This window comes from Myotis nattereri, assembly GCF_964212035.1.
Source record: "Myotis nattereri genome assembly, chromosome: 3".
NCBI classification, from domain to species: Eukaryota; Metazoa; Chordata; class Mammalia; order Chiroptera; family Vespertilionidae; genus Myotis; species Myotis nattereri.
The window spans coordinates 170,708,648-170,852,826 of NC_138077.1; the positions used below are offsets into that span (position 1 = coordinate 170,708,648).

The following is a 144,179-nucleotide window of genomic DNA, read 5'->3' on the forward strand; positions in this document are numbered from 1 at the left end:
ACTATACCTCATTGTCTATGTTAACAGGCTCTTCCTGCTTTCTCAGAGCTTTGTTAGAGGACCAACAGGCTAAGAACCACCGCACATCCTACAGAGGTGCTAGAACAGCTGTGCCTGACTCACTAAGAGGTTCTCCAGGCACTAACTCATGATCTAGGTCCATAGGAAGGACCGTTTTGTAGAGAGTTGCAGGTATATTTATTTTCATCTTTCCTATCTACTCCTGTAGTTCTTTCCCTGTACGTAGATCTATGTCAAGAAAGGGTTTTGACAGAATCATGCAGAGAGGGTGACAAATGCTCCCTGAAAATTTAAAGGACCTGGCAACTCTCAGGGGAGAAGTCTAAACACTGCTGAGTGTGGTAGAGCAAAATACAGAATGGCTGAATCTGTTGCTGCACTTCCACCCCCAGCAAGCCAAGCGGTGTATTCTGTGGACTGGATAAAGGCCTGATGGACGGGCCAGCCTGGGGTCATCTCAAAAGGAACCCATCCCAAGAGGACTGACTGGAGTGGTGATGTGACTCAACGGAGGGGTGGAGCACCCTGTGGCCAGCTGGAGGAGGCAATGCCTGTCCCAGGGGAACTTCAGAAAGGAGGTCTCCAGCAGTGAATCTCCAAGGGACCCATCAAAGTGCCCACAGGAGAAAGAGCCAGCAACTGTGCCTCTGCCACGTAAGGAGAGCCCAAAACCAAAGCACACTGTATCCTTAAAGATCCTCCTTATCCCTTCCTTCTCTTTCTTCTTCCTTCTTTCTGATCCCTGAAGATCCCAAAATGACAACAAACTGTGTGTGTGTTTTGGGGGCGGGGGGGGGGGGGAGAGAAGGGGAATAGAGTGAAGAAAGAGAGAAGCAGTAGCCATGCTAGCATCTCTTATTGTAGGCCACCAAGTCTAGGACACAATGAATGAGTTTGGAGTTTTGACTGTATATTGGGCCAGATTGGGCTGGACTTCATGTTATCTCAGAAAGACATGGAAAGCTATGAAATATGACTGTGATCTCTTCTGTTACCTTAAATCATACTTGTCCTCCTTTGCACATGCTTTTCCTGCAACCTGAATTACTCTGCTACCTCATCTGAATGGCCGAGTCCTACTCGTCCTTCCAGACACAGCTTGAGACATTTCTCCTGCAATATCTTCCCTGGTACCCTCATGCAGAGGAAGGAACCTTTCATCTGTATTCCAATTACATCCTCACTTACCTTGTGGAGAAGGTTAATTGCCCACAACATCTCTTTTTTCCTTTTTCTATAGCAATAGAGTGGTACCTGGACAGTGGTGCTTAACATTCAGACAACCAGAAACTTCACTGCCAAGCCCATACTGCAGTTAAATGTGTTCATGTGACCAAGTCCATGTTAATGTATGACAATGATATGCCCACTTCCATTCCTGGGCCTTAAAATATTTCACTCATGATCCTTCATAATCTTTTTTCCTTCCTGCTAGTGGGAGTACAGACAGGTTGCCACCCAGCCTCAACCACTCAGGTGAGGATAATACCATAGGGGCCAGAAGAACAATAGAATGGAAAGAACCTGTGTCCTTGAGTGACAGGATAGGGCAGAAAAATGCCCTCTCTCCTGCGATTATTACATAAGAGAGAAATACATTTCTTTGTTCCATAAGCCACTGTTTTGTTGGCTCTTTGTTTGAGATGTTTAACTTTTACATAATGAATTCAACTTATGGTTCTAAACTGTACTGTAGCTGTCTGTTTATCTGTCTGTCTTCCCAGTAGACTTGGCATTCCCTTGGGAGCTTGAATCAAACCCATTAAATTTTGCTTCCCCAGATGAATAAAACAAAACAACACAAAAAAACCTGTCCTATGAAATACCCAAAGGCTTGGCATAGTTCTCAAATGGGTTGCTTTTGACCAAAAGCAAAATATTCACTTACTGCTTTTGCTACCAGTTCACCTTGATAGAGACCTGATGGATGGGCATGTGTCAGTCACTGAGTGGCTTATAACCGTTATCTGTAGGCAAGAAAGCTGAGGCTTTCATTTCTATAATCTCAAGGGTACAGACATAGAGTGCCAAGTAGTCTGTGGATTGGTGAGAAATATTTTTCACGTGCCAAAATTATTCCCCATTCTTATTCCTCAAGAGCAAATGCTTTGCATCTCTGGTGACAGAGAAGGAGGGAGATTTTCCAAAATAAAGTTCACCATTGATTCTGCCTGCCTGATAGAAACTACCAATTAAGAAACATTAATAATTACTAGTTCCTGCTGAACTGACCCATTTCTCTTCATTCAAAGTTGAAAAACATAAAGAGTTCTTGCTGGATGTTTGTATAATTGTAAGCTATTACAGTAAAACTAACAATAGATAAAAATTCTGCATAAGCCTAAAATCGTTTGTAATAGAAAGTTCTGGTGGAATTTAATCTCTCTTCCACTCATTCATCCAGTTACTCATTTACAAGTATTTATTGAGAAGCTAGCATGTTTCTGGTACTCTGTTGAGCATTAGAGTTTCAATAATAAAAAATGTTTTCACATGCCCAAAAGATTCCCCATTCTTCTCAATTTCTTAGAGTCTAACAGGGAAGGTTAATAGACACTCAACAGTAATTATAATAAGAGTGGAAGGAGGGTGTTATGGACTGAATTTCTGTGTCCCCTCAAAATTCATATGCTGAAGCCCTAATCAATAATAATAATAATAATAATAATAGTAAGATGATGGTATTGGTAGTCAGGCCTTTGGGACATAATTAGATTTAGTTGAGGTCGTGAAGGTGAGACCCCCATGGTGGGATTAGTGTCCTTCTAAGAAGAAGAGAGACCAGAGTGTTCCCCCTACCACCCCCCCACCCCATCCCCATGTGAAGACACAGCGAGAGAGCAGCTATCTGGAAGCTAGGAAGAGGGCTTTCACCAGGAACTCAATGAGCTGGCACCTTGATTTTTTTCCAGCCTCTAGAACTGTGAGAAATAGATGGCTGTTGTATAAGCCACCCACGCTATAGCATTTTGTTATGGCAGCCGAAACTGACTGATGCACAGTGTTATACAAGGGGATATATCAGGAGCTCTGGGGAATTGAATGTAGTCCAAGAGTCATGAATACCCTTCATGAGGAAATGACACTTAGTTGACACAAATAGGATGTAGAGAAATCGGACAGGTGTAAAAGTTTGGCTTTGGTCAGGAAAAGAGAGCCTCTTTTAAGTATTACAGGGGGTTTAAATGTAAGTTTAATGTAGGAATTACAGCTTCCTTGAATGTGGGAGAAGCTGGGGTAGTGAAGGTCTGAAAGAGGAGTTAATGGGTTGGAGAAGCAGGTACTAACTACTTCAGCCTGAAGCACTGGTGTGGGTGAAAAGCTGTAGCTTGAAGGACAGTCTGAGTTGTGTCCATCTGGTTGCCCAAGTTAGACCATGAGGTAGGATCTATGGTGAGATCTGAGAAGCCTGTGTAGCCATTGTATCTGATCAAGCTGTCTGTCTGATCAATGTCAAACTGCCACCGTGTTGAAGGACTCTGCTTCACTTCCACTTTCCAAAACTTACACGAATCCCTCTTATTGCCACTGAGAAAGGGAGTTCTAGGAAATGTAGTTCCAAATCTTAGCCAGACACGGCTGTGCCAAGTTGGCCACAGATAACAGGTGTTCAACACGTGATGGGGAGAAAGTTCTAGGTAAATGAAACAGCATGAGTAGAGATGTGGAGGTTAGAGTGAACATGGTATGACTGATAGCTAAGAATGCCCGGCTGGTGTTGCTCAGTGGTTGAGTGTCATCCCATGCACCAAAAGATTGCTGGTTTGATTCCTGGTCAGGGCACCTGCCTAGATTGTGGGCTTGATCTCTGGTGGGGGGCATGCAAGAGGCAGCTGATGGTATTTCTTTCATTGATGTTTCTATCTCTCCCTCTCCCTTTCTCTCTAAAATAAATAAAACCTATTTTAAGAAAAGATACCTAAGAAAGCCTCAGGATGAGGTAGGGTTTCAGGTTGCAGAATGCCTTGGGAGCTTTTCACAAATATTGAAACAATTTTCTTAGATAAATGGGAAACCATTAAAGGATTTCAAGCAGGATCAAATTTCCATTTTGAAGAGGTCACTCTAGCTGCAGTATGGAGAGTAGATTTGAATGGAACAGGAATGAGGAAAGGGGACAATTTAGGAGTTTATAGTAGCCCTCCAGGCAAGAGATGGCATTGATTTAGGCTAGGATGATGATAATAGCAATGGGGAAAAATGGTAGGAAATACATTTTGGAAGTACAGCAATGCTCCTTGGCTGTAGCTTTGAAGAAGTAACTGCTTCTTACTAATTGATCGAGTTACATGGAAGTGCCATTTTTACAGGTAAAATATGACTAAATATTGGCAATTTCATATGATTTGAGATATTTTCTCCAAAGCTTTATGACAATTATATTGGTGTTAAGGAGCCATTAGGACAGCTGTTGTGACTTTCCTTAATGGTGAGAATTGGGAGCCAGAGAGGCTTTCCACCTACATAAATGCTCACAAAGAAATATTCAACTTAAAAGGCCTTCAGTTGCAAGTAAGAGAAAAATCTAGTTCAAACCAATTGAACATTAAATGGTACTTATAGGTGAATGAAATGGAAAGACCTATGGTATGGAGGACTGTAGGCATGGTGTGTTCGGAGATTAGATTTCACTTCTCTGTACCTTTCCTCAATTCTGGTCTCCTCTGTGAGGCAGCTTCATCCTCACGTTGACTTCCCTAAAGGTATGGGAGCAACATGTTTCCTTGTCCACAGTCAGGAGGAGAGAGATACTCTAACAAATATTCAAAGAAAGGCCAAGTTCAGTCACATGTCTACTCCTGAACCACATTGGTGAGGTCCATGAGATGACCCTGATGTTTTGGGCCCCTGAAGCTAGATGGGGTCAAGTCCATCCAGTGATCATGGTTGCAACGACATGACTATATGGGTGGAATGGATACTATGGAGGCCCTCACATGTCCAGTAGAGCAGGGGACTGAATCAAACCCTTCTGAGCAAGTAATATCAAGGGAAAATCCCTAGGTTCAAGTTTTGAAATCACTTATCAAGCTGGGGTGTCTGTTGAGAAAGAGTAAAAACACTGTACCCCTAAGGATATAAAAACTCACAGGTTCATAAGAAACACTATTTGCTCCAAAACTACACCTGGAATCAGGCAGCTTTCCCCCTAACATTCGCAGGGTTAAAAATGAAGGCTCTTGTTGAAGTCTAAAGGATTTCTTATGGTCATCACATAGTCAAAAGGACTTGTTATGTCCAGGAAATTAGACTGGTGCTGCTGATCACAGGGCATGTGCTCTTGGGTCCTGGAACCCTGTCACCCCAATGCTGAGGTGGCAGCAGGAAAGATTCCAGCTTGAACTCATTTCCTGAAATTTCCTTTGGCATGGAATAAAGAAAAAGAGAGTCATCTTTTCAACTTGGGGTAATAATCTGTCTCACATAATTGCATTAAGATGGTTCTTCAAATGCTGTCTTCCCACCATCTCTTTGAAATGCATGACAGATATGGGATTAGAGGAAAGCTGAGTGCTGCCTATAAAGAGCTTGTAAAAAGTTTCCACAGTAATGAATGCAGAAAGGAAATATGCTAGACATTAGCTTTATGTTGCAAGCCAGCTCTTCTAAGAATGGTCTCCTTCATCATGGGCCACACTTCTATATGTCTGGATCTTTCAGGAAGTTACTACTGAACTCAAATCATATCATAGGTTAATGACCCTACCTGGCAAATGTTTCTATCCAGAATCCATATTTGCTTTTGTTTGTTTGTTTTTAAAATATATTTTTTATTGATTTCAGAGAGGAAGGGAGAGAGAGAGATAGAAACATCAATGGTGATAAAAAAATTACTGATTGGCTGCCTCCTGCATGCCCCCTACTAGGGGCTAAGCCCACAACCCAGGCATGTGCCCTGACTAGGAACTGAACCATGACCTCCTGGTTCAGAAGTCGATGCTCAACTACTGAGCCATGCTGGCCAGGCAGGATTCATTCTCAATATTGAAGTGACCATCCATCCATGTCTCCCTAGAACAGATTGTCTCTCTATTCTAGTTTAGTAGTTATCAAAGACAAAAAAACGTGACTTGGATGACAGATTAGATTAGTGGTTCCCAATGTAGGGCACATGCCCCACAGGGGGGCAATTTGATTTTAAGGGGGGGCATTTGAGAATGAGTTATTAACTAAATTTTTTGCATTTCTTATGGTTCTAGGAGCCTCATATACAGTATACAAATATATAGTGACCTATTTATGCATTTCAGTTCCCTATTATATGTTTTGAAACTTTATTTGCTATTTTTTCATATCACTTCATATTATTATTCTTATTTTTTAACAATTTCTTAGTGCTTTCTTCCTCAGTACTTCAACTGTCCTTTTGGTTTTTTTTTTTCTCTTTCATGGATGCCGTGTTCTTTGGAAGCCTGTTCAGGCCAAGTTAATGGCCTTTTAGGCTTCCTCCACGTGAATAGGAGTTCACTTTTGAATAATAAGAATTATACATCAAAGGGGGGACATCAGGATTTTAGAGATGTTTAGGTGGGGCATGGTCAAAAAAAGGTTGGGAACCACTGGATTAGATGGTCATCCTAGCTGCTACTACTTGGCTTATGCTGCAAAGCATAATGGGAGATGGAGAAAATATGAAAACCGTTAGGGCCAATCTTAATATAGCACTGCATTTCTAGCATTTACCATGTGCCAGGCACTGCATTAAGAACTTCATGTATTTATCTCATTTAATCTCACAACAACCCTTGAGGGCCACAGTACTACTATGCTTATTTTACAGATGAGAAAAACAGGAATAAAATGAAGCTAATTATCCAAGCAAATTTTCCCAGCTTGATAAGTGGGAGAGATGGAATTCAAACTCAGATTCCAGAACTAGATATCTTAATTTCTATATTATATTGATGCTGAGTTTACCAACCAGAAAGCATAGCTTCCCTTTTGCTAAACATGGTCTGGAGGCCAAACGGCACTGCCCAACGGTCCTGGTATCAGTAGTTGTATCACTGAGGTCCTGGTATCAGTAGTTGTATCACTGAGGATGCGTTACCTTAGGACAGCAGAAAATACAGCCTAAGCAGCATTACCCGGCAAAGGAGAAGCCCTGAGGTAGGGAGGCTTTTGGGTTGGGTGGTCAAGAGGTTCAGCAGCCTTAGCAAGATTCCAGTGCATACTCTGAGGTCCATAGTGTGGGCTTCGACCCAAGGCTGGTTTCCTCCATCCTGTAGGGTGGCTGTCATTAGCAGTCAAGGGCACATACTCTTTTGTTCTCACCCAGTAGAAAAGAGAGGCTGGCTTCCTGTGATTTTTCTCTGAAAACCAAAAAAGTGTTTTTTCCCCAGACTCCCATAAATTTCTTCTCCGGTCTCATTGGCTCAAAATGGTGTAGGCCTGCCCATCTCTGAACCAGTCACTGGCCAGGGGAATTACTCTTACACATGTGGGATGGGGTGGGATGGTCTCTGGGGACTCAACTGCGGTGCCCGTTCACACAGCCAAGGCAGACCTGGGAACCCAGGGACAGGAGCTTCTGGGTAATATTAACATTTGGAGCCCTGGTTCTGCAGTTAGAGTGACATGGGCTTAACTTTCCATTTTGTCATTTACTAGCAAGGGATTTTGTGGAATTTTGTTAACTTGCCTAAGCCTTGGTTTTCTTCACTATAAAAGGGGATTAGTAATACTGTGTGTGACACTGCAATGCTCTGAGGATTATTTTAAAATGTTTAAAATATATGAGAGCAGATAACTCAATGCCTGACTCATAGCAGGCTCCTAAGAAACATTCATTCCATACTCCTTGATGTCAGACTAGTGTAACAGAGTCATCTCAACCCCCCACCCCAGTCCAAACTCAATAATGTGTGTGTATACTGCAGCTTTGGTATAGTGCTGATAGTTCTGCATTTTGTTTAGACATGGCTTCTCTGTGGAGGACCTAGGATAAGAGCACCCCCTATGGGTGTATGATGAGGCAGAGCCTTGTAACTTTTGGGTTGAGATAGAGCATGAGCCAGGAAATCAGAACTTAGAAGGTGGGGCTTTAGTCAGTCAGGAGATAAGAGAGAATAGTTGATTCTCTTTGCTTCTTATTCTCCAGGATCTGGATGTCAAAGAGTTTAGAAGCAGTGAGGGAGAGATGGTTTCTGCTCCCAGGATGAGACTGAGAAGCAGACAGAGGTGTGCCAAGGGGATTTTCAGCTGCGATGAGTGCGTCACATGTTGTAAGCCAGGTTGTAAGGCTATATGCCATTGTTTTGATTTCTCTTTTGTACTTACCAGCCTTAAGGAAAGTGTGCTTGGATGTGCTGGCCTTTGCGAGTGAGACCTATGAGACAACTCTTGCCTGGGCCCACGTTTGAGCTGCAACATCAAAAGGGCAACAATACCTGTGTGATCAAAGTGGTAATGGTGATGATAGTTAGTAGAAAAATCTCAAAGTGAAAGAGATCAGCCTATAGTGGCTAAACTCCTCTACCGTTAGGGGGAGTCTTTTCTATTACCAATCTTGGAGATGCCATTTTATTAAGGAATCAGAGTGGCCTCCTTATTCCTGATTAGCAGTATCTTGGTTGGAGCAGGTCCATGCCCATGGTTGGAGAGCTTAATATCTAAAAGGGGATGGGAAAGAGAGTTCAGCACAGGGTCTAAAGGTCAGCAGAGGACTCCAGTTCTAGGAGGCAGAGGCACACACACCTTACATCGGACAGGAGAGGCACAGATCATTGCAAATAAGATGGGGTCAAGACTTCAATTCAACAGCTTCATCCAGAACATTCTAGAAAATTGTTGACCAACTCCAAACTCCACTTTCTAGTGAGAACCAGGCCACCAGCTCCCCTCCATATACAGCGGAAACTGCATGAGTTTCCTCCCTATAACTCTTAGTGTTTGGAGAAACTACCTTCCAAATGTAATGAGGGACAACAGCTTTCAAACTGTGAGCCCCAGAGCCTCTGGGAGGTATAGAGGTATCTCAGGGATCAAGAGCAGACGGGGATGAAAATGGGGAGATAAATAACCAAGCAGGCTTCAGGTTTTCATCATCTTGACCCGAGGAGCTCCACTTTCCTCTCTGTCAGTGCCTAAAAGAGTCTGGCCTAAAACAGGCACCCAGTCAATAAATGAATTAATGTTTTAGGCATTCGCAGTTCTTCATACAGTTTTATTTGATTAACAGAGTCTGCTGTAAAAATGTAAGTATGAGAGTTACTGCTTTAGAATCTTCTTAGAAGAAGACATCTATCCCATATAAGAAGGGCTGGTGCTGGAGCTAAGGCTTGTTTGGGGCTCTCTCCACTGGGGCTCAATAGCTAACTTGGTTTTTCCATTGAGGAAAAAAGTCACCAGAGGAGGTTCCATGTTTAACTTGCCTCTGTTGCCCTCTCCAGACTATGATGACAGCCAGAGAAGAGTGTGTTACCAGAGGGGTTGATTGGCATTCTTGGTGTAATTTTTTTTTCTTTGTTGCAGAAACACAAGCCTCTGATTCCTCCGTGGTAATGTTCTTTACTATCATAAAGGCCCAGAATAAAAATAACAGCCTCCATGACTACATTCTAAGTGGCTGCTAAGCACCAGGTATTTTCACATCTTATGCCATACAATCCACACTAGACCCTTCACAGGTGGGTAACATTATGCCTGTTTTTAAATGAGGCAATTGAGGCACAGAAAGTAAAGTAACTTTCACAAGATCATACAGAGAGTGAGAGGCAGGACTTGCCCTCACATCTGCCTGACTCTAGCTGGGATGCTCTTTTCATATTGGCTTCCACGGCAGCAAGAATGATGTCGCATATGTATGAGAGTAAACTCATCTTGGAGGACTGCGAAGAACTGAGATTGAATAAAGCAGGTTACATAATCTCCCTCCCCCCCCCATAATCTTTCATTAAATAGGCTGATCATGTAAGTGCTTAAAATTGAAGCGGGCCTGGAGGTATAAGTGGGGCTTGCTCATCTCTTGGCCCACCTATCTACTGGTAATTTCATAGCAGCATATCTGGGTCTGAAACTATGAGAAAATATCAAGAGTGGGAACATAGACAAGATTCCAATGGCATTTTTTTTTTTACAGAAGTAGAAAAAATACTCTTAAAATTTATATGGAATCACAGAAGACCCCAAGTAACCAAAGAAATCTGAGAAAGAACAAAGCAAAGGGCATCATACTTCCTGATTCCAGGCTATATGTGCTATAAAGCTATGGTCATTTTATGGTACAGGCATAAAAGCAGATAAATAGACCAATGAAACAGAATCAATAATCCAGAAATAAACCCAAGCATATATAGTCAACTAATATCTGATAAGGGAACCAATAATACTCAATGGAGAAAAGACAGTCTCTTCAATAAATAGTGCTGGGATAATTGGCTACTCACACACACACACACTTGAATATTTTTCAGTGGAATATTATTCAGCCATAAAAAATGAGGAAACCCTATCATTTGTGCCAATGTGGATGGACCTTGAAGCCATTATGCTAAGTGAAATATATCACAGAGAAAGATAAATACTGTACCATCTCACTTATATATGGAATAAAACAAAAAAACAAACTCTTAGAAAAAGATCAGACGTGCATTTACCAGAGGTGGTGGTGGGAAAAGTCAGAGGAAGGGGGTCAATGAACTTCAAGTTGTAAGATAAATAAGTAATGATGTAATATACAACATGATGACTGCAGTTAACACTGCTATATGATATTTAGAAAAGTTAAGAGAGTAAATCCTAAGAGTTCCCATCACAGGGAGAAAATATTTTCCTTCTTTTTTTTTTATTGTATCTATATGAGATGATGGATGTTAGTGAACCTATTGGGGTAATGATATTACAACACATGCAAATCAAACCATTGTGCTGTATGCCTTGAACTTACATAGGGATGTCAATTATTTCTCAATAAAACTGGAAAAAAATCCTAGTAAGAGGAAACAGAGGATATTCGTGGAATACTCTGCCAAAAGTAGTTTGCAATGAGAATTCCAGAGCAGCCAGGATGTTAAACAGATGTATTCTTTTCCAGGCTTAAAGAAAGAATGAACGACAATCTTTGTATATACACATACAGAATATTTTGTCTTAATATTTACTGTTTTCCCAATAAAAATATACAGATCTAAAAAAAAAAGAGTGGGGACATAGGAAACCACATAGAGCAGAGGACAGGAGCCAAGAATTGGCGCGCTGCCTCCCTTCGCCAGGCAGGACCAGCCAGCAGGGACATGCTGGCCTTGACCTGGGCAGGGAGGGGAGGGGCCTCCTGGCTGCAGAGGTTCTGGGTTTCCCTCTCTGTTGGGTCAGTTTTCGGGGTGAGTAGAGCAGGGTGGAGTGAACTGTGTTGAAATCCTAGCTCCACCTCAATCATGGATTGACCTTAAGCAAGTTACTTAATCTGTCCAAACCTCAGCTTTATCTTCTATAAAATGGAAATAATTTCTTATGGTTATTGTGAGGATCATGTAACATACTAAATTAACATATACATCATAAAATAGGTATTCTCTGAGTTTTCCTTTCTCTTTCCTTTCTTATTCTGTTCCCCAGAGTACCCTCTCCCCCCTCACCCCAGTCTCCACCTCAAATACTGGCTATAAAGCTGTTTCTAGGTCTGTAACTTCAGGGTTCTCCATTTCTAGAAAGCTAACTGAAAGGACCCTTCTGTTTGTCCTCAGGAGTGTTACCTGGATGCCTGGGAAAGGGCAGGGAGGTGGGAGGTGAGGAAAATTTGAGTCAGCAAAAACTCAGCAGAAGGGGCAAAAAATCAAGCCTAGAAGTCCTTTAGACCAAAATTTAGAAAAAAGGAATTATGATGGGGCTGAGGGAGGAAGAAATAAGCAAGTGAGTGACAGTAAGAACAGAGACTCATCCAGATCTCAACCAAATGCTGTCAGGACCCCTGGCCCTTATGTTCTCTCCCCAGTTTTCTGCATGCTGAGTCACTACCTCACCCTATAGATGAGCTTCTTTTGCTTAGTGGGGATTCTGGCTACAAAGAAACTCCAAATTTCTCAGCTTGCGGCTCCTTTCTCCCACCAGAGAAAGACTGACCCATACTCTCTCACTGGTGTCAAGAATAAAAACAGGGAACCTGGCTTGAGTGATTTGCTAACCCTTGGTCCAATAAGCTATGATTTAAAAGGGGGTTTGAAGAACATGGTGACACCCACCCAAAAGAAATAGATGGAGCCCTGGCCAGTTGCTCAGTGGTTAGAGCACCAGCCTTAGCACCGAAGGGTCGTGGGTTCAATTCCCAGTTAAAGGCATGTACCCAGGTTGTGGGTTCATTTCCCAGTCCCGGTCTGGGTGCAGGCAGGAGGCAACCAGTTGATGTGTTTCTCTCACATTGATGTTTCTCTCTCTCTAACTCTCTCTTCTTACCTCCTTTCCTTACTCCCTTCCACTCTTTAAAAAGAAAAATCAATGGAAAAATATCCTCAATTGAGATTTAAACAAACAAATAAATAGATGGATGGAGTTGAGATAGGAGGATCTCCCAGAAATAAAACAGGGTAGGGGAGAATTCTGTTCCTAAAATAAAAAGAAGGGCTGTCAGACATCTAAAGTAATGTGTCTTCCACAGAAAATAGAAATTTCACCAACAATAGGTTGGATTGATCACTCTCAAAGCTAGAATTTCTCAAACCAGGAAATGGCTACACTTTGAGGTGTCCAATCTGAATATTTGTGGCTATCCATAGGTAAACCTAAATTCCTGGGGTACAAGATCCCAGGAATGTATGTTATTACATATACATGGAGAGTGTTAGTCTAATCTAAGTGATGACTGAACTAGATGTATGCGGTACAGCTTGTCTTGTGAGCCACATGGTCTTTGTTATTATAGTTGAATGAACCAAGGCTGGCGAGCTGACCTGAGGCTGGGCAACCTGTTACCTCATCAGTGGCCTGTGGGTTCATTCATTCATTGATCCATCAATTCAACAAATACTTCTCAAGTGACAGGCACTTTTCTAGGCACCAGGCATATAGTGTCCCTGCCTTCATGGACCTTACATTCAAAGGGGATAATAAATAAGTAAATGTTAAGTGTCATGAAAAATGCAGAGCAAGGTAAGAGACGAAAGAGTGACTCACGTAGTCTGACTCTGAAAGAAAAGATGGGTGATCAGCTTTCTAAAATCTGGGTCAGTGCGCTGTGGCCTTAAGATCTGAAGCCTCCAGATTGGGCAAGTGTGGCATAAGCAAGCAGAAGAAATCTCTCTGGAGAATGATGTAGAGAAAAGTAAAAGTGAGGAGGACAAACAGCTCTGCAGAAGTGAAAGGAGAAGCCTCAATTCCTGATTTTTTTTCCAGTTCCAGTTCCTAGGAACCCTAGCTTGGATGCACACCATAAGCAGTGGTGCACTGACACTGGCTTATGAGAGCTGTAGTGTGCATCTCTTCCCAACTCTGCATTCAGTGACATGACACTGTGGCTTGGAATTTGCCATGGCGGAGGCATTTACACCACGGAAATTGGCAAATGCTACAGAAGTGACATTCATAGCTGCATTCCCACCCCCTAGAACTGAGTCTGGCATACAGTAGCCTTGGCAAGTATTTACATATAGAATGTTTATGTTTAGACATTAAATGATTTAATTGTTACCTTGTTCATAGCTAACACTGCATGCTGTATGCTTATGTGAGAGACATTGTATTAAGCACAATGAATATACATTTTCTCACTCAATCCTTTAACAACCCTACAAGGTACAACTATTAGCCTCACTTTATAGCTAAGGGAAAGAGAGGCACAGAGAGGTCAACTAAGTTCCTGAAGGCCATGTAGCTAGCAAGTGGCAGGACAGGAATGAACAACTAAAGTGCCTTGTAGGCAATCAAGGGTGGTGACACAGGAAGCTACTAGTAACTTCCCCACTCTGTGGCTTCCTTCTCCAGGTGAACACATCAGCAGATTAAGGGGTGGTGATGAGGGACAAGTGAACTGGTTGGATGCCAGACCTGCCCAGGTGTGGAAGGCTGAAGAAGGGGGTCAGGAGGCATTGTGTGCTCCAGTTCCATGTGCGTGCAAGGCTCCAGCTGGGTCTGAGTGTTCCCGATTGGCAGTCCTAGTGGGAGCCGGCTGCCAGCATCCCTCACTGGTGAGCTTGACCTTGGGCTGCAGGGTTTCTGAAAGGTCTGGATCTCCTTCCACCCCTGGCGCCCAGCCGTGTGGAGTTGGCCCTCCCTTGTCATCAAGGAGTTGTTTTTATCTGGATGCAGCTGCAACTGCCAGAGGCATTTCCTGGGGCTGGCCTGGGGCCTAGCAAGGGTTTGAATGTGGCCAGACTTGAAAGCTGAGCAAACCTCAAAAACCCAGTGGTTGGTAACCCCCTGGAATTGGCAGCTGCCAAGGACCTGGCAGCCAGGAAGCCATTAGGCTGGGTCTGGTACGGGGCGCGAGTCCAGCAGAAGGCAGGCATGCAAGCTCTCACCTCTGTAACATAGCGAGTTCTCTCTCCGCAGCCCGAGGTGCCACACTCCTGACGAGTGACCGCACGCCTGTCTCATTTTCCTAGCCCTGCAAGAAGGCAGGCTGAGTCCGACAAGACTGGCAATGCCCCCCTGGGGCCAGGCCAGTGAGTGTGCACCCCAACCCATACAGGGCCACGTGTGGGTGGTGGACAGAATGGGGTTGTTCAGAGCCAGGGCATGGGCTAGGGCAGCAGTCGCCAACCTTGTGGACCTCATGGACCACCAGTGGTTTATGGACCACCAGTTGGCGAACGCTGCTCCAAAGGTTTTCTTAAACCAGCGGTTGCCAACCTTTCAGACCTCACAGATCACCAGGGGTCCGTGGACCACCGGTTGGTGACCGCTGGGCTAGGGCATCAGCCAGATCTGAGTTCAAATCTTGCCGGTTGTGGGGTTACAGGGTCAGAACTTAATCCTCCAAGTCCAGTGCCCTCCCTGAAAAATGAGAATCATACTGACCTCAGAGTGGCTGTGAGACTACACGAGTTAAAATCTGCATTGTCACCACACAAGCATTATCCTCACAGATCAATTTCCGTCACAGATGAAGGCATGGGCACTGATTTAGGAAATCGCAGATTCTTAGAAAGTTAGTCTATGACAGCATCTCAGAAATGGCTCAGCCCAATTTTTTCACTTTACAGAGAAGGAAGCTGACGCCCAGACAAATTACACCGTTTATTAGGTGAGGCAGGAGCTGGAACCCAGCGTCACCTTGCTTTCTCGTGCACCCATGTTTCATTCTCAACCGGTTGTATGGCCTTAGCCAGGACACATTATTCGCAGGCGTTTGAAAGGTGATGGTTGTGTGGAAGGGGTCTCTAGTGACCGGGACATCCCCAAAGATAGAACTACCTATCCCTCTGCAATCCTGGCATAGAGGGGGGCTCAGCAAATGTAGTTCCATTGAGTAAAAACCCCTGGCTGCCCTAAGAGGATGGAAGGGTTTCAGCAGTAAACACAGCAATGCTTCAGCCCCAGCCTCCCCTCCCTTTTTCTGGGCATGCCTCATGTCCCCAGAATACACGCTCAGGCAGTCACTCAGGAAACAGAAGCCCTTCTGTGGAAGGCAGCACGGAGACATCGAATTGGCACAGGACTGGGCCCAGAGGACCTCAGTCCAAACCGTTGCTCCACCATAGTCTGGCTGGTTGAAGTGAACGTAGTCACTCACCTTCTCTGAGCATCAGTTTTCTAATCTGCAACATGGACAACGATCCCTGCCTTGCCAACGTTACAGGGAAGCTGTCAGGATTAAATGTGATTCTCTCCCTCCCTCCAACATAACTAGCATGATTGCCAGCCAGTGTTTGGTGAAAATAAGTCTGGATGCTGAAGCCAGATTGTTGGGGTTCAAATCTAGCTCAGGCACTGACATACCAGCTATGTGACCTTGGGCCTTACTTAGGCTCTCTTGCCCCACTTTCCTTAGATATACAATGGGATGTCATTACTTACCTGATAAGATTATTAAAACTACAAGAATGAATTCCTACGATATGTTTAGAATAGTGCCTAGGAAATAGTAGGTACTCTGTTAAATGCCAACTTTTAAGATTACTAGCTAAGAGGGCACATTTTTTCCAACTTAAATTCTCACACATCCTTATTTGCAGGAGTCTTTTACCTCCCTGCTGGGGCCTTCCTGGTTCCTGCTCTCAGTCAGATTGCCCAGAGATCTCAGAATATCCTCATACCAGTCGGTTTCTAAATGCCCAGTAGAGAGTGAACAAGAGAATCAGATCAGGCCCTGGTTGTTCTGCTTCTCACGCTTACCTGATGGGGCCTGGTCCTACACTGCGCCTTGGTCCCCTTGCCACTGGGACCCTCACCAACATCCCAGTGTCCCCTTGGTTGGCTCCATAGCTACACTCTCTTAGTTCTCACTCACAAAGCTTCTCAGATCAGAACCCAAAGTCTTCCAGCCTCAAGTCCAGGCTGGTCAGGGGCCAGCCTAGACCCAAGAAAACAGAGCCCTCATGCTGAACTCAGACACCCCCTGTGAGAACCCCTGCTGTGCTCTCCTGCCCATTGACCTTGGTAGGGGCTCCAACTCCCGTTTCCAAAGCCCTAACGTTGACTCTTGAGGACACAGAGTTGGGTTCACAGAAGCTTCTTCTCCTTAACCGAGGAGTCAGAATCTGTCGGAGAGGGATGGCCTTGCTCTATATTCCCCAAAGGACCCAGTGGCTCTCACCATGGTGGCCCTGCCCTGCAGTGAGGTTGTGTCTGGGGACAGAGGATGAAATGGTGGCCCCTCAGCATGTAGGTCCCCCTGGCACCTGTGAGTGTGACCTTATCTGGAAAAAGGGTCTTCACAGCTGTGACTAATTTAAGGATCTTTAGATGACATCATCCTGGGCCTGACATCAAAGGACAACTGTTTTGTCGGAGACAGAAGAGAAGACAGACACTCAGAGGAGCGGTCACCTGAAGACAGAGGCAGGGATGGAGTTAAGCAAGAATCGCCTCGAGCACCAGAAGGTGGGAGAGGCACAGAGGGCTCTCCCCCGGAGCCTCCAGAGAGACAGTGGCCCTGCTGACAGCTTGATCTTGGACTTCTGGCCTCCAGAACTGCCAGAGAGTCATTTTTGTTGTTTTAAGCCACCCAGTTTGCAGTAATTTGTAACAGCAGCCCTAGGAAATGAATACCTGGTGTCCACCCATGCCGAGAAAAGGCCGGCAGCTTCCTGCATCCTGTTGTGCAGACGTTTATTAAAAGTCTCCTGCCCACTTGCTGGTGCTGGGCTGGGGCCGTGGAGAAGGGATAAAGCATGCCTTGTTAACCACAAAGTGCTCCACGTACACATGTGTATCATTAGCTGTGACGATGACGGATTTTATAGAATCCGACTCTTCAAGTTGGGCTGGGATTTTCAATGTTGTCAGGGCTTAACCTTGAATTTCCCAAGTTCAGGCAGTGATAATACCTAGCTTTATATTAAGCCCTTTGTGCCAGGTTACGGTCTCTCTGTTTCCCACGTGTTACTTCACAGAACTCTTATAACAACCAGAGGTACCTGGGACGAAGATCACTGCAGAGGGATGTGCAACGTTGACTTGCAGGGAAGTCAGATGACTTGTCCCAAATTCCACCATAAGTGCGGGAAGCAGGCCTGAAACTGGGACCCCCTTACTCACCCACTTGGCCATTTGACCACCAGCCCGGGCCTGTCACTTAACAAGAGCTTAGACACCAGGGACTGAGCCAGGGGCAGGGGCCACAGGAATGACGACCAGATAGTCCCTGCGCAGGAGACAGTGGGAGAGAAAAGAATGTAAACAAAGTAGGATAATATGATCGTCTCAGATCTTCATTAGAGGTAAGAAATGAGTCTAGAAATTGGTGGGAGACTGATATGGACAAGCATGGGCGGCAGCCTGAGCTCAGAGCTGATTCCGCAGGCAAAGGGCAGGCTCTACAGAAAGGCCCAAGGCCCTGGGGCAGCAGGGTGCGGGGGAGGGGGCTTCAGGGTGAGCTGAAGGAGTGCAGACAGATCTTTTTTTCACTCCACTTAACTTGCTCTGTCAGGATGGTCAGGGGGTTCTACTTCCCAGCTCTCTCCTCCCTAGCCTGGCCTGCTCATGTTTATTTCACTCTGGGCCTGGGGGACCCACTGTGCTTTCTCTCTAGGCTTCGCCTACTCCCCCAGCAAGTCCACAACTGGTCAGCTTTCCTTTCAGCTGGGCCCTGAACTCACGTCTTTTCTAATTGACCGGGTCTGTCAAATGGTATTCTCTTTTGTAACTCCCTTTACAGTTCCTTCAACCTGGACCAAATTAGCATTCTTCTCAGTCTCCAATTTCCTATTCTCGTCTCATCCCTGGTAACCATCTCTCAGCTGCTATCCAGCTGCACACAAGTGGTCATGGAATAATTCACTGATTTTCATTGCCCATCTTGACTTACAAGGCTCTGTTGGAGACCACGGAGGATGGACATGTCTCCTCCACTTGACGAGGACCTCATTTTTTTGTGTTAACCCAGTGCCCATCCTCCTTCCATCTTTTTTTTACTTTATTGTTGAAAGTTTTATGTAGGTCCTCCTTTTTCCCCCATTAACTTCTTCCAGCTCTCTCCTGTCCCCCAACCCCCTGGCCTTCACCTCCCTCCCCCACATTGTCTGTGTCCACGGGTTATGCAAAAGATGGAAGATGTTCAATATTTGTAAAATGATTCTGCCTTTAATGAGCTTGTCATCTAGTCAGGCAGATAGGTATAGAAATGTCTTTCTCATCTGACATCACTGAGGAATAAAAAATTTAGATAAATGAATTTTCCAGATAAATTGAACACATTCCTTTAAATACCAAATGACATTTCTATTAGACAGTTTACATGAGAAAATTTAACTTTTTATTTCCTTCTTGTATCAGTTAGGAATCTATGTTGCCAGTAGCAGAAAACCCAACCAAAACTGGCTTTAATAATAAAGAGAATTTTCTTATCTGAAAGCTAAGGGTTGACACTTTTAGGTGTATCTTCATCCAGGCCTCAGACAATGTGATTAGGATGCAGTTTCTTTCCATTTGTGACCTCACTGTCCTAAATGTTTATTTCATTCTCAGGCAGCTTTTCCCTTTGAAGTACAAGGTGATGCCAGCAGCCCCCAGGGCTATGCTCTTCCGTAATCATATCGACCAGGAAGAAAAAAGTAAGTATCCCTGGTACCTCTTGTACAAGAAGGAGGCTTGTCTTTCCCTGAAAACTCAGAGAAAGTCTCTGATTGGGTTACACACCCATCTCTGAACAAATCTGCAGTAGGGTATTGGGATGCTGTGGTTTCTTTGGGCCATTCAGGTCCATTCCTGGGGAGGGACTCAATCATACCCAACACCAGGACTGATTCCTTCACAGGAAGTCAGAGAAGTAGGAAATGATGCTGAGAAGCAGCCAATCAATGTCTTCTACTTTCTTCCTTTCTTTCCCTGCTTTTCTTTCTCGCCTTCCTTCATTCTCTCCTCTATGGCAAATTCTGAGCCCAGAGTAGAGGCTACAAACATGAGAAGACATTTCCTGCCCTTGATGCCCATTAGGGCTCCTTAGGAAATGACACATGACAAATGAGAGCAATAATTATAGCTATGGATGACTGCTAATAATAGAGAGATGGGAATACAGGGGAAGAAGATGGACAGAATTGTTGGCCTGGGGAGAACACAGAAGGCTTTGCAGAACTGCTAACACTTGAGCTGATTTTGTAGATTGAGTAAGAGGTTCCCAAACAGTCGAGAGGAGACATGACATTCTTATCAGAGGGAGCCGAAAATGCTAATAGTGTAAATGGATGTGCAGGGCTGACGTGGACTCCAAATGGTTCCATACGGGTGGCAGGGAGGTGAGGTGGGACATGGAAGAGCAGGGAGGAAACTAAGATACACGGTATGTATTTGCCATCCATGCACTGGGCGTTGTATGCACACCACCTTATTTAATTCTTATAATAACCCGAAGTGTTATGTGATGGATAAACTTATCTACAGGCACGCCTTGTCTTTTGCCCACTTAGCCTCTTTCTCTACTCTCCCTTCTCCTTTCTGAGGATAGAAAAGATAAAAATGGCAGAGACGGATTTCAGCAGGAAAGCAATGAGAACAAAAGTATGACCTGGAGGGGCTGTTCTCTGTGAGGAGACACGATGTGTCAGGAATATGTCATGTGGCTGTGGTGAGGACAAGGGGTTGTGGGCATAACCTGATGGAACAGTGAGAACTGGTGAGAAGGTTCTGTTAAAGCAGAAGGTTGAGGGACTCCTAGGGGTTTGGAGTGCTGGAGAAGAGGAGAGGGGAAGAGATGTAATGCATTTCTGTGAATTGAAGTTTGGGGCCATGTATTAGTTATTGATTATTGTGTAAGTCAATAAACTAACTCAAAACTTAGTGGCCTAAGACAACAATAAACATTTATCTCACACAATTTCAGTGGGTCAGGAATTTGGGAGTGGCTTAGGGGGGGTGGTTCTGGCTCAGGGTCCATCATGAGGTGGCAGTCAAGGTGCTGGCTTGGCTAGAGTCATCTGAGAGTATGGCTTCCATGATGGCCCACTCCCAATGCCATGGGGAGGAGGTCTCAGTTCCTTACCAGATGGACTTCTCCACTGAGTGTCCTCATAACGTGGGAACTGGCTTTCCCCAGAGGGAGTGTTCTGAGAGAGAGTGAGATGGACACTACAGTGTCAGAAGCCCACACAGGCATTGCAACAGTATCCAATTAGCTTACAGGTCAGCCCTACACAGTGTGGAAAGGGCCTATATGAGGGGGCCATCTGGGAGGCCAGCTACATAGACTTCCTCAATGTTTGAGGAACACTTTGAAGAAAGATGAAATATTTCACTCTGGACTGCATTCATTAAGTGCTTTGCTGTTCAGGCAGAAACTGAACAATTTTGAGTCCTGGTTTTATGTACCAATTTTACAGATGGAAAATAATTACCCTAGTTCAATAGCCATCAAGGATTGGCTGATCTTGGTCCCACCCAAATCCATGTTGCTTCCATAGGCTGAAACTAAGTTAGGAAAACATGTTGAGAAGCTCTCAATGACAGTTCAGTAAGTGGATTGCAGAACCTAGGTCTATCTTCCCCCTGAATATGAACTCATTCTATCTATATTATTGTTTCTAATTTTCTTTTTATTGTTTCTTATTTTCTTATTCATTTATTTAATGGATATTTATAAAACACGACAACATAAATTCTTCAAGGGAAAGGATTATTTCTTATTCATCTTGCCATTCCAACACCAAAAACAACTTTTTGAACATAGTAGGCAATTAATATGTATGTTTATCTACTATTGTTTTAATTTTATTATTAATGGTTCATTATCTTGGGAGAGGTTTCAATCAGGGTTCTGTCAGGAAAACTGTAAGAAGTAAGAGCTCTAGGTATTTCATGTTGGAAGTGAATTTAAATAGAGAGATAGAGGCCTATACCACCATTGGAAGGCCCGGGGGCAAGGAGGTGGAGGGCTGCTGCTCACTGTCAGGAATCCGTAAGTGTAGGAATCCCTGTGAGGCTGGCCCCAGGATCTCTGCTGTCAGCAGCCCCCAGTGGATAACTCTCAGGAGGATAACTAGGAATCCCACAACTGCCTCCAGAAAACAGTATCTTCTCCTTCTCATGCATCTGCCAAATCTCATGGGATTATCTCCCATTGGCAGAGCCTAGCCAAAGTCCTGATGGCAAAGAATTCTAGGAAATGTAATTTCTAGGGTTTCAACTTCTGTGGTACCAAGCAGAATTTATAAGGGTGGGGAATATTACTGGGCATCAAAAAACATTGTCTGGTAAAGACAGGCAGGCTTTCAGATGATCATGGCTGACCTTCAGGGGTCTGGCATGTGCTAATTATCATGTAATATTCTTTGGAGGGCTAACAACTCGAGAGAGACAGATAGCTAAAGTCTGAAAGAGAATGATCTTATTTTTGATAACATTAATTTATAGCAGTAATTATTATTCAGAATGACAATAACAGCACAGTCATTATGACTATAGTTTCAGAATTTTAAAACCAAGGTGTGAATATCTGGTTTGTGACCTTGCGGGAGTCATTTAACCTCCCTCCTCAATTTCTCATCTGTAGGATGGGGGTCACAGACTCTCCCTCAGGCTTATTGTGAATATTAAATAAAGTTAAACATAAGATACTCAGTACATGGCTGGGACCCAGCGGATATGTAAGAAGTAAGAGCTATTGGTATCCATTACAGTACATTGCCATTTACAAGCTACACCAACACACGTGACCTCATGTGGCAAACCCAGTTAGGAAGGGACACAGGAAGAGAAGGGAAGAGGCGTGGAAGACATTAATTCAGGAGAGCATTTAGAAGGCAATGGGAAAGCCCTGGGTGCAGGCGACCAGGGTCAGGGACTAGACGGGGAGGTGGCTGGCGGGCCCCAGGGAGAATAGAGGCCTTGGAGTTGGCAAACCCATCTTGTTAAGAATCTCCTTCCAATGTCTCTGTTTAAAAGGGAGGATAGGAAGTACAAACAAGTGCTAAGAGGCTGTAAAGGCTCTGAATGCTAACATCTGAATGCTGACCATGGATTTCGATACTTTTTTTTGCCAAGTATTAAAACAAAATATAAACGCTGAGGCTGCTCTGCCCCAGCTTCATTTAAACTAACAAATGAATAGCAGAGACTATGGTGTTTACTGGGTCAATTAACTTAGTCTAATTATTTGGGGAATTCATACTGTGTTTTTTCCCCCACAGATTAATTACAGATGAACTATTTCAGCTGATTTTATGATTTTTCCCTTCACTGATTCCACAGAAAGCACGCTCAGGCCTTCACAGGCTTCTCTGTGCTGCCCGAGGAGAGCAGGAATTCATGGCCACACTCCGAGAGGGCTGCATCTTGGTCATCAGCACCCCCAAAGCCACCATTTTGGGTGTCCTTCATTTTTTGATATGGGCACTTGATCTTTTGCCACTCTTTTATAAAAAGGAATCAAAACACTTGTAGAATTTTTTTTTTTCTTTTTTGCTATTTCTGTTAATATGTGATACATTCTAACTCAAAGGGCTTGCTATGCAAGCTTGGATTTCAATCAAGTTCACTAGCAACCCTTCATAACCAGATTGCAACCCCTAATCCTGAATAGAAATTATGGAGCTGGTACTGTTAATCACAGCTCTGCCTCTTGCTAACCGTGTACTTGAGTTATCTTGGCCACCTCTGTCCAACTTGGTTTCTTCTTCTGTAAATATGGAATAACCATCCTATTTCCTGGAGTTGTTATGAACATTAAATAGATCACATATAAAGCACACAGTGCAGTATAGTGAGTACTCAGTAAATAATCACTATCACCTTTAATCAGCATCAGTTCCAAGGTCATACAATTAGTCCCAAGGTCATACAATTAATAGACAAACGGCAGAGTCAAGAGTTGACCCCAGATGAGACTAAAAGCCTCTGCTCCTTCCACTTTAGCACTCTGCCTCCCAGTTGAGTGAGAGATTCAAGATGTGGTTATTTCCTAATAGGTGAGTCAGGGAGATAAATGAACATAACAGAGCAATGAAAGGAAGTGTGTGATAAGTGGCCAAAAAGACTAAGAAAAGGAAGTATTAGGGGAGCACAGAGATGAGGGGAGGCTTCCATTGGGTTTAAAGTGGGATTGGTTAGGCCGACAGGAGGGAAATGGGGGCTTTTTGTTTGCCTTTGTCCTTTTAGCTGACCAATAGGCTGGAGTCAGATCTTTCATTCAGACTATTTCAGATGTAGATTAAAGTCCTGGCTCTGCATTCATCAGCTGTGTAACCACAGGGACATCACTTCACCTCAGCCCAGGTCTTGGTCTTCAGTTCCATGAAATGGGGGAATTAGACTCTATAAAGCTCCTCTCAACTCCAATTTGTCCTAGGAGAATGGAGTTCTCTGCTTTCATGTGTCCAGGACATTGTGTACAGTTAGAGGGAAGCAGGGAAGGTGGAGGGAGGGATGCAATACAGGGCTCTAGGGACAGCTCACCTCTACCCAATAGAGGGGGTGCATTCCGGTCTCATAACTGGAAAGAGCCAATGAGAATTATCTGAATCTCTCTGTCTCTCTCTCTGACTGGCTCTTTTGTCTCTTCTTCTTGCTCCACATTTATTCCTCTCTATTGTTTCTCTTTGCTCTTCAGCATACAAAGCACCCAAATGTGCAGCCCCCACCCAAATGCCTGCCTTGGCTCCCACCTTTACAGGACTTCATAGAACAGCTACTACAATGTGTGCCCAATTCCAAAATTTGGGGAAGGAAGTCTGATTGGCACAGCTATTGTCAGGGGATTCGCGTTGGTCTAACCAGCTGGGAGTGAAGGTCCTAGAGTGGAGGCAGTGCCTCGCCTTAGGGAGGGGCGAGGTAAAGGTCAGGATGGGGAAGCCACTCGGGTACTCGTCCGTCCTGGCGCTGTGCCACATCATTACATCTCTCCCACACTGAGAGCTCCTCATCCATCACTGCATCTCCTGTGTCTGACAAAGGAGCTTAAGAATTCACAGTATTTGTGAACACAGATGACACATAATAAAAACATCTAATGTCCGTACGGATCTTTATAGTTCCCATCATAGTTTTCCCACATGTGATCTTATCTGACCCTCGCCACAACTGTAAGCAGTAAATGTTCTCGTGGCTTCCATTTTCTATGAGAAGAAATGAGGCTAGCCCAAGGTCACATTACTAGTAAGTGGTGGAATCAGGATTCACGTTTAAATACTCTGGCTTGAAATTCCAGCATCCAACTAGATGACTACTCAGGAACCTTCTGGTCCCAATATTAACCAATCCAGAGATATAGCTATTATTGTGTTTTCAAACACTCCCATATCCCCTTGCTTCTTGGTGATTATTTCCATCTCCTCAATTTTCGCTTTGTATCATGATATGACAAATAAGGTTTGAACTTTTTTTAAAAAAAACAAAACCACAACACATAGGCTCTCATTTTGTCGAAAATACATTGCATCTGAGAGCAGGAAGAGTGGAGAGGAACTAGGAATTTCACAATAAAAAGAGGAAGGCTCATGAAGTGCCGGCTGGCTGCATCTTTAATGAGAAGCATTAGACTCCATCTGGGACAGGGACTGAGAATCTGGCTGAGGTTTCCAGTATAACTCTAGTTGCAGGCTGCCTCAGGCACCTGCATGAGCAGCCTTCTGTTGTGGAAATGTCAGGAATGCTTTTTATTTCTTTCACTGGCATAGGCCATGCTTTTGGATGACTTGCGAGTGTTTGTGTGAATTCTGACCTTGGCTTTCAGCTTTCATTCTGGGGCGACAACCCCTGGAGAACTGATCTCCTTAGAGGTGCCTCCATCTAAGAACAATACTAAACATAATGAACATTCAATCATTTATTGATTACCCTACAGTGTGTCAGGCAGTAGTAAACAATTTATATAATAATATTCATTTAATTCTCCCAACAACCCTATGAGATAGTTAATCTCCATTTTCTAAATAAGGCCACTGAGGCCCAGAAAAATAAAGCAACATCCCACAGCTAATAAATGGCAGAACTGCCATTTAACCCAGATCTGGTTGGCCACAAATTCCATACTCTTTTTAAAAACATATGTATTTTTATTGATTTCAGAGAGGAAGGGAGAGGGAGAGAGAAACATCAACAATGAGAGAGAATCATTGATCTCTCCTGCACGCCCCACACTGGGGATTGAGCCCATACCTGGGCACGTGCCCTGACCGGGAACCAAACTGTGACCTCCTGGCTCATAGGTCCATGCTCAACCACTGAGCCACGCCATCTGGGCAAAGTGCATGCTCTTAATCATTACTGAGTTTAGGATCTCCTAAGCGTGGGCTGGACATCGAGTGGCAGAAGCTTAACCTGAACCCAATTTTGACTTGTTCAAAAGCCTGCACTTCAAAAGAGCACTCTGCATCTATATGCTTTATATACTTGGGTTCTAAGTAAAATGTTATTTTTTAAAATCTCCAACACTAAAAATAATAATAATCATAATAACTTTGAAACATACTCAACTCCGTTGTCATTCAGAACTTCCTCCAATGATCTCTCACCACCACAGCCACCCATTTCCCCTTCCTCCTAGCCGTCAGCTAGACCACCTTTCCCAGGCTGCTGTGGTTATGTGGCCACGTGACAGTTCTGGACAAGAGTCCGGCAGGAGTGACATTCACCACATGCAGGTCCAGTCCTCACTCTCCCCCTTCCCTGTCTGCCAGGGGAATAGATATATGCCTCCAAGGGAAACCCCAGGTTGGAAATGGCTGAGGCTCCTTCTCTCTGGGCCCCTGAAAGACTGTGTGAAGCGGAGCAACCATGTCCATGCCCTCCACCAGGTAGGCTTTGTTTGAGCTAGAAAGAAACTTTTCATTTGTTAAGTTACTGAGATCCATTAGTTAATACACGCTGTATCCTCTCCTGCTGGAATCTGTGGGTGTAAATAAAAGGCTCCTGCCTGAACCAGGCCTTGCTTCACAGGAGGCTCAGACCATAATATTCTTTTTTAAAAAAAATATATTTTATTGATTTTTTTACAGAGAGGAAGGGAAAGGGATAGAGAGCTAGAAACATCGATGAGAGAGAAACATCGATCAGCTGCCTCCTGCACACTCCCCACTGGGTATGTGCCCGCAACCAAGGCACATGCCCTTGACCAGAATCGAATCTGGGACCCTGCAGGCCGACGCTCTATCCACTGAGCCAAACCAGTCAGGGCATCAGACCATAATATTCTGATGCTGGGTGCATCACCTCGTTTACCTGTACATCAAGATTCAGGACATGTTGACTGCCACCATCCCAACCCTGTTACCAGACAAAGTATTTGTTTTCTATTTACTGCCAACGTGGATAACTACAAGGGCCTCTCTCCACTCTTACACAGAGGGGACCATTTAGCCATTTCCCACATCTTTATTCTTCTTTGTCTATGTCTAATTTTCCACCATCAGAGCTCTTGAGCTAAAGTGTGGCAGGGGGTACCCCATTACTTAAAAAATTTCCTCAGAGAGCTTTAAGATCCTTTAGCCTGAGTCCTTCGTTTTCCTATTGACAAAGCAGAAATGCAGTCACCTGCCTAGGGAAACACTACAGTTAGTGGCAAAGGTGGTAAGAGAACCCAAGGCCAGGACTGGGGTGAGGTGAGCAAGGAACCTGGGTGCACAATTTACTGAGGCTCCCCCTCTCCCTTCTGCCAGCTTATGAGACCCTCTGAGATGTCCTTCCTTTTCTATAAGAAATAGCCACAGCTGGGTAGCTTGCTCAGCCTGCTTCCCACTCCGAGAAACTCAAGCACAAAGAGACTTCATTTGAATTGTCTCAGTCTGTTTTACCGCCCTTATAGTCTTTGTACTGGATTACAGTTCACTCCTCTAGGCAAAAGCTACCCCCAACATTCTTTCTAAGACTAGCGGCCTCTCTTTCCTGACCCACTCATGGAGGAGGCTTCTGTGAGGCTGCAGCCTGAGGATTCTCAAACGCTCTTTTGTTTAGCAGAGAGGTTTTACTTACTAGGTTTAAAGAAAACCTCAGTCTTCCCATGTTTCTCCTTGTTGTCACCCGCTGCCACACTCACACACTTCTGACACCAGACCCGATGGGTTCTCACCACACATCAGCCGGTGTCTGATAATTTACAGGCGTACAGTAAGTCCTCACTTAATGTCGTTGATAAGTTCTGCAACTTTATGTGAAACGACATACTATAATGAAACCAATTTCACTATAGGCTATTGATATGAACAAGAGCTAAGTTCCTATGGCATCTGATCAATGTTGCAACAACATGACATGGAAATAAATAGAGGACCCGCTGTACCTCAAAGATATTGTGAGTTCAGTTCCGGACCACCACAATAAAGCAAATATCACAATAAAGTGAGTCACATGAAATTTTTGGTTTTCTAGTAAATATAAGAGTTATGTTTATACTATACGGTACTCTGTTAAGTGTGCAATAGCATGATGTTTAAAAAAACAATTTACATACCTTGATTAAAAAATACGTTATTACTAACCATCATCTGAGTTTTCAGAGAGTCATAATCTTTTTGCTGGTGGAAGATCTTACCTTCAATTTGTAAAAAAAGGCAATATCCGTGATGAGCAATAAAGTGAAGCGCAATAAAACGAGGTATGCCTATAACTCAATTCTGACACCGTCTACCCAGAGACAGTGATAGATCCCACAGGATAAGGGCTCAGTCCCACAAGATTGGCCCCCTAACATTTCAGATCCAATCACAAGTTCTGTCTATCTTGGCTACATATTGGAGGTTCCCAGGACCACCTCCATTTGGATTTCATGGTTTGCTATCGTGGCTCACGGAACTCAGAAAAACACATTTATCCATTTATTAAAGGACACGATAAAGGATACTGATGAAGAGAGACATAGGGCCAGGTCAGGGGGGGTCCTGAGCTCAGGAGCTTCTGTCCTGTGGAGTTGGGGTGTGTCACCCTCCTAGTGGGGATGTATTCACCCACCCGGGAGCTCTCTGAATCCTGTACTATTGGATTTTCTGGAGGCTTCTTCACTGATCATGATAGGCATTAACTCCATTTGCAGTCCCTTTCCCCTCCCTGGAGGATGGGGCTGAAAATTCCAAGTTTCTAGTTGTGACTTGGTCTTGCTGGCGATCAACCCCCACCCAGCGACCCACCAAGAGTCACCTCATTAGAACAAAAGACACTGCTATCGCCCAGGAAACTCCGAGGGTTTTAGAAACTTGGTGTCAGGAACTGGGTCAGAGACCAAGTACACAACAAAAGATGTTCCTAGTGTTCTGATCACTTAGAAAACCACAAGGCTTTTAGGAGCTCTGTGCCAGGAACCCGGGGCAGAGAGCAGCATACAGTATTTTTTCTATTATTCCACACTAGGTATTACCTGAAATTAAATATTTCAGAAGTCTTAACAAAGAGTCTTACAGGCCTATCCTTGATTTGTTCTTTGCCCTGAGCAATGTTTTACTTTAAGCCCTTGTGCCCTCCTGGAGAGTCTAAAAATGTTAAATCGTTTTATTTCCCAATCTAGGAAGTCCTCTAAATTTCCTTACAATTCTGTTTGCAAACAGAATAGCCTTCTTTAGCTTATCTCTGCAGCAGCTGAAAGAGCCCATCTCATACTCTCAGCATCTGTTTGCAGATCTCTTTCATCAGATCCACAAGTTTGCTAGCTCTTTTCTATCTTTCAGGTTCCCGTAGGCAACATTTGGTCAATTGTTTTGCTGCTACATAACATGGGCCACTGTTTCTCCAGCCTGCCATGGTCGCTTCCTCAGTGTCCATTCATGGCATCCCCACTTTCTCAGCCTTTGCTAACAGTTTCCTTATCACTTTTCAGCTTCTTGTTGTCCAGTCTCATTGCCAACGCCAAACTTTGCTCTAAGTTTCAGTTATAGCTGCATCCCACTTCTGGTACTAATCTATGCATCAGTTATCTATTGTCATATAACAAACCACCCAGAAAACTTACTGGCTTAAAAAAATTATTATTTTTTTTAATTTTGAAATTTATTTTGGGAGGTTCTGTGGCCTGGCTGAGCGGTTTTCCTGACCGGGGCTTGCTGGATGAGGGCTGGAGGGTCCCTGGCGGCCCAGTCACATATCCGGTGATGAGGAAGAAAAGCAGGGCTCCTGGCCGTGCACCTCCAGCATGGAGCGTGTTCACTCTGGCTTCTTCACACAACACTGGGTTCCAAAGCAGCTACGGAGAGCAAGCCCTTTTCCATGACCTGTTTGCATTTCATTTGTTAATTAGTTCCCCAGTGGCCAAAGCAAGTCCTTTGACCAAACCCAGATTCAAGGAGTGGAGAAATGGACTTGATGATAGAACCTACAAAATCTGTGGCCATTCTAAAAATGTATGGCATAGTGTAAGCATTGTTTTGTGGAATTATTTCACACAAGTTTAGGGGACTGATGGATAATTTGATGTGTCAACTTGACTGGGCCAAGGAATTCCCACCTCTTTGGTCAAACGCTATGCTGTGTGTCTGTGACAGTGTATCTGGATGAGACTCACACTGGACTTGGCAGCCCGAGTAAAGCTGATTGCCCTCTTAACGTGGGTGCGCCTCATCCAATCAATGGCAGAGCTGAACAGAAAGAAAAGCTGCATGGTGGGATTCTGCCTGATTTTTGAGCTGGGACATAGGTTTTCTTCTGCCCTCAGATTGGAACTTGCACTGTCGGCCCTCCTGGGGCTCAAGCATGCCAACCGCAGATTTGTGGATGTCTCAGCCTTCATAATTGTGTGAGCCAATTTGTTTTTATAAATCCTTTATAAATATAAATCTATACATATAAAAGGCTAATATGCAAAGTGTCCTCTCTAATTCATTGTTTCTCTGGGGGATCCCAACTACACATATCCAGTATTCCTGGAGTAGTGGGATGGGTCTGAGGAATCACCATTGTATCTACTAGTAACACTGATCAAGTGATTATTATACTCTAGGTACTGTTCTAAGTGCTTTACTTCTATCAACTCATTTAATTATTGTAAAGATCATACAGGGTAGGCATTTTTATTGTACCCACTTATAAAACATAAACTAGAGATACAGGGAAGGTAAGTAACTTGCCCAAGGACACACAGCCAACAAAGACAGGACTGGGTTTGCACCCAGGCAGAACTGGTGATCTACATTTTACTGCCTGCTGGGAGCCGGTCCATGCTTGCTGTTTCAAGCGACCTGGTATATATGGCATACTGTTCTTAATATGTTTGCTCACCTTCTTGGCACTATGTGTTTTAACCAAGGTCTCTGAAAAAGGTTGTTTCCCCAGGTAGGAATTTTTCCCTGAAGTCAGGGAGGGGATAAAACCTCTTAACTAAGTGCCAGGCAGGTAATTAATCACTTTAACTATGAACAATCATGCTTAAGCTACATAATCTTTACTCCCTGGAATGGAGATAAGAAACGCCCTAACCCTTGTAATAGAGATTGATAGGATTGAATCAACTGGTATAAATACAGATGTAACAAGACAGAACAGAGAGAGAGACAGAACCTAGGCACAGAACCTACACAGAACGTTCTCTAGAGACAGAAGAACTTCGCTGGAGAGAACATGGCAAAAGATCCTGGACAGAAACTGGCCTCAGAACCTAGAGACAGAACCTAGCGAGAGAACATGGCAAAAGATCCTGGACTGAACCTGACTACAGAAATTGGCAAGAGAACCTGACTAGAACCTGGTGACTGAACCTGGCTGGAGAACCTGGACAGAACCTGGCTGGAGATCCTAAGCAGAACCTCTCTAGAGATCCAGACCAGAACTTGGCTGGAGATCCTGGCTGGAGATCCTGGCTAGGCTGCTGATCAACTGAATGTTGTCTCCGTGTCCTTCCTTCTTCGCCGACTCCGTCTACGCCTTTGGGAACCCCTGGACCCGCTGGGGTTGGACCCCAGCAACTGTCTTTCTAAGAAGAAAAGGAAGCGGTGGGAGAAGAAGTAAGAGATGGAGGAGAAGCAACAAGAGGAAAGCAGCTAATGGATGATGGGAAAGCGGTCTGCTGGCCACAGATCACGCTGAATCTTGTGTGCTGAAGTGGGCACTTTTGGGGAGGAGTCTGTACAGGTCACATAACCTTTTAAGTACTTCTTCCAACAGACATTCTCAGGAGCTGAGTATGGACATAGTTTACTCCTTTCTCTTGACCCCAGCTGGTTGCACTGGATGCAACCTGGGCCAATAATAATTGTTCAGGAGTTTGGAATTGGGACTGAGAGATTCCAGATCTGGGACTGACTGCTGTAACTGGAAGAAGGAAATCCAGGAGCCATGGGGGACCGAGTTCTGCTTACCATGTGGCCCCGAGAGCCTGAGAAAATGGAAGCAGAGGTGTAAGGAGAGCGGAGAAGATAGGTGGCTACTCCCTGGGACACCTTCTGTTCCCAGCCCGCCGTCCCCTGCACTCCTGCTCAGATCTCCCGGGCTCCCATCCCCCTTTCCTGCTTATGTTACGGCCCTGACCTGCGGTCCTCATAACCCAAAGTGCACCTAGGACAGTGATGGCGAACCTATGACACGTGTGTCAGAGGTGACACGCAAACTCATTTTTTTGGTTGATTTTTTTTTTTGTTAAATGGCATTTAAATATATAAAATAAATAGCAAAAATATAAGTCTTTGTTTTACTATGGTTGCAAAGATCAAAAAATTTCTATATGTGACACGGCACCAGAGTTAAGTTAGGGTTTTTCAAAATGCTGACACGCCGAGCTCAAAAGGTTCGCCATCACTGACCTAGGAAAAAATATTTCAACTTTATTTGAAGGTGATGGTAACCCTTAAAACCATGTTTTTAAGAAGATAAGATAAAAAGAGGTAAAATAGTTTTGTCTGGACCAAAATGTGGAGGTTATAGAGAGGCTGGTTTGAGTCCAGGAGAATGAAGATCCTAACATGAACACTGCCCCAAACCCTAAACTGGGGTTTCCTGGCACTTGGGTGGCACAAGCCCAGGATAATGAACCACATGACAGGGAAGTCAAGCTCCAGGAGGTGCAGGAGTTGACAAGGCGAGGACTTTTGGGCGGCTTCCACCCTGCAATTGTGTGACTCTGTGACTCTGGCTTGGGGCCTGGGCATTCTCAGCCAGGACTTTGCTTCTGGTGAGGAAGGCAGTCCTGGTTTAGAACACACAGTTGTACCAGCACCTAAGGGAGGTTCACCCCAGCAAGAGAACCACTGAGGGGGCAGCAGGCTTCTTAAGCCCCTGGTCTTGATAAACAATGTTTCTTCCCGCCTCTGCCATGACCAGGGGCCCATTCTTTGGTGTGTTAACTAGCTTCTCTCTGGTGAAGGCCCCAGGCATGGAGCCCTTGAATGGTGATTAATACTCAAGCTGGTCTGAAAGCCTGGTGGCCATTCTGCTACTCCACACACCTTTTGCTACACCTCTGTTCGTCTCTACCTTGTCACACATAAAACTGGTGGTTTGGGTTCCAAAAATAAGAATACCTCATTAGCAAAGAAGTCCAGAAAGCCTAAATAAAAGAGAAATTGTTCAAAACCCTATTGCTCAGAAATAGCCATACTTACTTTTTCAGTGAGCATCTTCCAAACCTTTCTCTCCTCTCTCTCTCTCTCTCTCTCTCTCTCTCTCACACACACACACACACACTGTAATTTAACGATCTCATCCTCTGAGCTGTTCTGTAAACTTTTTTTTTTTTCATGTAACCACCTCTCTTGGACACATTTTCATGTTGACAAACACAGACAGACCCTACGAGGCCCCTCTTCTCCTCCTGATGGTGTTCCTGCTTCATGCGGACTGGCAGCCCTCCCCACCCAGCCAGCCGGGCCGGCTTCCTTCCCCAGACATCAGTCATTGATCTGAAGCCTCCACAGGCACCCAAGGCCCGGAGGCTGCTCTGCTTCCCGCAGCAACAACCTTCCTGCTGAGGCTTTGGAAGGACCGGCTGCTGGGGAATCACACTGAAGGGAAGTGACAACAGAAATTCCTTTGGCTCCTTGGCTGGCTTGTCTGGTTCCTTCTTTACTGAATTCTTGGCTTGTCTCTAATTATCTAGTACCCAGAGCTTCGAACAATTTGCCAAGTGAGTTTAGAATCTCCTCCTCCTCCTCCTCCTCCTCCTCCTCCTCCTCCTCCTCCTCCTCCTCCTCCTCCTCCTCCACCTCCTCCTCTTCTTCTTCTTCTTCTTCTTCTTCTTCTTCTTCTTCTTCTTCTTCTTCTTCTTCTTCTTCTTCTTCCTCTTCCTCTTCCTCTTCCTCTTCCTCTTCTTCTTCTTCTTCTTCTTCTTCTTCTTCTTTCTCTCTCTCTCTCTCTCTCTCTCTCTCTCTCTCTCTCTCTCTCTCTCTCACACACACACACACACACACACACACACACACACACACACAGTAGAAAAAGAACCGAATGTGGCTTTGGATCCTACTGTTGCCAAATGAGAATTGTGGCTTCCTAGGCAGCAGTGCCTGGGACAGTGCCTGATGCACAGGGCTGAGGCCTGATGGGCGGTGGGCCCATCCTCAGCATTCCTGCTGGAATGTTTGTCCTGATGGGGCCTGACACCCTCCAGAGTGGCTGATCCTAAAACAACAATCAATGCTTCCAAACCTATGCTTCATCTTTAGATTGTTGTTTCTCCTCTAGTTGGAGGGTTGTAAATATACAACATGGTTTCTCAACGTTGGCACTGTTGACATTTGGATTTGCACTGGATAAGTCTTAATTGGGAAGGGCTATCGGGTGCCTTGTAGGATATTTGGAGGCATCCTGGTCTCTACCCACTAGATGCTGGACCTCATCCGTTGGGACAACCAAAATATTTCCAGATTTTTCTGGGGGAACACAATCCCCATTCAGTGGTACAGAGGTTAAAAGGGTGGGCATTGCAGCCAAACCTACCTGATTCCAGTCCTGGAACTGACTCTCACTTAACCATGTCACGCTGGGAAAGTTATTTTTAACAGTTTTGGTCCTCGGTTTTCTCATCTTTACAATGGGGTAAATAATAGAACCCACAGCCAGGGGTTAGGGAGAGGACTCAACCATAGAAGAGAAATAAATTACTTAGCAAAGGGCTCAGTGTATTATCCAATTTCATTGTCCACAGTAATTCTTTCAGGGAGTCAATATCCCCATTCTTCAGAAGAGAAAATTGAGATTCAGGGATGTTGGGCAACTTACTTGATTAGTAGCGTCTGGTGCTATTGATTCTTGGGGCAGAGGAGCTTCCCAGCCATGCCTGGGATAGGGTTACTTGATGCTGAGATACCAGGGCTCTCAAACGCAGGGGCAGTGAGCAAAGGCTGGGGTGCCAGACCCATGGACCAGCTGTCGTGGTTTACCCTGGAGTGCTCAGATGCCATCATTTTCTCTGCAAGCCAGGTTGTAAGTGAAGGCCCTTTCATAACTCCAAGCCATTATACAAATGAAAGCTGTTATTACTGTATAGAACTTATTATTATTATTATTATTATTATTATTATTATTACTAGAGACCTGGTGCACGAAATTTGCATACTTGTGTGTGTGTGGGGGGTGTCCCTCAGCCCGGCCTGTGCCCTCTTGCAGTCCAGGAGCCATTGGACATCCTTAACGCTCCACCGCCTCTGTGCTCACCAGCTGTGAGTCCGGTTCAGGGCTTCTGGCTAAGCGGCACTCTCCCTGTGGGAGCGCACTGACCACCAGAGGGCAGCTCCTGTATTGAGCGTCTGCCCCCTGGTGGTCAGTGTGCATCATAGCAACCAGTCGTTCTGCTGTTCAGTTGATTTGCATATTAGCCTTTTATTATATAGGATTATTATTATTAAGAACTTATTCCTGTGAGGATATAAATACCCAAGGGAGAGGTTTGTTTACTCTGTGTGAGTTGGACCTTGTTGACTATTAAAATCCCTTTCCCTGTATAAGCTTTTAGGGACCTGACATCTTATGAATGAAGATGCTGAGAACTAGTGTTGATGGTGAGAGAAGGAAGAAAGGCTGAGAGTAGCTAGAGCTGAGGAGCTGGGGAGGGGTTGAGACCTCAGGATACCAAGTAATCAGGGTAGATTGCATCACAAGATGTTTCAGCTGGAAGATGCTCATCTCTGTGGATGGCCATCTCTTCTGCTTCATCTTAAGCTTCCAGAATTAAGACTTAATCCTCAATCCTGACCCTGGCCAGTGTGGCTCAGTTGGCTGAGTATTGTCCTATGCACCAAAAGTCACTGGTTTGACTCTCGGTCAGGGCGCACATCTGGGTTGTGGGTTTGATCCCTGGTGGGTTGCATACAGGAGGCAACCCATCAATGTTTCTCACATTAGTGTTCCTCTCTCTCCCTCCCTCCCTTCCTCTCTCTCTAAAATCAATAAAAACATTTTTTTAAAGACTCAATCCTGGGTGAAGAGAAGGATGAACATATGCGTGATAAGCAAGTAGAACAAATTGCTAACAATAGAATGTAGGTGAGTGTGTGTTCATTGTAGAGTTATCTCACTGCTGTATATTTGATATTTTTCATAATGAAAACATATCTCCTCTTTGGAAGAATGAAAGATGAAGTAAACAAGAGAAATTATCTGAATGTCAGAGACCCTGGCTGTAGGTGCAGACAGGCCTCAAGGCGTTTCTCACTCGGACTCATTTGAAGCCTTAGCCAGTGTCTTCAAGTGGAGTGTTGTGGTCTTGGGGCATGGGGGTGACCTGGAAAGAGGTGGGTCGAGGGGAGGGAGGACAGAGGCAAGACTCACTGGGCCATGCTTCCAAAGGCTGCAGTTTGATGTCTGGGCTGCCTCATTTCCCCTTCCCCTGTCTCTCATGTGTGCAGAACTGCCCTAGAAGAAGCAGCTGCCCTGGACTCGGTTTCCAGCTCTGGGCCCCTTTCATCGCCTCCTATTTCAGCTGTGGCCTCCCTGGGCGCCAGGCCTTCAGAAGCCTCCTCCTGGCTCCTGGTGCTGACAGTGAGTTACCAGAATAGCCAGAGTGCAGCAGTCTATTCCAGTTCCTGCTGGGTTACCTATTACTGCCTTCTCAGATGTATTTATAGTTTTACCAGGAAGCCAGAGGAATATATTTATTTCCTTTTGAATTTTAAACTTGAAAATGTTAAATAAAAATTTTTTTTTTGGTAAAAAGCAAAACATTTCCCACAATGTAATTTTAACCTGTTATTTTCCTGTCAGAAGCAGTTACTGGTTGAGACCACAGTGTTTGGACAGGCACAGGTTTGAATCCCAGCTCTGCCACTTGCTGGCTGTATGACCATGGGCCAGTTACACAACCTCTCTAAACCTCATTTTCCTCACCTATAAGGAACAGTTCCTGCCTAATGTTGCTTCGAAAATGAGAAAACAATATGTGTAAAGTTCTTGTGTGATGCTTGCTGACATAGAGTATGCCTGCAAATAATGTAGCCATTATTTTCATCATTATTTATTATTATATTTCCCTATTCTATTTTAGCCTTTATTTACAGACATCCACATTTTCATATAGTTGAGTGAATAGTTTATTACATATGCCAAGTAATAGGGTGGTATTATCAATCTTACAGGAATTTATCTATATTAATTAAACGCATAGAAGGCTGAAATATAAATCCAAATGTCAATTTGCTGAGAGCAATATAACTGCCACAACTGTTCAAAAAAAAATCAGAAAGCCTGGCTGGTGTGACACAGGTTGAACATCGACCTAAGAACCAGGAGGTCATGGTTCAATTCCTGCTCAGGGCACATGCCTGGGTTGCAGGCTCAATCCCCAATAGGGGGCATCAGGAGACAGCCAATCAAGGATCCACTCTTATCATTGCTCTTTCTATCTCTCTCTCCGTCTCTGAAATCAATTTAAAATATACTAGTATATCAAAGAAAACCAAAAAAATCCCCTAAAAAATATATATATTTTTTATTGATTTCAGAGAGGAAGGAAGAGGGAGAGATAAGAACATCAATGATGAGAGAGAATCATTGATGAGCTGTCTCCAGCACGCCCCCTACTGGGGATGGAGCCCACAACGCGGGAATGTGCCCTTGACCATAATTGAACCTGGGACCCTTCAGTCCACAGGCTAAGGCTCTGTGAGCCAAACCAGCTAGGGCAAAATATATTTTTAAAAAATTATAAAATGTAGACCAATAGTTGAAGGTCTTTTCTAATGAACAGAGGGCTTATAAAATGATGAGTTGGTTTAACACAAGACTGTATAGTTGATTTTCAATTTAAGAGAACAAATTCATACTAGAGTTTAAATAAACAATAAGATATTTATGAGCTTTTCTGGTTATCCCTCTGTTTTACAGTGGGTAGATTCCTGTGAGATAAGCATGAAGTCTGAATTGAATGGTCCTAAAAGAATTATTTTTTTAAAAACCTTGACTATTACAAGAAGCTTCATGATACCTATCTATAACACGGGATTTAAAAAATATATTTATTTAAATGTATTATTTTTATCTATCACTTATTATATAGGTAGCACAGGCACATGATTAAAAAAATCTAAAAGTATCTATAATAATAAAAGGGTAATATGCTAATGAGACCAGATAGCTGAATGACCTTCTGGACAACCTTCCTGATGAGCCAGGGCTGTGAGGGCCGAGCCCCTTGCACGAATTTTGTGCACTGGGCCTCTAGTAATGGTATAAGAGGGAAGAGTCATTCTGCCCATGTCCCACTGCCACTCAGTTCCCCTCCCTAGAGAAAAGCACTATGGGTAGTTTTGTATCCGTTCTTTCCCAGGTATTGTATGCACATGAGCAAACAGAAGCTATTACAGTTAAACTGCTCTTTTCCTCAACTGTCTAGACCAGGGGTGGGCAAACTTTTTCACTCGAGGGCCACAATGGGTTCTTAAACTGGACCAGAGGGCCGGAACAAAAGCATGGATGGAGTGTTTGTGTGAACTAATATAAATTCAAAGTAAACATCATTACATAAAAGGGTACGGTTGTTTTTTTGTTTTGTTTTTTAGTTTTATTCATTTCAAACGGGCCCGATCCGGCCTGCGGGCCGTAGTTTGCCCACGGCTGGTCTAGACTCTAGTCCTTGTACTTCTGAGGGCCCAGGAATGCCAATGTTTTCCAGTTTCCTTTGCTTATCTCATGAGGAGGGGATGACTAGCCCAGTGCTCTGAATTGTCAAAGTACTTATGTCAACAAGATCATTTCCTATCAAGCCCTCTGAATAAATACCATTGTGCCATGTAATGAAGGCTGAAACAAAGATTTTCAGTTTATAATTTCTGTTTCCACAGACTGGACAATAACAAAAGCAGCATATTAGTGCAGCGCTAGAGACGGGGATTGAAACGGTGGAGAATGTGGATCAGAATGTCCCCATGCTCATGATTGGGTACTTCTTCTCTGCAGGCAGATTATTTAGGAATTCAAACATCATCTAATGTAAGAAACCACAAAGAAATAATAAGTAAATATGATTAGAGAAAGAAATAACAAAATATGACTAGAGAAGGATATATATATTTCTCTATGTAAAGATCCAAAACCAAAATAAAAAATAAAAATAAAAAGGAAGAGACAAACTAAGTGAAGCATTTGCAAAAATGTGCCAGAAAAATTGATTTGATGCAATGAACATTTATAGTCATAATCATAGTTTGAATAACTTTTTACAATTGGGGAAATTCCTGTTTATGAGTCCAGCCTCCCCAGTGTTGGAGTCAAAACTCAAATTCCTGGTTCCCTTGCAGCTGGACATCAGGTACGATAGATAACATGAGACTTGGATTTTGAATAGAGCAGAGAAAGAAACCAGGCTTTCACAGAGCTCCCATTTCACTGGTACTGAGTCAAATTCCTAATACAGAAGGGATAGTGATAAAGATGTGCTGACTTTATATTTAACTAGAGGCCCGGTGCACAAAAATTTGTGCACTCGGGGCGGGGGGGGGGGGCCTCTTGGCCCGGCCTGTGCCCTCTTGCAGTCTGGGACCCCTCGGGGGATGACCACCTGCTGGCTTAGGCCCGCTCCCCAGGGGATTGGGCCTAAGCTGGCAATCAGACATCCCTCTGGCATCCCTGGAACCTTTGGGGGATGTCCACTTGCCAGCGGGGAGCAGGCCTAAACTGCAGTCAGACATCCTTAGCGCTGCTGAGGAGGCAGGAGAGGCTCCCACCACCACTGCTGTACTGGCAGTCATCAGCCTGGCTTGTGGCTGAGCAGAGCTCCCCCTGTGGGAGCGCACTGTCCACCAGGGGGCAGCTCCTGCATTGAGAGTCTGCCCCCTGGTGGTCAGTGTGTGTCATAGTGACCAGTCATTCCCAGTTGTTCTGCTGTTAGGGTCAATTTGCATATTACCCTTTTATTATAGAGGATTCTTAGAGAAAAATATTATTTACTGTTTGTTTTTTTTTAAAGGTATGGTTTAGTTAATTCCAAGATGATATATTTTTAATTCTAAACACATATTATGAAAATTTTATTTAAATATATTTTTAATGATGGAATGTCACAAGTCCTTTGATGGCTGTTGGGGAAACACTAGAGACAACATGGGGGCAATAGATTTCGGAAGATGGCCATAACAGTATCTCCCATCCCACCTGCTGTTTAACCAAGTGATCTTGTCATGTCCCCGCCCCTCCCCCCACCAAGAGGTAGAGGCTAATTTCTCTCACTTGGAATCTGAGCTGGCCTCCTGAGTCACTGATAACCAATAGAATGCAACAGAAGTGATACTGTGTGATTTCTGATTCTTTCTTCTAGCTCTCTACTTCTGACATGATTATGTTGCCTAGAAATAGGTCATGTCTCATTCCTAATCTCAGGGGAAAGCTTTAAATATGTGGCTTTTATTGTTTTATTTTTTGTTTTATAAATACTACTTCAGATGAAGGAAATCTTCTATTCCTCAATATATATTTAATCTTGAATAGACATGCAATTTTGTTAAATTCTTATTCTTTATCTATAATATGCTATGATTTTTCTCCTTTATCCTGTTAAAGTAGTGAATTACATTTGACTTTCAATATTAAATCATTTTTGTGATACTAGAATAAATCTGATTTGGTAACTATATATTATCCAGTTATTTAATTGCTAGGTTTTATTTGCTAATATACTTTTCCAAGGAATTCTACATTGCTGTAACAATTAATGTGCCATGATTTTAAGGCAAAGTTGCCTCAAAAATGAGTGCAGTATAGCACCAAAGGTGACAACATTTAAGGGGCCAGTGCTGGGAAGTTTCTCCAAACAACTTCTACACAGTTGTTGTGGAATATGAAGATTAAGTTGATGAACATTTATAACAGAACAAATCTGAGGTGCTGGTACATTAGATGAAACAATGGTTTCCTCTCCCTGAAACTACTGTCCACTAAGAAAGAAAGAAAAAAAGAAGAAGAAAGAAAGAAAGAAAGAAAGAAAGAAAGAAAGAAAGAAAAAAAGATGGATGCTTTCATCACTAATTGTCTTAAGTGCAATAATTAACCCATTCCACTTGCTTGATAATATTCCTCTGCTCTTTGAAGTCCTTTGTTCCTTTTAATGGGATTAATTTTGTTCTGATGCTCATCGTCCTTTAACATGTTGTTTAATCATGCAAGATGACTCATATTCTGAAGAGAGAATAATTTCTCAACAGAAAGCCAAACAAACAAATGCTTAAGACTTGTTTTCCCTGAAAGCATCTGAAAGATTTATACTTCTGCGAGACAGGTGTTTTTTCAATATACACCTTATAAAATTTACCAACAAGGAAGATAAGTCACCACCAACATTGAGTCAATTCAATAAATATTATTTAAGCACTTAGACACACACACACACACACACACACACACACACACACACACACACACGGAGGTGAACCTCACTGCTAATTTGACTAATGCAAACAAGAGTAAGAAAGCCTACCCTGCCATGCCCCCACCTGGCTCACTCTGCTCCAGCCTTATGGCCTCCTCACTGCTCTCAAACACACCCACCAGGAGCCCTCCCAGGGCCTGTGATAACACTTGCTCTGAGCCAGAAGATGCTTCCCTTAGACCAGTGGTTCTCAACCTTGGCTGCACATTAGAATCACGTGGGAATCTTTTTTTTTTTTAATATATTTTATTGATTTTTTACAGAGAGGGAGAGAGATAGAGAGTTAGAAACATTGATGAGAGAGAATCATTGATCAGCCGCCTCCTGCACATCTCCTACTGGGGATGTGCCTGCAACCCAGGTACATGCCCTTGACCGGAATCGAACCTGGGACCTTTCAGTCCGCAGGCCGATGCTCTATCCACTGAGCCAAACCGGTTTCGGCACCTGGGAATCTTTTTAAAATCCTGATTTCTGGGCCTCATCCTCCGGAAATTATGTTTCTTTGTTATGGGGTGAGGCCACAACATTAGTAACAAAGAAACAGAATTTCCGGAAGATGAGGCCCAGAAATCAGGATTTTAAAAAGATTCCCAGGTGATTCTAATGTGCAGCCAAGGTTGAGAACCACTGCCTTAGACAAAACAAATGTGGGCTCGTTCCCTTGTTTCATTCAGGTTCCTGTTTAAGTGTCTTTGGTAAGAGAGGCCTTCCTGTGTACATTCTCCTAAATTCTAACCCTGTCTCCCGCACTCTAACACCCGTCCCCAGTTGAATTCTACTGCACAACACATTGCCACCTGATCCATTCTACAGGGTGGGACAAAGGCAGGTTTACAGTTGTGAGTATGCAAAACAGAGTTTAATCTTGTATTATTTATTATTATTTTCCATATGAATAATTGCAAACCTACTTTTGCCATCCCTGTATACACACGGTATATATTTGTTACTACATTTATTTCCTCTCTCACCTCTGAAACAGTTCATCTTGGTGTGGACAGAGACTTTGTGTTTTACACTGAGTTATCTCCAGAAACTAGAACGGCACATGGTAGGCACTCAGTACGTAAATGTGGATTGCATAAATGGATGGATGAATGAATGAATAAAAAGTGCCCCTTATCACCCTGGAGAAACTGAAAATATCAAGAATATTTAGTGGTGGCAAGGGTGTGGATTAATACCATCGTACTCTGTTGCTGGGAGGAGGATGAAGCAAGACAACATTGTAGAGGGTTATTTAAATATCCATCAACATAAAAGATAAAATATCCTTTTGCATCAGCCACTCCATTTCTTGGAATTTTCCACACAACAGTACAAGTTTACAAAGATATTTGGCCATAGTTTTAACAGTGTTTTTTTAAAAGAGTAAAGTAAATCAAAATAACCTCAGTGCCCATCAACAGGGAATTGGTTCAATAAGTTTTGGTGCCTTGGAAAACAGTTTTGAAAGTAAGCAGATCTGCCTTGTGTTCAAGCTGCCTGAGATGTGTTGTTGAGGGAGAGAAAGGGAGGTTACAGAATTGTATGAATAGACCGAGCCTTCTCCCTTTTTCAAAGGACGTGGTGTGGATTTGCACGTGCAGATGTTCACATGCACCAGGTGGGACTGGGTAGGATGCTATCAGACTGGAGCACTGGTCACCTCTGACGGGAGTGGGCGTTGGTGACTCTGCTTCCTGATTTAAGCACTTGTGTGCTATTTGAACTTTTCCATCATAAGCTACTTTGTTTAGAATTATTTTTAAATGCCACGTGTCTCAGAAGGCCTAAAAGTGCAATGAAGATAGATATGAACACTTTGAATACTGGCTCTGCAACTTACTAGCTATGTGACCTTCCGCAATCAATGTAACCCGTCCAGAAACCAAATCCATGACGACAAGGAAGCAGCCAGCAGAGGACCCTGCCTGGCTGTGCAATGGGGGACTTTCCTGGACACTGAACCACACACTAAGGAGCAGCAGATAACAGAAGAGACGGGGCTGGGAGGTTAGGATAATGCTGCTTCATGTCATTACATATTGACATTAATAGGCTCCATAAGGCTTTCCCTCCTTTTTACCCAGGATGTGAACCAGACATCTCTGAGATGGCAGCAGTTAATTTTATCCATCCAGGCTTCCCAATCAATGCTTTCACTTGGAAGATGTTTATGTTTAGGATGCTGAAAAGCTTTCCCCACAGAGCCGGGTCCCTAGGGCATTCTAAAACCATTTCTAGAGTTAAGTTCTGAGACCTTGGACCCACGATGTGAGAGACAATAAATAATGACCACAGAGCTTGGTAAATACAAAGCTTTGAGCAAAGTTGCAGAAAGAATGCTCCAGCATGTGAAATAAATACGAGAAACAGAATGTAACGCTCCCAGCTTTTTCATTTCAACTAGAAATGACAAGGGCAGCTATAAGTTTGAATCTTGGACTGTCCCCTCCTGCCGGAAGCCAATTCCAGCAGGTCAGCAAGGGCTGAATCATCGGGGAGTGGCAAGGGCATTTCCCCAAACCTGAAAAGGGATGATTGCTTGCTGCCAGACAGCTCAGGGCATCTTAATCTACATGTTATTGCCTCCTACTGGCCAAACATCTGAACAGCCGTAGGCAAATTCTTCCAATCTGACAATGGATTCTGTACCTAACCCTACCCTTTGAAGTGTATTATCTCCACCTTGCCTTAGGACAATTTGTGTTAATAAATAGCAAGGGGTCCTGAGACAAGGAGAACTTAGTTCTTTTTTTTTTTTTTTAATATATTTTATTGATTTTTTACAGAGAGGAAGGGAGAGAGATAGAGAGTTAGAAACATCGATGAGAGAGAAACATCGATCAGCTGCCTCCTGCACATCTCCTACTGCGGAGGTGCCCGCAACCCAGGTACATGCCCTTGACCGGAATCGAACCTGGGACCTTTCAGTCTGCAAGCCGACGCTCTATCCACTGAGCCAAACCGGTTTTGGCGAGAACTTAGTTCTTTAAGCGAAGTCTTCCCTGACTCCCTATAATGCCTTTCAAAATTATGTTTAGTCTCTGGACTCTTTATTAAGTTACACACAGACCTTCTCCAGATTTCCTGAACTCTTCTAGACGCCGAATCAAGAACCCCAGCACTTTCTGCGCATGCTGTACATCAATTGTCATTGCATGTTAGGATGTATTTTCTTTTTTTCTTTTTTTTCCAATTTCTATCACCTGTTCGTCCTTCACTCACCAACCTCATTGTGCTAAGGCTCTGTTTTCCCCCGAAGTACTGTAACTAACTCACCTCTTCCAGGCCCTCACTGGTGTCCACTTCCATCTAAACCAGAATATTCCACTTTCCATAACACTAATTTCAACATGTCCATCTTCTGCTTAAATGCCCAATCGGGGCAGAATTGAATCTAACTTTCTTAAGGTGGGACTCAAGGACGCCCTTGTAATCTGAATAGCTCGTTTTGGGATTTAAAAAAAAAAAAAGTAGATTATATGCTGTTAAGAGACATGGGTTCAAGTTAAAGCTGATTAGTTTGTTTGGGTTTCTTGGCCTCTCTTAGCTTCAATGTTCTCATTTGTAAAATGGGGTTAATAATAACACCAACCTCTCAGTATTGCTGTGAGGATCAAATGGATTAGTGTTTGGGAGAGCAAGCAGTGAACACTGTAAAACATAACAGTCGCACTCACATTTATGAATGCTTGTATGAAGTACTAGGGAGTATGCTGACTGAAGCGCACAGCACCCTAGGAAGGCTAGTCCCATTTCCATTTTACCTATAAGATAACCAGGTACAGGAGGGGGAAATAATATATCCTGGTTACATGGCAGAGCTGGGAGTCCAGCCCAGCAGTGCGGCCCCACTGCCCATGCTTGGACCACCCTGCAGCTCCACCGTCAGACACGATGACTGCCTGTCCCTAACAAAGCAGCACCCATCCAGGCTTCCATGCCAGTTCCCCCTTCTCGGGGCCTCAGGGCATGCCGCACCTGCCTCCTGTCCGCGTGACCTCGCCTTCCTCTCCACAGCACCAAATCCTTCACAGCCCACTTCAACTCCCACCCCTTTCAGCAAATCTCCCTTGCCCACAGTCTCCATTAAGCCCCCCCCCCCCACCCCCCTTAGTCTCTTGTCAGCAACCCTCACGGCCCTCGATTGCACCTACCGTGCATTTGCGTTCTGCGTGGGCTCCCGGATTGAAGGGTCCGGATTGATTTCCCGTTTTCCCAGCATTCAGCAGGATAGCAGGTGCTCAGTGAATATTTTTTGAATACGTAAGTATTACCTAATTTGGTATACTTCAAATGTACCCTTTTCTATGAATTACTTGGAACTGTTATAAATACACATTTCTGTACCCTACGCTGGATCTGCTGAACCAGCAACGCTGGAGGTGGGTGGAGCCAGGGAATCTATAGTTTAATTTAACAGGCAACTCAGGTGATCCTTATGATCAGGGAAGTCTGGAATGTGCTGGGCGAATTCAATGGCTAGTAATCAAGGCTACACACCTGGATGTTTTGGGAAACTTTTCACACCAGGAAAGCTCATTTTCATCTCAGAGATTCTAACCTTTGAAATCTAGGATATGTTTTTGAAAAAACTTCTTAGATGATTCTTATATTTCCTTTCCTTCCCCTGCCTCAGTTAAGAACCTGTTTCTAGTCACTTCATGCATAAGCACTGTGACCACAACCTCCCACCTCCACCAAAAAAGGCACTAAAACACTGATGGTAAGCATCATGGCCTATCACTTTGAGTCCAACATAGTCCCAAGGACATAATGGTGTTCAATAGGAAATTGTTTAGTTGAAATAAAAGTTCTATTCCATTCCCCTATCCATAGCCCGTTTTCCATCTACGCACCCACCCACCTCACCACCTATTCAAACCTACTCTTGGTTTAATTTCCTTGTGTTCTTTCATTTGCTTGCTTCACTATCTCTCTACACTGGAATCCATGGTGACTTGAAAACCTACCCTCATTGGAATCCCACACTGTTTCATTCAGTACATTCTGATTTATTCAGATGACTGACATAAGTCCTATATTACATCTGAAGCATGCCCTGTCTACCAATAAACCTCTGCCTTTGCCCTTGGTATTGATATATGCCCAGGAAGGTCAGCTCTACTGTAAATGAATCATGGATCTCCCTGCCATATGACTGACTGGACACACTAGGTCTGCTCACCCAGGAGACATCTCCCCAACAGGCCTGCCCAGGTGTCTAGAATTTCTGATATGACAATGACATGCCTTCTTACCTTCAGAATAATTCAAGCATAATGTGGGCATAGTAATATCCATAAACAATCACTAGTATATCCAGTTAGCTCAGAAGAAGGCCATGGGAGTAGAACATGGGTCTATGATACATGGGAGAAGGGAAGGGCTGCTTTACCTAGCACTTGAGGGCAGGGACTCTAAGGAAACACTCCCAGATACATGTATGCATGTATTTGTGAACCAACAAGGGTGTAGAAAAAGGCAGAGATATTTGATGAAGCTGGGAAAGGGAGGCCCTAAACAGCTCATCACATAACACTTTTTATGAGAACATAAGCATAAAATAGGATACTTTCTCATCATTAAATTTATATGATTTCTAACTTTATATCCTCCTTCAACACAATTTTAATATGCTGATACTTGATACTCAATCTTTTTTTTAATCCTCTCACTCACCCTCTCAGACCCACTCTTACTTTGCTTCCTTTTTTAAGGTCCTTTAAACATGCTATGTCCCCCTAGGCCTTGATTATCACTCCTCAAATTCTTCTTGAATGTGAGATGAGTTGGTAAAGAGGAAAAAGACAGGGGGGGAAAGACTTCAACTTAAGATTCATCATTTGTCTGTTCTCCAGTTGATGTGTGTGTGTGTGTGTGTGTGTGTGTGTGTGTGTGTGTGTGTGTGAGAGAGAGAGAGAGAGAGAGAGAGAGAGACAGAGAGAGAGAGAGAGAGAGATACTAATTGACTCTGTATTTTCTTTAAAGAGAATTGGGACTTTACAATATTATGTGTTTATATATGAGCTTTGGATTTATTTATTTTCTTTCACTTTTTCTTTCTTTTCTCTTCCTCCCTCCTTTTTCCTTAAGTTGCTCTGGATTGCAATCAAGGCTAAACAATCTGCCATTGTATACAATTTGCACACAAGCGGCCAAGCTGGCTGCCAGGGTTAGTCCTGATGTGATCAAGAATGGTTGAGTTACAACCCAAACCGGTTTTCTACAGGAAATAGACATTTATTAAAATCAGGCCTCCTCGAATACACAGGCTGTTAGGCTGGCAGGCTGCCAGACCAGCCCCGCTGGAGGAGGAGACCAGCAGATGGGATCTTCCAGCCCTGACCCAGGAAAGGCTGGGCTTGGGGGCGGGGGGGGGGGGGGGGGGGGAGAGGCGGGGGGGGGGGGCGGCTGGAGAGGCAGCTGTCATTCATCTAGAAGACTCTCCAGGAGACTTCTCGGACATCAAAATCACAGCTTCTTACTCTCTTGAATCCCCACGTCTTGGGGGGAAGTGCCAGTTGTGGCTTCTGGTCTTTCATCGGCTCCCGAACTATGTGTCAACTTCTCTCTGATCCACTTGTAGCTCTTTTCCAGCAGAATAAAATGTTAAATCCTTTATGGAGTCTTGACTTATAATCTCAGTAGAGTTCCTTAACTTCTGAGCCTTGGTTACCTCACCTCTCCATTGGGAAGAGTACATACCCCATGAATTATGAACTTCAATGAAATGATGTCTCCAAATGGACAAGTGTTGCTATTGTTATCTCCTCCCACCCCAGCATGGGGGACCCAGGGTGACTGGCCCTCTCTGACTTGGACACTACTGCAGTTCAGGGCTTGAGGGCCTGGGGAGGCCCTGGCCTGGCTTTCTCGCTTTTCCTCTGACCCTGTAATAGTAGCTAACGTTTACTGAAGGTTTACTTGGACCAACAATTTTTCTACTCACTTTAAAAATATTGACTCATTTAATCCTCATGACCCCCTCTGAGGTGGCTACTAGTCTTAACTTCACCTCACAGATGAGGAAACCAGCTCTGAGAGGGTTGGTGGTGCTGAGATGTGAGTCGAGGAGATTTAGCTTCAGAGCTGGGCACCCAAGGGCAGAGCTACAGAACCGTTGCTTTTTTTGGTGGAAGGAAGTTAGTTTTTAATATATACTTTTCCAGAACATTATCATCTAATGTGGTGCTGGAGATTTGGGAAACAGATATAAGACAAACACTCAGGGCAAAGCCACTGAGAATGTGTTTCTGGGATGGGGAGTAAGCACATCTTCTGGTTGGCCTCTCACGGGGATGAAGTGTCTCAATACAGATTAAGACAAAAGTCTAGGGGCCGGGTTCACCACATGTCCTCACACTTGTGTTTTCTCTTCTTCAAGCTCCAGCCCTTGGACTCCTCCTCCATTTTATGAACAGCCTTTGGGGCTAATTCTCTTGCTTCCTTTTTCTACCATTTTCAGACACAGTCATTGTAGTTAGCATTTATTGAACTCAACACTGGGTGAAACACTATATACATTTTGTTATTGAACTCCAACAACTCTGAGATATGCGCTATTGTTTCTCCACTTTATGATGAGGAAGGTGAGTCTCAGAGAGGTTAAGTAATTTGCCCAAGGTCACATCTCATAGCCCTTAGACGGGGAAGCACCTGGTTTGAGCTGAGTCTGGCTCACTCCAGAACCCGGCTTTATCCATTTGAGATCTGATTAAATGGATAGTAAGTTTGATCCTGAAAGAAAAACAAAAAACACATCAGATTGCCTGTGGGTATTATTGGCAACATCCCCTCCCATCCCGCATTTCTTAACCCCCATCTCAGTAAATGGCCCCACTATCCCTCTGCTCAACAGGAAACCCTGACCCCTCTCTTCTCAAGTCTAATTCATCACCAACACTTGTCAACTCAGCCTCCTGTGTAACCCTGGAATCCTTCCACTTTGTCTTCTCTCTGCTCTGCCCTTGTCAGGTAGCCATCACTTCTCACCTAGACCTCTGTCTCATGTATGATCTGGCTCCTGTCTCTTCTTTTTTTGCCTTATTTTTTTCTGCCCGTTGCCTATCAACTCTTCAAAACAGTTATACTGAACTACTTTGAGGCCTTAGGTGCTGTGTCCTGTCATCTGTCTCATTCAGGTCTCAAGTCAAACTGTTCCTTCTGCCCATGCACTTCCCCACAATTTTCCTCATTGCCTGGCTAACTCCACTTATTCTTCAGGGCTCAGCTTAGGTGTTACTGCCTCTGGAAAGCTTTTTATGAGTCCCTCCGCACAAGTCTCAGTTAAGGGTCCTTGTGACACCCAATTCAGCTTGAACTTCACCCATCATACCACTTCTATTTATTCATTTATATTCTCCTTTAAGTTATAAGCTCAATGGGTACAGGGTTTATCACTGTCCCAGAATTTAGCCCAATAAATATTTGTTGAATGATTGAATATGTGCATGTATTAGGGTTCTGTAGAGAAAGAGAAGCAAGAGAATGCATATACAGATGGAGATCTATTATAAGGAATGGGCTCACCTGAGTATGGAGGCTGGCATGTCCCAAGACCTGCAGGGCATGTCAGCAAGTGGAGTCCCAGGAGAGCTGAGGGCGCAGGTCCAGTTTGAAGGCCAGCAGGCTCAAGACTCAGGAAGAACTGATGTTTCAGTTCAAGCCCAAATGCAGGAATAACTCTCTCACTCAAGGGATGGTCCTCCTTTTTAAGCTATTCAGGACAACTTATTGGATAAGGGCCCATCCACATTAGAGAGGGCCATTTGCTTTCCTCGATCTACCGATTTAAACATTAATCTCATCTGAAAACAGAAATGCCCAAAATGTTTGACCAAATATCTGGGCACCCTGTGCTCTAGTCAAATTGGCACGTAAATTTAACCATTACAATACATGACTAACTGAATGAATGAATAAATGAACAAAAGAATGAGCGAATAGTCCCACTGTTCTTCACTGGTCCCTGGTTGACTGAACACAGCTTCCTCTTTCTCCCCTTACCATTGGTCGGCAGTGGGAAAAGCAAGATCTAGACTCCTAGTCCCTGAAGAAGAAAAATGGAATGTTTGTTAATCCTCACCACAGGACACTTTTTCTGTTGATCTCCAAAGACAGTGGGAGGGAGGGAGGGCAGGGGGGAGAGAGAGAGAAACATTGATGTGAGATAGACACATCGACTGGATGCCTCTCACATGTGCCGACCAGGGCTGGGGAGCGAAACTGCAACCCTTAGGTGTGCAGGCACTACCTACTGAGCAACACCAGACAGGGCAGAAATGTTTGCTCTTCTGGTTGTTGTCTGCTATGACTGCCACATTCTCTTTCACTTGCAAACACATTGATTCAAATGCCAGAAAGGTATGGGGTCAAAACTCTACTCCCAATCATAGCTGGGAATGGTGACTCACTATACCAGGTGGGAAACAGCTATTCTGCTACACTTCTTCATTAAATAACAACAGAACATATTAAATAAGTAACAAAAGGGAATGGAGATACCTGTGCGCACCAGTGAGAACACCCAGATGATTTTGCCCCCACCACGAAAGCACCATTTCCTGCCCTCTTATGGCCTGTCCACATAGTTACATTACTAAGGGACTTTGAATCAGCATTCAAATATTATCGAGTGTCTACTATATGTCAGGCACTGTTCAAGGCATAAGCAATAAAGCAATGATGAAAATAGACAAAATTCAAGTCTTTATGGACTATAAAGGGAAGGTAAATCTCCAGATCTGGTTATTTTGATTTTTAAAAAATCAATGTATTTTTATTATAACAAGTAAACAAAGAATATGCATTTGGCATAAAACTGGGGGCAAGTAGCTTCCATTTATCAAGCACAGGCCTATCTTTTCATACTTCACATGGCATCTATATATATAAAAGCCTAAGCAACCGGCCGACCAATAGTTATGATGCGTAATGACCACCAGGGGGCAGATGCTCAATGCAGGAGCTGCCAAGCTGCGATGACTTGGCAGCTGTGGTTCTCGGGTGATGCACCCAGAACCAGAGAGGAGGGAGCCCGATTCCAGGGTGCATCACCCGAGAACCACCCTCTCACAATCCAGAACCCCTCGGAGGGTGTCAGAGAGCTGGTTTTGGTCCGATACCCACAGGCCAGGCCAAGGGACCCCACTGGTGCACAAATCTGTGCACCGGGCCTCTAGTAGTAGTATAATTATTAGAGAATCTCCTGCGCTATCCCCATTACCTACTACAATGCCTGGCATATGAATGAACAAATGAAGACTTTTTGTAGTAGTAGAGGGAGAGGTGTATTGACTTATCTACTGTTTTTAATACGCTGTAAAAATGACCACGGTTCTTCATTCCTCCCTATATTCATGTCCTCTGTAATTATGGCTTCATGGCCTTCCCATTAAAAGATGAAGTCAGTTGGTCTGCCCCTCAAATTTGGGCTGTACTTATGATCTGTTTTGGCTGATACATTGTAATAGAAGTAATGGTGTGCCAGTTGTGAACTGAGGCCACAAGGGACCTTGAACACTTCCACTCTCTCTCTCTGGGAACCTGTCCAGCTGCCATATAAACCACCTGTGCTAGTTAGCTAAAGGATGCAAGACCAAAAAGGACAAAGGTGGAGCCCTCTGGGTCAGACAGACCTCAGCTGAGCTGATGCAAACTACAAACACATGGATGTTGACTGCAGGTACAGCTTGGTGAGTCCCACTGCCATTGGAAGGACTGAGAAACTAAGTCCACTCCAAATTGCTGATATGAAGAATCGTGAGCTAAATAAATGGCTGTTGGTTTGAGCCTCACAGTTTTAAGGTAGTTTGTTACACAGCAAAAGCTAACTGGCACACTATTTGATCCCTTCATTTTGTGAGCAACAAATCAACTACCACACCCTTCTAGATGTTAGGTAAATATAAAGGGGATACCACCTGTATTCAAAACAGACAGCACTGCTCCATAGAAATGTTGTACTTATAACTTGACTTTAGAACAACGAGAACTAACAGATTTTGACAAAATCATGAGTGTACAAATTCACATTTTTCTTCAAATTCACAGATCTTTTTTTAATGGGGAGACATATAGAATTTGGAAGGTGGTATCTATTTGAATCTAAATTTCTGAAGCTTCCTGATAAAATTCAGCATATTTTTTCATTTCCAAATCTTTCACTTTAATAGATCATGCCTTTATTCTTACTTTTTTTATTAGTATTTTTTACCAGGGTGAGATAGGATTACTTTTAGGTGGGTTTGCTTCATTGCAAGTTAAGCAGAACTTCATTTGCACTTTGCTATCTTGAAAACCTGAACATTCTTTAGATTTTTCTCTGATAAGATTCTCCTTAATTTTTGGCCAAATTAATATGCACACTAGAACACAGGTAGCAACAGTCAGGGATGGGCAGGCACATGATGGCCTCAGCTTAATAAAGAATTAAAAAATAATTCTTATGTTTTCTGGTTCTCTCTTTGTACCAATCAGAGATCTTAATATGGGACAATGGCACTGGACTTACTTCATCACTAAGGCAATCAGATGAGGGCCCAAGATGAGAGGTTCTGGATATCAAAGTCCCAGAATGCTGTTATTTACAGAGTGAAATTAGTTCTACAACTCAGAGCTCTTCTGACATATCAAAGCCTTGAATGCTGAATCATACTCCTCACTCACTCCGCAGATCTAGGACACTGTAGTTTACTGCTCTTAGATAATTATCTAAATTGCTCTTAATGACAAGTACCTTGTTCTCCCCAGGCCCTGTCAAGGTATCTTGGATTCTAGACCTGCAGTTGATACCGGACACTAACATTAAGCCATCTTTTCCTCTGAGGCCACCCTGTGCCTGACCATCCCTGACTGTTACTACCTGTGTTCCAGTGTGCTATGGCCTAAGCATACTCTTGTTTTTGAGATGCCAATGGACTGTCTACATCATTGAAGCCCACAAATGCTGAAATACAGAATGAGCCTCATCATTCCACAATTCCTTCTTTCTGAGTTATTTTATGACTGAGAAGAAATTACTTCAAGGAGGACCCTGTACTGGGACTCTTTTTGTATCTGCTGGCTTCACAGAAAATGTGAAATACCCCTGTCCTAGGACACCCAGAATATTTGGTTGCCTAAACAAAATATAAATGCCTAGAATTTCTGTAGTCTCCATTGCCTGTCTCGCATCTGCTTCACAGTGAGCCAGATATTTTTGCAAGTGCAAAAATATAAAAGAGAAGTTGATATGTATATAATCCCCCGTATCAATAAATTCATTCCAACAATAATGAAAGAATGAATGTACGGCTAAATTATATTAACAGAACTGACTTTAAAGTTGCTAGCAGATTTCCTTTCCGGCATTGAAGATGCTGAGTCATCTTGAGGTAGCCCTTTGCTCTGGAACAGAAATAGCAGCCAGCACTGCTCCCCGTCTTCTTCTCCCCTTCTTCCTATCTTAGACACAGAGGTGATGTCTGGAACTTTAGCAGCCATCTTGTAACCATGAAACAAAAGGGATGAGGACAAAGACCAACACTCTCCAATGACAGACAGAAAAAGCTTGGTTGTTACCGGTACCATTGCACAGCTAGCTGGACCAATGCTGACAACATCCCACCTCGGGGCTTCTTGTTTTGTGAGAAAAATGAATCTGTATCCTTTAATCTTTTATTAAGTCTTTTGTTATATGCAGCTGAATATGGGGAAATTTTTATTTCTAGTAAGCACACAATATCAGAAATCAGAGTTATAATTTGCACATTAAAAAAAATGTTATCTTATGAGCCTCCCTGCGACATAGATTGAGGTTTATCTTAGACATGTTATAAATCAATTATTATACACACACTTAACCAGAGCAACAACTTATTTGTGTAGTTTGACTTCAAAATGCATAGCACTTTCTGAACAACACATCTACTCTATATGACTTTTGCCTCCATAGAAAGCATTTTTCTCTATCAGTAAAACACTGCTAACATGAGCTAGTTGTTGAGACAGGCAAAAAAGCCTCAGGAGATCGGACTGGATGTTGTAATTGTATTTGCTGAAACAGAATTTAACTTGTAAATATAATTATCCTTGGTTGTTAGTGTGATCGCCTTTCATTTGGATTCTAGTCTGGTCTCAAGACCTTAAAAGTGAGATGAGGAGCAGGGAGAGGGTCTGGATGTCTGGGCCGTGACAAAAAGCGAAAAGGGCTGGGCCGGTACCCAGCTAGTGGAAGAGCATGGGACCCCTAACATTAACCTGCAGCGCTAGTGAGGGATGTTGTCCTGAAAATGAGAGCCAGCTGTTCTCCATCTTTTATGAGGAAAACTCCAAAGCAAGTGGCCTTATGCCTTTGCACCTGGGAATTAGAGTAGCCAAAAAGGAACTCCCTCCTGGAAGGTGGATATTGACGACTTCTCCTGGGATTAAATATTTAAATAAGATTTGGATCTCACTCTCTGGCGATAGTGGTTTAAATTGAATTCTAGGTCTCAACAACAAAACAAAACACCCCAAATTTAAAATGTTTAACTCGCTAATGAACAAATGCATGAATAAACAAGTGAACAGAGATGCGCAGGACAGGGCCTCCCGTGACGCCCCACCCCGTGTACTGTTCACTCTTTAGGGGCATCCATGAGTGAGAAGCCAGCAGGCAGCCGGCTAGGAGGAAGACAGGCCCTGGGGCCTTCTGGCCTCTGCCAGCCCCAGAAAGGCCTGCCTCCCTCAGGTAGGAGGGGAAGCGGCTCTCTGTGAAGGCACAATGTCTGGAAGTCATTAAGCAAAAACAAAACAAAACAACAACAACAAAAGGACAGGGAGCTTTTCTGGTTCTTTGTACTCATGCTCATCCCTGAGAGGGGAGTCCGCATCTGTGTGGTCCTGCCTGAGGCAGTGGTCAGGAGGCACGGACTTCCCCAGGTTGCTTCTGTGATTTTATCAACCTGGTTAATTTGTAAGTTCAGGGCTATTTCCCAATTAGTAAATCTTTCCTGGGATGAGTAAACATCTTTCTGGGGAGGGGAAGCAAAATATTCCAGCTCTTATAAAAAAATGTTCAAGCCTTTAAAAAGCCTAACAAGACTTGGCGCCTGGCACTTAAGGAGAGTTAGAGCCCCATGACTAGACTAGAGCACATTAAACAGCTAACTGGCGCCATCTGGAGGGCAAGTGGATTCTAAACAATAAAGCCAATTTCAAAACCCTGACTTTAAGGTTAACATGACGTACATCCAAACATTATAGGGAAATTTAAAAAAAATGGGATTCCCTGCTTCTTTCCTCCTCCCTTGTTCTATGCATGCACCTGGGCCTGTCACAAGGAGACTGGACTCACACTCACAGGACCTCAATTTGACATCTCTCTCCAAATTAGGCTGTGAACGTGGTGAAGGGGCCTCATTACACAACGTGACAGTCCCAGGACTGACTGGTACCATTTGTTGTGCCATGCTAATCATATTTGCACTCAGTCTTGGAATTTTATTGTGTCTCAAAGTGTCAGCCAGGTCATTTCTGTCGGAGTCACCTAGGATGTCTAATAATAACTGCGGAGGGAGAGGAAGTGGGCGAGGGCAATGGGGGGTAAAGGGACATATGTAATACTTTCAACAATAAAGATTTAAATAAAAATCTGCAGATTTCTGGGTATCTATCTATCTATAAATATACACAAACATACTTATATCTATTGATATTTATGGTGTTTGTGGGGAGAGCGTTGTGGACGTAGGTAAGTCTCAAAATAAGTCTCTCTGAAGGCAAGGCAATAAACATTTTTTAAAAGAGAAATGATCAATAATATTACAAATAGCCCAGAGGCCCTGTAAGATAAGGTGTCTGTTGAATTTGGGCAACATAGAAGAAGTCTTTTGTGATCCTTGTGAATTTTAATTGAACAGCATAAGCAGAACATAGATTTTCATTTGCAGTGGGTGAAAATGTAAAGTGAACTAAAGAAATAAAGAGAGTAAATGATAGACTATGATGAATAAATCTGACTGAGACAATATGAATGAGACGGTGTTGAGGGAAGTAGAAATGCAGGATCATAGGTAGAGACATAATTTGGAATAGGAGCGACCCAAGCACATTTGCAGGTGGAAGTAACACAGCAAAAAGAGAGGGAGAGAATACAGATATGAGAATATGAGGAGAGGGCTGCTCAAAGGGAAAACAGAGCATGCATTCTGGAAGAAAACAGAAGAGGAAGGTGGACAGGCGACCTTGCATCCCTTGAATGTGGAGGGAAAAAGACACTAAACAAAGTGGATGTAGATAAATGGAAAGATCCCTCTGTCTGGGTTAATGTCCAGACGCTGAAGCTCCCGAGAGCTCCCCTCCTATCCCAGCCTCTCCTGACCCATGCCCTGACTGCAGAAACTTCTATCCAGTCGCTTATCAAGTGTGGGTATAATACCATTGATTGGAATGCCACAATGGACACCCCAAACTTGGCTAACTTGGGTTCAAACAAAGAAGTGGAGCTCAAAAAATTCAAAGCATCAAAGTCACGGATTTTTACTCATATTTATAATTTGTACTTGCAGTGAGAGGATGAGACCAACCTGGGGGGAGGGGGAGGAATGGAATCCAAATTCTGAGAGTCTTCCAAAGCTGCTGCATGAAGCTGAGCTGTGGCTAAGGCTGTTTCTTTTTTAAATCCTGGGGCCTTTGGCTTAAACATCTAAAGTATCTGAATCAAGAGTATGGGTCCAGTTGACCAGTTCCTCCACTTCCTCTTCCCCTGGCTCATGTATGTGCTCACCATCATCTTCCCACTCCTCTGCTTCATGTATCTTTAAGACAACTTCTGGTTCAGATGGTGAATCTAGAGAAAAACACAACAGAACTGCAATAAGAAGTATGAAAAAACAGAAATGTAATAGACATGGTAGTGTTATGGGTTCACTCAGTGAGATAGACCACCGACTCAGAATTTAAATTTAAGAGCCTTTATTAAGCTGGCCAGCTGACTACAGCTACAGCACCCTGCCGAAGCAAAGGCTGAACTGCAGTGCAGACTACAAGAGTTACATTTTATTATTAAATTCTGTGGAGGCCCAGAGAAAAATGTGTCTTTCAAATTCTGGGCTCCCCAATATGGAGGAAACTCTCTTTATTTATACTTTTTCCAGTCTTTTGTCTCCCAAATTTGGAATGAGACTTCTGGGCCTTTTGAGAAAGAAGGCCTGCGTGCTGGGAAGGGGCCATGAGACCTTATCTCAAGGCCTGGCCTGATGTCAGTACCTTCCTATCTATGTGTTTTAGGAACAGACAGCACAGCATGACCCGTCTGGCCAAAGCGCCAGATATGCATCCCAGCACAGTAGGAACTATAATAAAAGGAGGAGCATTCCTGCATTTGTAGCATAATTCCTAAGGTCATGTGAGTGAACGCAAGCAACCCTTTTAAACTTCCTAAGTTTTACGCCTTACAATGAACTTTTTCGTTAGAATCATTCTTTCCATTTTGGTCAGTCTTTGTAGTCTTGGTTGGTTTATTCATTTAACACATATTTACTGAGTCCCTGCTACGTGCCAGTGGATGTGTCAGGAAAAAGGTGTGCAGGAGTGCTGTAGCAGCACAGGGATGGGATCGCTGTGTCCAATGAGAACAGAAGTGGACTTAGAAAGCAGAGGGCAAAGAAGAGGGCAGGAGAGAGGACACAGCACATGCAAAGGCACAAAGGTACGTGAGGACCTGACAGGTTTGGAGGTCATCAGAGTTGGTACTTCAGCATTTGCACTGGGCCAGGTGCTGCGCTCAGCAGTCTACATGTATAACATGATTTAACGTAGACACAACCCTTGTGACAGGCAGGTATTATTATCCTCATTTTATAGATGAGTCGATCTAGACTGAGTGCCCTGCAGTAACTTGTCCAAGGACTTCTAGGTCATAACAATTGCTCCCAGGTTCACGGGAGTCCAAAATCGCCGTGCTGAAGTGCATGGCAGAGTCAGTGGAGCTACCCTGCTGAGCTGAGGCCAGATTAGGAGAGCCTCATGCGTCATGCAAAGGAGTTTCATCTCTTAGAAGGGTCTTGTGAACAGGGAAAGAAACTGATTATATCTTTTAAAGAATAGTATAGACATAGTATCTACATTTCTCAATATTTCCACTCAGCATGGGGAACTTGCTTTCTAGAGATGAACCTTAGTTGGTGCTACTTATGCTCTGCACCCTCTACACTTCATCCCTTCTACCTAGTTGCCACTTAATTCATTGCCTAGTATGGGTTGCAGGATAAATTCTGTTGGTCTCCGAAGTTTATTCCCCCAATTGCATATCAAATGAACCTTGTAATATTCATTGCCTTCAAATTGTGCTATAGATGAAGGTTATGAATGAATTGTTCTCTTAGTCTCCTTGGTCCAGAAAAGTCTGAGGAGAAATTGGCGTTTAGACAGCTGCCATTATCCTATGAGGTCTCCAATGATCACGTTTTTATCTTTGCGCTTTAGTGTTAGTCTCTAGCTTTCATTATTTTAAACCTAAATTCTGTTTTTCCCTTGAGAAAACCTTCTACGTTATTTTCTATGAACGTATCACTAATGGAACTAATGCCAGTTTTTTTCAAACAGTGTTCAGGCCTTCCTAAATTCACATGCTTCTGGTTATAGGAAATACAGAGCCCAATTCAAAACAATTTAAACAATAGGGAAATGTCTCACCTCACAGGAGAGAAAAGTCAGAGCAGGGCAGGACTGAATGACACGGTGCCTCAACAATGGCATTAAGGACAAGTTCTCTTTACTGCTCTGCTTGGCCATCTTTGGTGTCATCTTCAGACTCACAGCAAGAGAGATATGGCCATTCTAGCACCACTCACATCAGACATGGCAACGTCCAGAGAAGAAAAGGGGGGGGGGTGTCTTCGCTCCAGGGTCTCATTTTTAAGAGTAGAAAAACCATCCTCTGAGGCCCAATATATTTCCTTTCAAGCGAGATTGTCATACCCCACTCCTAAACTAGTTGCTGGCAAGGAAAGTGGCATTAGCTGGCACCAGTTGTTGGTGTGGAATGAATGTTGAGTGTCAATCATTTTAACCATTTGCCTTCTAGTTCCTACCCTGTTTTTTATTTTATTTTATTTTTTTTAAAACACCAACTCCCAGGAAACATAAAAAGAAATCCTGGTTAGATTAGCAGAGCTTAATGCAAAATAAGCATAGAAATGATTCTTTATGAGAGAAAAAAATAAATACTATTTTGAACTTCTTTCCTCCAGAAAAACTTAAGTATTATAAGTCCCCTGAGAAAAGTTGGATTTATTGGTGGGAATCAATATCTGTGTTACTGTGTTAAAATAAGTTATGAAAGCACAAATTATATTTGCCTTATAGTTTGTCTTTCTTGGGATGGATCCCAGAAACTCTGCTTCTTCTAATTTTTTTTTATCTTATAAAATTAGTTACTGAAGATATTAACATATGTTCTGACGGCTGGGCTCTGATTATTATCAAATGGTTTATTTCCATTCACTTCTGTATCAATCTGAATTCAGTTAGGAAAACAGAGCCACTATAAGTAATAGAAGAATGAGCGTTAATAAAGGAAACTGGGCTTATACAGGTGTGGAAGTCCTGGGGGAATGAAGGTATTGAAGGCTACAGCTGGGGAACTGGAAAACCAGTCTCTACCTCCTTTAGCGTGATGCCCTGACATGGGAAAGCAACTTATGGGGAAATCAAGTAGCTGCACACATGCTGCCACCCAAAGTGGGACAAAAAATCATGATGAACATATTCATGAAGCCATCATATTTGTAAAGTGAAAGTTTGTGGAGAGTTGCATGAAAGGAGGCTGCCGTGTGCAGTACACACACGTTCTCAAGAATAATGGTTGCCCTGAATAGCCACAGCAATCTTGAAAAAGAAAAACAAAGTGGGAGGAATCACGCTACCTGATATCAAACTATACTACAGGGTCATAGTAATCAAAACAGCATGATACTGGCCTAAAAACAGACACACAGATCAATGGAACAGAACAGAAATAAACCCACATATATATGGTCAGTTAATATATGACAAAGGAAGCAAGAATCTAAAATGCGGTAAAGATAGTCTATTCTAAATGGTGTTGGGAGAATTGGGCAGATACATGCAAAAAAAGAAAAGAAAAAGAAAAGAAACTAGACTACCTTCTTACATCATATATAAGAATAAACTCAAAATAAATTAAAGACTTAACTATAAAACCCCAAACCATAAAACTCCTAGAAGAAAACATAGATGGTAAGCTTTCTGACATTGCTCTTACTAATATTTTTTCTGATATATCTTCTCACACAAGGGAACCAAAAATAAACAAATGTGATTTCATCAAACTAAAAAGGTTTGCAAAGGAAACCATCAACAAAACAAAAACAACCTACTAAATGGGAGAACATAATCACCAATGGTATATCTAATAAGGGGTTAATATCCAAAATTTATAAAGAACTCAGACAACACCAGAAAACAACAATGCTCCAATTAAAAAATGGGCAAAGGACCTGAATAGGCACTTCTCCAAAGAGGACACAGAGATGGCCAATAGACATATGAAGAGATGCTCAATGTTACTAACCCTCAGAGAAATGCAAAATAAAACCACAATGAGGTACCACCTCACATCTGTCAGATTGGCTATTATCAATAAATCAACAAACAAGAAGGGTTGGCAAGGATGTGGAGAAAAGGGAACCCTCATGCACTATTGGTGGGAATGCAAATTGGTACAGCCACTGTGGAAAGCAGTATGGAGTTACCTCAAAAAATAAAAATGGAACTGCCTTAAGACCTAGAAATTCCACTTCTGATATATATCTGAAGAAACCCAAAACGTAATTTGAAATAATATATGTACCTTTATGTTCACTGCAGTGTTATTTATAATAGTCAAGCTATGGAAGCAACCCAAGCATCTGTCAATAGATGATTGGATAAAGAAGCTGTGGTACATATATACACAATGGAATATTACCAGGCCATAAAAATAATGATATCTTATGTGACAGCATGAATGGACCTAGATAGTATTATGCTAAGTGAAATAAGTCAGACAGAAAAATACAAATGCCATATGATTTCTCTTATATGTTGAATCTAAAGAATAAAATAAATGAACAAAATAGAAACAGACTCATAAATTCAGATAACAAACTGAGGGTTTCCAGATGGAAGGTGGGTTGGCGAGCTAAGCAAAAAAGGTAAAAGAATTAAGAAGTACAAACTGATAGCTATAAAATAGTCATGGACATATGAAGTACAGCATAGGGAATATAATCAATAATCCTATCTAATAAAAGAGAAACATGGTAATTAGCATACGTCCGCTACCCTTCCCATAGGCTAATCAGTGAGATATGCAAATTAACTGCCAGCCAAGATGGCGGCCGGCAGCCAGGCAGCTTGAAGCTAACATGAGGCTTGCTTGCTTCAGTGACAGAGGACTCCAACCTCCAATGTTCCCCGCCTGCCTTGCCGGCCTCTGAGCTTGCAGTTTGAAACATTGTTACAAATACAGAAGCTAAAAAAAACCCCAGAAACCTGCTTTCAGCCCGCCGGGATCTCAAGAGCTGGAGTTGATACAGTGTTTCAATTATAGAACCCAAACAAACCAGATACCTGCTTTCAGCAGCCGAGGCCTCAGAGTTGGAGCCAGAGCTAAAGCTGGCCCAGAATAAAAAAAAATAAAAAAAGGAGCAGTTGGGAGCTTCAGTCACCCGCCAGCCTGAAAACAGCCCTCAGCCCCTCACCCAGACTGGCCAGGCACCCCAGTGGGGACCCCCACCCTGAAGGGTGTGTGACCAGCTGCAAACAGCCATCATCCCCTCACCCAGGCTGGCCAGGCACCCCAGTGAGGAACCAAACCCTGATCCAGGACACCCTTCAGGGCAAACCAGCCAACCCCACCCATGCACCAGGCGTCTATCCTATATAGTAAAAGGGTAATATGCCTCCCAGCACCGGGATCAGCGTGACAGGGGGCAGCGCCCAAACCCCCTGATCACCCTGTGGCTCTGTGTGTGACAGGGGTCAGGGCCACAACCTCCCTAAACGCCCTGCTCTGTTCGTGACAGGGGAAGGCACCCAACCTCCTGATCAGCCCTGCTCTGTGCCTGAAATGGGGGAGCTCCCCAACCCCCTGATCACCCTGCGGCTCTGTGTGTGACAGGGTGTGGCCCCCCCGCCCCCCATCGACCCTGCTCTGTGTGTGACAGGGTGCGGCGCTCCAACCGCCCCCCCCCCATCGACCCTGCTCTGTGGGTGATAGAGGGCGGCGCCCCAATCCCCTGATCCGCCATGCTCTGTGTGTGACAGGGGGCAGTGCCCCAACTCCCCTATTGGCCCTACTCTGTGAGTGACAGGGGGGAGCTCCTCAACCCCCTGATGGGCCCTCTCTGTGAGTGATAGGGGGGAGCTCCCCAACCCCCTGATTGACCCAGCTCTGTGCGTGACAGGGTACGGAGCCCCAACCCCCCTGATGGGCCCTGCTCTGTGCGTGACAAGGGGCAGCGCCCCAACCCCTCTGATAGGCCCTGCTCTGTGCGTTACAGGGGGTGGCGCCTCAACCTCCCCATCGACCCTGCCTTGAGTGTGACAGGGGGCGGTGCCCCAACCCCCCAATCGGCCCTACCCTGAGCGTGACTGAGGGTGGCATCGCAACCTCCCAATCCGCCCTGCTCTGTGCATGTCACAGGGCAGCGCCCCAACTCCCCAATCGGCCCTGCTCTGAGTCCGACCAGGGGCTGCACCTAGGGATTGGGCCTGTGCTCTGCCACCCGGGAGCAGACCTAAGCCAGCAGGTCGTTATATCCCGAGGTGTCCCAGACTGCGAGAGGGCACAGGCCAGGCTGAGGGACCCCCCTTCCCCCCGAGTGCACAAATTTTTGTGCACCGGGCCTCTAGTAAATTATATAAATGTCTAACCACTATGCTGTACACCTGAAACTAATGTAATATTGAATGTTAGCTTTAATTGAAAAATAAATTTTAAAAAGGGACAATGATCTCTTCTCTCCCACCTCCTAAATCTCAGGTGAATTTTCTCATTGGCAAACTATGACATGCTGAAACCTTTCTGCTAAAGAGGGGCACAAAGTTCATTCATTTTCTGAGTCATATTTCCTTTTAATGTCCTGTGTAAGTTCACCGTTGCTACATAACGTACAACCCCAAAATCTCAGTGACATAGAACAATAAGCATTTGTTTGGGTCACACACTGGCAGTTTGGCTGGCTTTCTTGAGCTGGACATGGCCGGAAGGCGTGGCTGGGAGTGCTGAGCTCAGTGCCTCTCGTCTTTTTCTGTGACCAGAGGGCTAGTCCAGGCACGTTCTTGGGAGGATGGCAGGCATGAAAAAGAGCAAGCCAAATTGCACAAACCCTCCTAGACCCTGAGCATGTCACACCTACTAACCCATTGATCAAAACAAGTCACATGGCAAAGCTTGACCTCAAGGGTCAAGGGAGCATATTGTTCCCATGGAGGTGAAATAGGATAAGAGTGAATATTTCTGAACAATAATCTAAATTACCATGACATTTTAGGTGCAGTCTCTTCTCTTAGTGTAAGATTAAATAGGTATTCAACATTCATGAATGTTGAATACCTATTATATGCCAAGCACTGTGCTGTGGCAGATTAGGGGTAAGCAGCCCCTTCCCTCAGGAGGTCACTTTCTATTGAAGAGTCTAGACTGGCAGTAAAGGGGCTAGCATCACACAGTATGTGTGGAGGGCAAACCCTAAGGTGGTCTGTCATGATCCCCAAATTCTAGTGTTCATACCTTTATGTAATCCTCTCCCTTTTAAGTATGGGTGGGACCTATGATTTTCTTTTAATAAAATATGCCAAAGGTGAGGAGTCCCACTCCCATGATTATGTTACAATACATAATATTCCATCTTGCTATCAGACTAGCCCTAAAGACTCTCCCTGCTGGCTGGCTGAAGGAAAGGGCTATGTTGGGAAGGCCCACATGGCAATGCACTACAGGCAGCCTCTAGGACAGCCGTGGGCAAACTACGGCCCGCGGGCTGGATCAGGCCCGTTTGAAATGAATAAAACTAAAAAAAAAAAAAAGACCGTACCCTTTTATGTAATGATGTTTACTTCGAATTTATATTATTTCACACAAACACTCCATCCATGCTTTTGTTCTGGCCCTCCGGTCCAGTTTAAGAACCCATTGTGGCCCTCGAGCCAAAAAGTTTGCCCACCCCTGCTCTAGGAGCTGAGGGAGGGCTCCAGTGTATAGCCAGTGAGAAGCTTGGGGCTCCATTCTAAGGACAGAAGGAAGTGAATTCTGTCAACAACCTTAGAGAACTTGGAAGCAGATCCTTCCCCATTCAAGCCTGCAGATAAGAATGCAGCCCAGCTGATCCCTTGATTGCAGCCTTATGAAATCCCAAGCAGAGGATCAAGTTACACTGTGCCTGGACTCTAGGCACACAGAAACTGTGAAATAATAAATGTGTTCTTTTAAACCATTAAGCATGGGGTAATTCGTTACATAGCAATAGAAAAGTAATAGGGCATGAAGTGCATGGTAAAAATGCTGAGAGACCACAGGGGAAGTTTCCTAGAGAAGGTAATGCCTGAGCTGAATCTCAAAGGATGAGTAGGTACTAGAAAAGAAAAGAAAGAAAGGAGAAAAGGTTGTTTGGAGTGGGAATATGAGAAAACATAGTGTACTGTCAATTTTTTTTTTTTTAATTGAGGAAGGAAATAAACCACATGACCGTAGGGCTGTGTGGTGTTTCGGGAGTGAATGAGGGAGTGGTAAAAGATATCACCGAAAAGGCAGATATTAGAGCAGTACAGACTTTGCCATGTCAAAGAATCTAAATTTTATCCTGAATGAACTGGGAAACAGAGGATTTTAGGGTTAGTAAAACAAAAGCAGCGTTGAGCTGTAGAAAGCAGTCTGGCAAAGCATGGGCAGAAATTGTATTCATCAACTTCCCCAGATGATCTCTTTCTATTGGTGCAGATGGTGGGAATGTGGGAGGATAATGATTGCAGAAAGGAGTGGAGAATTCATGGAGGAAGCAGAGAGTAAGGCTGGAAAATGTAACATTTCTTACCATTCCTTGCAGGGAGCCTGGAAGAAGGCAGAGTTGAACAGAGAAACTGAGGCTGGGGACTTAGAGAAGGAAATCTGATAGGTATGCCAAAACAAGGAGGAGAAAGAGAAGTAGGACTTGAGCGAGGGAAAAGAAAGAGTATGAGTGCAGGAACCATGGAGAATCGCTGAATGAAGGTTATTGCAGTGCCTAGCGTTTATAAGCTAATTGAGGCCTGGTGCACAAAATTTGTGCACGGAGGTTAGGGAGGGTCCCTCAGCTCGGCCTGTACCCTCTCCAATCCAGGACCCCTCAAGGGATGTCCGACTGCCAGTTTAGGCCCGATCCCACAGGCAGTCAGACATCCCTCTCGCAATCCGGGACCACTGGCTCCTAACTGCTCACCTGCCTGCCTGCCTAATCACCCATAACCCCCTCTGCCTGCTGGCCTGATGCCCTTAACTGCTCCCCTGCCAGCCTGATTGCCCCTAACCACCTCTGCCTGCCAACCCGATCTCCTCCTAACTGCTCCCCCCTGCTGGCCTGATCGCCCCTAACCACCTCTGCCACTGTGGCTTTGTCTGGAAGGACGTCCGGAAGACGTTCGGTCGAATTAGCATATTAACCTTTTATTAGTATCGATGTGTTTAAAGAACAGGGGTCAGGAAAACAATACCTAATACTTATAGTACTTCCGAGTTCACAAAAGTTTTTACATACATGGAATAATTTAGTCACAAGAATCCTGTGAAATAGGGCAGCATATTAGAAACAAATACTTATAAAACATTTTTTTACTTACCCTGTGCTACCTGAGAATGAAAACACTGGACCTCAGAGGTTAAGTGACTTTGCCATGACTACCTAGAGCTGTTATCGAAACCCAACTTCTCTGCCCCCAAATGTCTTGCTTTGCCTTCTGTATGAGCTGATTTCTATTATAAATTACCAGCCGTCTCTTCCTCCTTAAAATCTACCTAAAATCTACCTTAAATGTTTCTTTGAAAAACATTACTTCAAAAAGAGCACCCAAAACAACTCAACTAACATTATTCCTTTTTTTTCAGCCATATTGCATATATCTTTGAGTCTGTAATGAGTATTAAGGAAAAGTTTACTGTTTTGCTTGTTTTAAATGCTTTCATACATTTTGAAACTTAGCCTTAGATTTTCAAATTGTATATTATACTGTAGTGGGCTTGAAAGTATAACTAATTAATTTTTTTTCCAAAGCTCCAATTGTTATGTAAGTAATTTACTCTAAAAAAAATTTTTGTTAGTCCGACAGAGTTAAAGCAACTTTAAAAGGAAAACACAAGATTGAGCCTCACATATTGAAATTTATTTAAAGTAACAAAAAATTTAAATTTATTGTTATGAATGATATTTAGTTCTACACACAAAGTAAAACAAATAGGCTGAACTCAGTTTACCTGAAACTGGGGAGGGATGAAGTCTGCTGCTTTGATACTGGGCTTTATAAGGAGTTTCAGTTTCTCTAGTATACTGAGCCTTGGCAGCAGCATACCTAGAATAAGAAAAAGAAGAAATTATGTACCTTCCCAAATGAATTTTGGGATGCTTACATTACTTTTGAGAAAAATAAGGCAAACAAATCAAATGAAACAGACGAGTAGAGCAATGGGTTTTGAACATGGTGCCATTCTGAGTGTTGACTAATGCAACAGTAAACGGAAACTATTCCAATCTGTGTTTCCCAACAGAAGAGTAGCTAGAAAAGCAAATGAATATGGTAGAAGATTAATATCGTAACAATAATAAAACAACATCGTTTGGTATGGCAAGGTGTATTGGTTTCCTATACAAATGGGGCTCCATAATAAATGACCACAAACTTGACGGTATAAATTTATTCTCACAGTTCTGGGGGCTAACGCCTGGAATCAGGTGTTAGGGCCACGCTCCCTCTTCAAGGCGTTTGGGAAGATCCTGCCCTGTCTCTTCCTAGCTTCTGCTGGCTTCCAGTGATCCTTACTGCTCCTTGAATTGTCACTGCATCACTCCAATCTCTGTCTCTACTGAGACAGGGCCTCTTCCCTGCGTGTATCTATGCCCTCTCGTTTTCTTAGAAGGACACCAGGCATTGAATTTCAGGCCCACATCAATCCAGCATAACCTCATCTTAACCAATTATACCTGCAAACATCCTCTTTCTGAGAGAGTTTGTGTATATTGGTATTATGTTTCCCTTGAATCTCTGCAAAAATTCTCCACGAAGCCACCTGGGCTTGGAGTTGTCTTTATGTGAAGGTGTTTAAGCTAGCAATTCAATTTCCTTACGAGACATAGGATTATTCAGGTTATCTATTATGTTTTAAGTGAGCCTTGGTAGATATTGTCTTCCAAGAAATTTGTTCACTTCATATATGTGGTTGAATTTATTGGTCTGAAAAAGTCTTTATTGCACCTTCATTTCAAAGAGAGATTTTCACTGGGTATAAAATCTAGGTTAACAATTTCTTTCTTTCAAGCACTTTCAAACTGTCATCCAGCCCTGGCTGGTTTGGCTCAGTGGATAGAGTGTCGGCCTGCGGACTGAAGGGTCCCAGGTTCGATTCTGGTCAAGGGCATGTACCTTGGTTGCGGGCACATCCCCAATAGGGGGTGTGCAGGAGGCAGCTGATCGATGTTTCTCTCTCATCGATGTTTCTAACCCTCTATCCCTCTCCCTTCCTCTCTATAAAAAAACAATAAAATATATTAAAAAAATAATAAAATTGTCATCCATTATCTTCTGGCTTACGAGTTTTCTGACATGAAGTTATTGGTTGTTTTTATCTTTGTCCCATTATGTGCAGTGTGTATTTTCTTTTTACCCTTTGCTGCTTTGAAGATTTTTCACTTTATCACTAACTTGCAGTGATTTTATTGTGGCACATTATAATGGGCCTTGGTATGGTTTCTTTATATTTCGGTGTCTTGGGATCCATTGAGCATGCTCTCTGAGTTTATAGCTTTTATCAAATTTGGAAAATATTCAACCATAATTATTTCTTCACATTTTTTTTCTGTCACTTCTTTTCTGAGACATCAGGTACAAGTAACTTACACAACTTGATTTTGTCACACAGCTCACTGAGGCTCTTTTCCCCCCTCCAGGCTTACTTGTAAGAGTTTATACTGCTACCCTTTCAAGTTCATGGGCCATTTTTTCTACAGTGGCTAATTTGCTGTTCTTTCCATACAGTGTGTATTTAAAACATTTACTCATTTATTTTATCTCTAGATGGACTTTTGCATATCTTCCATTTATCTTCATTATATTTATGATTTTCTTTATATTTTTTGAATATACATTACAAGATGCTTAATAGCTGCTTTAAGGTCCATATCTATAAATTCCATCATCTCTATCATTTTTGGATCTATTTAAGTGATAGAGATTTCTTTTCATTATGGGTTATATTTTCCTGCTTATTTAATATTACTGGTGATTTTGAATAGAATGAAGGATATCGTAAATCTTATTTTGGGGGCACTCAATTTTGTTATAGTCCTTTAAATATGGTTGCCCATTATTTCAGTTTTTGTTCTATTGAACAAGATGCAACTAATACCTTGCAAATCAGTTAGGTATCTTCAAGCCTCATGTTTGAACTCACTAGACCAGCTTTTATTTGGGGGATAACACAGCCTCACTATTAAGGCTGGACCCTTCTGAAGTCTCTATCCAATGTCCCTTGAATTAATTAAGAGGTCTTGCCACTCTATCTAGCAGGAAGACAAACTATTTCTAGCCCTCTGTGAGCCTTGTGTGTGTACTAAATCAATCAATCAATCAATCATTAGAAAATTCTTTTCCTCAGAACAAACATGACTTTAGAAAATAGCATAACTTGACTTTATTTTCAAAAAACTTGAAGACTAATATTTCCTTTTTCATTCACACATTTGTCTTCCTAATTAAAAACAAAAGTGTTGGCTCAGCCAACATGGCTCAATGGTTGAGCATCAACCCATGAACCAGGAGGTCAGGATTCCCTGTCGGGGCATGTGCCTGGATTGCAGGTGGGTTGTGTGCTCCATCCCCAGTGGGGAGCATGTAGGAAGGAGGCAGCCCATCAATGATTCTCATCATTGATGTTTGTCTCTCTCTCCCATTCCCAAGTCAATAAAAATATATTAGAAAACAATAACAAAGCAAAACAAAAAAAGTGCTGAGGATTTCTAAAGAAATGCAAATTAAACGCTTATAAAGGAAAATGCCATATATAAAGTTAAAAAATAAAACAAAAAACCCTAACGCGTGTATTCATTTTAAATGTTCAGTACCTTTGGTAGCAATGTAAAGGACCACACATTTGAAAATATAGCTTTATGTACATTACAAGAGCCATAAAACTTACTGTTTCCTAAAGTCTAGTAATCTGACTTTTTTAATACGTACTAAGGCAGCGGTTCTCAACCTGTGGGTCGAGACCCCTTTGGCGGTCGAACGACCCTTTCACAGAGGCCGCCTAAGACCATCCTGCATATCAGATATTTACATTACGATTCATAACAGTAGCAGAATTACAGTTATGAAGTAGCAACGAAAATAATTTTATGGTTGGGTCACACCATGAGGAACTGTTTTAAAGGGCCAGAAGGTTGAGAACCACTGTTCAGGGAACTTCTTGGCTTCCTTGTGGTTCAGGTGGCCCACAGTCTAATACACCTCTGGGCAACCAGAGCAGTCCTCCCTCGCTCTGCTCACACCAAGGCCTAAGCCAATCCATGCATGGTATTTCTGTTGCCAGGATGGGGAGAGTGTGAGTGGGGTGGGCTGTTGAGAGGGAAGGCATGAAAGAGAGTGAGAGAAAGAGACAGGGAAACCCCTCAAAAGAGTGTTCTATGTGGGAGCACTATTACAGGAGCAATTTTCTTTTTAAAAAAGTCCAATATATGTTTTTGACTTGGTATCAAAACCCCTTTTTGAGGAGAGATGAAGGGGAGAGCAGCCGTAAGCCCCGGTATTTATAGCATAGGACGCTCCACCAGATTCTGGGCTACAACCAGAAAGCTATGGCAAAGTCTTGGGGCTACATTCAGAGAGAAAAATTGATGAAATGAATTATATCCATAGAAGGGAACAATAAAGAATATGGAACTCATTTTAAAAAGCAGTTGAAAGAACTGGGTGTGTGTGATACTGTGACTTCTAATAATACATTTGGTCTTTGTCCCTGTTTCTGGCACAGAGCCCCCAACCCCCTTGGAATTACCTCAGTGATGACAGCAACAATGGTGTCTCTTGTTATGAGGTTAATGAGGTGACTTTTGGACCCCACCCAAGGACGGGGGGCTGGTTACCAGTAGGAGCCAACCATGTGGTTTTGGGGTTGGAACTTTCAGTTTCACCCCTGATGGCCAATAGCTTAGTCAATCATGACTACATAATGAAACGGCCATAAAAATCCCAATAAGGACAGCTCATAGGTTCTTTTTCTTTCTTTCTTTTTCTTTTTCTTTCTTTCTTTCTTTCTTTTTTTTTTTTTTTGAGAGAGAGAGAGAGAGAGAGCGAGCAAGCTTCCACATTAGGGAACTAAAATGCTCTCACATGCCCTGGGCTGGGCCCCATGCCCACAGGGACAGAAGCTTCTCTTTGGGGACCTTTCCCTATGTATCTCTTCATTTGGCTATTGATTCATAAACTTGTAATAAAGGCTTCCTGGAAAATACAGACATGGAAAAAATACAAAGAATACTCAGATCAACATCGTTTTTTTATAGGGTTATATAATTATACTAGAGGCCCAGTGCACAAAAATTTGTGCACTCAGGTGGGTCCCTCAGCCAGGCCTGTGCCCTCTCGCAGTCTGGGGCCCCTGGGGGGCCCTTCCCCTGGCTGCTGGCACCAGTTTCCCTCTGGCGCCCGGAACCCAGGCCTTCACTCTTTGCCGAGAGGGGACCGGGCCCAGGGGGTGTGGCAGAGGCTGGTGTGGCGGGCTTCCCTCTTTGCTCTTCGCTCGCCACACTGGCCTTCGCTTGCTGCTCCTGCCCAGGGCCAGCCGGCTTCGCTCCATCGCTTGGCACCTACATATGCAAATTAACCGCCATCTTTCTTGGCAGTTAATTTGCATATTGCCCTGATTAGCCAATGGGAAGCATAGCAAAGGTACGGTCAATTACCCTTTTTGTCTTTTATTAGATAGGATATTTAATGCATATAATTATATAGCCTTTGTAATAAATCCGTAATCTAGTGAGGCAAAAGGTTTTTGTGTTCTAGCAGATTAAGCAAACCTGAGGGAGGGGTTCATGGGAACTTATAAATTACAGTGCGTCAGTCTCAAGTACAGGTAACAACTGGGTTTGCAAACTGGCATGTGAAGTGGACGGTGGTCCGTGGGACTGAGCCCCTGACCTGTGGAGTGTGATGCTCTCTCTGGGCAGACAGCGCCGGAACTGAGCTGAAGTCTCCGACACTGTGCTGGCGTCTGAGAATTGCTGGTTGGTGTAGGGAAGCCTCCAGGCATGCCTTAGAATCGGGTGGAGAAGCCCTTTTTACGTGTCTTTATTCAGGAAAAGAGAAAACTTGAGGGGAGGTGGGAAAGACAGGCTAGCTGTTTCTGAGGCGTGAGCGATTCCACACGACAGCAGAGCCTCATTTGTGCTGCTCCCAAGGACAAGCGGCGATGCCTTCTTTTCTGCCGTAACTGTGTCCCTGAGCCATGTCGTCTACCTACAGCCAAAAGCACCCCTGGGTTTCCAGTGTCTGCGCTGATATCAGCTGGCCTAACAGAAAAATGCACGGGTTGTAGCACCTGACAGGCCACTGAGTGTGTAACCTTAGGGCATTTTTAAAAACTCCTTCTGTACTCCTTTTTTTATAAAATGGAAATACTTTCTTATTTTCTGGATGTTTCTTTCAGACAAATGTAAAAATACAAAGTAGGTGCTCAGTAAAAATCTGTTATATATATATATGAAATCTGGATGGTTGAATATCATAAGATGTTACATTTAAGCTAAAAGGAGGATGCGAGCTATTTGAATGCTTTTTAAAGTACTGAACTCATTTTGTCTAAAAACATCCAAGCACAAACTAAGCAGTTGCTTGGAAGAAATTATTTTTACAAAGAGATTCCCCCCCCCCACACACACCCCGCCCGTTTATTTATATTTTTTCCATGTCTACTAGTATATTTTCAAAGGACCATTTCCTAGGCTCATTTTAATGTCAATTTTCTTTTTAACCACAAGATGGCAGTCAAGGTTTGGGAAATAAAAAAAGCTAGCATTCCTCCTTAAAATGCATTAAATATATAATTATATAACCCTATAAAAAACAATGTTTAACCTGAAAGAATAGCACAAACACCCACTAAATTAATGTACCCAGCATAAATGTTTTCTATATAATTGGAGAAAAGAGAATCAAACATAGTTATGCTAAAGCAAGACCATATTCTTCTGTGAGTTAAAACACATACAGAATCACATACTGCAGGAACTTAGAAATAATGCATATTACATTCTTATTAAAAAATAGTAAAATTAGCCGAAACCGGTTTGGCTCAGTGGATAGAGCGTCGGCCTGCGGACTGAAGGGTCCCAGGTTCGATTCCGGTCAAGGGCATGTACTTGGGTTGCGGGCACATCCCCAATAGGAGATGTGCAGGAGGCGGCTGATCGATGTTTCTCTCTCATCGATGTTTCTAACTCTATCTCTCTCCCTTCCTCTCTGTAAAAAATCAATAAAATATATTTTTTTAAAAAAATAGTAAAATTAAATCCAGAGTATATTCTATAAATATAAGAAAGTTTTATGCTGGTGTTTGTTATAGCACATGTTAATTTTTTATATATAGGAGAAAGGAAGTAACATTGTTTAATAATAGATGTTGAGATTGACTCCAAACAAAACAAAACAAAACAAAAACCCCACAAAACTTTTTATAGGAGATAGACTTAATTTGTGCTTTCAATTGGGTAGGCAATATTTTTACAGTTACCTGAAAATTTTAAGCTTTTATGTAAGCACATATTAATAGGCAGATTGGAAATCATTTAGTTTTCATTTATAAACACAATATGTGCTTATCAATAAGTTCAGGCAAGCTGGTTAGTCTCTTTGTGCCTCATGTTTCCCTCATTAGTAAACTACATATAATTACTAGCTGCCTCTGCTTTTCCAGAAAGGGAGGCGAAGACCCTTGTCTTAAAGCTGTGACCTATAACAAGGAAAGTGCTTTGACCTGGAGTGTAGGTTGACTAGTTGGCTTTGAAGAAGGCTGATGGATATGCCTGGGAGTTACACTTAGAGATGTGTGTGTACACTTAGAGGTCCGCTCCACAACAGCATGGCCAGTATTATGTTAGGAAACAAAGAGAGAATGCCTGGCACACAGTAGGTGCTTTGCCATGTTAGTTCCCATACTTTCTATGGATAGACAAGAGCAATACCCCTTTCTAAAGCTATATAGAATGTAAAACTTATCCAGAATTGATAACTTTCTGCCTGAAAAATCTTAGACTACTTGCATAGATCTTTCCATTACCACATAAGCAATCATTAACTATAGATCATGACATAAAAATAGTTTTATCTATAATAATAAAAGCATAACATGCTAATTAGACTGGGCAGCAGAATGACCTTCTGAACATCATTCTGGACATCCTTCTGGGTGAAAATGGGGTGGCAGGGGCTGATGCAGAGGCAGTTAGGGGCGATCAGGCAGGCAGGTGAGTGGCTAGGGGGGATCAGGCAGGCAGGTGAGTGGTTAGGAGCCAGCAGACCCAGATTGTGAGAGGGATGTCTGACTGCTGGTTTAGGCCCACGGAATTGAGCTTAAACCAGCAGTTGGACATCCCCCGAGGGGTCCCAGATTGTGAGAGGGTGCAGGCCTGGCTGAGGGACCCACCCCCCCTCCCCTATGCATGAATTTCATGCACTGTGCCTCTAGTATGTGCATAAGTAAGAAAATTTAAAAAAATAGCTTGCACTGCTTTCTGATTTTCTATCTTTCAGTCTTTCTACAGAGAAGATATATGCAAACTACTGATTAGATTCTAGACTCATATTTTTCCCATGTCTTGGTTGAAATAAAGCATTTGTACAAATAGCCAAAAGGCAGGCAACACAATGGGAAAGAAAAAAAAAGCCTTAGAAATGAACACCAAACCAAATGATCAATTCATAATTATTTATGAGGTGCTTATAATGACAATGGGTACCTAGTAATACTAACTAAAAACATGGGTGAGACTTAAGAATTTGTGTAAAATATTTATGACAGTCATTTATATTTCCAGTTTTCAATCATTGTTCTAGGACTACATCCTTAGAATTCCCTAAGTAGAACCATCATCTCTACATCAGAATGGGCCTTAATAGAAGTCAGTACCTACATTTTATTTCTCTGAAAATTAACTGTCCTCATATTTAATCCTATTAAGTGGGAAAACAAGGTACACGTTAAGTGTGCATCATGCTACAAACACTACCTGAGTGCCTGCTGGTGGGACAGGTACTGTGCTGAGCTACCAGAATGGCCCTGCCTTGGTCACTCTTCATGAAGAGATGAAGTCCCACGCCACGGGGGCTGAAAGAGCTAGCGAGAGAGTGGCGTGGAAGGAGAGGATGGCAGGGACCCGCTCACAAAGAGACTACGTAGCTGTATCTTCACGCCCTCCTTGTGAAATACTTTGCCAGGCAGAAGAGAGGGTAGAGTTGTAGTGGAAAAGGGGAGGAAAAAAATGTGCATATAATGGGACTAAAATAAATGTAGTCATGCTAGGTATTACTTTCCTAACTTGAGAAAAATTTTAAAATTTTTACATGTTTCTGACAAGACTATTTTTATTTGAAAAGTTGGTGGTCATGGGCTTTTATCTCTCCCCGGCCCCAAGGGACTAATATTTATTGAATGTCCATATGTCAACAGGTATATAATTTTATATATATACGATCTCATTCAAGAGATCAAATGCAAGACAACTTTGCAACCGAGGTCATGTTATCTATATTTAATAGGCAAGGAAACCAACTCACTGTGGGTAAGACTTTCTTCAAGATCTGTCTGACTCTAAAGCGCATGTCCTTTCCCCATGCTGCCTCCAAAGATTTTCCATCGGAAACTTGAACTAGAGCCACAGTAGGAAGAGCATGAATAATAGAGAACCTCAGGGGGAGCTTACTATGTTCCAGATACAATTTGAAGCATCGTACATGTATTAACTTACGTAGTGTCCTCACAGCCTCAAAGGGGTGTAGGTACAGTAATGACTGTCCTTTAACAGAGAATGAAGCTGAGGTACAAAGAATTCAGATAACTTGCCCAAGGTCACAGAGCGGATAACTGGCAGAGCCAGGATCCAATACAGGCAGTCTGGCTCCAGCGCCCCTGCACTTAAGCGTTCCACATTCCACGTTTTCACTCAGACCAATCCTGACTCTAGACCACCGGCAAGGACCCTACTGGGCAAGATATCCCAGGCAGAAGGCACAAAGAGGTGAAAAGATCTTATGTCCCCAGTAATACAAAAGAGTTTAGTGTGGCTGAAGAATTGGACCTTGATTGATGAGGGGATGGGAGGACAGTAGGAGGAGGTATATGAAGCAGGAAAGATAAGTCTCTCTGTTTCTAATGCTATGCAGTTGAAAGATTCTCAATTTGCATTTCCTGTTTTGTTTTTAATAGGAAATTTCAGTGTAAGAAAAGCATTTTCAAACATAAAAACAGAAAGATGCATATGTGATATAGCATGGACATGTAGACCAATCGCTCACTTGCATAGATCCCCAAATATTTTCTACTTGTCTCTATGAATTGACCACTTCATTGTACCTCATATATTTTGATGAATATGAGACTTTTAATAATTATCTGAAAAAAAGTCGATTCCACCATACTTTAGATTTTTGCATACTCAAATATTTATGGCACAATAAAATTATACAGATAAATGTACTATCTTTTAAAAACTTTATTTAGTGTGGGTTTTTTTTTTTTTAGCTAATCAATTCCAATATAGAAAAGAAGCAAATATTATGATATAAATATATTCTCATCAACCACCAGAAGGCATAAGGTGTGAGAGTTTCATTCTGACAAGGTCACCACGCACATGATAATTTGACCTATAACTTCAAAATAATGTATTTGGAAAAATGTTCTAGCACTCAAACAGCTTGCAATTATTTCAGCCATATGTAGAAGTGGATGGATAAGTTGAAAATGACATGGTCCTACTTTTTCTAAATTTGGGGGTTTTGTGGGATGCTGGCATTACATAATGAATATATGATCAAACAAATAAAACAAAGCAGTTCTCTTAAAGGAAATAAAAAAGGAAGTCACGTCAAAGCAAAATTAACTTTATGTTCTGAGTATGTTTCTTTAACTCTTAAATGAAACTTAAAACATGACTTCAAGAAAAAACACACACCATGCGTGCTTTTCAAATTCTGTTTAATAAAACTTCTCTACTACCTATAATTTATTCTGAAAACAGAAAGGCATCTAATGGAAGAGCTTTCCTCCACTTTGGCTTTAAGAGGAGCTGTTGCCAGAGTCAACTGGAAAAAGAATATCCTACTGAAAACCCAATCTGAAGTCTGATGCTAAAGGGCAGGAAAGTATATTTTAAGAGCCTTGATTCCTACACAAATCCAAAATGCAGCACATTATGTTTACTGATCCTGTATTTCCATCTGGAAAAGAGGTCACAGGCTAACAAGTCAAAGATCTAAAAAAATGAGGTAAATGAGGTTAATGCAAAAAAATAGGGGGGGGGGATATTTAATTCCCCTAGTTTTGTGGTAGCACACTCAGTACTTTGAAATAAGCCCACCGGGATAAATGACTACTACAACCCAACCCACACCACAGAGCGGAGATGAAGTCTTCGCTCTTGCATCAGGAAGCAGAAAAACTGCCTTTGGAAGTCAAGAGCCTAAGATGAGACGGAGATCCCTTCCTTAAAGCTGCCTAAGAGTCTGATTTCTGAAGATACAATCATACTTTATTTCTGTACTTTACGACATACTTTCTCATTAGATGTAATATATTTGGTTCCTGAGTGAGAAATCTGTGGGAGAGGAAAAATATTAGGAGCTCTGAGAAGGATGAAAAGCTATTTGATGATATATAAACAAGTTAAGGTTTTTTATTTTCCTATTCCTATTTCTATCTCTGGTCCTTTATCCATTTTTGGCAACCAATAGGTAGCAAAGATGATTCCCACCTGGATTCATATAAAAGGGGGAAAAAATAATACTTCTTATTTTTATTATGTTTAGAAAAAAAGTGTAAGTTCTTTCCAAAGGGTTTCTTTCTGATGGTTCAGTTAGATAGTAGAAAGTGGAATAGTCAATATTTTTCAAGTTAATAGGATAATATATTCCAGACACTTAAGATTACTTACTTTAAATTCCATTCTTTCTGATGTTTTTGCTCCATTTTCTTCCACTTATGATACTGTCCAATGAAACCTGGATTCTCGAGCACTGAAATTAGAGTATAAAAAAGAAGCTATCTATGCATTCTTTAATGAGAGTTCAAAGTTTAAAATAATCCACTTCTCATTAAGTTGATATGTGGCAATGATGTACACTGTATACTGCAAATCATGTGATAATGCTCAGACACTTTCCGTATTTTTTCCTTTTATTTGAACTTGGTAATATTGGATATTGTTTGATATAAGTAGATTGTGACTTAAAAACTTTTCATTATCGTGACATTTCTTTATGTATCATTTATAGTGAAGAAAGTGTTAAAATAACTCATATAGAAACTATAGACACCATAGTTTAACAAAATTCTAACTGAGCACTTCAAGTAGCAAAGTAAAATCCTGGCATTCAAAGTGACATTAGAGATCTTGATCTTTCCCAAAGAATCTGCAACAGATGACCATCCAGCCTGTAAATAAATCCTTTGCTAACCACAAAAAAACTTTCCTCTTTGTGCCTTTCCATTGATAGACAGACAGAAAGTCACCGTGTCCTTCCATAATCTGAGTGCTGAGTTTCCACTGGTCCAGTTCTGACCTCTGGAGCTGTCATGAGTAAGTTCATTCCTCCCCCGGGGGAGAGAGCCCTTCTAATATTTGGAGATAGCTCTCAGTTCCACCAACTATTTCTAAGACATGATTTTCCAGCGACCCAACCATCCTCACCATCCTGGCAATGACATTTGTTAATGTCCTTATTAAAGTTTGCATCCAGAACCAGCCAAAGATCTTAGTTTCATTTGAATAGCAAAGATGCAAGTGACTTACTGCTTCCCTCGATCTGTGTGCTACATCTTGGATCTGCATTAGTATTTTGTGGAAATCACATCACACCACTCGCTCATATCTTTGTGGTAAATTACAAAACCCATGCCTTCAAATTCACATATAGTTTATTGACATCTATTATGCTTAAGGCACTGGTAGATTTTACATAAAATATGATTCGATCCAGATAAAATACACATGTATACCATATCTATTTGTCTGTCTGTCTGTCTGTCATCTCTTTGTTTCTTTTAATTGTCCCAGGTTTACAGTCGTGAATTATTTAACCAACTAGATGTTTCCACCAATCTTGCCAGTATCTGAGACTTAGTTTTTACCAATGATTGATTATCCCCTTCTTGCCTGATGAAATTTGTCACTGATAAAAACATTTAAACTGAGTAATTTTCTTTTATTAATATTACATGATTTTCACTAGCAATGTTCCTATCTATATTTTAATTTCTTTTCTTGTGCCCTAGCTGGTTTGGCTCAGTGGATAAAGTGTCGGCTTTCAGACTGCAGGGTCCTAGGTTCGAGTCTGGTCAAGGGCACATGGCAGGGTTGCGGGCTCGATCCCCAGTAGGGTGTGTGCAGGAAGCAGCTGATCAATGATTCTCGTCTTTCATGTTTCTCTCTCTCTCTCTCTCTCTCTCTCTCTCTCTCTCTCTCTCTCTCTCCCTCTCTCTGAAAGCAATAAAAATATTTAAAAATTATTTTCTTTCTTCAAACATATACCAGTTACATACATACTCTTAGAGGTTTTATTAATATTATTTCTATTGGTATTTGGATATATACTCCTCTCTTTTATTAAAGAAGGAAATCTGAGCTTCCAAGAATTCTTAGTGAGGTCTCATTGTTCCCTTAAAATTATTATCATAACTAATGTTAATAGAGTTCTTACTAAATACTGGGCACTTGTAAAGTATGAATGCCGTGGTTACCACTATAATACCCACTTTACAGATGAACAAACAAAAGATTGACTAAAATCTTCTCATTGTGACTATATATTACTTAGACAAAATTTAAAATTTGAATCAAGAATAATTTATATATTTCCTTAATTTTTTGAAATTGCTTTTCCTACATTTTCTATTTGAATATGTACAGCAGTCTCTTTCTTATATATTATGGTGTGATCATCTTTCCTGACTATTCCCATTAATTTGACATCATTGACTTATTTTATTCATTGTTTTCTCTGCTATCTGAGAGATTTTTTTTTAAAAAGTCACAGTATTTGTACAAACGTTTAATATGCCTATTTTATCCCTATAATTTTTTTCACTTATCTGTCTCTGACCGCCTGCCTGTAAACTCCTCAAAAAGCTTACCATAATACTTATCTTCTTGTCTCCAACACACAGTCCATTGCCTAGAGATAGAAGATGTTCAATAAATCCTGTTGATTGGAGGAAAATAATGGAGGAATGAGGACAGGAGGAAGAGAGAGAGAGCACAGGAGAGAGAGCAGAAGAAAGGACCAGTAAAATTCTCTCAGAAGTCCTTGAAGTAGAAATTCCCCCATTATTACCGTATCTTGGCCTTTGTGGTTTGTGATAGAAAATCAACTTCTACCGACTCCATAATATTTCTTCCTTCCCTCCCAAGGATTACCAGGTATTGTTCCTACTCTGTTTTTGCCATGACACACCTCTTTTCCAACATCTGTATAGGCTGATCTTTAAAAAATTTTTTTTCTACTACTGGGACTGCCAATGTCCAAAGAAATATAATAGCACCAACTTGCCTTAGCAGGTTTTATTTTCACACATATTATCTCACAGCAACTTGAAATAAAAGTGGGATTTTTTTGACAATGAATAGAAATGGGAAAAAAAAGTGAGTACAAAGCATTAAATGACTGACCTAAATTCACGTTACTATATGTGGCAAACCTGTACAGGACTAAGGAGTCTCAAACTTCTGGCATCATGCTCTTCCGGCTAGAGCCTTGCCAACCTTGGTTGCACATTGTAATTACCTGGAGAGCTTTAAAAACTACTGCTGCCTGGTCTTGCTCTGAGAGCTCTTGATGTAATTGGTCTGGGGGTGTGCCCTTTACATGGGAATTTTTGCAAGCTCCTCTGGGTTCTAATGAGCAGTCAAGGCTTAGAACCAGGCATGAGGACTAGACGATACTGCCTCTCAAGACTAAATGCAGTTCAGAGACACTTGCCCTTGTTTCTGGCTCAAAGACTCAAAGAATGAAAGTCTCCTAGGGTGAAAGCAAGCATCCCCAGGATGCTTCAGGCTGTTTGGTCTGTCTTGATGACAGCAAACATCAGGAAGCCCCCGCTCAATATTACAGGGTACACTGGTCTGAAGGAATTCTTTTCCTCGAACATAAACATTTCCTTATGGGGATCATATTCTGTCGTTAAGGTGCTGTTGCCCACAACCAGATGTAGTGGTTTGTTCTCTGCCAAGCTTTTAATTTGCCATTCTGTAGTGATGGACAGAGAACGGTGGATCATTCATACATTTTCCCATATGATTGCCTATGATTATGAGCTAATAATTACAATTATTAAAACACGTACTGCATATTCTTCAGAGTTTGAATTTAAACCTCAGGCCATATGGAATGGAACCCCTTAAGCCTATATAGTATTATTAACTAATGTAACCCCAATAAATTCAACTAAAAATAAATCTCTGGCTATAAAGAAATAAACACTTTATATCATATTATAAAGGCAGTAGAGTATGACAAGAAGCAATAACTGTGGAGTCAGAGGATCTGGTTCAAGTCCTTGGGCCACAGCCTATTTGTACTAATTAATAACAACCACACTTATTGAACACTCATGTGCTAGGTGCAGCCGTAAGCGCTTCAACCCATGAGGTGTTGCTGTAGTCATTCTTATCTTACAGACAAAGGAACTGGGACGCAGAGAGGTTAAGAAATGTACCCCAATGCCACACAGCCAGTAAGTGGCAGAGCAATCTGGCTCCAGAATTCACACTCTTTACCAATATATGCTACTCCCTCTTACATGTGTGACCTTAGGTAAGTTACTTAGCTTGCCTTGGTCTTGGTTTTCTCACTTGTAAAACAGAGTTATAGTAATAATGCCTAGCTCACTGGGTTGACATACCACTGCGCATGACACGTGTTAGATGGTTAATAAATATTTGTTGATAAACAAATAAAAGAATAACACTGGGGTGATTAAAAAACATAATACAGAGTACACTCTGGAAACCATGCTAGACAAGAATAAACGTACTATCATTATGGCACACATGACTACTGATAGGTTTGTGGCACAAAGAAGTGGAGAAGAGTTATTACCCCAAATCAAAATATAACCACGCATCACTATTTGTAAAATAAAAAGCTTTTAAAAATATGCACAAGAGCTTAATAATATCTCCAGTGATAAGAATGTAACTGCAGAAAATGAAGTTATTGGAAGTTTCCCTTTTATTTCTGAGTAGTTGAGGATGCATTCTATAATCTAAAAGCTTCGTCTTTATTATTGCCAGGAAATTAGGCTGATAAAAAAAGCAGTATTGGATCTCATCCAGCTGAATTATCCAAAGACAAAATGACCAGCAGCAGATGTAATATTTACATTTATTTTTTAAAAATTGCTGAAACCGGTTTGGCTCAGTGGATAGAGCGTCGGCCTGCGGACTGAAGGGTCCCAGGTTCGATTCCGGTCAGGGGCATGTACCTGGGTTGCGGGCACATCCCCAGTGGGGGGTGTGCAGGAGGCGGCTGATTGATGTTTCTCTCTCATCGATGTTTCTGACTCTCTATCCCTCTCCTTTCCTCTCTGTAAAAAATCAATAAAATATATTTAAAAAAAAATTAAGTGCTGGTTATTATTAAAAGAAAGCTCTTGAAATATTCTTATAACAAGTCCCTGGAGGAAGAAGAGTCAGGGTGATGAAGAAATATGGCAGCAAGGGCTGGAATCAAAGTCTCAGAAATTCTTCTGGGCTAGAGGTAACCATTACCAGCTATTGCCTTCGCAAAGAGGGTGAATGACTTGCTAGGTTAGTGGCCCAGAAAGAAGAACCACGTTAAAAACGTTGTATCGGACTCTTTTGAAGGGGAACTGCAGTCAGTGGCATTTCATTATCCTTCCATTTTAAATTGTTCTTTAGTGCAACACAATAATTTCCAAATTTTGTTCAGTGTTGGCATGTGCTTCATTTTTTCCCTCCTAGCAGTTTGGAGTCTCCAAATGCCTCCCTATCTTTACATGTTATCCCATAAAAAGCCATTCTCTACCAATCGGTTTGGTTTTTGGTTGAAGGAGTTGGACGGTGAGTCATTCCCTGAATGTGCCAATTGCCTCTTGACAGGGTTTGATAAGGGTTTCTGCTTCCTGGAAGGCACCTGAGCTCCTCAGTGCCTCACACATAGTAGGCACTCAAGATATGTTTGCTGAATTGACTGAACAGCAACCAACCACTAACTTCTGAAATGAAGTAAACATTCACATACCCTGGTATCAAAAATGATAAAATTCTTTATGTGGATGGAGTTACTAAAGACAGTCTCTACCTCTACCTCTACCTCTACCTCTACCTCTACCTCTACCTCTACCTCTATCTATCATCTATCTATCTATCTATCTATCTATCTATCTATCTATCTATGTTTTTACTGATGAGAGAGAGAGAGAGAGAGAGAGAGAGAGAGAGAAGGAGAGAGAGAGAGGAACATTGACGTGAGAGCAACAGCTTATGGTCAACCTGGGCAAGTGGTGCCCTGACTGGGAATTGAACCAGTGACCTTTTGGTGCACGGGACAATGCTCAACCAACTGAGCCAGCCATCCAGAGTAAGACTGTGTCTCTTCAAGCACCTTAAGTTATGTGTTTTAACCATTAATCCATAAGTGAGTAAGGAAGGTTAATATTTATTCACGAAATAATTAATAACCAACATCCTGAAAGATCCAACTTACTTTTTTATATATGTAAGCTGAGTGCTACTTTTTGGCTATAATTTGTGCCTTAAAACTGGACATTTTTGTCTGTGCAATATTTTGTTCTATTGAAACCAATTATGAGACCATTACAATGATGAGGTGAAATTTGATGAGACCACAAATTAAGGCAGTGGTTGTGGATGGGGTGGTGTGAAGTGGAGGGAAAACATTCATGATGTTGTAGGAGATAAAAGCAACAAGACTTAATGAGGGAGATAAAGAGGCCTAGGAAACTTCTGTAATTCTGGTTCAGGCAAGTAAATGTAAGAATGGTGATCTACACTAATCTAGAGAGGTATGAAGGATAAGGTTTTAGGTAATGACATCCTAAGTATGAGATGTCCATGCTCAGTTGTAAACATGCTTGCAGAATCCAGGAGAGGACCTGGCTAGTGATGAGGCTTTAGGGATTACTGGAAGGTAGGCTAATGAAGACCAGAGTGGTAGATGAGGTCTCTTAGAGAAAGTGGGTAGAGAGGGCTGAATAACAAAGTTTTTTCTAAGGAAAGAGGCAGAGGATCGCTAAGAGAAGAGGAAAACATGGATGTCATCTCTCTCTCTCTCTCTCTCTCTACCTCTCTCTCTCTCTACCTCTCTCTCTCTCTCTCTCTCTCTCTCTTTCTCTCTCTCTCTCTCTCTCTCTCTCTCTCTATATATATATATATATATATATATATATATATATATATATATATATAGTGTTATCTAATACAAGGACAGCTTAGCTGATGCGAGCACAAGATAAAGACTGAAAAATAATTACTGAATTACTGAATCTGGGAATTGGGAAGTCACTGGCAATTTCAGAATGCACCATTCAGCAGAATAACTGAAGCAAAACCATATTTCAGTAAGTGTGTATCGACTGGATAACCTACTTGGACCCAAATAATGAAATAGTACTCTAAAGATTTGATTAAATGGGACTCCAAAGTTGTCCAGCTCTCCCCTGTCTTTTTAATTCCTAATGTCTGATGGCCTTAGATTGATATAATTGAAAGCCCTAGTTTTATATGGGTGTGTTTTTGTGTGTGTATATGTGTGTGTGTCTTTCTACTTAATATGTTCTCTGGCTTTGAAGATTAATAGTGTTTAGAATCAGAAAGGTTCCATCTGCTGTGAAGGCTTTTTTCTGGGGTGAGGGGAGTAAATTAAACCTCTTAAGATAGAGACTGTCACCTTTTATTCCTCCAATTGCCTATCTTTCCTTCTGGTTTTTAATCAGATGCCAGTCCAAGGTGCTAAACAAAAGAGGAACGAAATTAAGTTGATTCGTATGTAGAACAAACCGAGAAGTTTATCACCTTCAAATTGCAAATATATGTCGGCGAGTCTTTAAGAGCGAGACACGCTGAGAATGATTATTAGATGAACATGACCCACCAGGACCGGGGATGGGGGGAGACCGGCTTACGTGGGGTTCTGAAACTCTCCGCAGCCTTGGACGTAGCTAGGTCAGACCAGGTCTTGTGGTAATCGTCAAATGAGACTCTGATTGCTCTGAGAACATAAATTAAAGTCAGACAGTGAGTAGTCTGCAAGTTTGCTTTTTAATATTATTTTATCAGAGTGGACTGCTTCAGATAACAGTATCTTGTCACAAGACATTAAACTGATTCGCAGTTTTTAACAAACCCGACGTATTAATTCCTCCACTGATACACACAAATCACAAAGATGAAAACCCATCCAAATCGTTTTTCAATAATAGATATAAGTGTGCGCCCATGTGTGTGGTATATAAACAACAACAGCAGGTATAAGTTATCTGCCTTCCATGGCTAACTGAACAAGAACTGCAAGGAAAGGCTCATACTTGTACATTTTCTTCCTTCAATAGATAACTGTCTTACATTACTATGCCGAATGTTAGTCAAGTCACCTTTATTTCTCCTTTATTATGAGGAGAAATGAAACACCAGCATTGAGATTAGTTTAATTTTGACACAGAATTCGGCCATTATCAAAGCAGAACCTGCAACTCTTTCCTGGGATTCCTGCCTGCGGGTTTACTTCCCCGGGCTAATGTTCCTCTGTCCTAACTGGAAAGCAACAGTTGCTGTAAAGTATTAAACAGGAACTGTGAAATGGTTTCTTAAATAACTGCCTTTCCAATTTTTTTCCTACAGATTTCTTGAGGGCAGAGATTCTCAACATTCTACAAACAAAACGTTACTTTGGGATATTTTTCAGACCCGTGAGCTCACTGCCTGACTGGCTGAGATGGCTGAGCAGCAGATGTAAAAGGCCTTATGTCTGTGTTCCATTTTAGGCTCCTAGCTTTTTGGAGGAAGAAACAACTTTCCCGTTAGAACAGGTCTACTGGCATTAATTTTTATAGGTGCCTGAAAGTAAATATTTGACTACATTTTGAAACGAATGGGGCAATATCTAAATGTGTTAACGCATTCATTTCTTTAACTGACAATGGCAGACACCTCATTTTAAGACTAACATTTTTCAAACGTGTTATTGCTTTTGCAATCACACCTACGTAGGAATCTGAAACTTGGTGAAGATAAATGAATCGCGGCTACTATTGCTTCCAGAACTACAAGGTGGTGCTTTCTACTACTAAATGATATACTAAACTAACATTAATTTCCCAAAGAAATGTTTCGGCATTTGGCAACGGAGGTAACGAAATGAAAGGCTGCATTATGTCTCCTGCATGAAAAAGCTGGTGATCAATTTGCTGTCACAGATCACTTAGCAGACAACAATGACCCAAGAGGAAGGAAACTGTCAACACACTGTCTCTGGAAAAAAATACACCATCTTCAGGCACAATAGTCTCCATTGTCTTTTGTCTGTTTGACGATGACCCCTGACCCTCCCCTCCTCCCCAACAGTGTCCTGCTCAGTTTCAAACTGTTAGCCTCCGGGGGCTTTCTTTTCTTCCTCCAGAATAATTAAAAGTATTACTCTAAAAGGCATCACTTTCGTATAGCTTGAATATGCAAAGAATGTCCTAAACACCTGGGAATATTTGCATTTTCACTTCTGTAAAGGAAACGGCCCCTTAAAAGAAGAGAATGGTAACAATTTTACTACTATTCAGGTAAACGGCTAAGTTTACAGGGTTAGACACAGGATAAAAAATACACGTTTATAGTTTCAGCCAATACCAGGACTTTATGAAGCCTTACGAATATGAAAAAGTAGATGACATCATGTAAAACTGAACATCAGAGCTCATTACCGGGGAAAATAAGATGTCTACCTGAATTAGTCAATAGCACCGCTTTACATATTAACATCGTGAAGTGTTACAGCATCTAACACAAGCATCTGGAGAGGATGATGGCAGGTACTTCTCTGGCAATGGCAGTAAGCAGAAGAGGTTGGAATAGGGAGAGATAACTTTGTTTTGGAGCCAAGAGGGAAAGAGTGACTTGTGTTGTGGCCCTGGAAACAAGGAAAGCAGCATTTTCAGCCAGGGAAAGATGGCAATTAACAGCTCCCATGGGGAGGAGCCTGGCCTGTGCATACAGGGCGTGCTGGGGGGAAGATGATAGTAACAAGATAATCGACGAGAGTGGAGAGTTCCAATTCCAGAGGCGTTGGAATTTGATAAAATAAGCGAAACTGGGCAATGCAGGGACTTCAGATTTAGGCAGAGAATGGATTAGAGTTGACTCAGTCATCTTGATTTATTAGGTGATAGAGAGCCATCAGAAGTTCTCCAACAAGGCAAGCAAATTATGAAATCAGTGTATAAGAGTTTTTTTCTGGCATTAGTATGCAGGGCGGATTGTATGGGAAATTAAATGCTGGGGGACAACTGAAGAAACAAATGAAATAATTCAGGCAAGAGACATAGAGAGCTAATACTAGGATGAGAGCAAAGATTATGAAAGGGGGGAGATGAATCAACAGCAAAGAACAGACTGGACTGCTTTGGGTGTGAAAGGTGAAGGAATTTGAGGGTCAAATATTCTCCTAAAGCCCAGATGACCGGTTCGTTTTGCTATTAATAGAAAGCGCCTAGAGAAACCGAAGTAAAATATGAGTTTAATTTTAAACACGGGTTTTAGGTGCTGACCTTTAGGAGTGTGATTGAGAAATTGAGACTGGAAATAGGAGATTTGGGTCAAATCAACATAAAGGTTGATAGATGACGCCATTAGGGAAAACAAACTCCAGAAGAGTAATTAAGTGTTTAGAAAAGAAAGAGCAGAAACCAGTTCATAGCTGAGAGGAGCCAGTGAAAGAAACAACAGGGAAATTTCGGGGAGCAGAGAACTGTGCTAGTGCTATTTCGGGGAAGCAACATGCCAGCCGTAACAAAGCCTAAGGACTAAGCCTCTAGTGTCTCTGGGTATGGCGTCATTTAGTATCCTGATTAAGAGCACCGGCTCTGGAATCACCTGGCCCGGGAGGAAGCACTCTGGCACTGTGGCTTCCTGGCTGGGAAAAGGCCCTAACCCTCTACTCCTGTTTCCTCACCTATAAAACCAAGAGAGAGAGAGAGAGAGGGAGAGAGAGAGAGAGAGAGAGAGAGAGAGAGAGAGAGAGAGAGAGAGAGAGAGTCTGTCCCGCGTTCCTTGTGGGCACTCAATGAAATCAACTATGGAAAGAGCTAAGGAGAGGCTTCAGTACCCCTCAGTGCCCAGTGTCAGCTGGTCATCTGAACAGACTCAGATAAGTACCTCATCACTTCTCTCCTGCAAACTCTAAACAGCTTCCTAACTGTTTTTCTATCTCAGCCTCTCCCTATTCCAGGTTACCATGTCTCTGTGTGAAAGACACCTTTGATTTCCTAATTCCATAGGATGAAATCTAAACTCTGATAGAACTCCAGGTTCTTCATCATCAAGTCTTTTCCAACCTTTACTCCCACCATCCACACACACGCCCAGAGGCACCATCGCATGGAACCTCCGGCTGACCCTGAGCACACTGTAACATCCCATGTCGGTGTCTGTGCAAGCAGTTCCAGCCAGAGACTCCTTTGCTCTCTGTGCTGACAAACTCTTACTTAACAAGGTTCTGGTCCGGTAAAATCTTATGTATAGGAAGGCTGTCACAGGGGACATTGTGGTTGCCTCCTGAACAACTAGTTTGTTCTTCTCCCATTGTGTAAATGTCATTCGGTCTGATGGAACTGCCCCCACCCCTGGCTCTAAGTCAGGGCCTGGTGAATTCAGGGCTGTCCAACAATGGTGACAAGTTCGGGGATAGGAACCTGACCTAAAAAGATCCAATTGGAGCAAAATTTATTCTCACATTCTAGTACATCTTGATATCTAGGAATGTCAATCTTCTTTGTCCTTCTTCTTCAATTGCCTTGCTAGTCTAAATCCTTTGCATTTCTAGATACATTTTACTAGTATTTATTTTTCATTTTTATTGTTTAAAGTATTACATGTCTCCTTTTTCCCCAGTGACCCCCCCCCCCACCCCGCCACACCCAACCCCCAGGTGTCTGTGCCCATTGGTATGCTAATATGCATGCATACAAGTCCTTTGGTTGATCTCTTAACCACCCCCACCCTCACCTTCTCTCTGAGGTTGGACAGTCTGATCAGTGTTTCTTAGTCTCTGAATTTAGTTCTGTTCATCAGTTTATGTTGTTCATTACATCCCACATATGAGTGAGATCATGACCTGACTGGTTTATTTTGCTTAGCATAATGCTCTCCAGGTCCATCCATGCTGTTGCAAATGATAAAAGTTCATTCTTTTTTATAGCAGTGTAGTATTCCATTGTGTAGATGTACCACAGGTTTTTAAAAAAATATATATTTTATTGATTTTTTACAGAGAGGAAGGGAGAGGGATAGAGAGTTAGAAACATTGATGAGAGAGAAACCGATCAGCTGCCTCCTGCACACCCACTACTGGGGATGTGCCCGCAACCAAGGTACATGCCCTTGACCAGAATTAAACCTGGGACCCTTCAGTCTGCAGGCCGATGCTCTAACTACTGAGCCAAACTTGTTAGAGCTGTACCACAGTTTTTTAATCTACTCATCTGCTGATGGGCACTTAGGCTATTTCTAAATCTTAGCTATGGCAAATTGTGCTGAGGATCACCTTGTTGATTCCAGAAAAATACTGCTAAGATTTTGACTGAGATTGAATTGAATCCATAGATTAATTTGGGAAGAATTGGCATTACGGTAATGTTGACTCTTCCCAAGTTGCAAACATTGTATATCTCTATTTCTTTAGGTCTTTAAAATTTCCCCCCAGATTTTACAGTTTTCAATATAGTTGTCTTTGTTAAATTTTGTTGTTGTAGCAGTGTTTTTAAAATTTCACTTTCTATGTGTTGGTTGCTAGTATACAAAAATATAGTTGATTTTTAAATGTTCACCTTGTAGTCAGGGTTGTTGCTGAATTCACTCATTAATCTTCAAGCTTTGTATATTCATTTTGATTTTACTATGTAAATAATCCTATTATCCTATATAATAAAACCCTAATATGCAAATTGATCCAACTTCAGAACTGGTTGCTATGACGTGCACTGACCACCAGGGGGCAGACATACAATGCAGGAGCTGCCCCCTGGTGGTCAGCGTGCTCCCACAGGGGGAGCTCTGCTCAGCCAGAAGCCGGGCTCATGGTTGGCGAGCGCCACGGCAGCGGTGGGAGCCTCTTCCACCTTGGTGGCAGCTCTAAGGACCCTTCTGGGGATGTCTACCTGCCAGCTTAGGCAGGTGCACAACCCCTGAGGGGTCCCAGACTGTGAGAGGGTACAAGCCAGGCTGAGGGACCGACCCCTCCCCCCAGTGCATGATTGTCGTGCACCGGACCTCTAGTCTGTTAATAAAGATACTTACTTCATTCTTTCCAAACTTCAGAGCTTATCTTTCTTTTCCTTGCCTCACTGCACTAGCTAGGACCTCCAGTATAGTGTTAACTAGAAGTGGTGATAATGGGATACTTGTCTTGTTCCTAAACTCAGAAGAAAAAGCGTTCCAACATTTCACATTTAAGTATAAGGTTATTGGGATAAGGAAATTATCTTTCATTCTTAGCTTGCTGAGAATTTTTATCATGAATGGGTGTTAAATTCTAGCAAATATATTTTCTGGATTAATTGAGATCATTTTGTGCCCCCCTCCCCTTTATTTAACAGGGTGAGTTACACTGATTGATTTTCAAATTTTAACCCACCTAACTTTCCTGAAATCAAGCCCCCTTGGTCATGATGTAGTATCATGTTTTATTTATCAGTGGATTCAATTTGCTAATATTTTGATTAGATTTATGCACCTGTGTTTCTGAGAGATATTGGTCTATAATTTGTCTTTTTAAAAAAATATATTTTATTGATTTTTTTACAGAGAGGAAGGGAGAAAGATAGAGAGTTTGAAACATTGATGAGAGAGAAACATCGATCAGTTGCCTCCTGCACAACCCCTCCTGGGATGTGCCCGCAACCAAGGTACATGTCCTTGACTGGAATCGAACCCCGGGGCCCTTCAGTCCAAAGGCCGACGCTCCATCCACTGAGCCAAACCGGTTAGGCTATAATTTGTCTTTCTTGAAATAATCTCATATTTTAGAATCAGAGTTTGGAAGTTTGGAAGTATACCCATTTCCTCCACCCACTGAAAAAAGTTATGATACCTTTATTCAAATAAATTTTTTTTGAAATAACTAGACTTATAAAAAGAGTTGCAAAGATAGTTGACTATTTTTAGATTAACTTAAAGTATAATTTGCATTCAGTAAAACACAGATATTAAGCATACAAATTGATGACTGTTGACAAAAGACTACATCTATATAACCAGAAAGCCAAACAACATATACCTGCAGAACGATATAGGAGAACACTGACCTATACCTGGTGCGTGGGTTCAAGGCTGAATTTATGCCACATTGTCAGGTTGTCTCCAAAAAGGTACAGTGGCTTCTGCCCTTATCCTCACCATTTTCTCTAGAACCTACCTTCTCCTAAATCGCTTGGATTTCTGCTGTCTATAATGATTTGTACTCACTATGTTCACAACATGCTTTTTCTTTTCAACACTATCAAAATTAAAAGACTAGGTGAGTTCATATAGTTCCTTTCAACATTAATGTAATCACCTAGAAAGAATTCAATAATTTTCCACGTTCTCCCTGAAAAAATTTTAAAAATGTATTGTAAGAGGAAAGATATCTACTTCCTTTTCTGAGTCAAAAAATAATTCAATTATGAGAGATCATGTAAACAGTTTAAATAAACAGCCCTTTAGTAAATAAATTGCCATAGAATTGTATGAAGAAAAACTTACCTGATTAATTTATCTGAGTCTTTCAATAAATCAGAGCTGTTGTCTTTATTCACTGTGAAGAAAAGATTCTGCTTTACTTAGAAGATTGAATACATGGCTTTATGTGCACTCTTTCCAAACCCTCAATAAAATGGTAATAGGGGAATTAAAATAAGGTATAAAACCTCAAGGAGAGCCAACAAAGATGGCAAGAAAAAAATTTCAAGATGGAAACCGGTGGAAAGGGCTAACTGTCTAGCAGGATGTAGATATCTGAAACCTAACTACGTGATGGGTGGGGGTGGAGGGGGTGGAAGGGTGGGGGCAATAAAAAGCAGGCAGATTTACACTTCAGAACGTGAGTAACAATCCAGAAACTGGAGGTGCCAGATACCTCAGAAAGGCGAGAGGAACAGCGCAGCCAACCAAGATCGACCCCCTCATCCTGTGCACCCAGATGGTCACCACTGCCCAGGTAGGAGGAAGGAGGTGTACTCTCTGGAGAAACTGAGTCAGAGAGGCTCAAGCCTGGAGGAGACTAGGCACAAAGCAGAACAAGAGTGTGGTAAGGGACTGAAAGTGGTGACTAAATCAAATAATTCATATTGAAGAGATAAAATGCCCACTCTCCCCCACTGTCCTGCTCCCAGAGTGTGAGCAGCTAGCGTCTCTCTCCCAGATTTATCTCAGGGGAAATAGTCAAGCCTAACTAACGGCTTCAAGCCTAACCAATGGTAACTAATGGTACCCTCCACGGAATAACCCTGCAATGAAACAAAACCGTCCACAAGTCCAGTCTGTAGTTAAATAGTCCCCATCTTTTTAATGACTGATTTCCATTCACCATATGTTCATCATATGAATAGTCAAAGATCCTAGACATTTGAGTAAATTCAATATCATGAAAGAGAGTCATCAAAACAAATAAACAGGGAGAAAAACAGAGACATACTTTTCTGAAAATTTTCTAGAATATAGAACAAAAAAACAAAGAGATGGATAACAGGAAAAAGTAGATTTCTTTAAGAATTAAAGGATCAATAGATCCCACATCTAAGTATCTGGATATTTAAATGAAAGCACAGGGAAAATGAAGGGGAAATAAATTATAAAAGAAATTACATAAGAAAAATGTCCAAAACTAAAGGATTAAAGTTTTAAAAATCAGATTTAAACCACCTATCAAATGCCCTACATGTGAACCGAGGAGAAAAAAACAAACAAAACAAAACACACACAAAAACGACACCAAGAAACATTATCAAGAAAGTTCTGATCACTGGGAATAAAGAGAAGAATTTAAAGCTTCCAGAAAGACAATCTATTGCATGTGAGCAATTGGCCATCTGAAGGAAATCAGGCTTCTTAAGAGCAACCCTGGCAACAAGAAGGCAACAGGGTCTTTACAATTGAGAGGAAACTGTCTCCAAACCTGCCAAAGCATTATCTGTGTTGTTGCTCACTTGCTGGGTGATTTGGCAATTTGGACAGCTTTTCTGTGCGGTTTGATGGCAAAGTTGAAGAAGTGAAAGGGGTGAAGGCTGATGCCTACCAGACAGGAGGACAAAAGGAAAAGACAATTTTTGTTTAGTTTCCTTCTCATCCTTTCTCTCTGCAGGGCAAACACAAAATCGGTTGCATAGAATCATCTGTTGTATAAAATGCTTTTAAAACGAGCTTTTAAATCTCCATTCACCAGAATATGGACATAGCTTTGTTACAGAATCTCCCTTTATAATGATAGTCCTGCAGGGCTCAACAAAAGGTTAAGTGATATGTATCCTTCCTGCATTCATTCATAAATGATTACTGAGTGCAGAGGATACAGAGGATACAGCCGTGGATGAGATGGTGTTCTGGCAGGTTACAAATGTGGTCAGGGTAAAGAAATGTGACTCCTCTGTGTACAAACAGGCCTCAAAACCGTCAGGGAATGTTTGAGGAACCTCCTGGCAATCATGACAAACCAGAAAAGATGCCTGATCCAAACGGCTTCATTTGCATCAGACCCAGAAGCCCTGTGGAGAAACATCTGAACTTGGTTCCAATTGTACAGACCTAGCTAATGGACCAGCAGGTTTTAGAAGGGGACTGGGAAAAGAGAGAATGGGCATCTGAGAGATAAAACACATGAGAGAGAAGTAAGAACAGAGGAATAAGTTGAAACAGCAAGGCCTGCTGACTAAAGAGGTGATGATGCCGGCTACTATGCAAGGTTGTGCACTGCAGAAGAGGAGGGGCAGGATAGAAAGGAAATAACCATGTCACTATGGGCCCAACCCTCCCTTGTGGCAAACCCTTCTGGGCATAGCAGCCAAGAGCATTGTTCTGCTAACTGCAGAAACAGGAGCCATGGAGGTGATGGAGTTAGGAGTCATGTAGAGGTTACTGGCAGAGTGAAAGTGATCAAACCAAGGGTATCTGATAAACAGTAGTCAATAGAGAGAAAGACTGAAGAGCCTCAGATACCATTCCACATAGTCACTTAGAAGGAATACCTGGAGGTGGTGGAGGGTAGCGGGTGGGCGTACTGTCTTAAAAAAAAAAAAAAGAAAGAAAAAGAAAAAAGCTGAGTATTTTGCTAATCAAGAGGAAGGGAATCCCAGATCAGTAATACCTGGGGTGCTGCCAGGGAAATCTAGGAAATATCCATTATAGATCAAAGAATTAAAACTAGATGTCGTAGCTTTATGATGGGTAGACTAGTTTTAATTGGCACCACCCATGCATATGACCATTACATTTAAAGATACTAAGCTGACAATCTTTGATAATCTTTAAAAAAGATCACATAATTGGCTTGACAGAGAGGTACAGTAGGGGAGATCTTAGTATAATTTCATTACTGAAAATGGATACAAGAAAATATTCTTTTATATAACAGTTATTTGCTAGATCATTTATCTGCTATAAATATATAAATAATAACTGGCAAATGATAAGTAGGCATTTCTTACATGTTAATTTCTCACGGAAAAGTTTCTGAACTATTCGTTTGTATACAGTTTCACTTTCAATCAGTGTTTGGGCTGCTTGCAGATTCACTGGATTTTCTAGCACTGGATTAGAAAGCATAACCTATAAGAAAAAATAAGGGACACAGTGTTTTTTTTTAGTAAATTTTTTCTCGAAGCAAAACGAGCAACCAATACATACAATGTTCAAGAAGCATTTATTAAACTCCTACAACATATCTACCCAAAGATGATACAAACACAATTAGGCAGGGTCCCTACTCTCAAGAAACTCTTGATCTTGTCTTCTTTGTTAATTTTATTTTTCAATTACAGTTGACATTCAATGAAAGCATATCGTTGGTTGAGGATTAAAAAAAAAGAAACTACTACAGATACCAAACTAATCATTTGATGATCTAGAGCAGTGGTTCTCAACCTTCCTCATGCCGCGACCCTTTAATACAGTTCCTCATGTTGTGGTGACCCCCAACCATAAAATTATTTTCATTGCTACTTCATAACTGTAATTTTGCTACTTTTATGAATCGTAATGTAAATATCTGATATGCAGGATTTATTTAGGCGACCCCTGTGAAAGGGGTTGTTCGACCTCCAAAGGGGTCGCGACCCACAGGTTGAGAACCGCTGATCTAGAGGGATAATGAAATGAACACAAGCCTTAATACATAATTTTGTTTTATCTGTTACCCAAATATACCCTCATGTGTAAATGTAAAGTTTTATTTTTTTCATTTTTAAATGTATTTTTATTGTTGATAGTATTACAGATACCTCCCCATTTTAAAGCTTTATTTTTTAATGGAAATGTTTTAATATTTTTTAATGTTTAGTTCCCTTTATACCTAAATCCAATTTAAATTTATGTGATAGGAAGGAGTTAGTTATAACTTGTAATTTGCTTTGATCCTAATGTTTGGCTCATGAATGTACAGTATAAAACCAAGATCAAATTCAATAAATGGTTCTAGGAAAGAGAGAAACCTTGATGTGAGAGGGAAACATCCATCAGTTGCTTTCTGTATGCACTTCAACCAGGGATCGAACCGGCAACCTAGGTATGTCCCTGAATAGGAATCGAACCTGAAACTCCACGGGATATCATGCAGGTCCTTACTTGGACCCTTATATCTCAGAGGCATTAAAAGTGTGAAAAATCCTTCTCTTGCCCAGCCAGTGTGGCTCAATTTGTTGAGCGCCAATCCATAAACCAAGAGGTCACTGGTTTGATTTCCAGTTGGGGCACATGCCCAGGTTTCAGGCTCAATTCCCAGTGGGGAGCATGCAGGAGACAGCTGATCAATGTTTCTCTCTCATTGATGTTTCTATCTCTCTATCACTCTCCCTTCCTCTCTCTCTAAAAATCAGTAAACACACATATTTTTTTAAAAACTGTACTCATGCTTGGAATTCTCTGATGTCCTTTCCTGCCACATCCCTTCTCCTTCTTCCATTGTATTCCTCTGAGTGACTCTTCTGCCTGCCTCTTCTATTGTTAAGGGTTTATGCGATCACTTTGGGCTCCCCTGCATCATTCAGGATAACCTTCTGATTTCAAAGTCAGTTGATTAGTAACTTTCAATCCATCTGCAAAGTCCTTTCACAGCACTACCTAGATTGTTTGATTGAATAACCAGAGGATGGGAGACAAATGGGATATCTTTAAAATTCTGCCTATCCTATCTAATAAAAGACAAAAAGGGTAATTGACCGTACCTTTGCTATGCTTCCCATTGGCTAATCAGGGCGATTTGCAAATTAACTGCCAAGAAAGATGGCGGTTAACCGCCCGAGCCCAGCCTGTGATTGAGAAGGGCGAGCCTCCGCCACAGGAATGGTGGCACCCTGGGCACCTGGGCACCCCAGCACCTGACATGCAAAGGTCAGGGATGAAATGACTTTTCCCAACCACATCTGCAAATATCCAGGGGAAGGCATCACTGAAGAGTTCACAACTCTCTTACTTGGCAAGGAAGAAAAAAGTTGGCAACGGAAACAATCCCTTACATCAAAGTTAAGGACCTTCTGAGTAAAAAAGAATATTTCCAACATAAAGGAGGGAGCAGACAAAAATAATAGGTTCTCATGACTTCCACTGAAGTTTGAGCATATGACAGAGTCAAAACGAACATACAAATTAAAACAGATAGTGGACATTCAAATGACCCGAATCAACTGTCACTGTTTGTTCCAATAGCAGCAATGCTTATGTGATCATATAGTTTAACAAACATACAAAACAAGTCACATAATAAGAGAGGTTCGGCTTCTAAAGTAAATTGAATATGTTCTTTAAAAATTTTCATGTCCTCCCCTCTGACTATAATTCTTAATTTTCCAATCAGAAAATTACCCCAGGTGATCCAGTAACATGTAGAACCTAACTTATTTTAAAAAAACAAACATCCCAACCATTTTTAAAATATTTAAATTGATATTTTAGGGTTAAAATTATAGAAGATATTTAGATCCAACTATATTTTCTGAATAGAAAAGATTTCAGTTTTGATTTAAAAAAATAAACATAAAAAAATATATGTGACACATTTTCCCAAGGAACTCTGAATTAGTACCTTTCCCTCTAACTTTCTTCAAATTAAGAGAATCTATGGAGTTCCCTATACTGCACAAGTTTTAATGAAAGAAAATAAGACTTTCTAAGAGGATCAAATACATGTTTTCTTATTTACAAACATATATACTCTTCTCTCTCTTTCTCTCTCTCTCTCTCTCTAAAATATATTCTTACTGATTCAGAGAGGAAGGGAGAGGGAGAGAGATAGAAACAACAATGGTGAGAGAGAATCATTGATCGGCTGCCTTCTGCACACCACGTACTGGGGATCAAGCCCACAACCCGGGCATGTTGCCTGACCTGGAATCAAACTGTGACTTCCTGGTTGATAGGCCAATGCTAAACCACTGAGTCACACTGGCCGGGCTCAATTCTTATTTATAAATTCATTCCAAGGACATATACAGCTTGAAAAGCTTTGGAAGTAGTTTTTAAAAAAACTAGCTTTTAAGTAACAAGAAAACAGTTATAGAAGAAAGTTTAAATTAAAAGAAAACAATTGTTTTAATTTATTCAAGAGTGGGAACATCCTCCATGAAAATGTGTACCTTGACTGTGGATGGCTGGGTGGCCTTATCACACCTTAGGAATTCAAATGCTTTTTACAATGAAAAGAAATAGAGTTTCATCTCATTTCTCTCCCAGGGTAGATGTCTGTCAATAGAAGGTGGACATCAATAAAAGGAGGGGCTTGCACAATCAATACAGAAAGTCAGCAATCTATGAATAATCCAGAACCGAGTATTTATCTCCTCTGCCACACACCCTCCCTCCCAGCCAGTGAGCAAGATAATTACTCTCAAGTCAAGCTAAGTGCCCCCCAGTCACAGTGGCCCAATGCTGACATACAAAGCATACAAATAATTCTCACTCTGGCATAAAAGTGACAACTTTCTTGGAAGAAAACCAGATACTGTAAATTTCTCAAAGTCTTCCTGAAACATTTTTTAAAGTAATTTTTACTTCTTTAGAAAAAATGCATACATGGGAAACCATCTGTAATAAAAGGCCCATTCTATAAAATTTTACCTGGTCCTACTCATATCTGCAATCATAATCATATTTACAGACAAATATATCTATACTAATAAAAGAGTAATATGCTAATTAGACTGAGAGACCTTCCAAGAGACCTTCCAGATGTTATTCTGGACAAAGCCATGGTGGCAGGGCTGAGGTAGAGGCGGTTAGAGGCCAAGAGGGGAGGGCAGTTGTGGGTGATTAGGCTGGTGGGGGGCAGGGCCGTTGGGGGTAAGCAGACCAGCAGGGGGGTCAGTTGGGGGCAAGCAGGCCATCAGTGGGGGTCAGTTGGAGGTGATCAGGACAGCGAAGGGGCAGTTTGGAGTGAGCAGGCCAGCAGAGGGACAGTTGGGGATGAGCAGGCTAGTGGGGAGGGAAGGTAGGGGCGAGCTGGCCAGCAGGGGGGGGGGAAGTTTGGGGTGATCAGGCTGGCAGGGGGCATTTGGGGGCAGGCAGGCCGGCAGCAGGGAGGGCAGTTGGGGGCAAATAGGTGGGCAGGCAGAGTGGTTAGAGGCAATCAGGCATGCAGGCAGGCAGGTGAGCGGTTAGGAGCCAGCAGTCCCGGATTGCGAGAGGGATGTCCGACTGCTGGTTTAGGCCCAATCGCTGTAAATTGGCAGTAGGACATCCTTTGAGGGGTCCCAAATTAGAGAGGGTGCAGGCCAGGCTGAGGAACACACCCTTCCCTGTGCATGAATTTCGTGCACCGGGCCACTAGTCCTATATAATAAAAGCCTAATATGCTAAGTATCCGGTCATCTGTTCAACCAATCAAAGCGTAATATGCTAATCACATGCTAAGGCTGCTCAACTGCTTGCTATGACGTGCACTGACCACCAGGGGGCAGATGCTCCAACTGGTAGGTTAGCTTGCTGCTGGGGTCCGGCCAATCAGGACTGAGTGAGACGGGCCGGACATGTCCTGGAGCCCTCCTGTGGTCCCTCTCCGGCTGGCCAACCTTCCATGTCCCTCCCTGGCCCCGAATGTGCACCAGTGGGGTCCCCTGGCCTGGCCTCCACCCTCTTGCAATCTGGGACCCCTTGGAGGATATTTGAGAGCCAGTTTCAGCCCAATCCTGCAGGCCAGGCTGAGGGACTTCACTGGTGCATGAATTTGTGCACTGGGCCTCTAGTGATAATATAAGCACCTCTGGACAAAATAGGGGACCATCAGTAACCAAAACTTAATAGTTCTGCTAGACCATGATTGTTTTACCTGGCACCTCAAAGTTAATATTAGCCTAAATTGCGAATATTATTCAATAGTTAAGTATTTAGAATATTATATTATAACATGAAAACTATATAATACAGTGTAGCCAAAATATATAGCTAACTAACAGAATACCTAAGTGTAGACACAGGTCAAAGTGGGTAATTGTGACTTAAGAGTCATGGAAATGATGGCAATCTTTCACCAATGAAAGCAATAACTTGACATCTGATATTTCAAAAGCAATAATAATTTTCTATTTGAGTATTCCTATTTGGAAAACACATTTGAGCTACATTTCCAAAAATATTATAATTGCTTAAATCAGGATTCAATGTGAACTGCACTATACGTTTCAAAGTGGGTGGGAAGCAGATGAAACTTATCTACCAGAGCAAGCTTTAGGCTTTTGGCTGGAAAGATAATTTTACTCAGAGAGAAACATCTGGTAAAGTTTATTCAATAGTCTTCACATTGACACTGCGCCTAAGACCTTTTCACATAATGTGTACACATGCTACTAAGTCTACTTAATGATTTTTAAGGACTGGAATATAAGGAATATATTAAAGTGCATAAATCAGAAGCCCTGGTAAAAAATAAAAATCCAACTTTTAAATTAGCCATGTGATAGTATAAAATAAGGGAGGAAGCTCTGCAGAGGGTAAGTTCAAAGATCTGAAGCATCAGTAAACAACTTTACCAGTAAGCATATTTTCTAATATCTAATTAATTAAAGCCCAGAAATTAATTCATTCTGTGGATGGGTGTTGATAATTACCTTTGCATTATATATGTAAGTATTAAAAAATTAAGACTATAAAAAATCTAGGAGATGATTAGTATATTGGGATGTTAAAATATTTTAAACACTATTTCAAGTATCACTCCCTATTTAAAATAAGGTTTTCTGTTGATTTTTTTAGAAGAGAGGGAGAGGGATAGAGAGATGGAAACATCAATGATTGATGGGATGCCTCCTGCACGCTCCCTACTAGGGATTGAGCCCACAACCCGGACATGTGCTCTACTGGGAACTGAACCGGTGACCTCTTGGTTCCTGGATCGACGCTTAACCACTGAGCCACATCAGCCAGGCAAGTATCACTCCCTTGAATAACAATGTGATCATTTTAAATGTGTCTCACCTATTATTTAAGGGAAAGTAATCAGAAATTATGGTCTATACTTGTACTGTTCATTACAGCAGTCTCTAGTCACATGTGACAATTTAAATTACTTAAAATAAAATTATAAACTCAGTTCCTCATTACACTAGCCCAGGGGTGGGCAAACTTTTTGACTCGAGGGCCACAATGTGTTCTTAAACTGGACCGGAGGGCCGGAACAAAAGCATGGATGGAGTGTTTGTGTGAACTAATATAAATTCAAAGTAAACATCATTACATAAAAGGGTACGGTCTTTTTTTTTTTTTAGTTTTATTCATTTCAAACGGGCCGTAGTTTGCCCCCGGCTGCACTAGCCACTGTGCAAGTGGCCAGTAACCACATGTGACTAGTGGCTACTATATTGGACAGCACGGATCAAGGACATTTCCATCCGTACAGAAAGTTCTATTGGGCCACACTGACCTTGAAAGGACTATTAAATAGCTATCAAAATATTAACTGCGGTAATATGGAAGTTACTTGAGATAAAATGTTAAGTGAAAAAGAAATAGGCTATATAATTTATACATGTATGTCATAACTGCAACCATGTAAAAATTCAGGTTCCTTCCTGCCTTCATGTTACTTAGTACCTACTGAATGTCAACATTGCCCTGGGTATTGGTGGGGTGAGGGGGGCAGTAAAAGATGAGTGAGACCTGTTCCCTGACCTTGAGGAGCTTGTAGTCCAATGAAGAAAGGCAGATAAGGAAGTAGTATGTGCATTACACTATCACAGAGCTCTGATGGAAATTTGCAAGGGACGAAGGAAGTCCCTCAAAATCCAAAGCCATCAATTCCACCGAGGAAAGGAGATCAAGAAAGACATTCCGGAGGAGCACTTATTTGATCTGACTTTATAATGTGAGTAGTTGGCTAGCCAGACAGACTGAGGAAGAGGAAAGGAGAAAATGGGTTGTCAGTCAGTTAGAGAACTGGCCTAAGCACTTTTTAAGGTCCGAGACTTGCTTAAGTTTGTAACTTTAGAGTTTAGAACTCTAAATGCTTCTAAGTCTGAATTGAACCAAGCATGGGGAGTGAAGGAAGGCATGAAGATGTAATATGAGTGGGATGGCCCAGTGTATTAGATTCCAGGTGTGAGGATAAGTAAATCATTTGTCAGGCAACAGAACTGGACTTAACCCTTAGTGAATGTGAAAATGAAAGACTTTAAACAGAAAAATAGGAGAAAAGATCAGAAGAAATTAGTAATAACAGTAGGATTAGGGTTTTTCTTTATGATTATCAGTAATTTTCCTTTCCTTTCCACTGTCTTAAAAACTTCTGCAGTGTAGGCATATCTGTTTTTATAAATCTGTATGAAAAATAAAAAGACAAACAACTTTGTCATCTACTGGCTTCCAATGATGTATTTCCATGACAACACTTGTCATCACTTTGCATTACTGCTTGAAAGTAAGGACAATCATAAAATTAACTAGCTTTTATTGAGCTATTTTCTTAGACCACACGTGGTTCCAAGTATTTTACATGTATTAATTAATTTATTAAATCTATGAGGTAGCTACTAACAGATCCATTTCACTAAGGAAGAGATTGAGATTATTTGGAAGTGAAGAAACTTGTCTAATGGTACAAATGAGTATGTGGCAAAAACAATCTAATCTCGGAGCCCCAAATTTACCTTGTATTAAATTACTCAGTAATTCAGAATATTCACCATTTCATTCTGGTTTGCCCTCCCTCATTACATTTCGGGACCATTCAGTTTTCTATTCTGAAGGCAGATCCTAGTGTGAAGAGGTAGATAGGAATATGACCCAGTTTTTTAAAAATTCAAAAGATCAACCCCAGTTATCTGCATATCATGCTCATTCACTTCCTGAAAGTTTTTGCTCAAATGTCTCCCAGAACATGGCTGGCATACGTGGATGTTCAATATACATTTCTAAAATGAATGAAAAAATGAATGAATAGGTGAATGAATGAATGAAACATAGTATCTTTAAAAAGATTAAATTTTACTTGATATATAAAGACTAGTAGTCTGGTGCACGAAATTCGTGCACTGGGATGGGGCGGGGGGAAGGGCCCCTCAGTCTGGCCTTCACCCTCTCCAATCTAAGACCCCTCAGGGAATGTCCAACTACCTGTTTGTGCCCACACTTTTAACAGATAACAGCTCCATTGTTGTTTCTTTCTTATGCTTAAAACCATTGGAATTAGTAGGTATTCAGTGTGTGTATACATTTTGGGGGGATACCCTGTATATCTCTAGTCAGTGGTGAAAGAAACCAACAGCAGATTTGGAACCCCCAGACAGGGAACCTCGCTCACTCCCCACATGTCTCCCCACTTCACTTTCCACCTTTGTGGGCAGCAGGAGAATCAACGTTTTCTCTCATTAATTCGGAAAAGCACGTCCTGTCACCTGCTGCCCGGCAGGAGTGCGCTAGGCCCCAAGCAAGCGAGGCTCAGTCAGGGCAGCCTTCGCTCATGGGTGCTGGCACCCAACGTACATATTCCTCCTCTACAGTCACCCTGACTATCCCACTGTTTCACTGAGAGGGCGGAAATTCCTCTCTGCCTCTGGGTTCTTGATCTTGAACGCTGACCGAAGGCACCTCAGCGAGGGCTGCCCACGCCCACCAGGTGTGTCTGTCTGCACCTGCTCCTGCTCCTGCCTCAGCACCTGCATTAACCCCCCAGAAGTGATCTCGTAGCTGCACTGGCCTCCATGGGAACAGGGCATCACCATTCCGCCCTCTCACTGTCATCTCACAGGAGCCCACTCTCAGCACCCAGAACACCCAGACACTCTCCAAAGGACGTGAGCGCATCAGAGGGGATGTATGCACATCCTGTGGGGGTGTTAGGCATGCCGGGTTGATGGAAGTGCGGTGGAGAGGCGGGGGGAACTTGTGCACACCTGGGTTTGCAACTGTTGCAGGCTTGGAAGGGTGACAGTGTGCTGGGGGATGTTCGCACGCCAGGGGGGGATGTGCACACCGGAGGCCTCTGGCTTTGCAGATCTGCAAACCCCCATGGCGCGGCCAGGAGGACAGCAGTCTGGCCCGCCATGGTGCCTGTCCCTGTGATCCTGCACCTTCTGGGCCAGGAGGCGGATCTTGCGCAGCCACTCCTGGGCGCTGATGGCCTGCAGGCGCTACTTCAACTCAGCCTGCAGGCTCCGCTTGGCGCGCTCACAGCTGTCACCACTGCCATGTGGGGAGTATAGGCTGCCCTCCACTGGCCTGCCTCCCCTGTCCAGAGGCTCTCTGCGCTGCTCACCTGCCCAGAGTGACTGGGGCTGGGCAGAAGCCAGGCGTCCTGCCCTGCCCAACCCTGGCCGATCCGCCACTGTGCGAGCTGCTGCCCCGCCAGGAAGGGTCACAGATCCGGGTCCCGGGACCACGGACAGTCTCAAGCGCTGCCCCCCACTTGGCAGGGTCACAGATCCATGTCTTGGTCCCGTGGACAGCCTCAAGCACTGCCCCCCGCCCGGCAGGGTCACAGATCCGGGTCCCGGGACCGTGGACAGCCTCAAGCACTGCCCCCCGCCCGGCAGGGTCACAGATCCGGGTCCCGGGACCACGGACAGCCTCAAGTGCTGCCCCCCGCCCAGCAGGGTCACAGATCTGGGTCCCGGGACCACGGACAGCCTCAAGTGCTGCCCCCCGCCCAGCAGGGTCACAGATCTGGGTCACGGGACCGTGGACAGCCTCAAGTGCTGCCCCCGCCCGCTAGGACATGGATCTGGGTCTGGACTGCGGCAGCCTCAAGCGCTGCCCCCCGCCCAGCAGGGTCACAGATCCGGGTCCCAGACCGCGGACAGCCTCAAGTGCTGCCCCCCGCCCGCCAGGACATGGATCCGGGTCTGGACCGTGGACAGCCTCAAGCACTGCCCCCCGCCCGGCAGAGTCACAGATCCGGGTTTGGGACAACGGACAGCCTCCTGCGCTGCCCCCCGCCTGCCAGGACATGGATCCGGGTCCCAGACCACGGGCAGCCTCAAGCACTGCCCAACGTCCAGCAGGGTCACAGATCTGGGTCCCAGACCACGGACAGCCTCAAGCACTGCCCAACGCCCAGCAGGGTCACAGATCCGGGTCCCAGACCACAGACAGCCTCAAGCACTGCCCAACGCCCAGCAGGGTCACAGATCCGGTCCCGGACCGCAGACAGCCTTGCCCACTGCTGCCTGCCTTCAGTATGCAAATTAGCTGCCATCTTGTTGCTTCAGGGTGGGGGTCCCTACTGGGGTGCCTGGACAGACTGGATGAGGGGATGATGGCTGTTTGCAGCTGGTCACACCCCCTTCAGGGTGAGGGTCCCCACTGGGGTGCCTCGCCAGGCTGGGTGAGGGGCTGAGGGCCGTTTTCAGGCTGGCGGGTGACTGAAGCTCCCAACCTCTCCTTTTTTATTTTTTTTATTTTATTCTGGGATTTATTTACCTTCTATGGCTGTCACTGGAGCTGAGAGCTGGCTTTAGCTCTGAGGCTCGGCTCCAGTTCTGAGACCTCGGCTGCTGAAAGCAGGGATCTGGGTTTGTTTGGGTTCTATAATTGTAACACTGTTGCGATCCTGCTGGCTGAAGCACGGCTGGCTGAAAGCAGGTTTCTGGAGTTTGTTTAGGTTCTATAATTGCAACATAGTTGCTTAGAGTTGCAACTCAAAGGCTGGCAGTGGCAGTCGGGGAACCTTGGCTTCCTCCATCACTGGAGCAAGCAAGCCTCCTGTTTGCTTCAGCTGCCTGGCTGCCGGCCGCCATCTTGGTTGGCAGTTAATTTGCATTTGCCCTGATTAGCTAATGGGAAGCATGTCGGAGGTATGGTTAATTATCATGTTTGTCTATTATTAGATAGGATGACTAGACAGAAAACTATTCTTTTATTTCAATTAAAAAATAAGAAATGGGGAAATAAAATTTTTATTATAATTCTACCACTGAGAAAATTCAATTAAGCCATAATACTTCATTCTCCAAGTATTTCAGATAATCAAACTCCAGATATTAATGATGAGCTGGACAGAAGTAGTCTAAGCAAGTGACAGTGAAGTCATTCACTTGGGCATGGATGAGAAAGGAGGCTCCCTGAGGGTCAAGAAAAACACCACACCAAGGCATACTGCTAAGGACCACGGATCCAAGAAGTAAAGGGAGCAGGCTAGAAACAGGCATCTGCCGGAGGGGAGGGGAAAATCCCTGGTTTAATTGCTCACTGGATGAACAAGCAAAACAGAAACAGACTCATAGATACAGAGAACATTTTGGTGGTTGCCAGATGGGTGGGTGGGGGGGGGGGGATGGGTGGAAAAGATGAAGGGATTAAGAAATACAAATTTGTTGTTACAGCATAGTCATGGGGATGTAAAGTACAGCATAGGGAATACAGTCAATAATATTCTAGTAACTACGTATGGTGTCAGAGGGCTAATAGATTTATCAGGATGATCACTTGGTAAGTTATATAATGTCTAATCCCTGGGGTGTATGTACATCTGAAACTAATATAATATTGTATGCCAACTGTAATTGAACAACAAGAAATGATTTTAAAAAAAGAAAGTCTATAAAAGAGCAAATGCCTAGCACTGTCAGAAACGTAAGATAAAACTGAGCACTTGAAGTTGTAGTCACTTGATTCACTTCTCTGAAGAAGGCAGGTTCGTGAATGAGAAAGGATCTAAAGGCCTGTTCAACACTATGAAGTGAAATTAGGAACCAAAAGAAAACTTAAGACTATATTTCCAGAATTAAAACCATCCAAACAGTTCTTTTCTTCTTGTATAAAGTAGGTATTCTTTGGTTGTCAATTTAAAATAATAGTCTTTATAATTCAAGTTCCATTTTTATAGTCTTGATATAGAAATGTTATTGATTTAAACAAGCTTACTTGAGTCTTTCAAACATTTAAATATGCATTATATGTTTTATTTTTTATATTTTGAATAACTGAGATAATTAAAAGAATTAAAGAGGGCATGCATATTAATCTCTTTTTACCTGGAGGGTGAGTAAGATGCTGCTCAATGTATAGCTTGTTTTCCATTTACGAGGGTCGTCCAAAAAATCTATACAGGGTCGACCAGTATGTTGGTCTACTGTATTAAAATAATACATCATTAGTAATATGTATATAATAAAATTATTATCTAAAGTTTACAAACACCAAAATCTGACAAGCAGTTAGAAAGCAAATGACAAAGCAGAAAAATTATGTGCAATGAATATGCCAGTTAACACAGTGTAACTATTAAAAGCATGGACTTTCAGCCCTGGCCAGTGTGGCTCAGTTGGTTGCGCTTTTTTTTCTGTGCACTGGAAATCAGCTGTTTCAATTCCTGGTCAGGGCACATGCCCGGGTTGTGGGCTCAGTCCCAGTAAGGGGTGTGCAGGAGGCAGCCAATTATTGTTTCCTTCTCACATAAATGTTTCTCTCTCTCTCTCTCTCTCTCTCTCTCTCTCTCTCTCTCTCTCTCTCTCTCTCCCTTCCTCCCTCCTTCCCTCCCTCCCTCTCTCTTCCTCTCAAAAATCAATAAAAGCATATCCTGAAATGAGGAATCAAAAAAAGAATCTACTATGTATTAAAACTGTTGTATGTTAAAAGTGAAATTATGGCTCTAACCGGTTTGCCTCAGTGGATAGAGCATCATCGGCCTGAGGACTGAAAGGTCCCAGGTTTGATTCAGGTCAAAGGCATGTACTTTGGTTGCGGGCACATCCCCAGTAGGGAGTGTGCAGGAGGCAGCTGAATCGATGTTTCTCTCTCATCTATGTTTCTAACTCTCTATCCCTCTCCCTCTCCCTTCCTCTTTATAAAAAAAATCAATAAAAAAATATATTTTTTAAAAAGTGAAAATATGATTCAGTGGTGAAAGGTGAAAAAATGGTATAAAATGTGTTGTTGCAAAATACTCATCATCCTTCAATATCTACTCTTCCTCTCTTCCATTTCCTCTCTGTAATAAGACTAGACATGCCCCAATACCCATTACCCTACTCTGTTTAGATGAATACATGGTTGCTCAGACTATTTTCTCCTGCCTCCCCTCTAGCAAGAAGCCTTGTGACTAAGTTTTAATCGTGGGATATCAACAGAAGTATATAACTTTTGGATCATATTTTCTTAAGGAAATTGCTTTACTTTCTCTTTACCCCTTCCCCAATGGCTGGACATTGGTGTTAAACAGTAAATGCTTTAGATCCAGAAACAGAAGTCATAGATTGAGGATGGCAAAACTTCCCTGCCAACTTTGTCCTATTATGTGTAGATTGGAAAGATATACGGAAGCTTGGTCTCTGCACTAATACAGTTAATTAAGTCAACCTGTATTTTTTTAAAAACAAAGAATAGAGTTAAATATGCACAACAAAACTATAGAATAACCAGAAGAAAGTTAAAATAATTTGATTGTGTTTTGGAAAGAACTTCTAAACTTAAAGATAACTGTAAGAATCTCAAAGGACAAGACTAATAAATATGACTATATAAAATTTTAAAAATCCCAAATGTAAAAAAACCCCAAGCACCAATAAAATTTAAAAATGACAAATGAAGAAAAATATTTGCAACACCTACAACAATGTGAAAACATTTTAAATAATCCAGACAATTCAAGAAATCAAAAACACAATAAAGAGATATGAAAAAATGTTAAACTCACACATATTAAAAAAGCGCATATTAAAATAACAGATTCTTATTAAATTGTCAAAAAATATTTCTCCTGCCGAAACCGGTTTGGCTCAGTGGATAGAGCGTCGGCCTGCGGACTGAAAGGTCCCCGGTTCGATTCCGGTCAAGGGCATGTACCTGGGTTGCGGGCATATCCCCAGTAGGAGATGTGCAGGAGGCAGCTGATCGATGTTTCCCTCTCATCGATGTTTCTAACTATCTCTCTCCCTTCCTCTCTGTAAAAAATCAATAAAATATATTTTAAAAAAATATTTCTCCAAAGTTACAATGTCCAGAATTGGAGAGCAGTAAAATATGAACTTTATATGTGCTTCCTGGTGGGATTACAAATAACATCAGTGAAAGGCAATTAGGTTGTATGTATCTAAAGACTTAGAACTGAGCACACAGTTTTTGGTGTATGGGGCTAATAACATTCCTCCCCTCCAAAGTGTGTATATAATAAATTGAGTGTTAAAAAGATGCAAGTGAAAAGTATCAACTTCACGATACGTAAGACTGAAATGGAGAATGCTGATCAATGCTTTAATCAAGTTCCACCAAAGTCTCCCTGATTTGAACTTAACCCCTCAAATGGAGGCCTGCCTAGGTTTCCTGCCTGAAGATACAGAGATGGTACCCATTCTAAGGCCCGGCTTATTAGAAGGAAAGTTTTGAGAAAGTGCTGAGCCACACATGCTCAATTCTTTCTCAGTTCTCCCCAATTAGGTAAGTCATTCGTCCTCCTGGGAGGGGTAAGGGAGAGAAAGAAGAGCAATCACAAGTTTTCCCATATTTCCTCCTCTTCTTTACTAATGCATAAAAATGCAACAGATTCTTGTGTACTAATTTTGTATATGTTGCAGCTTTATCAAATTTGTTTATTAGTTCCAACAGTTTCTGAGGGGGGGGGCCTTTATTAATATATTTTTTAAAATATATATATATATATATATATATACAATATCAGGCCATGTGCAAATGACAGTTTTACTTCTTCCTTTCCAGTTTGGATGCCTTTTATTTCTTTCTCTCACCTAATTGCTTTGGCTAAAACTTTTAATACTATCTATACTAATAAAAGGGTAATATGCTAATTAGGCCAGACATCTTCCAGACATCCTTCCGGACGTCCTTCTGGACAAAGCCGTGGTGGGGGCCGAGGCAGAGGTGGTTAGGGGTGATCAGGCTGGCAGGGTAGAGCAGTTAGGGGGATCAGGCTGGCAGGGAAGAGCAGTTAGGAGGATCAGGCTGGCAGGCAGAGGTGGTTAGGGGTGATCAGGTAGGCAGGGGTCCCAGACTGGAGAGGGTGCAGGCCGGGCTGAGGGACCCCCACCCCCACCGTGCACGAATTTCATGCACTGGGCCTCTAGTGTTGGATAAAAGTAGTGAGAATGGGCATCCTTGTCTTGCTCCTAAATTTACTTTATACTTTAATGTAATTTTTCCAACTACATTATTGATTTTGAAATTAAAACCTATTTTTAAAGAATAAAATTAAATTTATGATACAGAATTACTTGTGTACATTTGCCATTATTTGCTTAAAATAAACACTGAAAGAAATGGAATTACTGGATTAAAGACCATGGGAAGAGGTGTTCTTATATGTCCTTGTCCTCACTCCCATTCCACAGAGTAGACCTTCCTTGTCCTGATTAAGAGCAATATATGGAGAGCTTTAGAACACTTCACTTTAAAAAATGTTCTATATGAATGGATATTGGAATCATTCCTATTTCTCTATTATTATTGGGAGCAAGCACCTTTTTAAACATTCTCTTGCACACTTGTGCTAGTATTTCTATGGCATAATTTGTAAACATAGTATTACAGGATTTAGGGCTATTTGCATTTTATATTTGATTAGAAACTGTCTAATTGATTCCCCAAAAGGACACCTGAAGGGCATCATGTCAGAGGACCCATATTTGTCCAACTTTATTAAAATTGTTATTTTAATAGTCTATAAACATAAACAATGAATCACGATTTTATGCATTTATATGCAGTTTAACATGCATTTTCTTATTAGCGAGATTGAACATATTTTTACATTTTTTTTGTTATATTTCCTCTACCAAATGTTTGTTTATAGTTTTTGTCCATTTTCCTATTGCTTTATGTTTTTTATTGATTTACATGTATTCTTTATATGTTACAGATATTCTGTTTTATGTGTTGCAAATATTTTCTCTCAGTTTGCAAATCAATGTATTTTGTCTCTGTTTATAATGTCATTATCTGTAGTTTAAAAAAGTTTATGTAGTTTAATGTGTCATGCTTCCTCCATGCTTTTCAGTTTCTATCACATTTAGAAAGGCCTTCTTCACCAAGCACATAAAAAATTATATTAAATTCCCTTCTTTGTAGTATTTAAAATTTTTAGTTTTTTAATCAATCAGAAAGACACTTTGTATATGACTTAAAGTAGCTATCTAATGTAATTTTATCTAAAATGTTAATTTGTCAGTGTATCATATTTTACAACAAAAATTAATCCAACTAAAATACTGAACAATGTGGTCATTAAAAATGATCTTTTGAAGAATGTTTAATAATGCAGCCATAAGCTTATGTAATATTAAATGGAAAAAAACTAGTTGCAAAACTTTATATCTAATACCTTAACTATGTGAAAAAATACATATTATAGAGAAAAGTAAAGAGATTTAATGAAATGTTGAGAGTAATATCTCTTTGAATTAGGATTCAAAGTGATAATTTTTTCTTTTTATGTTTTCCCCAATAAAAATGCTTAATTTTGTAATCATAACATAGTTGTTATTACATTAAAAAGAAACATTATTAAATACTAATACAGAACAAAGATAATAGAGCTCCTGATGATAAAAATCTCATTTGGTCCTTACCATTTGGATGAAAAGGAATGATTTTAAATTTCACAACTGGAGGGACGAGATTATATTCTGCTGTAAAATTTATTGTCAGCGGGAAGTATAGTCCTATAATATAACAATAAATATTTTTACTAAGCTGTCATGTTGAACTCGTTAACTCTAACCTGATTAACACTAAAGTTTCTTATTATAGTTTAGCCTCCCAAGGTCCCTAGAGTTTTATTCTTGAGTAAATTGGAACATAGTGTGCATAGACCCCTCTAAATAGTATAATAGACTCCTCAAATCTAATCCCACTATTTTGTCAGCCTGTTTTCCATCCACTAACTCCGTCCCCCTAACACTTGTCCCATTCATATTGACTAAACTCACTGTTTCAGAACCTGGTGCACTTTCTCTTTGCCATGCTGCTTATTCTGCCTGAATTTCCTTCTCCCCGACCCCTTCTAAACCTGGCAAACTCTTATGCATTCTTCTTTTTTAAATTAATTTTAGAGGGAGGAAAGGAGAGTGGGAGCGAGAGGGAGAGTATGAGCGAGAGAGAAACACTGATGTGAAAGAGAAACATCAATCAGTTATCTTCAGCATATGCTTTGACTGGGGATGGAACCCTTACCCTTGGAGTGAGGATATGTTTTCCATTGATTTTTATACAGTGGAAAAGCGGGGGGTGGGGGGGGGTGGGGGGGGAGAAAGAGAGAGAGAAATGGATGTGAGAGAGACGCATCAATTGGTTTCCTCCTCTTGCACCATGACTAGGGCCGGGGATTGAATCTGCAACCAAGATGCGTGCCCTTGACTAGAAATTGAACTGAAGAACCTTTGGTCCATGGGCCGATGCTCTAACCACTGAGAAGACTGGCCAGGGCAGAAAGCCATTTCTTGACTCTCCAAGCAAAATTAACTAATGAATGCCTCCTTGGCATTCTGTTCGAAATCCTAATAGCATATGTTATATTTTATTGTAATTAACCACTTTACGTGTTGTTCTCTCCTACCTCACTCAGCAAATCTAGCTCATTAATCCACTATTGATAGAATGCATGATTACTAAAGTTTACAGTGGCCTGGTCTTCTTGAGAATTTGATATGTGGAAATTTTGGGAAGAATCATAGAAAATAAAAATGAGAGATAATGTGGAATTTTGATGCCAAAAGGAATTTTGATACTATTTTCTGATTTCATGGAAGACTGTTAGAAGATATTTTCAACTGTTATGCTTTATTGTGTCAGCTTCTTAAACAATGTAATAACATTAAGATTTGGCATAAAGAAAAATTCAAAACTAACATTTCTATTTAGGTTGACAAATGTCAAAAATTAAGCCATACAATGAAAAAATAACACGTGAATACTTTCAGAACTCTAGAAAATTTATATAATGCAACCTTCTTTTGCACATAAAGAAGATAGACTAATAATGGCATAAAGACTTTTTAAAAAGTCGATTGGTTTTGAGAATACATACCATGCCAAATTGTATCCTTCAGACCTTCAATACTAGCTTCCCATTTCAACTTGTCTTCACTTACAGGAAAGGCAGTAATACCCTTTAATTTAAAAAAGAAATCAAAGCAGTAAAAATTTTACTATTTTTTTAAAAAATTAAATATTTATTGCAGCTTTGAAAAGCAGTTATCAGGTTACAATGAATTCTAAAAACTCTACATTTTCTTTTCCTGATGAATTTATTTATATGCTGATTTGGGGAGATGTGATATTTTGTGTTATTACATAGCTGTTAAGGTGGGTTCCACACAGTCATAAATTCAAGCCAGGCTGGTGTGGCTCAGTGGTTGAGAGTTGACCTCTGAACCAGGAGATCATGGGTTTATTCCCATTCAGGGCACATGCCCAGGTTGTGGGCTCAATCCCCAGAGAAGGGCATGCAGGAGGCAGCTGATCAATGATTCTCTCTCATCATTGATGTTTCTATCTTTCTCTTCCTTTCTCTTTAAAATCCATAAAACATATATTTTAAAAATAGTAAATTTTAAATAAATCCTAAGTGTGGAAATCACAAGTGGAACTAGAAAGTCAAGATTCGGATGTGTGGCTTATGTACTTCAATAGCCAATTTAAGATTCAAATTAGAAGAGAAGGAATTCATTGGAAAGCATGCATCTCTTCAGAGCTTTTAAAAACTGCATAAATGCTACATGGAAGGCATGAATCAGAACATTTTCATTAAGAAAAACACAACTCCAAAATTATGCTTGCATATAAAAATAAATTCCCCTACAGTTGAGATATTGTTCCAAAAGAGGGACAAGAATGTACAGAGTAGGCAAAAGTAGGTGTACAGTTGCTTTCATGGAAAGTAATACAATAATTAAAATATAATACTACAAGAACAAACTGTGTTCCCAGTACTCACACTGTAAACCTACTTTAATATATATATATATATATATATATGTATGTATATATACATATTTTCATATATATATATATTATTGATTTTTTGCAGAGAAGAAGGGAGAGGGATGGAGAGTTAGAAACATCGATGAGAGAGAAACATCGACCAGCTGCCTCCTGCACACCTCCTACTGGGGATGTGCCCGCAACCAAGGTACATGCCCTTGACCGGAATCGAACCTGGGACCTTTCAGTCCGCAGGCTGATGCCCTATCCACTGAGCAAAACTGGTTAGGGCTGTAAACCTACTTTTGACCCACCCTGTATTTCAGAAAAAACCTTATCAATGATGCTGGGAAATACACCTAAATTTACTCAATAAATACTTCTGAGCAACCACATAGTTAATTCAGTATGTTTGGTGCTAGTCTGAATAAACATTGTAAGATATCTCTATATCTACATTATCTATAATTACATATCATTTCTCCTTCATGGAGTTGTCCTTTCAACAGAGAACCACAAAGTTCAGGTAGAGCAGAAACAATATGAAAATAACTTCATTGGTGTCATTTGGAGGAAAGCCTTCCTCTGTGTTAAAATTATAAGGGAAGGGCATCTACGTGTTGTGACAAGTTAGCAAAAAGTGCACCATACACAAGTAGTAGAACACAAGACCCTGAGCAAGAGATTGCTCAGCTGGTCAGAGCATCAGCCAGATATGCCAAGGTTGCGGGCTCGAGCTCCTGTTAGGACACATAAAAATTTACCAATGAATGTATAAATCAATAGAAGAACAAATCAGCGTTTCTCTCTCTCTCTCTCTCTCTCTCTCTCTCTCTCTCTCTCTCTCCCCCTTCCTCTGAAATCAATAAATAAACAAACATTTTTTAAAAGCATCAACCAATGAATTCATAAATAAGTGAAAACATCAGTGTTTTTTCCTCTCTACAACCAATAAACAAAACAAAACAAAACAAATAAGAGCAATTCTGACGCTAAATATTTACTGAACCTTTTTGAGGTTTAGGTTTCTGATAGGTAAAACAAAACACTACTTACAGTATTGTAATTAATGACAGCAACCTTTTACCTGTTAGTCACTTACAACATGATAAACCCTGATATTCAGGGCTTAAGTCTACATACATTACTCAGCACCATGTGCTCAATATTGTTAGCTATTATCATGATGAAATAACTATTATTATAAAATGGACTGTTATAGTAAAATAGATTTGTTAAACAACAGTACTGTAGTGGTAAATTAGGTTGAAATTAATTATGCCTTACAGAATAAACGCAGATTAAGCTGCTTTATAGAAGTTCTGCCCCAGTGAAGCCCCTCCCTCCGGGCCCCCACTACTCACCTTATACGCGTTCTCTTCCAAGTCCCTCAAGTCTTTTTGCAGCAAGAAGTAACTCCTGCTGCTCATGATAAGGCAGCAGAGCGTCTGGCACCTGGCTCCACAGTCCCAGGCGTTGCTCTGAGGCAGGTGTGTGAGGTACCGAGTCACCCTCCCACACCTGGTTAACTGACCTAAGTTACTTGCTTTCTAGAGTTGCAGAACGCCTTGTGCTCCCAAGATAAATGGCTTCTCAATTGGGCATATAATAGCGACCCTCTCTTCTCCTCTGACTCCTCCAAACGAAGACTTCCAGAGGGGAAACTTGGGCACGTTCGTGCGTCACTGCAGCGCCAGCGCACCGCCCCCAGTCTCCCGGCAAACTTGGACTAGCTCCAGGGACGACCCCGGGTTGTTGGTGCGTGAGGTGGACGTGGGAGGCAAAAGCTTACGCGGTAGACGCAAATCGGTTGCCAAGCAACAGGCCCCTTATGAAAAGTATCGAGAAGGAGGTGGGAGCTTGACCGCCTCTCATCCAATCAGCGACAGGGCGCAGACCTCTAGAAACCTCCGGAGCCAACCGTCCAATCGGTTCACTTTGAAAGGCCAATGACATTCGTCGTCAAGGCCCCGCCCCCGCCCCCGCCTCAGTCAGTTCGCCAAGGTGGACTCTACCTACCTCACTAGTGTATAGGGTCGGGGTGAAGTCCTGAGGTTCAGCGTGTAGAAGCCCTCACTCAAATCCCTCTCTAAATTGATTCTTTCTCGTTCTGTGACTATCAGACACTATCAGGTAATAAGTGACCAGTAGGTACAGGTGTATTCATAACAGTATCTTAACATATGGCAAGTTACCATTTGAAATCCGTTAGCATATATTATATCATCATTATATCATCGAATCCTACGTTTGCCCTGGAAGAATGCTCCAGGAACAGAGCACTACTATTAATTTCCCAGATTCCCATTTCTTGCCGAAGTTTTCGGTTGTATCCCAGCATATCTATGTTTTCGTAGCCTACATAGCCCTGAAGGAGTTACTTAGCCTCCTGTACTTATATTTTCTCATCTATTAATATGCAGCCAATAATGCCTATCTCTCAAGATTATTATGAGGATTAAAAAAAATGATGGCTGCTAAGCACTCAGTCATTGCCAGTCATTGCCTAGAGTAAGTGATAGTCCACAGCGACACTTACCACGTCTGGGCACACTGTTCTAAATGTTTAACAGACATTAATTGGATTCTCAATCCTAATTTTTACAGTAAGGGAAACAGGCACAGAGATGCCACATAATTTGCCTTAGAGCCAGGATGCAGACTCCAGGACATGTAGCTTTTCCTCACCGTCTTTCCCCCTAACAACAGGCCTAGAGGATTGAAAGGAGGAAGGTTGCATTGCATTTTTTATGGTAGGCAGAATTCTAAGATGATCTCCAAGATCTCCAGCCCCTGCATAATCTTCAGGACTGTGCATATGATGGGTTTGGGGTGAGCCTGACCTAATCAGGTGAGCCTCAAATGAGACTAGGCTCTTCCCGAAGTCAGTAATTCAACGTGTGAAAAGGATTCCATGTGAGGGAGATGCTCTGCTGCTCCCTTTGCAAATGAAAGGGGCCATGTGGCAAGGAGGGTGGGTAGTCTCTTGGAGGTGAGAGGGGTGGCTGGCCGACAGCCAGCAAGGGAATCAGGGCCTCAGTGTTATAACAATAAGCGACTGAATTCTATCACAACCATAAGAGCTTGGAGGAGGACCTGAACTCCATCCAGATCAGAACACAGCCTAGCCAGCACCTCCTGAGGCCTGAGCAGAAAACTCAGTCACGCTGGACCCGAATTGTTTTGAAAGAGTACGTCTGTGGCATTTTGAGAGTTAGCAACAGCTAACGAATACAGCTTCTGCCTAGCGTGAGCAGCTACTGCCCAAGACAAAGCATGTGGCAAAAGGTCAGTCACTCACTGATTTAGTATGAAAAGCATGTGAATCCAGTTAGTAGACATTATCATATGGCTTTAGACAGGGATAGGGGACAAGATAGGTATGGCGTCCTGAAAAATGAAGTCTGATCTAAGCTCACGTACACATTTTCATCATCCTAGATGAGCAAGGCAACTGAAAGTTAATGCTTTAACACTGGTAAAGTTACTGAGGCCATCTCCAGCTCTAACAACCAAGCATCCCCCTCCCCCCTCTTTTTTTAAAAACAATCCTTTCCCTCAGGACTTGAACAGATGTTTTCATTTTACTTAAACTCTAAGGCTGTTTTCCTCATCCACCAGGAATATGTACCAGTACAAAGTGTTAACCTCGTTTGGATTTGAACCCCCGTCCTCAAGAGCAAAAGAAGGCTGAGGATCGCCAAATGCCAGCTCAGCTGTGAGACGTGTTTTAAATCATATTTTGACGTATGTTACGCTGTTAACTAGAAAATGAAGTGCAGCACACATGCTTCTAGTAACTCTGGTTTCAAATCATATGATCCCTCCTTTGTCTTGAAGACCTTTTGATGTGCATTCCCATATTGAGTTTCTCTGCTTTTAATAATCTTATACTCCTTCCTCAATATAAATGTCAGGAAAAATACTGAATGCTAATCTTCAAAGATCAAACAGGAAGAAAGAGGTGGGCAGCCTAGTTCAGTGACTTGAATTCCTGAAATTTCTCATTTAAAATTTTTTATTTTCTCTTATAAAAGCCTAGGATCCAAGAAATGCTGTGTTCCCCTTTGTAAAGTTGAAGTGTAACCCTCCCCCCCCCCCCCCCTCAATTTCAGAGTTGTGTGAATTACAAAATAATGTGGTCTTTCCCTGCAAGGCACCTGAGATGCAGGGGCCAGTGATCAGTATTTATATCTATAGTTGCGTCTACCTAACAGACAGGAACTCTGAATCCATACATGCTGGCTTTTATTTCACCTTCTTGGCTTTAGCTATGGCGGACCAAGAGTCCCAAGTTTGCCTGGGACTGGGTGCTTTCCTGGGAGAAAGGACTTCCATTGTTAAAAGTGGTATAGTCCCTGGCAAACTGGCACAGACCATCACTCTAGCTTGGGCATCAAGGACCCTTTCGAGGTGGGAATTGTGTAGATAATTTGGTAAAAGCTGCTTCTTTGTTTTTGGACCTTGAGGCTTAAAGGAACCTAATTTGTTTTCTATTGCAGGCTCTGGTGTCCACACCCCATAATCAAGGTTCTGAAAAATAAATCTCAGAATTCCTTTAGGAGAGGCTCTTAGGGAGGTTTATGATGAGGAAATGCAATGCCTGCCTGGGTACTTTACATATTTTAGGAGAATCAGGTCTCCTTTCATTTCATTCCTCACTTGGGAAAACCAATCATTGAGAAGATGCGTTTAATAATATCTAAGTACAACTGAGACCGTTAGGAGTGTGAGGATATGGGAGGGGGAACTGCTTAAAAGGTATAATTATTCTAGGCTTCCTTCACATATATCGGTTTAACTAACCTCATACTCAGTTGTCCTAAGGATAATTCCAGAATTTCAACATGGGAGAGGCTTTGAGATGGCAGTTGGTTTGGAGCAGGTATACTGTATGACATATGGTTTAGGGATGGCTCAGGGCAGCGATTTCAACCAGTGTGGCGCAAGAACTTTTAAACCATGCAATACCTCCTCTTTCCCCCTGGATTGTCAAAATAAAAAATGACAACAGCTAATACAACAATAGCCATCTGGTGTGGATGAATCAAAATTATACTATTTTTTTTATCAGAGTGGAAAAAAATGTAATATATTTTTTGGCGTGCGGTAGAATTTTAATGATTAGTTTATGTGTGCCATGAGAGGAAAAAGGTTGAAAATCACTGGCTTAGGGATGTGTCTTGGAGGTGTTTATACTCAGTGTATGTTTGTTTATTAGGGCTGGTTGGAAGGGAGGTGAGGGAATGGCTGAAGGGCTGAGCCGCCCCCCTCTGGTTGGCATCAGCACTGGATATACACATGAAAAATAGAATATAATAGAATATACTGTGTTCTAAATTTTTTATCACAATAGAAAAGAATGTGTCCCTTTATAAAAATTGTTTAAAACACATTGAATAATAGCAATGTTACCACCTTCTGAGCACTTGCTATGTGTCCAGGTACTTCCCATATACTTATACACATTCTCTGACTCTGAAAGACAGGTCTTAGAGAAAAATTATGAAATTGTAGCCCATTTTTTTGAGAACGTTTTCAGGCGCTCTTGTCTGCAGGTTACATGAATTAGCTCTTGTATGTTAATGAGCTTCAGTTCTAAAGTAGATCCTTTTTCAGAGGTTGAAATCACAGTTCAGGAACTTATCTCAATTCACATGGCTGCCAAGGGGTGAAGGGGAGACTTAAGCTCAGGCAATCTGACATCAGAACCTTTACTCTTAACCTCTATGCTACAGTTACATTATTTTATGGCTAAAGAAATAGAGATGGCCTTCCTCACACAAGGTCATCTGGCTCCTGTGCTGGAGCAGTTGAAAAGTACGTGCTTCATGCTCCCATTCTCTTCGACCAGGTCCCTTGAAGGACAGAAGCCTAGGCAGAGTGGTGTATGCTAAGCAATCAATAGGTGTTAAGGAGGCGTCTCTTTTAAGGTCCATCCTGGGGTGGTCCTGAGAAGATATAATCATTAGAAATCTCCCCAATTGGGATGACAACCTGGTTTGACAAATAATGCTCTAGTGCAGGGATGGCTGATAAATTTACTCTCTGGTGCTATTTCTGACTGATTAGGTGGTTGTTCAGGGCACTATGTTGAAAATTTTAAAGCTAAAATTGAGTTGGAAAGAGCACCAGTTCATGATGTCTGCGCTGAATGCAAGAGGAAAGAAGGGTACTGATGCTTTGGGGTCGCTCTACCAAGTCTTTCCGCTCAGGGATTTTTCCAGGTTGGGGAAAACAATAAGGATTCTACCTCCCTGCCCATGACTGTGATGGGGCCATGCAGTACTGCTCAGCAGGTTGAGATACATCTCCACCCTATGGCTGGATTTGTCTTCAACACGTGTTGTCTGAGAGATGCGAGAGGAGGAAGGGAGACAGAGCACATCTGAGCAGAACTTTCACAAGTGGCTGTGTTTCGGTTCTGCCTCTTGCCCGTTCTCTGTGCCATGAGGACAGCTCTCCTTCAGAGACCTGGGTGCAGGCACGGCAGCAGGCCCACCTCTGCTGACCGACATGAGCAAGAAACAGAAATGTTTGCTCTTGCAAGGCTGAGGTTTTGGAGTGATTCCTGCAGCCAAGCTGACCAACACAGCGAATATACTCTATTTCCAGAGCGAATCCTGGAAGTACAATGGAGCTCTACACTGTCATTTTACCTGAATATCGGTTTTAGTCTTAGACTCAGTCAACCACTAGACTATGCCACTGGGGAGTTGCAGCTCGTTTCCAGCGATTTGAATGCGTACAGAGTCAAAAGAAACCTTTCAGGGAATTGTATTAGCAGGGGCCCCAGGATAAGTGGAGCTATGGTCCCCAGGCCCAAGGACTGCAGGAGCATCTGCAATAGGATGGAGCCTGATCTCCATCTATTTCTGAAGCAAGTTCCAAGTGCCTCTAAGTCTGGGCAAGCTTGAGCATTAGTCTAGGGTAGTGATGGTGAACCTTTTGAGCCTGGCGTGTCAGCATTTTGAAAAACCCTAACTTAACTCTGGTGCCGAGTCACATATAGAAATTTTTTGATATTTGCAACCATAGTAAAACAAAGATTTATATTTTTGACATTTATTTTATATATTTAAATGCCATTTAACAAAGAAAAATCGACCAAAAAAATGAGTTCGCGAGTCACCTCTGACATGCGTGTCATAGGTTCGCCATCACTGGTCTAGGGCTTTATGCAGCTGCTTCTGTTGATTTGTGTGTCTTTGCATTTACAACCAAGAACACAGATCCATGAAGACTGACACTTCCCTCCAAACTGAAAATTCCCTGAATTATCTTTAGTTCAGCATAAAATCTACCTTTTTAAAAAAATATAATTAATGACCCAGCCGGTGTAGCTCAATGGTTGAGCATCAGCCTATGAACCACGAGGTTACAGTTTGATTCCCAATAAGGTCATATGCCTGGGTTGTGGGCTCAATCCCCCATGTGAGGCATGCAGGAGGCAGCCAATCAATGATTCTCTCTTATCACTCATGTTTCTATATCTCTAACCCCCTTCCTCTCTGAAAGCAATACATATGAAAAAGAAATATTTATTTAAAAATGTAAGTAATGTCCCATCTAATTTTAAAGCAGAGTTTCTCTCCTAATGTAACCATTTGTGAATAAAAATATTTACTAACCTGGTCACTTTGCTATGGAAAAGCATGTCAGGCCTGGTCACCAAATGTTCCAGTACTTGTTTGTGAATAAGCGACTCATAGGTGCTAAGGATCCAACTAGTCATAAATATGTCAGCAGACCTTCTCCCTGTATGTTTTTATGTTTTTAAGTCTTCTCAGTCTAATTTCCCAGAGGATTACATTGACCTAGAGTGCTCTGATGGCTTGTAAGTCTCTCCTTCCTCCGAGTTAAGTGTCCTAATACTCTGGTATTTATGGTAACAAACCTCAGGTGCGGTCATATTTTGGCTACAAAAATTTTCCTTATGTGTGTGCTTTATTGCTCCTGCTCCTCTTATATCGCATTTCCTCTTTAGCATTTGAACTATTGGTTGAAAAACAAAGCTATAAATTAAGAAGTCTGAGCTTCATTCTAGCACCTCCCTTAGATGCCTGTTGGTGACCTTCCTCAGAGCAATGGGGAGCATCTGAAGGCAATGGGGAGCATCGCCTGAGCAGAGGAGCACTCAGGGCCAGCCAAGGAGGACTGCTGGGCTGCAGCTGGCCAAGGAACACAGTGGAACAAGCCACAGGCGACCGCATCCAGCCTGCTGGCCAGGTTATCACAGGAAGCTCAGGGGCGTGGGGATGCTCACTGGGAGCTGGGTCTTCCCTCCTCCCAAGAAAGACCAGCTAATCCTTGACCTTAATTTTGTCAGGAGGCAACAAAGAGGAGAGTTTATTTTTTAGTTGTGTTAGTCATCAGTGCAAGGAGTAAAAAAAGGTACATTAAGAAACCAACACTTTTGAGCTTGTCCATATGAAGGAAAAATACTTTGGTGATTATCCAAGAATGTGGGTCTTAAGTGAACTAGACAAGGAATATATTCTTGACAAGGATTAGGTGCTGTTCATTTTCTATCCAAATGACCAACTGCAAAAAATATGGAACCAATTGTCAAACATTGACACAAAGTATTTAGTGCTGAATTTGTGATTAAATAAACTTGATTTCCTTTAAGGTAACTAAAGTGGCTAAAATGTTATTAAATGCATATCCTATATAATAAAAGGGTAATTGCAAATTAACCCTAACAGCAGAATGTCTGGGAATGACTGGTCACTATGACACACACTGACCACCAGGGGGAAGATGCTCAATGCAGGAGCTGCCCCCTGGTGGTCAGTGCGCTCCCACAGGGGAACTCTGCTCAGTCACAAGTCAGGCTGATGGCTGCCAGCACAGCAGTGGTAGTGGGAGCCTCTCCCGCCTCCTCAGCAGCACTAAGGATGTCCGACTGCAGTTTAGGCCTGCTCCCTGCTGGCAAGTGGACATCCCCTGAGGGCTCACGGGCTGCCAGAGGGATGTCTGACAGCCAGCTTAGGCCTGATCCCCTGGGGAACGGGCCTAAGCCAGCAGGTGGATATCCCCGAGGGGTCCCAGACTGTGAGAGGACACAGCCTGGGCTGAGGGACCCCCCTGAGTGCACAAATTTTTGTGCACCGGGCATATATATATATATATACATACATATATATATATATATATATATACATACATATATATATATATATATTCACATAATGACCATCTCCTCACCCTCTACTCCTATGCCTTTAAATTAGGGTGGTTCTGTGATTCTCAATCTTTATAATACCGGAGGGCTTGCTAAAGCAGAAATTGCTAGGCCCCCAGAATTTGAAGTGGAGCCTGAGAATCTGCATTGCTAACAAGCTTCAAGGTCTGTTCATCTGAGGACCACACTTTGAGAACCTCGGGGATAGTTAATCATCTTTGAAGGTTTGTAGTTAATAGAGCTCCTCTCAAATCAGTATTCAGTGACTTGTAGTAGGCCTTACCTGAGGTGGTGCTGCGAGTTTGCAGGTGAGTTGAAGAACTGAGGCTGGTGGGAGGGAAGAGCCTCGAGAGACACGAGAAGGCAATGGGAGTGAAAGGCAGATGGAGGAGTTCAAGTGAGAGGAAGAAACCCAACCTGACACGGATCTCACTGCCATGTGAAGTGATTGCTTTATTGAGTCTGATCGCTGAGGTGGTGACAGGAGCTGTACCTAAAACAGATGGATAAGGCCCTGAAGGTTTTATCGTAGTCCCTGCTGTATTAAAGAGAAGAAATGGACAAGTTCTTTGAACTTTCATAATGATACTCATTTTCCTTGACAGTGGGTATTCATGGCCAGATGGGGAAGTCCTTCTTTTGGGCAAATAAAGTCATAAAGGTAAGCTGTGACAATTGGATGGTCACATTTCTTTTATTGTATTGATAGAGTTGGAATCTAAGTAGAATAGAGACGTACACAGCTTTTTCTTCTCCAGAGTCCTAAGACATGATTGTTTTATTTAAAATATATTTTATTGATTTTTTACAGAGAGGAAGGGAGAGGGATAGAGAGTTAGAAACATTGATGAGAGAGAATCGTTGATTCAGCTGCCTCCTGCACACTCCCTACTGGGGATGTGCCCGCAACCAAGGTACATGCCCTTGACTGGGATCGAACCTGGGACCCTTCAGTCCGCAGGCCAACGCTCTATCCATTGAGCCAAACCAGTTAGGGCCTAAGACATGATTGTTGATATCTAAGTTCATCTGAAAGCATCAAGGCAGAAAAGAACACAACTTTTAAATCCAATTTTTACATTCCATTGGTTGCAATTATTTAATATATTATTTTGATTTTAAAAATTAAAATTTTGCCATATGTAGGTGATAATATATGCTCATGAAATCATTGGGATTCTTCCTTCCACCTATGGTCACTAGCAAAAGAATGCCCAAGTGTATTTTTTAAAAGCCTGTTTTAAAAAATATTATTTCAATGAAATACTGTAATTAGGAAATATGGTTCCTCTTTCTATGAAATAGCAATCGTTAGGAGAAATAGTGTGAAAATTCCCAAATACTTCCATGATAGCAATATTCAGGAAATAATATTTTACGGTAAACATTTTTAATAAACAGCAGCATAAAATAATCAGTGTTTAATATCATCTCTGGTGTGTGAAATACAAATGCATATATCCTCAATATAAAATAGCCTTTTTGTCATTACAATTCCATGCTTGTCTATTTTAAATGCCCATAATAACAAATCAAACATTAAAGTAATACAGTGATTAAATGCATGCAGTGAAAATAAGAAAAGATATGGTAGGGCGAGATATCTGCATATTGCCATTATATATTTGAAGAAAATCTATTACTGAGTTAAAAACAAATACACAAAAGGAAACAAGGAAACAGACCAGATATAAAAATGCAAAGATATATTTTCACTTCTGTGATACAAACCATAAACAATAGTTTTGTGCAAAAAAGAAAATATCTGAAAATAAAGTCATTTTACAAAAAACATTGTCAACAAAGCAAAAGATATTTTTCAGTTTGTGAAAAAAATACTATTTTAATACAAAAGGGACTGTGTTATGTAGTATCACAGTGCTATTATAAAATACATTATTACAAGTGGTTTTGAAATTTAGTCTGCTCACCTCAATGACTTCAGTAATTATAAAATGTTTAAAATAAATGTTATAGTTCTTTATAAAAAACTAACTTGAATTATTATTATTATTTTTTACCATAGCAATGTTTTTCCAGAGTAGGTATTTTACTGGCTCATGGAATGCTAATTTCCCTTTAAGGGACTCCTAGAAAAACTCAAGATTCACTGAAATTGTATTTACTTAAAATAATAAATATTCTTGGAAAACAATTGATTGTCGTATGATATACAAAATTGTGGTTTGAATCTTCATCATTAAACAGTTGCATAGCAACAAAAGGATACAAATATTCTCCTCTACCTAAAGTTAAGAAATGTAACTTCTGAGTCAGCTTATTTATGCCATAAAAATGTCTTAATTTAACTCTGAATAAATTTGAATATAGCCAATTGTTTAAGTTCACAGTACCTATAAGTCCATGTTTGTTTATTTGAAGATTCGGTGTTTGGAAAAACTGCAACATATCCTGGTAAACATTTATTTCCTAGATTTCTCATCGTAATGGTATTTTTTTTTTAAATTGAACAACAATGTGCTTCTAATTCTCTTACATTCTCCTCATCAAATATCATTTCCAGGAATTACTCTATATCTGGAAAGTCTCTTTATAAGTCTCTTTAGCTGTAAAATAATAAAAAAAGAGACTTGGAGACATTGTTCTTAGAATAAAGGAGCTATTTTTTAACAAGAGAAAAATCAACCATAACATTCCTTTCTACATAGAACTCGAAACCCATCTACAGGAATTCTAAACTTGGCAAAAGATGGCTAGCAGGTAAATGGCATGAGATGCACATTCGATACCTCCCTCTAACTAAGGTAAAAATAATCATGTTGCTTCTATTATTCAGTTTAAAAAATTCAGTTCATGGTAATCTTTGAAGTGAGAACTCAGTACTTGCTTTTTAAAAATACTGTAATATTTTACAAAATAGCATTCATAGTCTTTGGATTCCAACTAATCCTATGAATAAATTGTCGCAACTCTTGGTGCTGACATAAAAACTGTGACTATTTCCAGATCAGAAAAAAAAAGTGAAAAACTTTAAATTATCTAGATAGTGTATCATAGAATTTCCTACTTCCCCAGAGTCCACTGAACAACTCATAGACAGGAAGTTGCAAGCATGGATGTGCTGATCTGCACCCACACCTCTATTCGCCAATGTATTCGTCCAGGGAAGCTCCCGTAAGGCTGTCCCCATGGGAACCCATGGATGCTGATCTAGGTCGAGGGGCCCTTTTCCTGCCTGCTTCCTTTGGTGCCTCATTTCTAATGCAACAAAATAAACTACCACTACCAACCAATCATCAACTCCAACATCCACATCTAGCCTTCTTATCGCTTGATGCCCTATATTATTTCAAGGGCCGTGTAAACACACGGCGGAAAAGAAAATGTAGGAAAGGCCTGCATGATCAGCAGAGGAGATTCACAAAGAGCCACACTCAGCTTCCCAAAGAAGCCCCACTGCGTAGAAGGCTTCAGGGGCACTTATACTTGTCTTATGGCTCATTTCCATCTGGGATTGCAAATCTGGCCTAAGGCTTCCTCATTGCTTCCGAACATCACTTCCACATAAAGATGCACAGAGTTTAAACTGAACCAACACAATTCCTGAACATAGGTCCTGAAGGAAAGACAGCAGGTAGACAAATGCTACGGTATATACATTTTGGGGAGAGACCGGTCATGGTGGCTGAAAGTGAAATACACAAAGCACCATCTGACTTTCCTTTTTGGTTTGATGCTTAATCACAAGGATCTTTTCCTCTTCGCTGGTTTGCAGGTTTCAGTACGTGAAACGAATCCCAATGTCATGGCACACATCCTGATGAGGCCTTAATCCCACAAGGTTTCTTTCCGGCTGGGTGTCTGCCCTGCTTGGTAAGACACAACTTAAACTTCACAGAAGGTACTTGTTGCAATATCTGCTAAATGAGAACCTGACTTTAATAAAAACATTTGAATATAAATCTTTTCTACGACTTTCTAGTTTTTCCTGTGTACCACATTTACAACAAGTTGTGCATTTTATAACTCTGCAGAAATCATAGATTCGGTGTGTCCGTGAATATTGGAGTCTCCTAGCAAAGATGGTTGCTTTGAGTCTATTTTGTAGGGTTTTTGAGATTTGTTGCCAAAAACGGTGATACCCATCCCACCGGGATGATTTGGAATCGACATGTGTGGTAGTAAAGGAATATTTGCTTCCTGATTGGATCCTGATGAGGGCAAGCTGGTCACGTGGCCAGTGCTCGTTGACCCACTGGCACTGCTCGGGGACCGGCTCTTGGGGGGTGGGCAGTGCTGGATCACTCTGGGAGGACCTGCTGGCTGAAAGTGGGCAGCTGGGAACGCTGCGTATCCAGGAGGTATTGGGTATCCATTGATGGGGATGAATCTCTGGTTCTGAGGTATTGGTGGGCCAATGAAACCAGCAATCTGGCCCTGTGGTGTAATACCCTGGCTTGGGAACATATAATTGGGATATCTGGGGTTACTGAGATTACTCACTGGGCTGGCACTAAGGGAGGTGGTCTGCGTGGTGGCATTTCCTCCTGACGGAGTCGTGGAGCTGGTGTGACTGGAGAGTCCCTCCCAGGACCGAAGCCGGACGTGAATATCTTTAAATCTTGGTCTCCTAGAAGGAATCTCATTCCAGCATTCTGTCATGAGGCTGTACATTCTGGGTGGGCAGTCTTCGGAGCAGGGTAACAGCTGTCGTTTTCTCACCATTTCGATCACTTCCTGGTTACTGAATCCATAGTAGGGCTGGAGTCCAAAACTGAAAATCTCCCACAAGACAACCCCAAAAGACCAGATATCTGAATCAGAAGAGAATTTGCCATACAGGATGGCTTCGGGGGGCATCCAGCGAATGGGCAGCAATGATTTGCTCTGCACCCTGTAGTAATCAGCGGAGTATATCTCTCTGGAAAGCCCAAGGTCTGAGATCTTCACGTGCAGCTGCTCTCCGATTAAAATATTGCGAGCCGCAAGGTCCTTGTGGACAAAGAAATGACTAGACAGATATTCCATGCCAGCTGCAATCTGAATGGCAATGTGCAGAAAATCTCCATGATCCAGGCTGGATTTCACAGTCCCATCTTCATCACTGCTACAGCCAACATCAGAATGCGGGGACCGCATGATGAGGAACTCGTGGAGATCCCCCTGATTCATATACTCAAAAAGCATGCACACAGGTTGTTCCTGAGTGACAGCACCTAGAAGGCAGACAATATTGGGGTGGTGGAGCTCGGCCATCAGGGACGCCTCCTGTTGGAAGTCTGTCCATTGCTGGGGGTTGTTATAGTCTTTTAAGGTCTTTATAGCAACCAACTGAGCATGGTCCATGCCTGGGAGATAGAGATGGCCCTTATAGATCTTTCCAAAGGCACATTCGCCCAATTCTTCCATAAAACGTACAGCAGAAAGTGGCAGTTCCTTAGCCTTGCTCTGTATGAAAGAAAGGAAGAGGGTGGTTTAAAATATTTCTTTATTTGAAAAAAATTTTAATTGATTTTTAGACAGAAAGTAAGGGAGAGGGAGAGAGATAGAAACATCAATGATGAGAGAGATACATTGATTGGCTGCCTCCTGCACGCCCCCTACTGGGGATTGAGCCCACAACCCGGCATGTGCCCTGACTGGGAATCGAATCTGGGACCTCTTGGTCCATGGGATGGTGCTCACTCCACTGAGCCACACCAGCTGGGCTAAAACATTTCTTAAGACACCTTCTTGGCATCTGGAAGAAACGGGTGGAACATAGAAAGGTTCTATAAATTAGATTAAAATATTGTAGGTGTATACATTTTAAATAGTTGGCTGCAACTTAGGGGAGCCGTCATTGGTACCTTTCTGCCCATCACTCCCCAACTCACCCTTCTACACCCCTTGCTCCAACAGTGGTTTCCTGCTGTTGCCTAGAGTCTCGCTACTCCCGCTGTGGTCTTGGAACAGCACCATCAGCATCAATGGAAGCTTCCTACAAATGAGGCCTCCTGGGCCCACCTCTGACCCACTGAATGAGAATGTGCTTTTACCAGGCCCCACGTATTCCAGTGGACATCAGAGCACGAGAAGCACGGCTGCAGACGATACAGCCTTAATTCTTAGCCTGGCACTTGGAGTGTCTGTGATTTGGCCCTCACCTGCCTACCCTTGCTACTCCTCTCTGTGATAGCATCACTGTAGTTCAATAGGCCTCCTTGCCATCCACCGTGCACATTATGGCCTAGTACCTTTATTCCTGCAATGCTCTCCTATTCTTAGGATACTGATTGTGCGAAAAGCAAGAGAAACCAAATGAAAGACTGTCCTCACAGTAGAGTTGGGGAGACCTGGAATGTGCTCCTCTCTGCTTATCGAATGCTTGCCTCCTCTGAAGCGCACCTTGACCACTATGGTCTTTGCCTCCTCTGGAGTCCTTTGGCTTTATGGTCTGAATGCCGCTACGTGCAAGAAGCAGGGTGGTGGCTGGTGACACGCATGACCGCTACAGCCAGCCAATCAGATTTGAATCCTGAGTTCTCGACTTACCAGCTGTGTGACCCCGGGTATAATATTGAACCACCTCATACCTCAATTCCTTTGTCTGTAAAATGAGATGATAATACTTGATACAATTTACTTATCTTGTAGGATTCTTGTGAACTTTTAATATGTTAGCATCTGTAAAGTACCCAGCATGCTGTCTGACACATGGTAAATACTACTTAACTTTGACTATTATTAACTTGCTATATGTTTTGTCTTAATCAGATTTCAATGCCTTGCATTTCCCTTCGTACCAATTGATATGCCTATGGCTTTGCAAGAGGGCTGTTGACTGACTGCCCTTAAAATAGACGGGGGAAAGCATGTGCCTCACAATAAAAATAAGTATTAAATGGTGACATTTGATCTTGGCAGTAAATGTCTACCAGGTCCTGTGTTTTTCCTATTTTTAAAAATTCACCTCAAATCTAGCCTGACGTTTATTCTAATTTGTTAGGGAAGAAGTCATAAAAGCAATGCATTTGTACATAAACGGATTTTTGAAATAATCCCTGTACCTTAAATCTTTATTTTGGGGGAAAAGAATGCTGCTCTGTGGATCCCAATTGAAGCTGACAATGCTGCAAATCCATCTGGAATGCAGAGCTTTCCACCCGGAGTTTAAAACAACAGTTTGGAAAAATAAGTAAACCCCCCCCCAAAAAAACCCTCCTCTAATCCAAATTCTACTAATTTAGAATTCATGATGATCGGCTCTGTTCTAGGCTGACATTTTCCAGGGCAAAAATGCCCTCTAACCTAATTATAAGTGTAAACAGACTTCCAGCAAAACACCCAGTAGGAAGGACAAAATGGAATTGAGGGTTTCGAAACATTAATTCTTCTCTGCAAATATTATTGCAATTAGGTCTCATTTATTTGTTCAAGCAGAGTTTATGGGGTTTGTATTTGAAAACACAGGTCTTATAGGAAAGTTACTTCTGCTAAAACTAATAGTAATGCATTGCTTATCAGCGGTTCTCAACCTGTGGGTCACCACCCCTTTGGCGGTCGAACGACCCTTTCACAGGGGTCGCCTAAGACCATCCTGCATATCAGATATTTACATTACGATTCATAACAGTAGCAACATTACAGTTATGAAGTAGCAACAAAAATAATTTTTTGGTTGGGTCACAACATGAGGAACTATATTTAAAGGGCCAGAAGGTTGAGAACCACTGGCTTATATATTTAGGAAATTAAAGCTTATTGATCTATTTGTTCATTACAGTACTGTTTGTAATGGCAAAAGGTTAGAAACAACTTCAGTGTTTACCTAGAGGAGAAATCTGATTAATTACAGTGGAGCCAATAAACAAAATATTATATAGAACAAATTAGGACTCTTTCTATATACTGATATGGAGAGAGCTCCAAAAGCCTATTGCTGAGTTAAATATAAACTGCAAAGCCCAGCCAGTGTGGCTCAGTTGGTTGAGCATTGTCGCATGCAACAAGAGGTTGCTAATTGGATTCCCAGTCAGGGCACATGCTGGGTTGTGGGCTCGATCCCCAGTAGAGGGCGTGCAGGAGGCAGCCAATCGATGTTCCTCCATCTCCCTCTCCTTTCCTCTCTGTGAAATCAAATAAAACATTTTAAAATAAAATAAAAAGTAAAAAACAAAAACCAGTAATACTGTATTCTGCTTTTGTGTGAAAGAGGAGAAGACAAAGACTATATTCGTGTGTCTTTGCATAAAGAAACGATGCTCAGGAAACCACAGTGGCGACTGGGCGGGCACAGAGGTGAGAACTAGGAGGAGGGGACGGAGGTGGACGATTTTTTTACTTCGTGCCTTTTTATTCTTTTAAAATTTTGAACCAGGCAAAATATGTTACCAATTCAAAAAAGTATGTCATTAAAAAAAACATATGAACAATCTTTCCATCAAATTGAATCAGATAATTTCTTCTGCAATCACAGGCCCATCCACTATTTCCCATTTTGCTTATAGGGGCTGGGTTCTTGTGGGTGCTATGGAGTTCCTTTGGGAGAATAGCATGTGGGGGATGGGAAAAGGAACTCACTGAACCAACCCTACTGTTTTCTCTTGCTGCACTCAGATGACTTTGCTTTTGTGACAAGACTGAGCCAAAGGGGTGTTTTCCTGCAGGACACTAAGACTGAGATTTCCATCAGAACGTTTCCTAATGATGCAACTGAATCCAGTTTATGGGAAGGTCCCTGGAATGGCATAGAAAGTGTTACTTTTTTTTTTTTTTTTAATCTAAACAGGATCCTCTGGCTTTTGGTGGTAGAAAGGAACAAGGGACTGAATAATACACTTCTTTTGAGGGAAAATGGGAATTAGGAACTAAACCCAAGGAATAGTAGACTGATATAATGAGGAATTAGAACTCCTCCTCCCTCCTGCCGCTGCTGAAATTAACCCATGGGCAGGGTGGTGTAATTCAACTCATGTGACTTTGGGCTCATACAAATTGGAATTCACATCTTGGACTTGTTGCTTTCTATTAATACTCATACAGCATGGACTATGTGCCAGACACTGTTCTAAGCACTGAACAAATATTAACTCATTTAATACAACAGTCCTGTGGCGTAGGCCCTATATATTAGCTGGTTGGCCATGGGTGAGTTTCTTAACTTTTCTGAACCTCTATTTCATAGCTATGAAATAATATAACATCTAGCTTCCATGGTTACAATAGGGATTAGATGCAACAATGTATGAAAGCAACTTCACCTATTAAGTTCTCTTTAAATCAATCTTACTTTTCTTATTAGGGAAGTCATCTAAGAAGTAGAGAAACGACAAATGATTTCTAGACAGTCTTCTATAATGTCTTCTATTAAAATAATATATGATAAGTTTCCTCTTGTTAATATTTCCCTGTTGTCCTATAGTTGTTAGTGTTCTTAAAAAAAAAAAGTCTTTAAAAAAATGACAGAGACTATATTTGGAGCCTGAGGATGGGTGATGAAGATGGAGGGACAAGAGCCCGTGTGGCAGAGCGGATGGTGGCAGATGGGGAAAGGGAGCGAGCGAGCCAAACTTCGGGGGCTTGGAAGAGAAGAGGACAGGACGGCAGCACCAGCTGGACACATGGCTCCTGCGGCTTCATGACTAAGAAGCCTGCCCACAGTCCCCTACACTCAGGTGGCAAATGAGCCATTTTACAGGTGAAGAAAGAGGCTTTCAGGAGCATCAAGACTTTGCAGGACCCAAAAGAGCTACACTCGTGCGTGCAAGGCCTTCTGCTTTAGGCCCCGCCATTCTGTCTGAAACCAGAGAAGCCTGCTGGCCGGGAATCCCCATGACCTCGGCAGGTCTCTGAAGGCTCCGCCTGGGGCCTGACACCGTGCAGGGCTGTGGGGCCAGCCTTCAGTGTGTGGTCACTCGGTGGAGTTAGAATGGTTCTGCCTCCCTGTTCAGACACACAAGAGAGTCCATTTTGACCCCAAGTGTGTCTTGCCATATCTTACCAGTACCTGGTGGGTCACCGAGCACAGGGTGTCAGCTCTGCTCCAGCCCGTAACAGGGAGGAGGAGGGGTTCGCCGGAGCTAGTCAGAGCCACATGTGGGGGTGTGCTTTGGAAAGAAGCACAGAAAGCAACGAACATGGCAGATTTCACAGACTCTTCCCTGCAAACACCTGTGCTGCAGCCGGCATGGACGTGCCCAGAAAAAGCCGGCTCAGAGCTGGGTTTCAGGGGAACGATTTACACAGTGATTTGCATTTTTTAAATGCTCAAGTTACTTGGTACAAATGAGTCTTAACTACAGACTCATTTTCAAATTTCACATAAATCCTGAACTAGTTAAAAAATCATAAAAACCCTTAAAGAAGCAGCCAGTAGATGTACGGTAACGGCAGGAAATTAGCTGTATTGTTGGGGAACAGATGGTTTACATTATACAAACCCCTTAGGCTAAACTTGTTTAGGTCTGGCATATTGTAAATTATATTTTAGTAATGAAAGTGAAATGACCTCTGCTTGACCTCCAGTGGGGTTTGTCTGTTTGAACCAATGTAGTGGAAAACTATGAAAGAAAATGAAGTCATAAAGTTTTGGCAGTTCAATTTTGGCTCATTTCAAGTTAAGGGGTTATAAATCTGTTTAGTTTCTGTTTGACAAGTATTTGTCATACAGGGATGTACAAAATGTAGAGAAGTGTAAAATACACACGAGGCACGGTGCCAAAGTAAACCCAGTACAAAGGGAGACTGGAATGAATAGGGTCCCAGGCTCCTATCTCTTTATCACTCCCTCCATTAGTTGAATGACAAGATGGGCTCGGTTTATTATACGCTGTAAGGCAATTAAGTACCTTAAAACTGAAACAGGCTTTCAGTTTAAATGTTAACATTTTTACTTCTCGAAAGTAAACACACATCTGCCCCAGTGCGCTTTTAAAAATTATATAATTTGGGGTGGGGGAGAGAAAAATCAAAGCTGATGTAGAAGTTGATACGTTAGTCTCCAAACCGATTGTGCTTCTTCCCTGAGAGCAGTGGTTCTCAACCTTCCTCATGCCGCGACCCTTTGATACAGTTCCTCATGTTGTGGTGACCCCCAATTTCATTGTTACAAATTGAACATAATTAAAGCACAGTGATTAATCACAAAACAATATGTAATCATATATGTGTTTTCCGATGGTCTTAGGCGACCCCTGTGAAAGGGTTGTTTGACCCCCAAAGGGGTCGCGACCCCACAGGTTGAGAACCACTGCCTCAGAGCAACTGTGGGGAGAACACTGGAGAGGTAACTCCCTTAGATGTGAGTCAGATGTGAGTATGACAGGTCTGTCTCAATGGCTGATGTTGATGGCTTCTTTCACCTGAGTGCTGAATACGAAGTGGGGACAGGTGAACCTTCTAGATACATGAACCTGAGATAGGAAAGCAATGGGCCATGGGGTTGGGTTTTAAAAAGTTTCAATTATGTAGGTGGCAGGTGGATGAGGAGGACAGACTCAGTGATTTTATCTCTTTCCACCTTTGGGAAGTTACACCTTAGGTGCTAATACATTTGAAATGACTCCTCTGGGTGACAGGGCTTACTGCTAAGCTTCCATTTCCTGCTTACCCCACCTAAGTGATTACCACCGGAAATGAGGGGAGAATTGTGTGAGGGCCACCTACATTTGTGTGCAGCAGGGGTCCCCTCTGTGACTTCTGGCCTCTAACCCGAATAGGGTATGAATGCTCTACTTTTGAATCTTACTTGAAGCCGACACACAGATAAAAAGCAGAGCTACATTCCCTGGGACAGGAAGGTGGCTCCAGTAGCAAGGGGTGAAAAAGAACTGAAGTTCATATTCATGCAACCCATCCCGGCCCCTGTGCTGGCTCCTTCCCTATTCCTGAATGCCCCACGACCGCTGCCCTTTTACAAATCTCCCTTGCTCTACATTTGCTGATACTAGCTGGACACACGTGTCTGTAGGAGAGCAGGTTCCACATGATAGCATTGGTCCTGAGGCCCCTCAGAGGAACAGTGAAGCAGATCCGGGCCCTACTGAAACCACAGGGCTAACCTGGGTACCAGGAGGACACGCCTAGGTCCTTTTTCTCTTTGGAAGCACAGTTTCCTCTGAGATCGGTACTGCTTGGAGACTTACTTGCTCTGTGAAGCTCAAGTACTGACCAGCATCCTCTATAGCAGAGCAGGTATTGGAATCTCCCCCTCCCCCCTCCCCCCTCCCCCGGGCGGAGGGGCTTGTTAAAACGCAGTGCTAGGCCCCACTCCCAGAGTTTCTGATTCCGCAGGTCAGAGAGTCTGCATTTCTGACAGGTTCCCAGGGATGAGGGTGAACCCACATGGAGGCTTCACGTGGAGAATCACTCCTGCATGTGCCTGTGCCTGGGTGTGGGTCAGACAAGGGCTTCGTGATCTGGGTGCCTGCTCCTTGCCTATGAATGACCACAGAGTGTCTGAAGAACCTGGTTGAGCAACTCTGACTTACACAACACAGAGAATGTAATACTCTGCTTCAGAAGACGCTTTGGAAATGCCAGCGAGAGAAAAATGTCGGGCCCATTGACTAGTACTGACTGGGCTTATATTCTGCATGGCTGCCGTCTTAGGAAGAGTCATTGAAATGTAAATCACTCTATAGCTTGGGCCACGGCATCAGCTTATTTTCTTCGCATGAGCAGCCAATTGTGTGGGACATATTTTAATAGCTGTTTGCATCAGTCAGCTGATAGTGTAAATACCATATACCAAAAGAGTATCCATACAGAATACAATAGGTCCTCCAGTTACGTCAGAGATCCGTTCCTACGGCACGATGTAACGCGATTTTCGCCATAAGTTGGAACCCACCTACATAAGCACCTACGCCACTCACATGGAGCACATACACAGCAGTAATGAAGTGAAACAGTAAAACAAATTTAAAAGAAAGATAACAATTCCTGACCTTTACTTGTGGTAAATAAATAATAAAAAACATAAAGCACATGTGTACATATGTCGAAATGACGGAACTTTTTTTTTCCATAAATAAATAGGAGATGGCGACGTAACCACGAAAAGACGTCGTTGAGTCCAACGTTATCCAAGGACTGCCTGTAGTATATTAGCCATGCAAGAACCATGTAGAGAGGGTGCAGTGCCTATCCTAGATGCTTGCCATCTGAGGTGAATACTAGGTAGCATGTATCGAACACCGACCATGTGCAAGACACTGAGATCATAATAATAGCTATGATTTTTTGGAGTGCTTATGTGCTATGCTACGAGTACTTTATGCACAGTAACTCATTTCATCCTTACAACAACCCTATGAAATTGGTCACTGTGACTATAACCCCCATTTTACAGATGGAGAACCTGAGGATCAGAGCAGTTAAGTGATCCCACATTACTAGGTTGTAAATTCGGATTCCAGAGTCTCTTCTGAATGACTACACTACAGTCCCTTGTCTGCTCTCCAGGTGCTTAATGCATCAATTCATTTAATGCATTGTGATGAGGATCACAGCCCTGTGACATTTACACTATGATTTCTCCATTTTTATGGGTAAAAACAAAAAACAAGGCATTCCCTGGTTAAGTAACTTGCCTAAAATAGCACCACTGTTAAGTGGTGATGTCAAGACTCAAACCCAGCCCAGCCGGTATGGCTCAGTGGTTGAATGTGGACCCGTGAACCAGGAGGTCATGGTTCAATTTCGGTCAGGTTTCAGGCTCTATCTCCAGAAGGGGGCGTGCAGGAGGCAGCGGATCAATGATTCTCTCACATCATTGATATCTCTACCTCTCTCTCCCTCTCCCTTCCTCTCTGAAATCAATAAAAATATATATTTAAAAAAGAGACTTAACTCCAAGCATGTCTGACTCCAAAGTTGGCGTATTTTTCTGGGGAGAAGTGACAATTTTCATTCAACCCTCAAAGGGGTCCATAATTTAAATAGCATGAAGCCCACTGGTATAGAAGTGGAATGTCTATGAGCAACTGCTCTCTGATCCCTGATGATCGAGACCTTACTCTAGATCTGTGGTTCTCAACCTTCCTAATGCTGCGACCCTTTAATACAGTTCATGTTGTGGCGACCCCCAATTTCATTGTTACAGATTGAACATAATTAAAGCATAGTAATTAATCACAAAAACAATATGTAATTATATGTGTTTTCTGATGGTCTTAGGCGACCCCCAAAGGGGTCGCGACCCACAGGTTGAGAACCGCTGCTCTAGATCCTCTGTTGTCTCTACAGGTTGACTGGGATAAGTGAGCTGAACTTTTCAGCAGCAGCCTTTGCCTGAATTGGGCACAAGAGCCATAGAGAGCATATGAAATTGAGATTTTTTTTTTTTAGTATCTGGACTTGGCTGTTGACAGGAATCTGTTTTACTCCAAAGCCGATTCTCCTTTCTTGTGCATTTTACTGGTTCTTAGGTAAACAGTGTTCAAATTGTGAAACAATCGACTCCACTCATAAATGGAAATGATTACATTTTACAAGCTTAAAGGCCACAACCATTTTATTTTAGGAGGTTATGGACATTTTCAAAGACTGCAGTCGAACTAAGTGCCTCTTGGCTTATGCAAGCAGATTCTAGAGGGAGTTTCAACCAATCGTTTGCCACATTTGCTCAGAGTTCAGCGGCACTTCTCTGGAAGTGATTTAACATCAGAAACAGTTCTTTTCTCTGTAACGTAGCTTTCTAATAGTTGGTTTGAATGTCTGGTGGCAACCAGGGCTGATTCTGTGGTGGAGTTGCTTTGTAATGTCAACGGGAGAGATTCTGTTCTCCTGGAAAGAGGCAGCGCAGATGCCAGTAATTTTAGTGTCAGCGGGGGCCACCGCGGGCCTGCCGCGGGCCTGTGTGTCTCAGTCAGCCCCCAAGTTGAAGCAATCGGGTGAAATGGGCAAGAAGCACTGGAGCTCTGGACCTGGGCCTGCCCGGGCTCGAGTCTTGGCTCTATGTCACTTACTAGCTGTGTGACTTTGGGCAAACTCTTAAGTCTCAAGCCTCGGTTTCCTTACCCCACAACTCAGGCTCAAATCAGTACCTACTTCCTAGGGTTATTATACAGATTCTGTTGAGATAATGGGTGTGAAGCTCTTCAGCTTGTTCGTAAGACCCGTTCATAATAGAGCCATGTGTAATACTCACTCTCCCCGCCCTTATTACCAGACCGTCTCCACCTGACGGGCTTCATCCAGGGTGTGAGCTGGGTGTGGGACAGTGGATTGGTGCTAACTGGACGGGCACGAGGAACACCCTGTGTGCTTCCCTCCCCTCTGTCCTCACCCCCGGGAATGCTGTGGGCCGCGGCGCCGGCAGCTTCCCCCTCGACCCACATGGCCCTGCACACAGTATTTGGTAGTTGCTTAAAAAGTCTGTGGTTGTTCATATTATTGCATTAACAAAAGTAAAAGTAACTTCTAGCTGATGAGTACCTGTGAGGTGCCAGACATACTCCCTTGAAGTGGAAAAACATCTCTTTTAGAGCAGATTGGTGGTTGCCAGAAGGGGTGGGGTGCAGAGTGGGTAAAATGGGTGCAGGGAGTCAAAAGGTACACACTTCCACTTATAAAGTAAATAAGCCGAGGGGAGGTAATGTACAGCGTGGAGACTATCATTAATAATACCGTGTTGTATATTTGAAAGTGGCTAAGAGAGTAAATCTTACAAGTTCTCATCACCAGAAAGTAAACTTTTGTTACTATGTATAGTGAGGAATGCTCACGAGACTTGGGGTGACCATTTGACAATATGAACAAATATCGAATCATGCTGTTTACACCTGAAACTAATATAATGTTGTATGTCAATTATATTTCAATAAAAATATTTAAAATACCTCTTTTAAGTACTATTTTTATCCTTGCTTTATAAGTGAGAACAAAAAGGTTCAAAGTACTCGCTGAAGATCTCACAGCCAGTAGTAAACGACGGAGCCAATATTTGTGATCATATCTCTCTGCCTCTACATGCTTGCTCTTTGAAGTATGTCATGCTGCCTCCCAGAAAGAGACTAAGAGAAAAATGTGGCTGCAAAGGTAAGTTAGGGCCAGCGAGTCTGGACTCTCGGGTGCTGGGAGAGAGAATTTTATAACTTGAGATTGGTCCTTCCAGAATCATTATATTGAGTGGGAGCTCAAGTGATGCCAGAGATGAAGTCAGCATGAGAGAGAGAGAGAAAGAAAAAGAGGACTGGCAAACATTAGAGGATGCTCCCATTTAGGGAATTATGGGAAGAACCAGGGAAGGAAACAGGAGGAGATAGGAGGAAAGCCAAGAGAAAAAGTATTTCAAGATGGTGGTTAAGAGTATCAAATGCTCCAGAGAAATGAAAGAGGATGAAGCTTGGAGAAGGTCATTGGATGAAATGACATCACTGGAGATTCCAGGGAGGTCCCTGTCAAGAGAACGATGAGCTCGGAGGCCTGGGAGACAATGGCTTTAAGGGAGTAAGTGGAGAAGTTGCTGAGGACATTTCAGTGCCAAGCGTGGTGACATTGGGTAAGGCCAGGGGTTTCCCAGGGGTAGCGGGACACAGTAGGCCTTTCAGGTGGAAGGAAGCATCTTACTGGCAAAACGGACAGGCCCGGAGAATATAATCATGAGTCAGGACATTCAGCAACTACCTTGGCTGGAAAGGAGGAGGAGAGATGAATTGCCTTTGGAAGCAAAGAAACAGAGAAGCTGGCTAGAGATGAGGTTAAGTTGAGAAATAAAATACAGCTACCAGCTTCAGAAAGCTAGGCAAATCCAGCTTCCTCCCCAGTGTTCCCCACATCAGCCAGAGCGGCAGGAGTTTGACCCACAGGCCAACTCAGGCTTTGGCCGTAGCCCTCCCCCAAGCCCACGCTTCTTTGCCCCTCATTCTCAAACTCCTCCATCCCTTCACCTCTCTGTGAGCCTAAATCCCATGCAGTGAGTCACAGAGGGAAGGACAGAACAGGGTTCACCCTCGGTGTGAACAGGGTTCCTGACTCTCAGGGGAACATGTTCCACAGCTTTTCTCCCTTAAAAGCACCCTTAGCGACTGCTCTATTTTTCAGACACATGAGAGTTGGTAGGGTCCAGGCAGGAATTAGGGAGAAGGGAAGTTAGGGCTTACAGGCTTCTCAGATGTGGCTTGCTTTCCATCGTTCTTTTAAAGAGCACCTAGTCAGCTCGGCTGGCGTGGCTCGGTGGTTGAGTGTCTACCTCTGAACCAGGAGGTCACGGTTCATTTCCCAGTCAGGGCACATGCCCAGGTTGCAGGCTCCATCTCCAGTGTGGGGCGTGCAGGAGGCAGTGATCAATAATTCTCTCTCATCATTGATATTTCTATCTCTCTCTTTTTAAGTAAAAAAAGCACCCAGTCAGATTGTAAAATTGTAATGCCTCCTTCGTTCATGCATTGCTGGAGTACTCATCAGGAGATTTTAAAGATGGAAATGATAGGCGATTATCTAATCCCACCCAATGGCTTGAAATCTCTGGCTGAACAAGAGAAAATAAAAATACACAGTCCTTTACAATTACATGAACACAGCCTGCCACTTCTCTGAGCAGCGGAGACCTCTGACACTCAGAGAGGCTTCTCAGGGCCGCAGGGCAGCCGGGGGTCAAGCCAGGGAGAGCATCTTCATTTCCCAACTGTTCAAGACTCAGAGTGAAGATGCCGCTCTGGTCAGGCCAGCGGCTTCCTTTCCGCACAGATCCGAAGGAAACTCGCCCTCATCAAAAGTTTTAACCATCACCTCTCTGGGGACTCACGCCAGGTCCTGTCAGCCAGTCTGTCTGCGGAGGCCTGGTGTCCCTCCCTCACGGGCACGGATTTCTCATCTCCCAGAGGAGCCTCTCCTAATCCAAACACTCAGGCGGATAGTAGCAGCTCGGCAAGTGCAGAAAGATGGAAACAGAGAGTGTGAACCCTGAAGGGCACATTCACGTGGATAAATAAGAGGGAGAAATAAGGATAAGGCCCGCCTCCATCCTTCCTTCCTTTTTCATCCCAGCCGGCAAATGTCCTTTTGATTTTATGCTGGAAGGTGTTTGTTTTCAGGACCTTTTCCTCCTCCATTCTTATGCGTGTCCCTTCCTTTTAGATTTTATAGGTACTGGAATATGTATGTGTCGGTGACCTTGGAAAGCAGCTTCAGAGGTTGGCTGTTTACAGTTAGGAATTTTCTCTGAGGTCTACAAAGCCCTTTGTGCTCTTTCCAGGAAAGGCACTCAGTAAGAACCAAAACAAACAACGGCACAACTCAAATCTGATGGGAGCCAAATCTCTTAGGAGAGTAAGAAAAAAAAAGTCTGCATTTGTTTCTGCTGCTTCTTCCCTCCCGCCCCGGTCAAATCTGCTTGAGTCGTTGCTGCTTCCCGTCAGGTTCAGAATTGCTTGTGAGATGTTTATGGCTACATTGGAAACCTTGTGTTGGAAAACATCTTGACACTGGGAGATTTTGCAAGGCACAATTTAAAGATGGCCCCAAAATGATGAAAACAATACTCACATCGCCAAGTCTTTGGGAAAAGTTATCCCAGGATAGTTAACATTTGTCTCTATGACCATGGAGGATGGAGGACTATTTTTGCTCTGGCCAAATTCCACATGACAGACTCCACCATTGAGGATTACAACTGTTATTCAGGCCAATAAAGGATTTGTCACAACTGGGGTGATGCCTGTGGTTAGTGTTCAGCTAGAACTGACCAAATGGAATCCCATTTAGTTGTTTGCCTGGCCGCCCACTCCCTCTTCCCAGTATCATTTGTTCTGCAAAAACGTTTTCATGGGGTCAGGCAAGTGGAAGGGCTTTGCCTGGAGTTGAAAAGTCCTATATTCACATTTTGCCTCTTTTCATTACGAGTTCTTTGACCTTGGGCAAGTTAATCAGTTTGAGTCTTGTACCCTGCTTGTACAAGAGTGATAATAATACCTATCTATAATAATAAAAGTGTAATATGCTAATTAGACCAGACAGCTGAACGACCTTCCAGATGTCATTCCGGACGTCCTTCCGGACGAAGCCGTGGCAGTGGGGGCCAAGGCAGAGGTGGTTAGGGGCAATCAGGCAGGCAGGCCAGTGGTTAGGGATAATCAGGCAGGCATGTAGAGTAGTTAGGGGCAATCAGGCAGGCAGGCAGAGTGGTTAGGGCGATCAGGCAGGCAGGCGAACAGTTAGGGACGATCAGGCAGGCAGGCCAAGTGGTTGTGGCAATCAGGCAGGCAGGCAGAGTGGTTAGGGGCAATAAGGCAGGCAGGCAGAGTGGTTAGGGGAGATCAGGCAGGCAGGCAGAGTGGTTAGGGGAAATCAGACAGGCAGGCACAGGTGTTAGGGGCAATCAGCCAGGCAGGCAGAGTGGTTAGGGGTAATGAGGCAGGCAGGCAGGTGAGCAGTTAGGAGCCAGTGGTCCTGGATTGCGAGAGGGATGCCTGACTGCCACAGGGATAGGGCCTAAACTGGCAGTTGGACATCCTCCATGGGGTCCCGGATTGCGAGAGGGTGCAGGCCCAGCTGAGGGACCCCCCCACCCCGTGCACATATTTCATGCACTGGGTCTCTAGTCTATAATAATAAAAGGGTAATATGCTAATTAGACCAGACATCTTCCAGATGTCATTCCAGACATCCTTCCTGATGAAGCTGGGGCCAGAGGGAAGCCAGCCTGGGTCCCAGGTGCCTGCCAGTGGCCAGAGGAGGGAAACCCGGGTCCTGGGTGCCAGAGGGAAGCTGGTGCCAACAGCCTGGGTCCCGGCTGCTGGAGGGAAGCCAGAGGAGGGAAGCCCAGGTCCTGGGTGCCGGAGGGAAGCTGGTGCTGGCAGCCCAGGTCCCAGGTGCTGGAGGGAAGCCGGTGCCGGCAGCCAGGGGAAGGAAGAGGTACTCTTGCACAAATTTTCATGCATTGGGCCTCTAGTCTTCTATAATAGATATGAGATAACAAGGGTAAAAGCTCCTGATATAGTTCTGGACAATTCTATCAATCAACAAATAGTAACTTTCTCTATGCCACAAAGCTCTCTGAGATCTTTACGTGAAAGACTGCATAAAGCCAAAACATTGTGCCTGTTGGAGATCACGTGTTGCAAAAGAAACATTCACTAAAAATGAAATTGAGTTGCAGATGGAGGCTGACCGACAAAATGGATAGTCCTCCCACGTGGAAATGACTTCCCCCCTGGCTCCTGCCATGGCACGAGGAGCCCACCTCTCCAGGGTGGTGGCTGCACAGTGAATGCTGTAACCAGACTGGGTCTCTCTCCCACTCAGAGTTCTGGTGTCTCTAAGGCTCCTTAACATTTAATAACAGAAATGACAGGGAAAGATTCCCATAGAACTAAGACTATTGCCCTAGAAGTTTAGAGTAGTCATGGTATACACAAGAGGTCAACTAGGTGATACTTCATGAATGTATAACAATATTAACCCCTGCATTTTCTTCTACTACCTTCACAAAGATTAAGTGGAAAGTTTCATAACGTGTACTAGAGGCCCGATGCATGAAATCTGTGCAAGAGTGGGCCTTCACAGCCACAGCAGCTGCCTTGATCCTGCGGCTGCAGCCCCGGCTTCATCCACATCCAGAAGGACATCTGGAACCACCGTTCGGTTTATTTGCATATTAGGCTTTTATTATTATAGATGATGTACGACGTTGGCTAGCAAGCAGATAGGATGTTAAAGGAGATGAACCTCCACCACACCTGTCCCCCAAGCCACTTAGTGAACTCTGGTTTCCCGGGTCTGTGGTTTGTTTTTTTCCCCCCCCCTCCCTATGGTAAAAATTCACACTTAAGAGAACAGTGGTTTTGTTTGGGAAATAATACTTAAAATGAATTGTTAGCATTAAAGAAACCTCAAAACCTTACCAACACATATGACTTTACAATACAAACATGCTAAGACCTTTTAAGTAAAAAATCCGATTGCAAAGCAAAATCAAATCAAATGAGGGCTGTGTGTCAGTCACAATTATGCTATTCTACTTATTGTGTAAAAGGATTAGTTAAGTGAATGTGAAGTGTGAAGACATTTTTTCCTAAAACTTTGTTAAAAGTGACGTAGCTTCTGTTTATGAGGGTCAAAAAATAATATGACCTCCAACCCACAGAGAAGATAAATATTTGTCAAACAAATGAATGAATGTTCCTTTGGAGTTGCACTAAGAAGAAAAGACAGGCTTTTGGATGCAGAATCTTACATTATGTAAATGAAATCTCTTTGCCGAGGCCTGGGATTGAGTGGTTGGCTTTTCGGAGAGAACGCCTCTGCTGTGTTTCAGCTCCAAGACATGGAGCATGTGCTCCTTGAAGGCAAGGGCCAGTGACCCTGGGTTCCGTGCCAGGACCTCGAGCAACCCAAGTGTTGAAAGATGTGGAGGAACAGCTAAAAGGAAGTGGGCTGCTTTAGCACAGACAGAGGCGAAGGCGAGCTGTCATTAAACAACATTGAAAGATTTCAGGAAAGATAACGTTTCTCTTAAAATACACATAAACCAAAGAGAAAGGGA

At 42.5% G+C, this 144,179-nt stretch overlaps 2 protein-coding genes across 2 annotated transcripts in view; both read right to left on the reverse strand.

Moving 5' to 3' along the window:
- Window positions 1-56,782: 56,782 nt before the first annotated feature.
- On the reverse strand, window positions 56,783-115,365 carry UBE2U (ubiquitin conjugating enzyme E2 U). The gene is made up of 9 exons (XM_081088101.1): window positions 114,927-115,365; window positions 112,667-112,748; window positions 106,665-106,762; window positions 94,701-94,821; window positions 91,765-91,816; window positions 84,942-85,027; window positions 77,713-77,794; window positions 66,771-66,865; window positions 56,783-57,107 (listed from the first exon to the last, which is right to left on the reverse strand). Exons 1-9 carry the CDS (start codon window positions 114,990-114,992, stop codon window positions 56,956-56,958), a joined length of 834 nt encoding a protein of 277 aa, XP_080944227.1. The 5' UTR covers window positions 114,993-115,365; the 3' UTR covers window positions 56,783-56,955.
- Window positions 115,366-126,730: 11,365 nt separating this feature from the next.
- ROR1 (receptor tyrosine kinase like orphan receptor 1) overlaps window positions 126,731-144,179 on the reverse strand; it is a gene marked incomplete at both ends in the record, with an annotated part of 400,347 nt that continues 382,898 nt past the window's right edge. The window contains one exon of the mRNA XM_081087069.1: window positions 126,731-128,158. Coding sequence (XP_080943195.1) covers window positions 126,731-128,158 — 1,428 coding nt within the window. The remainder of the gene's footprint in view (window positions 128,159-144,179) is intronic.

Bases quoted from the DNA above. Each gene is read 5' to 3' on its own strand.
- UBE2U (XM_081088101.1), bottom strand. From the start codon at position 114,992: ATGAGCAGCAGGAGTTACTTCTTGCTGCAAAAAGACTTGAGGGACTTG. The intron at 66,866-77,712 runs GTAAGTAATCTT...TTCTTATTCTAG, and splicing joins CAGAAAGAATGGAATTTAAA to GTATGCTGCTGCCAAGGCTC. The intron at 57,108-66,770 runs GTAAACTGAGTT...GTTTTTCTCTAG, and splicing joins TCATCCCTCCCCAGTTTCAG to ATTCACCATCTGAACCAGAA.